Consider the following 144,179-nt stretch of genomic DNA (forward strand, 5'->3'; position numbering starts at 1 on the left):
TGCCTCTGGTTAGCCTAGACTGCTCGTGCCAAGCTACCTAGAGGGTGAGCAGGGGTTATCTCAGAGGGTTATCTCCTTGCCCTGACTAGAAGCAAGGGTCCCTATTTGGACAGTGGTACCTACCTCTGCCAACTAGAGACCCCCAGATCTAACACTGACCTTCCTGTTAGCACCCCACTCATTCATCTGCGCCTAGATTTGGGACTGAGAGCATTTAGTACAAAAATAGGGCCTAGACCTTTATTGTATTGGCGCAGAATTTGGGCAACACCGGTGCTATTAGCCTATCGGCAGGGCCTAGAGTAGGTCCTTAGATTACCTGGTGCCCTAAAAATACTATGAGTCAGGTACATCCAACAATCCCTTACCGAACTAGGCTGTGCGACTCCTAGGACCATTCCAACAGACCTCAGCGGGGTCACTAAGGCTGGCATTAAGAGCTGGTTCTGGCAGCGTAAGACACTTACTTGCATTGGGCAAGTGGGAATAGGTTCTCCAGCTACTGTATTTCTTGAATTTAATGTAGAGACTAAGGTCCAAATATCTGCAGTCCATCGATTCTGGTTCCATTGCAGTTTGACTTGCACACAATCTGTATGTAAATTGTTGCTTTTGCTGGGATGATTTATGTAGTCATTTAACCAAGTATCGATTGATTGAATTAATCATGTGTTTTATGCACTTTCATGGCCTTGTGCTGATAAACGGAAGGTTAGACTTTTTGCAGATGCAGCACAGTTGCATAAATTAGTAGGCAAGTAATTATAATCTACTATTTATTCTAGCTGCATATAAGAATCAAGTTGTCCCTTTCTGTATTGTCCTATGGTCTATTTATGGTAGGACATACAGGGAGTTGCATTATGCACACAATATAAGTTATGTTACGAAATGAGACTGCTCATGTTTATGCTGCTAGTGTTAGCTGCTCTTGTACATTTTGTACATTTATTATTGAGATGACTTTGCTACAACCATGGGATTATGGCCGCTGCAGTTGTTTTTCGGATATTTGCACATGGTTTAATAGCAAGTTGTTTTTACACAGTATTGTTATTTAAGATGACTTATCATGGAGAGTTTAACATATGAAGATTTTTAATTGAGATTTTAATGAAATTGTTACAATTAATTGAATGTTTCTTTTATGTTTTTTTAACCAAATAAAGATCCTTGTAGTTGCATACACATTTGGCGTGGATATCTTTGTGGGAAAAAAGTAATGAAGGCTTAAGGGAGAGGTGCCGCAAACATCATAGTGCCCACACCGCCATTCACTCCCGCTCACTTGTACATATACACAATTCCCACCCAAATGAAACTCTGGAGACATATTTGTGGGAAAGAACTGCTGCAGGTTTATTTCATACAACACACGTATGACGTTTTATGGTGGGTCATCTTACGGGCGATCCAAAGCAGGCAGCCCCTCGCTGTCCCGCATGCCTAAGGAGCCATCTTGCACGGCGAGTCGATGCTCTGACGGTGCAGCACATTACCAACTTCGTTATACTCCCGCCCCCCCTGTCAGGGCGGAGCGGTGTGGCACACCCCTGATCGGTTCAGGCCCCCCGACCGCCCGAAGGACTAACGGGGCGTCGTCGCGGTTTCCCGGAACCTCCTTCGGCTCCTGGTACTTGGCTCAGGCACCCTTACTGTGCCAGGCAGAGGTACCCTTACTGTACCCTTCTGCCGCAGAGGTAACCTTACTGTACCCGTCTGCTTCCAGATCGCCCTGTACTCCACCACAGCTCTGGAGGAGGCCCCCGTCGATGACAGAGCCCCCCCACCCATTATGCTACTTGCAACCTGTCGCTGTCAGAGCCTCGTGTACGTCCAGGAGTAACACATCCATACCCAATCCGGACAAGTGCACCCCATCTCGCTCGTCCTACCCTTAGGTTTTTTCTTGTAGGAGTGCATGTCTAATGAACCCCAGGCCTCTCTTTTCCATAAACTTCTGCCTGGATCTGTTGACCCTCCTGCGGGACTGCTCTATCGCAACCGGCGATCTCGTTCCCCTCCAGACCCTGCGAGGGACAATTTCTGACCAAAGCAGCTCAGTGGCTCCCAACTTGTTGCTTACTGCCGGTAATCCCTCTGCATGGCCTGAATCAGGGCCCTCCTCCCCAGTGTGACCAAATCGTTCCCACCCAGGTGGATGATGAGGATATTGGGAGGACCACCCCTCCCCGCCAGGTATTGTTCTAGCGTGAACTTCAGGTTACCCTATTCTACGCACGTGTCTTATCTTTTCGGGAGTCTCCCTCTAAATTCAAATCATTCCCTACTCTATGTCTCTACTTTTTCTTCTTTAAAGATATCTTATCTAAAATTATTATGAAATAGCTTCTAAAGTTATTATGCAATAGCTTAAACCTGTAAGTCAGAGCTATTTCCCAGACACCGCTTTGGTCATTTTAAGACGCTGCCCGGGTCTAATCCAAAGTGGCATGGTGGTCAAAAAAGCCTATGGCTTAAAAATACTACCCTGAGCGACTGCCAGTGGTTAGACAAAATTGCTAGCATTCCTCCTATCACTTTTGAGACGGTCACCGACGCTTCCCAGGGGTTATTAGTATTTACGGTTACCCCAGTTTGGAATTTAACACTCAGAAATTCGCTTTTCTGGCTCCTTTCCAGAAGTTATTTCTTTGCTTGCCTGAAGTCTAATTACTTCACTCTCTCACTCTGTACTGAAAGGAGGCTATTTCAAAATATCATATTCGTCCACCTTTCCTTGTTTTGCTTAATATGCAATAAGTTAGCTGTTTTCACTCGGAATAGGATACAGGGGATCGGCGAGTGACTATTTGCATGATTTTATTTGATGCTAATGGAAAACCAGTGATATTTGTCCCAGGAAGCAAAAAGTGCTGGGATTATGAAAGTTACCCTGTAGTCAGCATTGTTTTCTTGCTGTGTGAGCACAGTAGCTGTAGTAATTATGACAATGGATGTCCTGGCAAATCAATGCACGATCATTACTTGGAATAGTTAGCGCACAGTCTAGCAGATATATTTTAACAGTCAATTGTCATTCCAGTTTCAAGGTGTAAGTATGACATAATTGCTAGGGGCCTTCCAAGTTTTGACGCAAAATCTGATGTTTGCCGAAAAGTTCAATTTAATATGGATGGTGCTAGCAGAATTTTGGTAAACACGAATATGGGAGAAAATAGATAAGTTTCTGGGGTCGCTTGACAGAGATGTTAACGTGATGTGTTCACCTAATGTGATACCTTTGGCAACTCTCAGTGGGTTCCTCGCATAGTTCTGCTGAAACAAACTGGACATCTCGGGTTGTGTGTCGCTCTACCAATGTTAATAACATATCGTCGTTCATTGCCATCCCCTTCAACCTACACAGGATCTCAGTGGGTTCCTCGCATAGTTCTGCTGCAACAAACTGGACATCTCGGGTTGCGTGTCGCTCTACCAATGTTAATAACATATGGTCGTTCATTGCCATCCCCTTCAACCTACACAGGATCTCAGTGGGTTCCTCGCATAGTTCTGCTGAAACAAACTAGACATCTCGGGTTGTGTGTCGCTCTACAAATGTTAATAACATATCGTCGTTCATTGCCATCCCCTTCAACCTACACAGGATTTTTATTTTTTTTCCACAATTGGATGGTGTTATGTTTTCAGCCCATTGGTCCTTAAATTGGAATGCCATCAAATTGAGCTCACCAAGTAACCTCGAGAATTCACCCTGTTCATGACGTTTCAGATTTCCCAAGATAATGCATTATTGCTTTGAGAAGACAGGAGGGGTAGTAGCATGCAAAGGGTAATGCCGTCTTAGAGCATATTCCTTCATACATCAGGATAAGGCATGACAGTTCAGTTAGAGAAGTGGGCATTTTAGTCTAGTGAGGTAGCATATTAGGGTCACAAGTGTACGGGAACAGTATTTTTTTCCTTATCGATAACTTATTAAAGGCCATTCATGGAGTGAGTGTGCCAAAGAACAAGATCCGTTATGGTAATCCTTAGGGTTGTGCGAACTTCACTCACAATGTGTGCATACGTTTACAGCAACAGCTGCACATCCAAGCATTATTCTTGGGAATGCAGCTGCATTCTAATGTGACAAGGAAGATGTTGTTAGTCAAATTAAATCAGGTAAGGAGGCTACTAAAGCCTTCACCTTACAACTCTATCCCAACCTGAACTGAATTACTTTCCATTGAGAGAGATGTCCTGGCCTATGCTTTGGAGTGTTTATGTCCTGCAGAATATTCGTGAATTGCAATGTTCATGTGTATATGGCAAATTGGCACTGCGCATTCATGAGGTCATCTTCAATGGCTTTTGAAAGCAACATACTTCGCTAATCTAGCATATAATGCTTGGAATTGTTATAAGTTTCATATTTGCCTTCCAGGTACATTTTGTAGTCCAGCCGCTGCACTTATGCTAACACCAACAATGTTGGTTTCTTGACAACAGGTATAACTTGCATGGCTCTAACCAGTTGATACACGGAGGTATATACACTCAGGGCAACCACACTTCGGGTGGACGAGGTTCTTGCACAGTCCTGGATGGGGCTGTTTATTGGCATAATGGCTCACTGGGCTGATTGTATACCCTTCGAGCTATGCAGTGATCCACATGTCACTAGTGACTTACGCTTAAGTCTTGAGTTGAGTTTCGTGGATGGATTACCCCTTCCCAAGCATGACACACATGCATTTGCTCCTATTACCAATGTCTTATATTCTAGACGACATACAATAAGGTGTATTGGATGTTCGTCACTTTGTTATAAATTAACCTGACTGATTCTACCTCAGGCACTTACCGCCCTCTGAGGTTTGTAAATTACACACTGCTACATCAGGCCATACTTACAGCACTTAAATTCGGCAGAGGTGAAACATGAGGCACTCCCTAAAAACAAATCAAAACATTATCATCATCGCATAGTAATATGTGTTATTATTACGTCTTGCCTGCAGCGTCTTGGTCAGGAACAATAGACCCACCATACTCATTTAACCACTGCAATATACCTCGTGGGTACTTCGCGGTTATGTCTGTGGATGAGGATTGAATGAGTAGTCATGGCCAGGAGGATGATAACTCAGACAATCCTACAAGATGGAGGGATTTGCAGGATCCTAATCGTATGAATCTGATACATTCTCACGGATGGGAGGGGCTCAAGGAATTGAACTTAGTTGTTAGGAGGCGGATGTATGGTGAAACACAAGGAAATACTCTGCATGCCTTTACCAAACACCCTTCACCCCACACTACCCTAGATCACCCGTGCCCCCGAACGTATGCCTCCGCCACGCATTGTGAGCGCTTGAGCCGCGGGTGGACAGGGATGGAGAGAGGCCGAGCCTTGGCCACCGTGGAATAAATAGCGGGTTCGCCCCTCCCACAGGTAAGCCCTCCCCTGGCCAACGAATGGTGGACGCGGGGAGGGGCGCCCCATCGGTGTTGGCTGGAGCTTGCCGGGTGGGACTAAAGCGCTGTCCCGCCCATGTTCCCCTGCGGGTCACGCGGTCAGCGGCAAAACAAAAAGAACTAAGCACTGGAGCAGTTTACGGTAAAACCTCAGAGTTGTCAAGTCTTTTTGTGATGGTGCATTCAAATTTAGTACTCCCTGTGTGCCCTCTGAACCAGCATCCTATCTCTAACAGCATTGGCACCTGAATGTCTATGTCTGGTATTGTTCTAGTTTGAGAAGTAACATTCCATTTTTGGATTCTCAAAATTAACATTCGTGCTGACGTCCATAAAAACAGTGAAATAAACAATTTCCTTCTCTCATGTCCTGTCTAATGATATTGTTGGTAAATTGGTCAATTTCCATTCGTGACTTGTGCCCCAGTGAAATGTTCATGCCGGATTATGACAGAGACTTTATAACAACTTGACTGGTTACAGCTACTAAATATTAAATAAATGCAATAGATGAGACCTTAGTCTTCTGCAATATTTTAATTGTTAATGCACGGAGTACAGTTTGGAGATGAAAACAAAGACATTGATGTGAAAAGGGGAATGTCAAAGGATGAGTGGTGGGAGGAGAACCAGGTGTGAATCGGCCTTTCTGCATAGCAGGGAGATTTTATGACAGTGCTTCTGAAAGGCTGCTAGCACTGAAGCACTGCCACTCACATGATAGTCTATGTTTGACATGTGAACAACTATACTACAGTCTCACTAGCCTTTCAGAGACACAGGCTCTGGGACACATCTCCTGTATTGGCAGATATAGACAAGTGTCTCTCTGAAGGGATATTTTCATTACACACTCTTGCAGCACAAACAGACCAGTGGACAAAGAACAGCCCCTCTGAAAAAGGCTCTTAATGTGTGGATAGGGACCAGAAGACGGGCATAGGTTCATCTTCCAGAGAGGATACTGTCAGCTTGGTCTGAAAGACCTATCCTTTTGTACTGGAACATCTGCTCCATCTCTCTCTTTTCAAATTCTTACTTCCAGCGGCCTCCAACACGGCCCTTGCCTGCTCCTTTTTTGCTGTGGATAAAAAAAAGATCAGTGATTAATTTAGCGCGCCTACTTTAATCAACCTTTGAAACGCTTTGTTTAGAATAGATTTATTAAGGAGTGCAGGTGATATGTGCCATACCATATTTTAACTGTTCACAATAAGCGAGTAAGGGAATTGTAGCTGGTCACAGCCCCCATGCACAAAGCAGGACACATGCTGGACCCCATCTTCACATCCAGCAACAGAATCAGATACAGCCACACCTCTAACTCACCTGGTCGGACCACTACATCATACGCATCACCTTCGCTGGACCGTCCCACAATGCCCCCAACAGCCACATAATATGATGAATTCCTTGTTTGAAATTTATATGAATGAACTTTTGTGGAGAATAAATGCAATTTGACTAAAAATATTGCATTTGTGACTATATCCCACTGTACTGAATTATATGTGGTGTCCATTGGTATGAAGTAATTACTTGTGTATACAAATGATTGGTAACTCGGACCCCTTCTTTTTTGTACCCAACAGCCACAGCGCCCCCCGTCCGCAGCTGGACCACGGTCACTCAGCAACAATAGGCCAGCGCTGTCAGTGCCACACAACCCAACAGCACCACCAACTTGGATCAGGCAGTACAGAACTTCAACTCCAACCTAACCAATCAAAATGCACAGACCCTCGAAACAAGCCAGCTGGTACACCCTGGAATTCAGCACATCAAAACACAAGTACAAACACTGGAGAGAAGATGGCACACCAGCAGGAATCATAACCGACCGAGCCACCTTAAAATCAGCCCTCAACGACTACCACCACCAGATCAAAGACGCAGAGGCATCCAAGCCAGGAACTCTTCACCATTGTCAGAGACTGCACCTGCCCATCAGCCACCAAAAACTCAATCCCCTCCTCACAGGAACTCTGTGACACCCTCGTCTACCACATCAAAATAGCAACCATCCACTGAAACTTCGATACCCAACCCTCCAACCTCCTGAGCATCCCATTAACCACCACTGCCGACCACCCGCTCACTGCAGGGGAACAACTCAGCACACCAAATGCAACCACTCTTATGAACTTCTTCCAGTCAGGAGCACCCACCGACCCATGTTCCCACCGGCTTTTCAACCTCAGAAGAGACAAGATCAGCAGCCAGCACACCACCATCCTCAACGCCTTGATAACCACAGTCACCTTTCCTGACATCTGGAAAAATGAAGAGGTCAGACCCCTCTACAAGAAACCCTCTGCAGACCCTAACGAGCTCCAGAACTACCATTTCATCTCACTGCTTTACTTCCCTGCCAAAGTCCTGGAGAAGGACATCAACCTTCAACTCACTGAACACCTGGAGAGAAACAACCTACTAAACCCATCCCAATAAGGCTGCAGAGCCAACCACAGGACTGAGACAGCTCTGATTGCCACAAGAGACGACATCCGCACCCCACTCGACAGAGAAGAACCAACTGCCCTGATCCAGCTTTACCTTTCTGCAGCCTTCCACACCATCTCCCATCACATACTCATCAATTAACTACACAAGATTGGGATCACAGACGATGCACTCAGATGGCTGGCATCCTTTCTCATGGGGCGCATCCAGAGAGTTCGCCTCCCTCCCTTCATCTCGCAAGCCAAGCACACCATCTGTAGCATCCCCAAAGGCTCATCCCTCAGCCCAACTCTCTTCAATGTGTACATGACACCACACGCAGACTTCATCAGATCGCACAACATCAACATCATCTCCTACGCCTAGGACACACAGCTTGCCCTCTCACTCTCAGCGGCCTCCACCTCGACAAACACCAACTTCCACAACTGTATGAAGAACATCTCAGCCTGGATGAAGGACAACTGCCTGAAGCTCAACATGGACAAAACTGAAGTTCTGATCTTCGGCAGATACACAGCCCTCAGGAATGACTCCTGGTGGCTGTCGGAACTCAGATCCACTCCCATACTGAAAAACCACACCCGCAACCTTAGCATCATCCTCAACAGCGAACACTCCATGAAACATCAGTTCAATGCTTCCTCCTCAGCCTGCTTCCACATGCTCTGCCTAGTCCACAAAGTTTTCAAGTAGATCCCCATCAGCACTAGGAAAACAGTGATGCAGGTCCTCATCACCAGCCGACTGGACTAGAGCAACACACTCTATGCAGGCATCACTGCCGAACTCATGCAAAGCCTCCAGATGATCCAGAACGCAGCCGCTAGACTGATCCTTAACCTGTCCTAGAGGATACCCAGCACCTGAAGGACCTCCACTGGCTCTCGGTCCAGAAGAGATCCCAATTCAAGCTCCTGGCCCACACCTACAAAGCCCTCCAGGACCAAGGACCTGCTTACATGAACCACTACCTGCATTTCCACTGACCTACCAGGAACCTCTGCTCCGCACACCTAGACCTCACACAGATACCTCACGTACATTGCTGCCACTCTGGAGGACGCTCCTCCTCCATCTTACCACGGAAGCCTGGAACGTCCTCCCCCACCACCTCCGCACCGCACCCTCGCTGACCCGCTTCAGGAAGGAGCTCAAGACTTGGTGCTTCGATTGATACCTGCAGCAAGAGCCTGGATACTCTCTCGGGTGACAAGCCGTGCTCTACAAGTACAACTCGATTGATTGATAGCACAGAGAGATGGTCCTATTGGCCTAAATTCACACACCTATCTTGAGGAAGAAGAGGGATTAGGGAATAAGTTACTCCACAGCAATGATGATGTTTTCACCAAACCTCCTTTCCAACCATGCTTGTAGGAGATGGGGGAGGGTAATATGCTCGACATGCCATTACACATGCCATTATACAGTCTGGCCATAAGCCAATCCCTTTATCTCGAATACCTTTGCGGAACAAGTACATTCATTTTTACACTGTTTTATTTGCAATACCAAGTGTACCCTTTTCCCCAGAAGGTACTGAAATGCAAACGTGGAGTAATGAGTAGAGAAAATTAATTGACACTGGGAAGGAATTAGACAATGTTGTGTCCTTTCCTTGTTTTGTTTATGCTGAATTTTTACAAACTGAATATTGATTTGAGTACTGGTCCTCAATAACCCCAAAACTAATTCAAAGCAGATGATTTAGCTGTACTTGAATATATGCCATTTGGGCTGCAGAGGGTGCTAAATATCCAGTTTTGAGCATGAACCCCTCAATTCCATATTCAATCTAGAAAACCCATAGACAATGTGTTTTAGCACACCTAATAATCAGAGGAGGTGAAGAAAGAACTTCAGGGGCCGTATTGCACTAAGTGCCCAGTGGGCGCACAAGGCGTTTGTGCCCGCTTTACTCTCCCCAAGGCACTTTGGTATTACAGAAGGGGCTTCAGACGCTTGTGTGGTGTCTTCTGTAATACTGAAAGCGCTAGCGCACATACAGTGCGAGCTCTTTCTCAAGAGGGCACTCCTTCATTTGCATGGAGGCGTGGCCCTATGCAAATGAGGGAATCCATGTGCCTCTGCACCCGGGATGCATTATAGACACAAGCGCAAAGACAAAGTAGAAGGTTCTGCGCCCCCTGATAGCAACTTTCTGGAGCTGGGAATGGTGGTCTTATGGACCCCCCAGACACCCCCTTACCGGCTGGTGCAGTCACTCACCACACCCATCTGCGAGGGGATCATTAATCTCCTTTAAAAGTGCAGCTGGGTTGCTGCCTGCACGGAGAAACATGGAGCTGATGCTTCAAAGCTGCTCCGTTTTTCACATGAATGCACTGCCCCCGGGGCAGCACGTATTCGCAGTTGCCCTGGGGGTAGCACATTCTATGTAATTGGACGCACTTTCCCTGTTTGCACCCGGCGCAGCTGTTTTAAGGTGTGCTGGGAGCAAACAAGGAAAGTGCGCCCTATACATAATAGGGCCCTGGTTGTCAAAAGCAACAAATAACGAGGTTCCACTCTGCGGGAAGTGTTGCATAAAGACCCAGATGGGACAACAGCTTTGATCTTTTAATTAATACCTTATGCAGAATCTTTAATATATCAAGGGCAGCCTGAAATGCCTGAAATACTTTCCAAGATATTGCGTACAGTGCATTGCCATAAGTCCTTCAGCAGGAGAAGTGTGACTTTATCATCTATTGTCTGGAGTAGCTTAGGCTGTTCGACTGCAAGACTCCATAATCAGGTTAGCTACCGAAATACCAATGTGGACAACTGAGGGTTATTTTCCACATTTGATGTATACCATTACCAGGGGGTAGGAAAATACTACCAGTATGCATCTCTTCTTGGCATGTAGTGCTGCAGAGTTGTACACTATGCATAGATCGCCATCTGGTGTTCTATGTATAGTGTACAATCTGCAGCTCATATGCCTCAAACAGATATTTTCTGGTTGTGGTAAATAACTCCTGTTCCAAGTTTTCAAGGTGGAAACGAGACATACCGTGCATAAATTGTATTTAACACACCAAATTCAGCATATCTCGCCTTTTCAGGCCTTTATCCTCTTCTAAATTTCAACAGATTGGACCTGTTGTCATTTATCTGGGGAAACTGTGATGGTGTGATAATTATCACTCAATGCAATTCCGATCCCTGTGCACACGGATCGGTACCAGCACTTGTAATCAGGACCGTAGAATGTATACAGGAATTGAAAATCAGATTGTAGTCTTTGTCGGGTAGGATGGGTTAGGAGGCCACCTTGATGAAAGCGATCGACCATAATGCACAGTGAACTATAACTAGAGGAGAAACGTCTGTTGAATCTGGTATTGATTAAAGAGCCTCTCATTAGGAGATATCAGGTGGGCCATGTTCATATATAGGATTTTACTGCGGCTTGGAAGAGCAAGTGTATTACTCCTTAAAACTGTTACAAACTACTACAGAGAATACATGTAGAGTAAGACAGAAGTCATTTCAAACCATATTGTTGGGTGCGGTGTAGGAGACTCACTTTGTTTCTTCAAGAGGCCACCCTGAATCCCTCTGAATCCAGGAATGAGTATCTTTGGCCCCACTGACATTGTCCTGTGAAGGACTGATTTTTCATAGCATACACATTGTGGTCTTGGCAATGCACTGGGATTGTGTTGTACTGCAGAAAGTTTCTCCTGTTGGTTATCCTGTGGAAAGGTTATATTGTTTGCACTTGTAATGAAAGTTCCTGTGACAATAGTTTCATAGAGGAAGTACTCAGCACCCCATAACTTCATGAGGGTCTACCTAAGAGGTATGAAAGGTTCCACCCACAGTGGCACTGGTCTGTATTTTCCAAAAGGCTGAAATGAATTACAGTTCTTTAGGGCTCTGGCAGTATCATTTGTTTGTCAGGTGAGGGGTGGCATGTGACTGGCAGTGCTGCAAATCTAGTGGCCTTCAAGAAGTACTGATCTATTGTGAAATGTCCCCATCTCAACATAAGTCAGCCTACCTGTCCTTGTGAAATGAAAACCACACAGAGGACTGGAGTGGAAAATAATAGAGGCAATGTGGCAACAGATATAAACTCAATTCATTCTCCTGCTACTTACAATTTCTGAGCGTGGCTGATTCTGTTGTAAAGAACGTTGATCTGGAGAAACAAAACCATATACAATCACATTAAACGATTTTCTATATCTGGAAGTATACGCTCTCCAGACATGTACACTTCACTAACTCAGAACAGTTCCCAGCAAGACTCAGTCCTATTCTCCCTTCCCCTTTTTGACATCTTTCCATATAATGTCCATCTTTCCAAAGCTTGCAGCGCTGAAATTGTCACATTTCTAATGTGAAAAATCGAAGCTGAGTTTTACGCTGAGCTTGTTCATGTGCACTATCCTCATTTATCAACATCAGATTCTTCCTTTTATGCAGAAATCTCATAATCTCAAAATAAATATTAAGGCAACCATAAACAAGTTTTTGGGGAAGTTGAAAGGATGCCAGCCGTGGCCTACAAAGGTATGTGCTTAGTGAGGTGAGCAGGGGGTGCAAGGGGTTTCTGCCTGTGATATAAAAGGATCCACAAATTAAGAAATCCCTGGGTTTGGCAAGCAAGCAATTAAAAAAAAAAATCTTTATTTATTTATTTGCAGATGTAAGCAATATGCAAAATAAAGGCAAAAATATTTAAAAATATAACAATAAAGGAGTGGCCCAGCACCCTAGGTACACCAGCTCTGGAACTTCTTTTCAAGATGTCGCCCATAATTCAATTCAGCCAATCCTCATGGTGCATGGTGGGTGGAAGCAAAATATGCGTGACTCGTGAACAGACCGATGGGGAAGACAGCTGATCCCAAGCCCCTGTATGTATGTAAATGTGATTGTAAATTGAAGTTATAAAGTGCTTACTAACTACTGATCAGGCATTGAAGAACTTTGCAGTGAGTAGCATGTTAATCCGAAACCCAAGATTAGAGTTAAAAAATAGATTAGTAATAAGTACTTTTTTTGTTTTTTCTTTCCTTGTGGATTAGTTGTATTATGTTTGTGCTCTTGAGTTCTTGTGTGTTTAGTAGTGTTTTGAATAGGTGTAGCATGATGGGTATGGCTTACAAAGGATAAGTAGTAAGTGGTTATTGAGAGTAGCAGACATGTACCTGTTAAGTGGCTGAATTGGCAAAAACAGAGGGGGGATTTGAAAAAGATGCTCATGAGTAGTGGTGTAGTGCGCCCGCTAGTTGGGAGAATTGGCTGAAAAGAAGGGGAAGTTTAGAAAAGATGTTTGGGAGTTCATAGTAGTTAGAAGGTTTGAGATGAGATAGAGAGGAGGGATGGGACAAGGGTTGAAAGGAGTATATTGTTTTTATTAACTTATCCATATATATACTCAAGGCACTTAGTAAAGTTGTTGTGACTGAAGTAAAAAACTCTAAATATATGCCCATATGTACATAGAAGCAGCAATAAACGGCCTGATATGTATATTTGATCAAGGCGGTTATCCGCTGAAACGCATAGGGCAATTTCGGTAAATCCGATGCACGAAGAATAAACCTTCATGTTTGCAACCATAACGGACTGCCGTGTGTGAATTATCTCTGGGAGGAGTGCATTTGCGCTTCTTTGTGGCGCTTTGTGGAACTCGATGTATTACAGGGTATCTCCGACCCAGGTCTGCACCTCTGCTCAAAGAGTCCCGGCATTTTGGGGATTGGGAAAACGTATATATATATAAATATATATATATGTATATATATATATATATATATATATATATATATATATATATATATATATATATATATATATATATATATATATATATATATATATATATATATATATATATATATATATATATATATATATATATATATATATAGTTTTAACAAACAACTGATATTAACTTATAAATACATATATATATTTTTTTTAAACCAAGGCCGGGGAGGTAGTTAAATCTGTCTGGAGGCCTGAACTAAAGAGACTTTCATAATGGCAGTCAGCGGTCCGTGCAGGTAAGGGTGATGGGACTGGGTGGGGGGGCGGCACGGGCCACGGTTGCATAATGGTTTCTGGTAATGGTTTCTTGGTTTAAAAAATGCAGTCCTTGCTATCACTAGTGCACTAAAAGGCTAAGTTAAGGAGATTACCAATAGATTGTATGCATTCTAATGTTTCCCCACTCACTAAGCCCATGTAGAAGTTCTCCTCAAAACCAATGTATTGTGGGGCACTTAGAGCACAAAAGTTTCTTTGATCTGGGCCTTCTCTACTATATAAAGTGTTTCCTGGGATTCTTATCAACAGGACAGTAGGCGAGGGCCTCTCCTGGCACCAGTTACTTAGATCCAGGTGTGAGCTACATCTTTGAACAGGGAGCTCCTGGGGTGTTTTTATAGGTTGCCAGGTAGAAGTAAGGATGCTCTATAAAATGTGGAAATCCTCTAGCGGTGCAAGAGTTTATTAGTGCATAGGGGAGCCAGGAAAAAAAGGTTTTAAAATTGCCTTATTGGTGGGAGTAGGCACGCTTTAGTCAGGTCCTAGATAGGCTGGGTTAATAACAATATTTAGATGGGAGTTAATTTGACCCATTATGCCAGGTCAACACGATTTATGGACATTCTTCAGAACCAGAAAGTCCCTCTCTGCCTGACGGTGTAATCTATTAGTAATGAAGATGAATAGTTACAACCCGCCACTGTCTAGGTTCCCCCCATATTGGGGAGACAGATGTGCCTCAACTCACTACTAAGGTGTAGGATCTAGGTTATTCAAATGCTGCTTGGTCCCCACCGAGTGCATGCCTCCAAAGTGTGAGGAGGGTATCCCAGAACCTACACCGATAAGGCAGTTTTAAAACCCTTTTTCTTTCCTGGCACGACTGCCCTATGAGCCCACGCACCACTAGAGGCTATTCACATTTTAAAGGGCATCTTTATTTCTACCTGGCAGCCCAAAAAACACTTCTGGAGCACCCTATACAAGGTTGTAGCTCACACCTGGATCTACATGACCATTGCGAGGAGAGGCCCTCTGATGAAGCATGCCACCACCATAGTGGGTGAGGGCCTTCCGTCCTATTGATAGGAATCCTAAAAAACACTTCATGAAGTAGAGAAGGCTCAGGTCAAGGAGCCTTTTGAGCACAAAGTGTTCAGACATAGGGTTTTTTCCTGTGACCGTTTTGCTCCTACCATTTCTTAGTGTGTATACATTTTGGGGTATGTGCATAAGGTAGCAGTATATGAAGCAATTACCCTACTGGGTCCTAAAACACTGAACTAGGTCTAATAGCACCTTACATTTGTGGTTAAAGTTTAGAGGACATTCTATAGTTATATTTACAGAGACTGTAGCCTTCCAGTTGAACAGCTGCCTTCCAAGCATTAAACTAAGATTACACAGGCGTACTAGTGTGTGTGAGTTAGAAATCCATATTTGCATCATTAGGTTGTGCATGAGTGAGAAATCTATTGCTGCATCAATGGGGTGCTGTGGCACAATCTCAGTAAACCACTTACTTCATATTTCTGTGTTTTTAGTTTCTCCATCAAATCAAACTTCTCCGACTCGAGTTGTTGTATCCAGTCTGAGAGCTCCTTTGCTGTTTCCCTGTTTGAAGACAGAGGGAATACGTGTTACTGCTTGTACCCATTTCTTCTGAATATTGGCTACATAATGAGCTTCTTATGTACTATTCATCATAACTATCCAACATTAAACCTGTAGAGCTGTAATAAAAGATCAACTTTGTCGTACTCTTACACCTTGTTGTCCTTTCTGCACAGTTTCACAGTTTGTAGGGTGATGTCAGTGCATGCTACTGTTTACCTGGAATGATGCTACAGTCAGACATCGGAGTGCTGGCACGATCTGACGCGTGGTTACAGGAGTGATGTGACAGTCTGACATCTTGTTTTTCTGTGCGCTAGCATTACAATGTCAAGTTGTGATGTTATACTGGCTTATTTGATGGCACAGTATGACTTAGCATCACTCGGAAAATCTGATATCTCATCACTGCGAGAATTTAATATCTGACTGGGACATACAATACGTCAAAAGACTACGCTGTCTTACAAATTGCATATTGAGCACTGAACACAAATCCAAATCTCCTTTTTCTTGTGTAATTGGTGTCATTAATTGACATTAACACAGTGAATGGTGAAAATGTATTCCTGATTTTGTTCAATCTGCTGGCTCTGTACCTACCGCTACAGCCTCTGCGCTTAGTCGATCTTAATTGGCTGTGTGCCAAGAGTAAGAGCGGGTGGTCGTTCTTTCCGTGCTAAAGCTCCTGCCCTTTGGAATACACTGCCTTTATCTCTTAGGAGTTTTTAGAACCACGGGTCCTTCAAGAAATCCTTGAAGACCTGGTTGTTTTCCATCTAGGTGTGCTCCTTTGGGGTACCTTTCCATTTGGTCAGCATCTGCAGTCGGTCACTTCGAAACTAGCCCTGGGACGCCACTTTGCTGGGGTAGCCATGCGCTTTACAAACACAATAACATAACATATTATTGAGTCTTCCTCTTGGTGATCCACGCTTGTGGCACTATGCTTCAGAATCAGGGCTACATTTTATCATCTGTCCTGATGATGACCGCGACCAATTCCAGACTTGTGGGGTCAAAACGTTGACAATTTATTTAACTGAACTGACTCTGTTGCTAACATATGAACACACCGTATACCAGACTGAATATTGATCAGTCCGTTATTTTGTATTCTGCGAGTAACAATTTGTTGCTCTGCCCCCATTTATCTGTATTTTTCACTGGCTTATTTACTATTGGCCACCTTTCTAAATGATCATGTTTAAAATTGCTTGAAATACTTGAAAGAGGGGTTGGCCTAACGGCTAGGGCGGTCGACCTCAAATCTGGGGAGGCAGGTTTGTGTCTTGGCAGGGTCGCGCAACATCCTGTGATTCTGTGCAAATCACTTAATCCACCCGGGCCTAACAAAAATGAATGTGTCCTCATGTAATGCAACTGGTGCTTGTGTAAAGCGTTCTGATACCCGATACCTTCGGGTCAAGTTTGCGCTATATAAAACTTTGTCAATAAAAAAAAAAGATTTAGATTAAACACAGACCTTTTTTACCATTTGTTGATTCACTATCTAGAGGATCTCTAACAGTGTTGTACTCATCCTTCCCATATGGAGCAGTGTCTTCAATATAAAGACATATAGCCAGTTCCATATTCCCTCTAATGACATTGCACTATGACCATCACTGGAGGAACCTGTCATCAAACTGCAACCTTTTAAAAAAAAGTAAGTATCTTTTTGCATTTATTATGACAAATAAACACAGCATTCAGTGCATACCGTGAAGTGCAGTTGCCATTCTAGGCAATACAGAGTAAGCAGCTTTGCTCCTCACCACTGATGCCTTTGGATGTGTCCCAGGAGCTTCTGATCCTTGGTTGCACGGTGAGTGCACATCCCCCCCTCGCCCGGTTCCTCCCTTTCGGGGGAGGGGGGGATTGTATCAGGGCAGGGTGGCCTTACCTTGGTTGAGGGCCACCTGGGGGGGTTTGTTCAGCTCCCGTTTGACCACGGGCATCTCTCTGCCGGGCTGCCCCAGCCCTGAGTGGGCTCTGTGGGTGCCGGGGTTGGAGGAAGGTGGGGGGCAGCTGTGTACCGCGCACCTCGATTGCCAGGGTTGGAGGAAGGGGGGGGGGGCAGATGTGTACCATGCACCCCCGCTTTCCTTCGCCGGTCCCGGGTGGTGGAATTAGAGGCGCTCCCGCCTACGAGTCAATCAAGGCCTTTGGGGCCTCAGCCCACATGGTCAGTGGCTAGGGCCCGGGTGGGACGGCCGCGGGGGGAGGGAGGTAGCATGAGGCACCCTACCCCGCCATGTTTCAGTAGTTGCAGCAGGAAGCGTGGCACATATGCCGTGTCCGCTTGGGGCACCGAGCTTTCCGGCGGCTCGGGGGCGGATTGTTGTTATATAGCACTAGCTAGACTCGTGGGTATCAGAGCACTTTACAAACATTAAGGAAAAGGAAAAGTTGCACTACATCACAGGACATGAGGATGTATAAATATATAAGCAAAGACATCACAGTTAAGTATACAGTGAAGAAGTGAAAAACGCAGGTGTTTGGAATAGTCAGATAACCCCCTCATTGAAAGTCAGCGTGAGAGGGGAGTCCATTAGTTAATTGATGCCTAGGTTGGTTAGCTTGGTCAGAGAAGTTTTGGTTGAGGAGCAGGAGTTTCAGGTCCTTTTTGAAGCAGGGGAAGGAGAGGTTGTATATGAGGTTCGTAGGGAGTGTGTTCCATATCCTAGGAACATTACCAGAGAAAGTACGGCATTGGGTTGATTTCCTTTAAAATTTCGGGGGGATGAGAAGTAGTGAGTTGGTGCTTCTCAGAGTCCTGGATTTTCCTGCTTTTACCAGTTTGATGTTCATGTAAATGGGGGATTGGGCGTGGAGGGCTTTTTGTGTGATGCAGGCCAGTTTGTAAATACATCTACCTTCCATGGGAAACCATTTGAGTGCGTTGAGGGTTGGTGAGATGTGTTCAAATCGCTAAATAAATACAAACCTCTATCCCGCTACCTACCCTTCTCTACCCAAATAACTGAATAACATATCCACTACTTAAATTACTTCATATTTTACTATACTAATTTATGGGTTCCCGAGTGGTGTGCTACTCACCAGAAAAGTGCTTCAACACCCTTCAGGATTAACAAGTGCTATATGAATGCAAACCTTTCTTTCCCTTTTATCCCTCCGCTATCCTTCTCACTCCAAATAACTGACTAATATCCACCACTGAAAGTCCTTCATATTTCACCATATTATTTCACCACTAATCCTTTATGGGCTTCCTGAATAGCGTGTGTCAACACCCCATTATGGGTAACAAGCGCTATATAAATTCAAACCTTTTTCCTCCTCTATCCTTCTGCTATCATTCCAAAATCCAAATAACTGACTAACCTATCCACCACTTAAATTGTACTTGCATGTTTCACTATACTAATTCAACACTAATCCTCTATGGTTCCCGGAGGAGCGTGCTACTTGCCGAAAAAGCGATTCGACGCCTCGTATGGGGTAGTAAGTGCTAGATAAATGCAATTACAATACAATACAATACATATACCAAGTCTGCGAGCTAACAAGACTGTACATTCATCAAGTCCATGCTTGGTAACCGCAACTCCTGTATTCAGTAGACACTCATATACATTCCGGTTTCTCTTTTTCCTTGGTCTGAATTAGTGTCAGAGTCCCCATGTTAATTAAAATCATCCAATAGCAGCCTCCAGGCTGCCACAACCTTGACAGCTTTTTCTTCAGTGCAGGACAGCCCTATATATTTCTCTTCTGCAACACCCATTCGAGCACATCCCTAATCCACATGTCCGCGCTCGGCACCCAGGATCCCATTCACCTATAGCCACTCTGCGATTGGCCAAGAGCAGCACCAGCTGTAGTAATGTGTACAATATCTTGCATCGCCTGGGCTACTTTACTATTTCCAGCAGGCAGACCTAAGGAGTACAGGGGATTTAAATACCCATGGCTACCTTCAATTCTAGCCACCTCCTCACTACAAAAGCCATGGGCCTCGGCACATTGCCAAGCCAAATACAAATAGGTGGCATTCTCCTCTCCGCAACGCATACATTTTGATGCCCTATTGCGGTCTATTTTATTAAGCCAGGAGGGAGTCACAAAGTGTAGTGTAAATAATTGAAGTGTAATAATTTAAACCTATGGTTGCAGGAAACCACCCTTACCAGGCCACATGCATGATCCTAATACGAATCCTTGAGGATGCCGCTTTTAGCCGATATGAGCTCTTTGTCGTATCTCCCTTGAGGGCTTTGTAAAAGAGTGTGTTGAACTGTCTACCCACTTCCCATCTAATCAATCCACCCAATGTCTGAGAGAATAATAAAGCCGCTGGGTAGGTGCGCCATGTCTCCTTTGACGTGTTTTCTAGCTTTGCATTAGGGAGGAGGTGTCCCCGCCCCACATTAAATGCGCCTTGTATTTCCTGGAAAGTTTGAAAAACTTCCCCTGGGAATAAGTCACCCACTAGGAGTCATCCACCCTCCCTCCTTCTGTCCATAGACATATCCTGCTCTATGGATCGAAATAGCTCAAGGTCCCATTGCTGTAACTCTATGTTGAAGGGTGCCCTACACAGTACCTTCTTAACCACTGTCTCCCATATCTGTAATGTGTGCTGTACCAAGTAGGGAACCCGCACTTTTGAGCGGCCCCTCCTCATCAGTAGGCGTGCCAGTGTATCCTCCCAAGAATGCCCCTCTAGTTATCAGTTTCCGTCAGTCAGGTGTGCTGCAAAATTAAAGAGTTGCATATATGGGAGAGGCAAGCCTCCCTCCTCCATATCTCGTTTCAGGTCTGACAGGGCTACCCAGCTGTGCTTTCTCGCCCACACTAGAGAGATCAGCAAATTGTTGAGTTTGGAAAAAATGTGCTCTAAGGCAGAACAGCGATTTCTGGACCAGGTATAAACATCTCGGGAGGAAGACCATCTTAACGCTGGCTGCTCATCCCATAACCGATAGGGGTAACGTCCTCAAGAACTTAAGCAACCCGGTCAGGCCCCTCAAAACTCTATCCACATTCAAGCACTGGTGCACAGTCATTGTGTGCGTGACCATTGGTCCTAAATATCGAAAGCTTTTCCCCTCCTCTTACCATTCTGGTGGCATCGATGCCAGCTCCCTCGTGGGAACAAGAAGGTCTTCCTAACATTGCCTCGTAGGTCGGAAATCAGACCAAAGTCAGCCATATGCCACATCAGTAGGGACACTGCAGGTGATTGGCCATAAATCAACGCATCATTGGCATATAACGAGATAATGTGATTCTTTCAGCTCTCTCGCTGTATTCTACAGGGTTCCAGCTCCCTGCGCAGCAGTATCGTCATAGGCTGTACCGCCGGGGTGAACTGGAGTGGTTACCCCTCTCTATAGATAAGGCTTCCAAGCTCCCCCCCGCCTCCTTGTGGGTTCTTGTAAAGTAGTCGCACCCAGTCCCGAAAGGCTGGGCCAAAGCCCATCCCTCATAGCACTGCCATGAGATAACTCCAACTGACTGTATCAAAGGCCTTCTCTAGGTCAATTGATATAAAAGCCATGTCCTGATCTGCTTCTGTGGTCTCATGCAGTACGTGATTTAACCGTCTAAACTGTACAAATTCTATTTCTGCCGGATTACGTCAAGATTTGTTCAGATACTACATTTGGTATGGAATGTGTGGATGGCAATAGGATTAGAATGAATGTGAGTGTATGATTGGTATTGTATTTATTGTATTTGTATAATCCAGGGTTTCTTTCTTTCCCTTTTTTTGTAATAACTTTGTTGGTATTTGTTGTACTATATATTTTTCACAAAAGAAGATATACCAAAAAAAAGATTAAAATATTATTAAGCAATGAAAATGAATAAACAAAGAAGGATGAACTTATAAGAAATACAAATGAAAAACAAAAGAATGATGAAATAAAATACTAAAATGATATTCATTAGTTCTTATGTTATTGTTGTGCATGAACAAAGTAAATATATGTAAACCATGTTTATAATGAAAAGTATATAGGTCTAGATGGAATTTTCCTAGTACTGATGACCCCACATTGGTCCTAGTGGACCAGGTCATGCATTACTCCCTGCAAGCGCTTTACCAGCAGTTTGTAGAGGACTTTAACATTGGAGTTGATCATGGTGAGTGGCCGGCATGAGAAGGGGTCATTGAGGTTCACCTTTTTTTACATTAGACATATGATACCCTTGTGCATGGAAGGGGTCAGGGTCCTAGCCTTCTGTGCCTTCAATAAAACCTCTAGGAGTTTCTCTGTGGCCGTTCTGGAGTAGGCCTGAAAGACGGGGAAACGGGTTCCCCAGGGCCTTTGGTCTTATTTCTTATTTGCAACAGCAAGTGAGATAAAACCACGATTTACATGTTCAAGATACCATAGCAACAAATGACAAGAGCAATCAAATTGAATATATGGGGTATCAGTGGGTAGGGGTGCCAAGAGTTCCACTTGCTGTTGCGCCCATCACTCTCACTGCCTTTACCACGTCATGTGTCACTTGCGTCGTCACTACACTTCACGAGCACTTCACGAGCACTTGTGCGCAGTATTTTGTTGGTTACATGCCATTGAATGAAACGCAGTGCTACTGACCCATGTGCTTGAACATATGTAGTGAATATGTCCAACATGTCTACTATATGAAATACAGTTAGCATTTACATGACTTGTTTTCCCTGGTTTTTCTTTTCCGTGTTGCGATAAAATCACTTTTAAGTAATTGTGTCATAACACATATATGTATAACTTCCCCCTGAAATGATACCCTTGAGACATTGTTGTTTGATACAGATTATTGCCCTGGTCTCTGGGGTATATGGGCTACCTCCTGTAGTCTGTTACTGTGTCCATATATATGGTAGGATTGTGCAGGATTTTACGGGGCCGGCAGATAGACACTCAAGAACGCACCGTGTCGGCCATCTTGCGTGGCCATGCCCCCCAAACTATGACCTTAGATTGACATCACAAGAGGGCTATTGTGGGTCAGAGAAAAGTGATAAAAACATAATGGATTAATAAGAGAGACGAAGGAAGGTACATAAAAAACTAAAATTCTAGATCTAACAATTAGACTATGTGATCCTTTCCCTAGGAGGGTCAGCCAACAGGGATGTGTTTATGGTATTTATTATTTAGTGGTAAAAACTAGAATGAAGCAGTGTTTACGTTCTATAATAGTTGACCACATTTCTGGTTTTCTGGTGCAGTTCTTTCTCCTCCAATCCTGTATAGTAAGGCTGTCCAACATAATTACAGGAAGATCAGAGCCATGCTAGCTTTTAAGGATACAATTCTACAGGTTGGCAATCTGAACAAAAAAACACCCACTCCCCACATAGAAGACGTAGAATTTATTATAGTGAGATTGAAAGACAGAAATCTTATAACCCTGGTGGGAAGATATGAAAAAATATGCTTCAGAGTGAATGCAGTGAGGGTAGTGGTACAGACTTCGATAAATGGTACAAAGTTTTTTAAAAGAGATTCACTTAATAGGGAGTGGGTAATAGTATCTATTTCCTGAGTAAGCCAGTAAACGTAACATAGCAACGATACTGACCAGAAATACAGCCATGTAGAGGTATTAGCTGACTAGGATTTGATAGCTTCTGGGGAATATTAGGTCCACTTAAACAATTGTTTTTCCCCTTTCGGCCATTGTCTTACGAGCTGAATAAGGAATGGAAAAGCTGACCACAAAATGATCAGACCAGATAATAGCGATAGAGGTTAAAGTCTCTATCACAGGGTCGATAGTCCACACACAATCTAGAATATGGTCTTTAGAATAGGAGTGGCAACAATTATGCACGTGATATAGAGGTTAGAGAGAAGTTCTGTATATTGATTTAAAGGAGCATCCACCCGGTGGTGATAATCACAAATCAAAATGAACTGGGTGGTAGATACCAGCGGCAATGCATTGTTTAAAGTTCTAGGATTCTTTGTATGTATGTATATGATACTTCTACAATGTGGATCATTCTACATGATCAAAGACAAGGGTAAAGTCAATGAGTAGCTCGTGAGAGTGCCTGATTGTTGGAACAATTACAGAGGAATGTTCTGTAAAGAGGTGAGTCTTTAACTCTTCCCTAAATTGGACTAGGGTTGGGGCGGTCCTGATGGATACAGGGATTTGTTCCAGATCGTGGGTGCTTAGATGGAAAAGACTTGCTATCTGGAGATGATGAGCTTTTCCCAAGATAATGCAGGGTTCTTGATTGCGATAGCTTTATATATGATACAGCTGGTTTTAAAGATGTGGCCTTCCGGCAAAGGAAGACAATGGAATTTCATCAGGATGAGGGTGATGTGATCATATTTCTTTAGAGCCTGAATGAGAAGTGCTGCAGCATGTAGGATGTCTACAAGGAGTCTGGGGAGTCTGGGCGACAATGAAGTAGGGCATTATTGCCATCCAGATGCAAGTGTCTAAAGGCTTGAACAGCTGTTCAGTGATGTTTTCTGGAAGAAACGTTTCACTTTCTTTAGAAGATAAAGCTAGGTCCAGTCTTTCTTTGTTTTTTGCCAATGTATCTCTTGAGATTGAAGTTGGTATTTGGGGTGAATCCAAGTGACTTGACATTTGGTGAAAGTTGGGGTTCAAAGCTGTCAAGATTCATGTCATTGAGACAGTTTTGTACTGTATCTTGTTTGTTGTTCTTGGCAAATAACAAGAATGCTGTCTTGGTTGGGTTGAGTTTCAGGTAAATCCTGGATATTCAGGGGTGAATGATGTGCACAAAGTGTTTGAGGCATTGGATGTTTGAAGTGCAGGAGGTTTTCAAGTAGAATTGTGTATCATCAGCATATTGATGAAATGTGATGCTGGTATCTGTGAGTAGAGCACCAAGTGGCCCCATGTAAGCGCTGAAGATGACAGGAGACAGTAAAGAGCCCTGGGGGACTCCACATGTGATAGAGATTTTTTGTGACCTGGAGGTTCCCATGTGAGCAAACTGGTATCAGATAGAATGGTAGGAGAGAATCAGTGAAGGGCTTTACTGGTGAATCCCATTCAAGAGTCTAGATGGTTGCATCAAGGACAACTGAGAGGCCCAGCAATATCAGGAGGTAGGAATCATCTTTATCTGTGGTCAAGAGGACATTGTCTACTATGTGTAAGATAGCAGTCTCTGTGTTGCAGCTTGATCCGAAGCAAGACTGGTAGTTGTGCAGTAAATGGTTAGCACTGATGTGGTCTTGGAGTTAAACATAGACCGAGTTTTCAATTATCTTACTGATCAATGGTAGGTTAGTGAGAAGTTGGTAGTTTAGGAGTGGGAGGATCTAGCCTGTCTGAGAGCTTCTGGGAAAATGCCTTGAGTGAGCGGGCATTGACAATGATAAGTAGGGATAAAAGCGTATCCCTAAAGAAAGCAGTCATGAAGGGCAATGGTAAGACATCATCTTCATAAGAAGTGGCTTTGAGGGAGTTTTGAATTTATGAATATTAACTAAATCTGGGAGAGATAGGTCTTTGACAACTGACCATTGTGGGGATCTATGGGAAAGGATGGGTGTAACAATTGAACCAGGATTGATGTTGTTGGTGTGCTGTTGGATCATCTGTATTGTTAACTGATAAAGAGGTTAATGGCATTGCACTTTTCAGTGGCGTGAGAAATAGATGGCCTAGCGGGAGTGGGCCTGCTTCTGTTGGTGGCTTCACTAATGTCGCTGGCATAGTACTTTGCTTTGTTTGATGTAGTGAGCTGTCTGAATTGCTCAGAGTTACTTCAGTATCAAGAGGTCCTCGAGAGTTCTGTTTCACTTCCATTTTCTTTCCTGTCTGTGGATGGATCGTTAATGTTCAGCATAGTTTTTAGATTACAATGGTGCTGAAGGACTTGGCTTGCACTTGCATGTTGTAATTGAGTTGTTGATGTTCACATAGCTTTCCAAGCACATGTTTAAATTGTTTAGGAGAGTACTGGCATCAGACGTGGAGATTAAAGGACAAGAGGTGAGTTCAGTCATTAGGTTGTCTAGAAGATGTTGTCTTTGAAGGATTTGAAGATTTAGTCTTCTCTTTTATGTTGACCTTGTTTTGTCGATAGGGTGAAAAGCTGGGGGATATGGATGTCAAAGTGGTCGGTCCAGTCCAGTGAAATGGACGGTTAGCATTGTATTGTTTGTGATATTAAGAAAACAAGGTCAAAAATGTGGCCTTTGTAGTTGTTGGTGTGTGAAAGTTTGTACCATGCTGAGTGTATTGATGAGGTTGAAGAGGATGTCTCTTATAATTTGTTTTAACTAGTGTTGTCAGGGAGGTTGAAGGAACCCAACAAGATGATGGTGCTGTGCTGGATGGATGGAGATCTATAAATTCATCAAATAAGCCCTTGTTCTGCCTGCGAGACCTGTTCCATGACATGGAAGGTGGCAGTCTAAGTTGCAGAGAGTGGAAAATGACAGGTCAGCAGCTCCATGGAGCGGAGTGTTTCTTGCTTTTGCTAGGGTGCAGGTCCTGAGAGAGGGCAGTTTTTAAAGGAGTGATTTGCTACTTGGTCTGCTATTAAAGCATATTTCTCAGACAGTTGGGAAGAAGCAAGAGTAATAATGCAGGTTAAATTGCTATACATCCCCCAATAGTACAGTGCAAAGTAACAGTTGCTAAAATACCAGCACAGAACACTAAATCAACTTTTCATATATCATTCCTGAACAGAATACTTCCTGCTACAATTCCAACACTGAACAACATTACAACCTGTTGTGCCCACAGTGTGATGTTTAGCACCTAGAGATGCCTTGGTTTAGAATGCCTTCTAAAAATCGTCTTCCATTCAGTCCAGGACAACCTGCGGAATAGTTTTGCTTTCCACCATCCTTCCAGGCCTGCTTACCTGAGGGTGTGCTCACTCTGATTTTCCACATTCAGTGGCTTGAGTCTTTCGGACAAGATTTTCCTCTTCATCTCTCTACCCGTTTGTCTCTTTCCCCTCTTCTGCTCAGCCTACAAGACAACATAGGAAATTACTCTCCAAGCAGGCACACCACATCACCATTTTGGTGCTAGGAAGGTATTCCTTTTTTATGTTTCTGTTTTATAATTTTATTTGAGCTAACAAAGATCACACATAAGGTCAATCTTTACAAATGTTCCAGAATCTCCAGTGACAAAGTCCTGGCAACACAAGCAGGGCGATCATGAGTGTTCCTTGTGTGTACCAGCTGGACATGCAAACACATAGGGACAATGGATATAGGAGCAATCATTCGACTAGGATAGGGAAAGGAGGGACAGAACTCTCTACATTTTCCTTCCACCCTAAGTTGGAGTACAGCAGTGAACGCAAGGGCAGGAAACCCACTCAGAAGGATTGATTAGTACAGACTACACAACAGAGAACAGAGGCTGTGATCAAGAGGCTCTGACATAGATTAGATAAGAGAGATCTGTCCAATGAAACAGAAAAGACAGCTGGAAACAGCATGCGCTCACACAACCCTAGAAACCAAGTGTAAGAAAAAGCCAATGTTGCTGTTGCTAATAATGAGGCCCACCAAGACTCCAAAAATGATAGAAAGCACACAGACAGAACAGTTACCAGTTACACAGGCACCCCTGCTTAACTTATATCATATCTACATTGGTTCAGTTAGAAGGTTGGCAGGTATCGAAAATCCTCACGACTCAATGACACACTCATATATGCAAATGATGGATGATACTCGTACCTGCAGTCTTTGTAATGCTAGATTGAGTAGTGTGCAAATGCATAAATGTAATGCAGTTACATGCATTAAGAATGCAGACGACCATTTAGAAGTAAAAATGGCTACCTTTCATTCTACTACTTAAGTGTACCTCCATTTATCAAGAATGTCAAAATCCTGAAATACACAAACGTTATTTCTAAATGAGTCGGCCTAGATCTGCTGAGACGTGGGAGATGACTTAGCTGGATCTGTGCTGATATTACCTTACTTTCAACTTCATGGGAAACTGGTGAGGACCAGAGGCAGCTCTACCGTTGATGAGTGATTACTGCCTACAAAAGCACAAACTATGGGGCAGATTTACAAGGAAATGTCGGAGCGCAGGGTTGTGCCAAATTTGGCAGCCCTGCGCTCCGACATTTCCAAAAAGCAGGAATGTGTTGAATTTACAAGAATACACTGCACCACTGTGTTTTCCCTAGCGCTGGCGCTAAAATTAGATGCCTAGCACCAATGCAGGTACCCTTGGACTATAGTGCAAGAGTGCCTGCGTTGCAAGAAATGATTGTTTATGTGCAGGAAGGTATCTCTTTCTGCACATAAACAATCAATAATGGTGATTTGTTACTTCTATGTGTGCTGCAGAATGCAGCACACACAGAAAAGGCGAAATTGAGGAGAAATATAAATATTTCTCCTCGTTTCGCCATTCTAAAGCCTGCTATTGCATGGCGTTAGTTTTTGGCGCTGCCTCGGATTTATAAATCCTTGTACATCTGGGGCAGCGTCAAAAAGCAATGGGTGTTGTGGTGGAATGCCCACAGCAACACCCGTTACATGCCTTTTCATGCAAAGTGATGCATGCAAAGGGTCCGTAGTTAGAAGGCTGAAAGTGACGTTCTGGTGGCGCTATCACCTTGTAAATATATCCCAATGTGTCTGTATGACCTCACCATACATATTTCTATTCTTACTTGAAAATAACTTTTTCTCTTGAAATTTGTCCATAATAAATGTAATCAATTTATGGCATTGTTTCCGAAGTTCTAATGTAACATAACTGTTCATATGTCTCACACCCGGTCTTATGTAAAGTACTCTGTCACCCATTTGGGTCTTGTTCATGCTATAGAAAACTGCAAATAAATACAAATGTATATGCTCTGCTTCAGTGCATAGCAATCCTCGAGTCAATGCTTAAGTATAAAGATCATCAACTGGTCTGGGGACCAGGTTGAGCTGCACATTGCCATTAAAGCCCAACGATCCACATCCTTCCTTATAGCTTTGGCACCAACACATCATCCAACTCCTTTCCCTTTTATACGCTCACTGTAGTTAACCAAACGAATCTCACCTTAACAAGGTAGCCACCAAAGTGAGCACCCATGTTGGAGAGAACTTTCTTTTTCTTGGCATCATCATCAGCACGTTTCTTGGCCTCCTCTTCCTCTTTCCTCATTTTTTCCTCCTGGGAGTGAAGTAGTGGAAGCATGTTATTGTCAGGAATTGAGTCATGGACTACATGCAAACATATTTCCTACATCCACCTTTGGATAGATTGAGCACACCCTTCCACCCCAGAATTCAGTTTTTTGAACAACTTAGGACAAGGCTGAAAGCTCCTCTTGCATTATGTACTCACCGCCAGCCGCGTCTGTCTCTCGCGTTCCTTCTCTGTTCGGAAGCGTTGCTGCTCCGCCCTCTCAGCTCGGCGGTGCTCCTAACACGAGAAAGTGAAAAGCATCATTAACCACAGTCTCCGAAAACTTTGGCAGGGGTACAAGGCATGATTCACAAATATAAACCTACCCTTTTGTGTTAGATTATGTTTCTTTTTGTGTTCACAAACTACAAGTTAATAGAACGTTTACGACTGCGGGTACTCCACAGTCGGGGCGGAGAACTGCACACATAAAACAAGCATTTGCAATGCAATAGGTCTCGCATTAGGAAAGTTTGAGCTATTGGTACTGTAAATGACAAATGTTTTATTTATGTGTTGGTTTTGAAAATAGCGAAATTAATAGCTTTGTCATTTACAATGCCAATAGTTTTAATTTTCGCAAATGTGACACCTATAGCATTTGTAATGCAATATGTTTTGTATTTACGTGACCTAGATGTATTGATATTACAAATAAAAATGGCTTTTAATTTTTTTAAGAATTAATACTTAAATAAAAGTTATTGTAATTTATAATGGCAATAGCTTTTGTAAATATTTAAAGATTATGTTCATTGTATTTTATTGTGACGGAAATCCAAGAACAGAAGTGAAATATTAACATCTTTTTGTGACATTTGTAATAAAGCTTGAAACATTGAGAGAACATATTTGAACCAGTTGTTGTTGAATGGTTGCACATATTGATGCTGTGGTGGCACTGAGTGATGTTGTGGTGGTGACGAGTGATGCTGTGGCGTTCAATAATGCTGTGGTAGCGCATAGTGATGTTGTGGTGCCCCTGAGTGATGCTGTGGTGGTGCTGAGTGATGCTGTAGTGATGCGATAGCTAGATAGAGTGAGTGCGATAGATAGAGTAAGTGCGATAGATGAGGGCGATAGAGTGAGTGCGATAGATAGACAGATAGATAAAGTGAGGGCGATAGATAGATAGACAGATAGATAAAGTGTATTTATGTTGCATTGAGTAGAGTGTAAGTATGAGGTGTGCAATTATGTTGCATATAATTATGTGGCACTGAGTGGTATTTGGAGTGTATGTTCCATTGCAGAGTGTGTGAGGGTGCAGAGTGTGTGAGGGTGAAGAGTGTGTGAGGGTGCAGAGTGTGCAGTGTGTGTGAGGGTGCAGTGTGTGTGAGGGTGCAGTGTGTGTGCGGGTGCAGTGTGTGTGCCGGTGCAGTGTGTGTGCGGGTGCAGTGTGTGAGTGTGCGGTGTGTGAGGGTGCGGTGTGTGAGGGTGCGGTGTGTGAGGGTGCGGTGTGTGAGGGTGCGGTGTGTGAGGGTGCGGCGTGTGAGGGTGCAGTGTGTGAGGGTGCAGAGTGTGTGAGGGTGCAGTGTGTGTGAGGGTGCAGTGTGTGTGAGGATGAAGTGTGTGAGGGTGCAGTGTGTGAGGGTGCAGTGTGTGTGAGGGTGCGGTGTGTGTGAGGGTGCAGTGTGTGTGAGGGTGCAGTGTGTGTGTGAGGGTGCAGTGTGTGTGAGGGTGCAGTGTGTGTGCAGTTTGTGTGAGGGTGCAGTGTGTGTGAGGGTGCAGTGTGTGTGCAGGTGCGGTGTATGTGCGGGTGCAGTGTGTGTGTGGGTGCAGTGTGTGTGTGTGCAGTGTGTGTGAGGTTGCGGTGTGTGAGGGTGCGGTGTGTGAGGGTGCGGTGTGTGAGGGTGGGGTGTGAGGGTGTGGCGTGTGAGGGGGTAGTGTGTGTGAGGGTGCAGTGTGTGTGTATGGGTGCGGTGTGTGAGGGTGCGGTGTGTGTGTGGGTGCGGTGTGTGTGTGGGTGCGGTGTGTGTGGGTGCGGTGTGTGTGGGTGTGTGAGGGTGCGGTGTGTGTGGGGGGCAGTGTGTGTGGGGGCGGTGTGTGAGGGTGCGGTGTGTGAGGGTGCGGTGTGTGAGGGTGCGGTGTGTGAGGGTGCAGTGTGTGAGGGTGCGGTGTGTGAGGGTGCGGTGTGTGAGGGTGCGGTGTGTGAGGGTGCAGTGTGTGAGGGTGTGGTGTGAGGGTGCAGTGTGTGTGAGGGTGCAGTGTGGCAACAGACATGATCTATCAGCCATAAACAGGACCAGGCAGCTGTGCTCAGATCTTAAAGGGAGCAAACTTTCCAATGAATGAAGAAAATAACAAATAAGCTGTGTGTGAGGGTGCAGTGTGTGTGAGGGTGCAGAGTGTGTGAGGGTGCAGAGTGTTTGTGTGTGGGTGCGGTGTGTGTGGGTGCGGTGTGTGTGTGGGTGCGGTGTGTTTGGGTGCGGTGTGTGTGTGTGGTGTGTGTGAGTGTGCAGTGTGTGAGGGTTCAGTGTGTGTGAGGGTGCGGTGTGTGAGGGTGCGGTATGTGAGGGTGCGGTGTGTGAAGGTGCAGTGTGTGTGTGTGAGGGTGCAGTGTGTGCGTGAGGGAACAGTGTGTGTGAGGGTGCGGTGTGTAAGGGTGCAGTGTGTGTGAGGGTGCAGTGTGTGTAAGGTTGCGGTGTGTGAGGGTGCAGTGTGTGTGAGGGTGCAGTGTGGCTACAGACATGATCTATTAGCCATAAACAGGACCAGGCAGCTGTGTTCAGATCTTAAAGGGAGTAAACTTTCCAATGAATGAAGAAAATAACAGATAAGCTGTGTGTGAGGGTGCAGAGTGGGTGAGGGTGCAGAGTGTGTGAGGGTGCAGAGTGTGTGAGGGTGCAGAGTGTGTGAGGGTGCAGAGTGTGTGTGTGAGGGTGCAGAGTGTGTGTGTGTGGTGTGTGTGTGGGTGCGGTGTGTGTGTGGGTGCAGTGTGTGTGTGGGTGCGGTGTGTGTGTGGGTACAGTGTATGGGTGTGGGTGTGTGCGGTGTGTGTGTGGGTGTGTGTGGGTGAGGTGTGTGAGGGTGCAGTGTGTGAGGGTTCAGTGTGTGAGGGTGCAGTGTGTGAGGGTGCAGTGTGTGAGGGTGCGGTGTGTGTGCGAGGGTGCGGTGTGTGTGCGAGGGTGCGGTCTGTGTGAGGGTGCGGTGTGTGTGAGGGTGCGGTGTGTGAGGGTGCGGTGTGTGAAGGTGCGGTGTGTGAGGGTGCGGTGTGTGAGGGTGCGGTGTGTGAGGGTGCAGTGTGTGTGAGGGTGCGGTGTATGAGGGTGTGGTGTGTGAGGGTGGACAGCATCAGGGGAGGTTCTCATCCCTTATGTCTCAGACGTGAACAACCACCTGGATAATTCAAGCAATTTCTGGTGCAACCCTGGCGTAGCACAGGTACATCCATTCCAAAATGGCAGAGTGGGTTCAATGAAGGTTCTTAATATCAAGGCACTATGGAACCCTCCTGCGGTTACCGTGGACAATACACTCATGTCTTTAGGATGTCCCCATTATGAAAGTAATATTCAGGACAATATTCCCCCAGAACTGGGCTGACTGAAATGATTCTCAAACATATAAGGATGCCTGACTAGCTGAAGCCCCGTTCTGTGGTTCCCTACATTTTGACTAAAAGTGTGACTTGTCACAGCAAGTCGGAAATGGGACTGGGAACCTATTATGATCCTGTTCTGCCTGCACATGGCCGCTTAAACGGTAGCTTCCGCAGACTATCATAGATCAAGTGATAAACGTACGAATGCGATTGCGTGTGAATGGGGGTTGAATCGTGCACTCTTAATGGGAGCGAACGTGTGAAGGGATGATTTGAACACTGGGTTGTGAAAGAACAAATAAAATACACGTGCAACCAAGCGTACACATACAGACAGATGCGCGTGTGCGCGCGCGGAAACAGACACGAGAACAACAGAGGATGCAGAAGGATAGTTTGCGGCAGGAATGGACAACAGACTCAAAGAATAAAAAAAAAACAAGCAGACTGAACTCCTTTCGCCTGCATACTGCATTATATTCAATAAAGGCCAAGGATTTAAAGGCCTTGCACACTGTATGCAGAGGCTAGTAACGGATTGTGCACGGAGCAAGGGTGGCCTCATCTTTCCAGCAGAGAGGCCACCCACTGAATGGGCACGACTCCATCCTTGCAGCTAAAGAGACCAAGGGCTGAATGTACACTGGATTCCTTGCCGTGCAAGTAATCCCTTCAGAGATTTATACGCAGCCTGCCCGTCGCTAATGTTGAATAAAATGTCATCTTATTATTTTTTATGAGAATATTTGCCCACGAAATTGGTGCCTGCCTCGCGGGCGGGCTCAGGCGCAGTCTCGGCCTCTGTTTGCGCTCGGAGCTCCGACGGGGCTCTCTCTGCACGGGATCAGGTGTGACTGCAGCTAATAAGCTTTGGTCGCACCGACCTCGGTCCATCGCCCCCCCCCCCCCCCCCCCCCCCCAGAGTTGGCAGAGGCTGCGTTCATTTCAGTAGCAGATTGGGAGCACCGTTTCCTTCCGTCAGAGTCAGACCATCAGCCTATCAATGTAACATGCTCTTTTCATATAGCGCTTAATGCAATTGCGGTCTCACTTTGTAGCGCTGTGCATATTTTATTGACTTGTATCTACAGCTTTACACAACTATACAATCTATAGACACGACTCTTCTTTTCATGTAGGAAGCCCTTTCTGTTCTCTTCCCACTCTTACCTACACAGAAGTAAATATTTGACATTACCCAAGGCTGGAATTCACAATCGTTTGTAGAAGAACACACACAAGAAACCAGCAACTTATGGGCGTTTGCCTACTTTCAAGGCATCACATCACCTACTCCTTTCCACTGTGTGTAGATATTCACACACTTCAAATGACAGCATGCTCTCATAAGTGTACTAGTGAGTAAATCCATTTGTCTGTGTAAAGTCACATCTTTTTCATTTCAAAATATTTATTATTTTAAGGAGCACATAAGGAAATAAGATACAAACAGTAGTGATACCATTGTAATCAGAAAACTACAAAAAACTACAAGCAACATATGAGTATAAAAAAAAAAACAAATAATGCGAAGCATACATCAATATATGCGGTCTACTAAAATCAGATAAAAAGTCAATTAAAGAATAGAAATTAAAAATCAGTAGACATACGTAACTATGGTAACACTATCAGGTTATATTTGTGGGAAAAAAGAAGGGAAGGATATGAGAAGGTAGAGAAGAAAGAGAACAGAGAAAAAGAAGAAAAGGATAGAGAAGGAAAAGAAGGAAAAAGGAGGAGGAGAAAAAGACAGAAAGGAGAGCAGGAGAAAAAGGACTTCCGTAGAGCCTTCCTAAACGGAGAAAACAGAAATTAATCAGGCATATCAAAGGGAAATTGCGCAACGTAAAGTCACATCTTTTAAATAACAAAATACATTTTATACTTGTACGACGAGCAGCTGTGCATCTACATTCAATTTAAGTGCGTTCACATGGTACCAGGAAGAGGCCTAATGTACATAACCCCAAATCAATTACGATATAGTAATGTACTTTTACAAATATGAGATGTGCAATTCAAAAGAAATCTGACGGAAATTAAGGAAGGGAGCACAGTTTTGAAGCGTCCTGACCTGTACCCTCTGGAAGTGTCCCTGCAAAGGTGGTTCACTGAATCTAAAGAAACATCCATAACAATTAATGTTGATTTGACTCATACTTTTCAATTAAACGTACTATTATACATGAACGCAGATGTTAAATTTTGTTTGCACCAGACTCGTTTTTTTTTTTTTAATGGAAGATACAGTTCATTTTCCGAGTGTCTCCCCAGGCCTCTGTCCTGCAGCCAGGCCAGGGTCTGTTCACACAGGCAGCAACGGGGAGGGGGGAGGAGAGGGGGAATAGTCACATAAAGGCGTGCTGCTTAAGTAACTAGAACTGAGCACTTGTCTTTGCGCAATGATCTAATGTTTTCATACGAGTGCAGTCCTGTGGGAAAAACAGCTTGTTATTGTGCTGAAAACTGTCAGGAATCATAAGTGGGTGCACATTTAACACTAAATAGGAATCGAAATATTCTAGTTGAAACTTAATGTTTTCACCGAATACAAAATAAATAATACTGAAAACTAAAAAGATGTGCATTAAACTTAATGTCGACAGATACTGACAGCATTGTTTAAAAATAAGAAAGTCCCATTAAACCGAGCGCAAATGCCCTTCTCAGTTATATAGCGCTCTGAATCCTGTAGGCGCTGATATGAATATAATACATCACTTCAGAGTCGGCCGTCAGCCACAGATCTACCGAACAGTCCGGAGAGCACAATCTATAGACGTGCTACTGCAGTGATGACTTTGTCAGAGACTGCGGCTCTCGAGGACATCTTGCTGTCTTGCTCCTCATGCTATTGAATGTAGGGAGCAGTTAACATAGACAGTAGCGATCTACGGGCTAGGGAGGGTTAGGAGATATTCAGAACGCAATGTGCGTGCAGACAGAGGCATGATGGCTCAAGGCAGGCCTTGGACTCGGAGTCATCACTCCTGGTTCACATCACACTCGCACTTTACTGTTTACTTCATGCGAGTCCATGGCCTGCCCTGAGCAAACTTTGCCTCCGGCTCGGGCACAGGGCATCTGACTGCGTGCAAGTAAGTACAATGCCACTGCGCGGCCCCGGATAGAAGAAGGCTGCAAGAAAGGCAGGGGCCGGTGCAGGGCCTTTAACATAACCCTGGAGGCCCGGACTTTAATGATATTCTTTCCCAGCCGGAGCTAATCTACCGCCGGTGACCATAACGCTGTGTCACGCTAGCCACCACTCTCAAGAAAAAAAAAAGCAGCGTTGGTAATGGCTGCTGTTACAGTACTTACGGTTGGTGGTGGTGGTAGGCAGCCGGGAGCAGTACTAGTACTGCCTGCCTTTACTCGATAGGCCGGGTGGCCTAGGCCTGCTGCTGCCTGCACTCAAAGTCGTCTGCCTGAACCACTGATGATGCGAGGTGCGTGGTGCGTGCGGGTGGGCCGGGCGTGGCATTTTGGAAAAAAACTCTACGCACACGCACGAGAATGATTTTAAATGCTTTTTAGCATGCACGATTTCTTTACAAATGAAACTAAATGTATCGCCATTGATAGAGCGACTAGCTTCTGCCTGAGATTCTAACCTGTGTGACCAGAACACTACACAGGCCTGGGCAGATGTTCAGTCTACAACTGCGATCTAATTTCCGAAGCTCCCATTGGTGGACTTTCCTCGCTCGCCCCCACCCAACAGTCTCGTCGGATGTCTGCCTGTAATCTCGGGCACGCATGCGCAGAGAGGCCTGGATGTCACGGAGACTGCACATGAAGCTGCGGAGCAACAGAATACACATATCATTCTGATGGTAGGGAGGGGGGGCGGCGGTGTGTGTGTGTGCGCGTGGGGGAGGGGCGGCGGCTGTGTGTGTGTGTGCACACATGTGTGTATGAGTCTGTGTGTGTATGCGCGTGCCTTCGCCGGCCACAGTAATGCTGTGTGTGGTGTGTGTGCACGCGCGAAGCGCGTCCACAGACCACAATCTGCTCGTGCCCCAGCCTGTCTCCGTTGAGAGCATTCTCAACCACAATAGGTCGAGAGAGCTCGACCTAAAAAAGATATATTTTTTACAAAGGTAAACTTACACTTGTCTGCAGCTTTATGTTTTTTTTGTATTCAAAAACACATTCGGGATCTATGTTATTTTATAGGCTCCAAATTCATTTACCACCAAACTCATCACGTTAATTTCATATAGACCTTTTAATCTGAAAAATACATAAAGGTTAGGATATTCCTACCATCCGGTCAATCTCACAGAGTCCTATTGCATCTATGTTTGAAAATAAATCATGGCAAATACTATATAGCATTTTATTAAATGTGAAGATCAATAGAGAATGTTTTCTCACATTAAATTAGTCCTCCATCAATAATGGTAGTGGTGCAGTCTTTAGTGCTCCTTCTAGTTCTACAAGTAATAATTCTGATACATTTACTGATATCACTTCCCAATATTGCTAATAGTGCTGACATCCATACTGCCACTACTATTATTAGCAACATTACAGGTACTGGTACCAGTGCTAGATGTAGATCACCAAATAATACTACTGGCATTTCTACAAGAAAAAATATGTATGCATGTGGTATTTGTATAGCATAACATTATTCAAAATGTAGTAGAGTGTGGAAAAGGGTCAAAGACTGTTATACAATCAGAAAGTAAATATGCATGGAGGTGCTGCGGTTTGTGAGTAGAGATTGACTATTTACGAATACCACTGCATGTGCCACTAACCAAGGTCCTAATTCTAGAGGTAGTAAACTACATCCCACTGCTGATACTAGCACTATTACTACAACAACAGCTATTACTACTCCTGCTGTTATTACTAAAACTGGTACCACTATCACTAATCCTACTACTAGTACTGCTACTAATGGTGCGCCTAGTGTTACAGATAGTGCTTAAGCACTAACTTCACTCCACTCTTATTGCTTCATCAAGTTCTTCAATGTATACTGATACTACTAGTCCAATTATAGGTGCTACTCTGGCTGGTCCCTTTGCCAATTTTAGTTTTCTTTGTATAGAAAACAGACAAAGTGTTGAAAGCTAATAAAATTGAATCCACTACTGTTACTAGTGCTACATCTAGTAACACAACAACGTCCGATATTGCATTTTCTAGTGCTACTACTATTGCTCCCACTACCACCTTTAGTACTAGTTGTCATATAACTACCAGTAAGTCTAGAACTACACCTTAGTAGGAGAAGACCTCCTACTAGCCCATCATAGTTTACGTGGTCCTCTTTGATTACAAAGATGATGAGAAGATACCTGTGAGTCATAATTCAATGCATAGGTTACTCTATGAAATTGATTTGATGTATAAGGTACCCAGTGGATTTGCTCTCAATGAGTTGAGCCAACAGCGCTTCTTTATACACAGCTCTTCTGTTAATTTAAAAGTGAACATCTAGAGGGATTGTCAAGTTTGCACATTTTTAGATGATGCACATATGTCACATGGTTAACATTCCTGAGAGAGTGGTAAATCTGCAGAACTGATCTGTTTGAAGACAATTACGGTTCAATGAAGCTAAATGAATATGGTGCTGAAACTTTGAAGAATATAGCAGGTTGGAATGTGAGGTCTTAAGTAACCAATCAAGAGGGGGAGGTCTCATCTGGAATGGTGTGTCAAGCACTAAAGAGCATGCAGTTTGAAATATATATATGGAGTGTTGTGTTGTGCCCATTTTGAAGGCCACACCAAGGATATTCTGTCCAGTTTTGAATACGTACATCAGTGTCCAGTTTTGGAGACCAATTCTAGGGTACATTGTATGCCGGTCTAAAGGCCACAGTTTTTAATTTTTTGTTCCGCTGTAGACACCAAGGCGCCTTTGTATTAAAAGTTGATTTGATGAAAGTGGTGGCAATTGCACACAAACGTTTACAGAATCAACTTAAATTTTGAAGACCAACCAATGTATTAATGTGTTGCTTTGCAAAATCACCATTCATTGTGGTTTGCAATCTGACTTACCTCCTCAAAATGCGTGAAGTAGTTTGCTAAATGTGATCATTATGATTAGCAACAATCACAGGAATGGTGGCATGCTGGGCTCATCAGGCCGCCATGTATGTGACTGCTTTTCAAATAAGGAATCTTTTTGTAAATGCAGCACATGGGATACTTTTTTTTCTCAAGGACCACTTCCTATTCCTAAAAATAGTTTTTGAGGACCGCTTTTCGTTTGCAAATGAGTTACCACCTCCTTTGAAGCCTTGGTAAAAAAAGATATTTGACATTAATAGAAACCATAAGGAATCGGTATTTGGATGGGACACTCTCAACATGCCCCATCCAAATACCAATTCTTCATGGCTCTCTAAACCAATGTAATGATTTGGAAAACATACTCCAAATTGTTTAATTGGCTTAGTACATTTCAAAAGGGGTTTTAGCACGTACAACACCTCTAATGTACTGAATCAGAGAGTTTTCGAGTGTTAAAACCCTTAGTATGTGAGGCTCTAAGGGCTAGATGTAGGTAAGTAATATTTACCGACTCTTAAATACCGAATTTTACCGATTCGGTATTTAAGAGTCGGTAAATATGAAGGGGGGACATGTAGGGAAATCCAGGTGTTTTTTTACCGAATCGGTAAAAATCGGTATTTACCGATTCGGTAAATACCGACCGGTAATGCCTATTCATTCCTATGGGCTTTGAAGCCCATAGGAATGAATGGGCATTACCGATTCGGTATTTACCAAATCGGTAAATACCGAATTTCACAAGGGTGCAGGGGGTGTCACTTTGACACCCTCTAGCACCCCCAAAACAGGTTCGGGTGCCATGTGGCAGGCATACCTGCCCTAAGGGCAGGTCTGCCTGTCATATGGCACAGGTGTGCATGCACACATGTGCATGCACACCGGAATCGGTATTTTACCATCAAATTGAATTTGATGGTAAAATACCGATTCGGAAAGGCTTGTGGGACTCAGAAGAGTCCCACCTACATCTCAAAATTACCGAATTGGTAAAAATACCGATTCGGTAATTTACAGAATCGGTAAATTTACTGATCGGTAAATTTACCGATTCTGCCCCCTACATCTCAAAATCCATTTACCGACCGGTAACAGCCTACCTACATCTGTCCCTAAATTTCTGGATAATATAGAATAAATCCAGAATCACTTAAAATGTAAGTCCTACGAGTAAAGGGACAAACATGTTACTATGTTGACATTGATGGCAAAGAGGGAGAAGGAGATTCAATACAATAGACCTAGAACAGTTTGTTCATAGAGTGAATTAACACAACACGTTATTAACTTGAAGCATTCTCCTAGAATAGAGGTAAGGAAATATAGGGAAAGTGGGGGTGAGGCTCAGGAGTAATATAGAAAAATAATACATGCACGAAAATAGCAGTGAAGGCATGGAGCAGTCCCCAACAGAAATAGTGGTGAGAGAAAATAATTCCAAATGAACAGGACACAGGTTGTCTGGAAAAGGTGGGAATACAGAAACCTGGGAGGAGGAAATTCTAAGTGTGAATGGATCATGATCCTGCAGACTTACAATTCTCTCCATCAGTGCAATCAGCTCCTCCTCTTCTTTCTTGCGCTGCTCGAAGTGGACATCTATCAAGGTCTGGAGCTCCAGCAGGTCTTTTTCCATGCGCTTTCTGTGGATGTCCTGGTTTGAAGGAAAATCATCATTAATTGAGCATAGATACAGCATTACCTTATATGTAATAGGGATTACCTGCCATCCCAACCCAATCTTCAAGCTCACCCACTATTCTGCACTTATCACTCATAGGCCATGTATATAAACCAAGAAGATATTTCCATGAAGCCTGGTACTGCCCTTTGCCTCGCCCATCAAGATTTCAACACACCAGTTCTGAAAGAGCCACTAAACAGGGCTAAACTCTCATTTGGTACTTACCAAACATCTGCACAAATATAACCAGATTCAGCCTCGCGATGAAAATGTTAAAAACTGTTCGCAAACACCACCCCTGGATGCCACAAATGAGTGTGTGCTACAAATGCCAATTTACTATAACATGTTTCTGGTACAGATAAGGTTTCAGATATCTCCATGTTAGTAGAACACCACTTTTCCATTCCTGCACTTCCTGTTACAAACTATTGTTTATTTAGTCTAATTTGTCCACTTGAAGTAAACTGAGACTACAACTACTAGAATGTATTAATTTCTTAAATGAGAACCGGATTGGAAATGTGGTGTCCTGCCAAATAGACCCACGTGGCCACCCTATCATAGATCAAGACCCAACATTTCTAGAGGCAGACTAGCCTTTGGAGAAGGGAGATATTCCTCATGGACCGGTGCCTCGGAAAGGCCTGTAGGTAGAGGAGGCATTTGCCTTTATTGTGACTGGTTGTGCCTCAGCCATCCAGTCTGTCAGAGGAACAGGCTTGTCAGGAAAACCGCCAATATCCATACAAGTCGGTTCATATCTAGAATTTCTGCATCATGGTCATCAGAGCAATGGTGGTCATTGTACATAGGATAACAAGAGAGTGTCTGGAACTCTGACATGCAATATGACACTACTTTATTGTACAGTATCTTGTACTGTAGTGCATTCTAACACCCTATTATAGACACCCCATTCAGGTGCATATCCAGTACCTAAAAGTGTTTCAGGCCGTCTTTATTTGGAGAGCAGTGGCTAATGAGGTGGGGTTGCTTAAATATAGAATCCCATTAATGTGCCATTGGTGTGATAGAGGTAAAAAAGTGCTCATTCACAGATATTTTATATGTTTATATTTTATAGATAACACTTGCCCACCTCAACCCAGATTTGCCCTGAAACACAGTCACACAATAATTATGAACACATTTACAGGAATGATGGGTAGCAGAAGCATCCCTAAAATGAATCAATGTTAGGGACAGAGTCTTTGGCCATGACTACGTGAGGCACACAATAACCCTGTTAATGCAAAGGGTGCAATTATGCAGGTTTTACATGAATGCTATCAGCTTTTGTTAGGAATGACAAGCATATCTCTCAAGTGACACCTCTAGTATTGATCCATTTTAGACAGCAGCGCTAGGAGTCAGGGTTTCATTATGTATTGCCACTTTGTACCTGTGGGGCTTACATCTGTGCACAAAGCAGCGCCAACATGTGTTTAGGAGAGGAAGGAATGCTCCTCACACCGTCAGGTGGCGTCTTGCTGGATGCCGTGCCAAGTAAGCAGTTGAGCATCCCTGCTTCCAGCTCTGCTCTGGCATCTTTGAGCTCTCACCCACAGAGAGTGGCATTCCTCAAGCTGCCTGGTTTGTCAAGCATATAGGGTAGTGGCAGGACTGCAAAATGCAACGCTGGGCAAAAGCTGTTAAACTTGGGCTTCTTACTTGTGTGCCAAATGAAGACCTGGGTTTTCAGGAAAGAAGCTTGTACAAAACATATAAATTGCTGTTTCCAAGATGCTAGTCTGCCCATAGGATGCTACTGAGATTCCAGATCCAATATCGAGTAAAGTCTTTTCCTGTGATGTCACATGATGTTATATGTGAGGATGTATTTCTAAGTGGAAGATGAGTCACAATGCATTTAGTTCCTTATTTTTCAGCATGTTTTTGTCTTCTTGCTGCTATAATGTCCCTGATATTTGCTTCTAGCAGTTGAAACTTCTACTAGATTGTACTTCTGGAGATTTGACCCAGCTCTTTTCTCCTTCATGATGCAAAGGGTACTTTACTGCCTTGCTAATTAACTCAGTGTTAATCTTCATTTGTAATCAAGGGCTACAATATTACCAAGGCAGTATTTTTTACACTCTGTGGTTTTCTGCTCCTAATTAGAACCCGTTAAGGAGACGCTTGACACCTAACACGTATATTTTTCTGTGCAGTGCGGCACTATGGATACTGGGCAGCCAAGAAGGGAGCTCAACAGACCTCAGTGTTCAGTCTATGACAAAGGGCAGATCCATTCATCAAGTGACGTGTTTTGCTAGTATTTATTCTATTCTTCAGCTCTTTGGCTTAGGGAAGACTGAGCGTGTCATTAGTGGGAAGACTGAGCGTGTCATTAGTGGGAAGACACAACCGTTGAAACTCGCAGACGAAAGGTGGTCATGCTCCCTTTTAGTATCATTTTATTGTCTGGCAGATATCCAGCCTCTTCTGATAATGGCCCTTCTGGATAAAGCTCCACCCAGGGCTTATCACTCAGTTCCAGACCATAGTCTACATCTATTCTGAACCCCACTTCCAAAGACTTTGGAAGACCCCAATTTCCCCACCTAATTACTCCTTTCCTTACCCTACCTTGCCCCCCAGCTCTCCTTTTTGATTACACCCCTCCTAAAATGCTTGGGAACACACAAGGGCATCCAAGAAGGGCATGTACCTATGTCATACTTGTGCATTATGTCTCTGTGTGCACTAAAACACAAGTCTACTCTCCACTTAGCCCAAACTGAGAATGTTTCATCTGAAACAAGAAGGCACCAGGAATGAAGCATCCCTATATTGCACTGTTGCTATCATGCTTGTATGAAATAAAACGCCAACACTATGATTAACAATTTTGACACTACAGATGAGGTGGTATGACCCCAGATGAGAGTACTAGTCAACTCTGCACTACTTACATCAAAGTCTACCCTCTCCCCCTCTGGGATCTTCGGAGGCGCCAGCTGAGTAAGCAGAGGTCTGAGGAGAGAGGGAACATCGGCAAGGTCAGAGGTAGAAATCGTTTCACAGCAACGGTAAACCAAAGATGAACCTTACAACGCGCACCTGAAGCATGGGCACCGGCCTAGAATGGAGTGCACGCTAAGCTGGTGCTATAACTGAGCTGTTAATGCTCCTACTGCAGAAAACCGCGTGCAACTGGTCAACGTTTCATCCTTTAAATGTTGATACAGTGAGGGCTAATGATGGAATAACACTAGTTAGCAGAGCCTTCAGGCTAAGGGGCTTATTTACAAGACCCAGTCTTATTTACAATTTCAATTTGTTTGACATTCCGGTGGTGCAGAGTGCAGAGCCACATCTACGAGGCCACGAAAAGCCACCGGAGAGGCATGTCATGGGCGTTGCAGTTGCTGTTGCCACTCAACGCCCATGGTATTTGACACATTCCTGCACATAAACAATTGTGCCAACAACGCAGGCACCCTTGAACCATGGTGCAAGGATCCTGCATTGGTGCAAAGCAGCCATTTGTGCATCAGCGCAGTGAAAGAGGACAGGAATGTGTTGTATCTCATAAACGCAGTGAATTCCTGCTCTTTTCTTTTGACGCCGGGCAGCGCAGCAAAGTGACTTCTTGTAAACGAGGTCCTCAGTTTTTTAGAGCATCATAACGGGTTTACTATCATATTGTATCAGAACAGCTCAGCGAAGCAAAAATAGTAAAATATATTTTTTAATTGAAGGTCAAAGTATATTTTGATATTATACCATTCTATTATTTTTTATGCGTTGTATTCCATGCAATATATGCCTTACCTTGATATCGTAAAGATTTTGCATACTACTTCTTTTTAAACGGTTTTCTAAGCTTTATGTTGGCGATTAAATTGCTGTTAAGCCTGCTAACAAAACAGATATGAACCACTTACTTTGGCCTAGGGCGTTCCTCCTCTTTGAAGGGGCAAGGGAAAAAGAAAGAGAGACAATAGATTACCAGAGGCCCTCTGTTCCCTCAATGGTACTGTCAGTCACAGGCAGCATGCAGTGGAAACAATCAGGAGCAGACAATGACATGTTCAACAACTTCCTACAAGACATTTCTATCACATAGGTTACACTGACGTGATTGGCTAGAGGGTGAACCTATTGACTAAAGCTCATTCTAGGATTCTTGGCAATGTTAGGCAGCTTCTTGAAACACCGCCAGTGTGTGTGAGTATTAAATCCCCTGCTAACATCAACGATGGTTCTGCAACATACCTTCTTGATTAGAGAGGCAACAACCCTAGCATTAGAAGACCGAATAAATAACCATGCTTATAAACATTGACAACATGTACAATGTCAGGCAGATGCCCGAGCAGAATCCCTGTCTCCCTTCAATGTGCCCGGATCCTGGTTTCTGCCATTTGGTTTGCACCAAGCCCATCGGTATCGGCTTCCGACAAGGTGCAACCCAGTACAGTTTGTGTTGCAACAGTGGAAATCTTCCCAGTGATGGTGTCATGCAGGCGCACAGTGTGGACCAGAGGGCTGGCCTATGCAGCCTGTCTTTGGCCAGAACTGCACGCTGCACTAGCATGGGAGACCACCGTCTTCTTTCAAATTATGTCAAACCATGTTGACCACACTCCATTTCCTGTCACTTATGTTGATGCCCTGCCCCTTACAGCAGTTCACTCCTCTTCCTCTGTCCAGTCTTTCAGCAGTTGGCTTGTCCTGATAGCCAAAGCGCGTCAGGGACTACAGGCCTGCCCTGAGGAGTTTTGAAGGCGTCCAAACACCTTCCCATCCAGACCGTAATAGGGAAGCGCTCACATTAGTCTGAGAATGCATTTTACCGGGAATCCATGCCATCCTGATAATTCTTACATTATGTATAATGTGTGTTTGTATGACTGTGTTATTAAAAGAAACATACACTCAACCCCGACTTATGCAGACAGTGCGCTCCGATATACTTTCAATGATAGGGACCACCACAAATTAATGTTCTGCTTCTGTGTAGACAATCCGCGACCATATCTAGTGCTCCGCTGCTCTGTAGCTAGGTTTGTGATGCACAAATACACATTCTTTTGCTTGCCCTAGAAATTAAAAGGCTTTGGTCCCCTTCATTCCTAATCCAGCCCTTCACCCCACAAGCTAGGATGAGGTCCAATGGTTCCCGTCTTCCACCACAATCTGAAGGTGTAGAAACATAAACTCAAAGAGCCCCACTTTCCCCTTTTCAATCCGGCACCTTACTATGCAATCCAGGGATTTTGAGGCCTGTCAGACATTCCTCAAATAAGGGGCTACAGGAGTGAGTTCCTTAAGTGTCTCCCAATAAAGATGTATCTTCCTTAGGTATCTCTTCATCAAGATCTTGACCAAGATTCAAGATTTCTTAGGGGTTCCTCTAAAGAGAAGAGTGCTTTCAGAAAAGAGTTCAAAGGGGCTTTTTTTAACACGTGTATGCCCATCTATACTGAAATAGCAGACAACACAACCAAATCAAGGACATAGTAGAAAACACACCCCTGTATAGTTCTAGTGTTGAGCCCCCAAATATTCTTACCAACCTAGAATATGTTCTTAGTTAATGTTTTACCATCTTGCTTTTTTTATTGACACAACCTGTGCAAATAGTTTGAAATGTTGGATTGATCAAACATGTTGCTCGGTCGAGATATAACTATGTAGTTATGGTTCAGGGTTGCAAAACATGTTTCCCGTGCAGCATCTGATGTAGGTGAAATGGTATGTGTGAGCTTGAAAAACATGTTCTTTGCTCAACACCTAATGTAGGGGATATGTTATGGCTTCAAAAAGGAAAGCTAAACACCAACGTTCCTACTTAACGACCGTGCGTGCCACAGGCTGATGCATTTTAATAACATAAAATGTTCATACAGTGTTATCTATTTAAATCCTGTAGACAGGATGCTTTTTGGTAGTAGGACTTGTGCTGTATAGGGAGTATTAGAGATTGTGAATTCACCAAGCCACCTGTGCAAATATTCATGAAATGTAGGTGTACTCTGATTCAGCGGCTAGGGCAATTCCAAGCAGCCTTATGGCTGATCTTTCAAGCCCCATGGGTGCAGGCTTCTGATTGCCCCAAAGGGATTCTTAGAGACCCTACAGATATTTAAGTTTATGCTCCTCAGATCCATACCATTAGTTCAGATATCCATAAATGGCCAGAAGTTGGGCCCACACATAAAGCCCTGAACCCAACAGATACTGGGATATTCGGGTTAGTACTGGGCCTTGTAGGCGTTCATAGCGTCACCTTTAAAATACTTACACCACACATCACTATGGGCCAAGTTTAGACCACATGTAAGAGTGCTTAAAAACAATGGATGTGTTAATAAACTATTTTTTTTAATTTTAGACTTAGGTTTGGATGGCAAGGCAGTGCTGTGTCTCACTAGAATCCTGTGTACACTACCAGAGAGTTTGGTTAGAAAAAACTACTGGGGAAGTCTATATGTTACATTGCATGCTATATGACATGTTGCATCATTTTACAGAGAGTACTATATGTCTTGGCAAACACTTATTGACTGCATATTTGACAACTTTTCTTATGCTCCCGCGTTACTGTTTGTAATTGTCCGAATAGCAATATATTATGTGACTTGTTCAGTAAATGCGATTAAGAAAATGCTATCTATTTTCAACCGATAGGGAGTTTTAGAAAATATTTACTTGATTTACAGTTGTGTGGGAATGGAAAAACGTCTAAATTGTTTTGGAAGACCTAAATCCCCCATGGAGCACTATGCTTGGAGGTATAATCCACTGGCTTAATTACTTCTTCTATAGTATTCCTTCTGTGACTTCCAGTGGACTGTCCACCTGAATCCTCCAATTCTGAAGGGGCACTTTCTCCGCAAATTGGAGGATTTTTTCTTAGCACACAACTATAAATCAGATCCTGTCTTTTCGAAATTTGTAGGAAGGGCCACAAAAATATAATCATGGAAGGAAGGTATTAGTGGATGAGGAAGGCTTTATTATGTTATTATTGGCGTATCACAGCAGATAGATTATCAAGAATGGAGCATAGCATATGATGAGACATTATTTAAAAGAAGTTTATATAATCAAAAATGGTAAAATAAATAAATATTCAGTTTCAAGAAATAATGCATTGTTCATGTGAACTACACTTTTATCTTACCTGTTGCATTGCCAAAATCTTGCCAGACTATATTAACTCTTTGAAGATGGTGAACTCTGTAGCCCCAGAACAGAGGGGCTAAAGCGGGCCTTGTATGGAATTTCTGGACCTTATGATTTCCAAAATCACAGCTGAGGATTTCTTTACACCACAGTCTAGCCAGAAATGTTTAAACACCGTTATCACTCTACTATGCTATTATAAGTGTGATGTTCTCTTTGCAGAATTATATGGGGTATATAGTTCAGTGGTAGAGCATTTGACGGCAGACTTATATGGTGAAAAATATATTTTTTATGAGTGGTTAAGGTATACTCTTCTATCCACTAATTGTTGATGGTACAAAGTTAAAGAGTAAGCAGACATGTTTTACTCTAGCATGTCTTGCCATAGAATGTTCTTGAGTTTTTCTTTTTTTCTTCAGTTCAGTTTAGTTAACTGAGTTAATCAAATGGGGTGTGTCATAGTCTAAGTTGGAGTACTTGATTTTATGTGGTTTAACGTGCCAGGACCCCCCATTGAGTAAGCACCTAAGTCAGAGTAGGCTGCATTATTAAGAGGCAACCATGTCCAATGTTCAGAGTAGTTATTTTTTATTGATTTGATTTACAGTTTTATATAGTGCAAACAAATACCTGGAGTCGTCTTGGCGCTGACGTAACGAGGTAGAGAGAGAAGATAGTGGTAATTAATTCCTAAAAAGCAATGTTTTTAGAGACGTCCAAAAACTCAAAAGGGAGGAACAGTTTTTATTTGCAGGGGAAGCATGTTCTTATTCCTTGTAGTACAGACCACAAAGCTCCTGCACTCCCCAAGAAGAAAGTTTATAAGGAGACACCACCAGAGTTCTGGCTGAGCGGGAACGAAGAGCCCTCTCAGGGGCAATCCTTCGGAGTTTTTCTCTTAAAAAGACAGAGCCAGATCCCTGATGCACTTTGTAAGTGATACAGAGGGCTTTAAACATTATTCTCTTTTGAACAGGGAGCCAGTGTAAGCTCACCAGAGCTCAAGAAGCAGATTCAAATCTGGGAATTGTAATTAGCAAGCCAGCCACCGAATTTGGAAGCATCTGAAGTTTTTCACTGGCCAATTATGTCAGATTTGGATACAGACCGTTGTAATGGTCCACTCTGGACATCACAAGGGCCAGAGCAACTGTCTTCAACAAAGTAAATGGGAGGAACTGAGCTATTTTCCTAATAACACAAAGCAGATAGAAGGAGGTGGAAATAACCTTGTTTACTTGATCTTTGTAAGTGAGTCTATTGTCAATCCATATTCCCAGATGTTTTACTTTTTCCACTGGCACTGAGAGCAGACCTAATTCATCTGGCCACCATGACAGGTTCCAGAAAGAAGTGTTGTTTCCGAAAAGAATAACTGCAGTTTTTGAAGAGTTAAGCTTAAGGCAATTGTTGTCCATCTATAAGCTGACAGCCTTCATTCAATTGTGGAAAGTGTCATTCAAATCTGCTCCTTTATTGGACAAAGAAACAACGATCTAGGTGATGTCTGGTATGATACTAGCAACAACCCAAAATAATTCACCAGAGCCGCTAGTGATGTTACATAAATGTTGAAGAGGGTTGGGCTTAACGATGACCCCTGGGGAACACTGTAAGGAAGGGAAAAACGTTGAGAAGTATATTCCTCCAGGGTCACTGTTTGCACTCGTTCTGTCAAAAAAGATTTAAATAGAGACAGTGCCAGACCACCTATCACCAGGCAATCTAACCGGTTGATCAGAAGATCATGGTTGACTGTGTCAAAGGTAGTTGTTAAGTCAAATATGATGAGGGCAGCATTACCCCCTCTATCTACTGAGGTCCTGGTCATCTCTGTGGCTACAATAAGGGCTAATTCTGCGGAATGCCCCTCACGGAACCCAAGTTGGGAATCATCCAATAGATTATTTGTCCAAGAATGCAGATAACTGAGAGTTTATTTAATTCTCAATCAGCTTGGCTAGAAATGGGAGCCTAGAAATCGGTCTATAACTGTTAGGATCTAAGATATTCAAATTGGAATTCTACAGCAATGGAGGACTCAAAGCAGATTTCCATGTCTTAGGAAGTATGCTGGTCCTAAAAACCACGTTAAAGATGGATGTGAGTTGTGAAGCCACCACATCAGGAATAAGTTGCAGGATTTTGGGGGACACGGATCCAAGGGGTAATCAGATTTGATGGTAAGAGTCATTTGTTTAAATTGGTCCTCTGAAAGTGATTTAAAATCTGAAAAAAGAGTCTTACTTCCAACCATAAGGTGGACATCATTGATGGTCTGAGGCATGGATATGTTGGAGGAAAATATATTAAATATAGTCTCCTGAAAGTTTAGTGACAGATTGGAAAAGAGCTTTGGTAGAACAGCTGGCTGATTCAATGGATCTAATAAAATATTCAGATTTGTCCTTGTAATGAGTTTTTTGTAATCTGTGAGCAAAGTTTTATATTTTTCTTTTTCCGTTTTATTATACTTTTTCCTCTAGTTCTTGTCTGCAACATTCCTGCTTGGCTGCCTGAAGCGTCTCACCAAACCAGGGCGAAGGAGGCTTTCTTCTCCTAAATACTTTCTGTATATTCGGATCTAATTTATATGCTACTGCAGTCAGCCAGTCTAAGTAGTTGGCCAACATTATATCAACAACTTCCATCTCTTCCAGCTGAGATTTAACCAGAAAGAGTTAAGTTCCATCACTTTCACAAGGTACCATGCCTGGGAAAGGGTTGGTGTACCCGATACTCTCATGGGAGCAGAGTTATTTAGCAGTGCAGTCTGCCAGCTGACTACACTATGGTCTGACCACATTATTGGAAGTATAAGTTAGTTAGTCTCTTCGGTTAATATGTAATGATGCACATATGTATGGACTAGGTAGGAGAGTTACCCCACAACCTGATATTACTAACTCTGCAAAACTTTCATTTCAACAATCATCAGATACCTTTTGCAGTTCTAACTAGGACCGATAAAGATCCTCATCTCTACATACAATCGTATTTGTAGACCAATGTGCACATACAGTGGTTTTTGATGTTAAAAGCTTAAGGGCCATATGTATCATTCCAAATTGCGATCGCAAACGCCGAAATTTGCAGAATTTCGGCAATTGCGATTGCCATTGGGCTCAGTGGTATGTATGAAAGCAAAACTGCCTCGCAAAATGAGGAATCGCAAAATTTGCGATTCCTTATTTTGCGTTTGCATTTAAGGAATCGCAAATCGCTATTCCTTAAATGTACTGTAAGAAGCACAGAAAAAGTGCAATTTGGCTTTAAGGAATCGCAAATTACCAACAACTTCAAGTTGGTGGTAATTTGCGATGTTTTTGAAAAATTCACTTTTTTGCATTTTTTTAAGTGCCATGTGGTGCTCATAACTCCCCTTAGGGCATGTATGTTGTGCCACATGTGCACACATGCACATTTCAGGGGTGCAACAGGGTGCCCTTTTGACACCCTGGCATCCTTGAAATTGCATTCTCAATTTGCGATTCTCTACTTGAGAATCGCAAATTGAGAATGTCTTCCCATTCATTCCTATGGGCCTCTAGGCCTATAGGAATGAATGGGCCTATGAATGAATAGGAATAGGAATAGGAATGAATGGGCCATTCCTATGGGCATCTAGGCCCATAGGAATGAATGGGGAGGTATTCCTTAATTGCGAATTGCAATTTGTGATTCCCAATTAAGGAATATGTAGGATTCGCAAAATTATTTGCAAATCCTACATACATAGCGTTTTGAGATTCTCAAATAGCAATTCTCTAAAAATCGCTATTCGAGAATCGCAAAACCTAATTTTTATACATATGACCCTAAGTCTTTATGTTGTCAATTAAGAAATCAAAAATGTGTTGATTTCCAAAATACAGATCTTATAGAAATATAAAACAATACTTATTACAAAAAGTATACATCATATCGAATCTCCATGAGTGCAAACATTACAATAACCAAAAAGCCCAATAGCTTATCCCTGGCCTCAAATACAATAGCAAACACAGTAACTGCTTTTCAGCCTCAAATATTAATCAATAAAAGTTGTTTTCTGAATTAGCTTAGTATATATATATATCAGGTCAGAGCAATTCTAATATCTAAGTATTTCATTTTGAATAAAGGGACTGTTCCTTCTGAAGAATTTGTGACTCGATATTTCCTAAAGATGGAACTAAGGATTTATCATCTCTTCCAAGAAAGGTTGTTAATTTAAGAGATTAGTTACACTGTATTTAACGTTCAAATCCCATATACGACACTCTTAACGTTTTTTTCTCTAAGACCTTTGTATTCTCCAAATCGGGTCAATCCCAATTCAAATTCATAAAATTCGATTTGGATCTATTTATCAAGGAATTTCCATAAATAGGGAAAATGCTGTCATCTCCAAACCTTTCAAATGAATGCATCACAGACTTCTTAGGAGACAAATTATTTGTGTCTTTAATTTGACTACATCTATAGCCCTTTCACTCAGAAGTCTTTTTACTTTGGCCATAGAAAGTGAGCTTTCTGATTATAAAATGTCGAGCCCTAAAGCAGAGTTGGTAGCAAAGTTTAAAATTATATTTGAAGGGATGTTGGACTGAATCAGTATATCCTTCTAGGATATAGGTGAAAGCTTTTCTTTACTGTTCTTACCCTTAATTAACAAAATTAGAAACCTTGGGGCACATGATTGCGCAAATCAATACGAAGAAAAGAAGCTTGATGTAGTTTACTCTGGCATCAAGAGCCAGTAGTTCTGCAGAATAAAGGGCTTGAGGGATTAGTTTCCCTATGATGGCCTTTTTTAATGGTTGTACCAAAAGGCAATACATTTTGATATCAAACCAATTAAGTACATTAGTTGTAAAGACTAAGAACATTTTTAATACAGCAATATTTCTGTAATTTCGCAAATTGCCTGCAAAGTGACGACCAAGATTTTTATAGCCAATACTTTTCATGCTTACCAAAGATCAGTGCCTCACCAAAGATCACCCCACTAGATGTAACACATTTGAAACAAGCATTTACAATGCAACGGTTTCGCCTTTGGAAAAGTTTGAGCTATTGGCATTGTTAATGACAAACTTTTTATTTATGTGTTGGTTTTGAAAACAGATAAATAAATGGCATTGTCATTTACAATGGCAATAGCTTAATCTCTCGCAAATGCGATTTGTATTGCAACTATTTCAGTTAGCATTTTGCACTACGATGAAAACTGGCTAAAGATAGATACAAAAAACAAGCCTTAGCTAGGAGGTAATACTCACCAGACAGAGACACCCGGCAAAAATGACTTCACTTAAACTATCATTGTCACAGCACTAAACATTGCACATCCTTCGTTGAATAACTGTTTGTTTACTGCACTAAAGATTGAAGATTACTCTAGTGTTATTTCTATAGTGCTCACATGATTCAGAGCAAAGAGGACTTTAGGAAAAACACTTGTAAACAAATAATCATCGTGGGGGGAATTATACTCAGGCATTGTAGAATTACAGTTCGTTTTGGAGCATGTAATGCTATAGACGGGAAATGGTTAAAGGTGCTGGTTCAGAATTTGTAGCTGTGGTTCTGTGCATTTGCAACGGGTGCATTTAGTCGCAAAGTTTCAAACTAGAAGACATGGAATTCATTCCTAGCCTAATAAACTGATCAAATTGTGTGATCCTGTGTAAATCATGTTTTGCCACTATGCCCTATTTCACTTTCGAGTTTGTGTTGGGCAGGAAAATACATTATTTTTTTAGAGGGGCCGGGCAAAGCTCCCACTCAGCCTGACCCTGGCTGCATGTCTCTTTCACAATAACTCCTCACTGCTCCAATATCTACAATCTCAGCCTTTCACAGAAAGTGCAGCAGACTCGGGTGAAATGTCGGTCCGATTACAGCTAGACGCGCCCCGCGTATTCTTCCTGTGGCCCAGTCCGCTGGCACACACTCTTATTATATAGCTCCTCACTAACTCTGTTGCGGGAATTAACAGGTGGGAGTGTAAGGAAGCAGCTGTCGTTCCGTTTAGTGCATGAGCCTGTATGAAAGAACAAAGCCGCAAAACATATCCAAGGGTCATTAACGGCCCTGTGAGAGGTAGAGAGGCTGGAGAGAGGGAGAAATGGAACATATGGAGAGATAAAGGAAGGGGGAGAGGGTGGAGAAAAACAGGAACTACAAGAAGAGAACAGGAGTGAGGAAAATCCAAGAGAAAGAAGAAAAACAAGTGAAAAACGGTGTGATAGACTATGGAAGAGACAGGGTGAAAAAGAGAGGGAGTGAGAACGACGTCCTATAAAGGGGAGAAGGGCGGGAGAGGGAGTCGGGAGAGCAATCGATACGCGCATAAGAGGTGGGTATCCCAAACAGAGCAACTTACATTTCTCCTTATCGCACATGGGTCTGTTGCGCCAAGGCGCTCAGATTGAAAATGTCATTCGAAAAATAAAGGACCCCACCCCCAAGCAAGTAAATAGTGCGTAGTCTCACTGGTAATTCAACATCACTGAAACAGGCTGCCAACGGAGTGTTTCTAGACAAAACTTCATACATCGAACCAAAACAGATCAGTTTGTTACTCGAGATCCAACTGCTAGTTATCAGCCTGCCATTTCTTACATTAGTAACAAAAAGCACGGGCACACGGACAGCGGGGGGGGGGGAACGGGCACACGGACAGCAGGAGGGGGGGCGGGAAGGCAAGGAAAACAAGCACTCACCTGAACTTCCTCCGGCTGCGGTCGGCCGCGGAATGGCCAAAACAAACATGGACAACAACAAAAATAAACCCCGCCCACGGCCGCATGACATTGTCAAAGGGGCAGGATGAGTAAAAATGGCCGGAACGCCCCCGAATCTGCTCCGCAATTGACGGACAGATCTCTGTTCCAATGGCTAGCCTCCATTTATGGAGCTAGCCAATGGAACAGAGGGGCGGGACATGAGTACACATCTCTAGACATAAGCTTTCGCCTTGCGCAGAAAGTCTGCTGCGCAGCCTTTCGGCGAGGCGAAACCTAAAAAGGGCTACGTACTATGGCTCACCACAGAGGATCTGCATTGTTTATCACAGCTGGAAGACAATGCTGGCCACCTGCCCATGAGGGCTTGATAGTTCTAATCATCTCAACAATAATACCTACTTCCTGCAATAATATTAAATCAAGATCTGGGAAATAGTATTATGATGAATTTTAGTTTTCAGGGAAGAGATTTTCAATAGATTGGATATAAATCTGATCCATTGCTCTTCAGATACTTGTGCCTCCAAACGTTCAGGAGATACCTTCAGCTCAGTATTGACCAGAAGCCAAACTTTTCTTGAATTGCCTTGTGTAATTACTTCATTCATTTTAGACCAGTTATACTCATAGAACTTTAGTTTCTTTTGTGCAAGCAATATATGATATTTATTTTCGAAATACCCAACTCAAGCACCAGCGTCACTCTTATTCTTTTTAATTTACGACATATCCTATTAAGTTCTTTTCTCAAAATGAAACACTCCCGTTCATACCACCATAAAACTTGCTTATAAGCTTACAGATAATGGTCAGGTAATAAAAAGTTAATCATTAACTAGATCACTTATTTTATTTACACAACTACCACACACCTATGTAAATGGTCTCAAGCCGAAGGTGAACAAATATGTTGTCCAGTCGGCATATGTCCAAGTAACCCTACAGTTCAAGATAGAAAATCAGTTTGATCGCATATCATCCTATCCACGAGGCCGTGGTGAGCTTGAGAATCATGTTCTTAACTCAGCATCTGAAGTAGAGTAGCGGTCATGGCCTTGAAAATGTTTTCTTTACGCTGCCTCCTATGTTTGGGAAATGTACTTACTTCAAAAAAGACATGTTCGAGCATTATACCTTTGGAATATTGCTTATTCTGTGACCATCTGCAAAAGTCAAGATTTAGTGTATGTTTAACACTAATTCTTCGTAGTGCTCATCTTCAGGCTGGGCAAGGATTACCAGTAAAATGTCTTGTTCGCACAGGGTGGGAAAAACCTATATTATGGTCTAGTTAGATGGGTTTGGATTACCCCAAAAATGATTGCCCATTTTGAGTGGGATGTGGATTCCCCCAAATGCCACTGACCATATGGTGTGACATGCTCTCGAAGGCATGAAAACATAGAAATTGGATGGACATCTGACGAAGGGGTGTGGCTACAGAGTGTGGCCACTCATTATTTTTGATATGTCATCACTTGATAATTTTGTTATTACTCATGCTCTAGCATATGAGGGTATACAATCTCAAATTCTTCCAGGTTTTCCACAGCACAGAGAATCTTTTCCTGCTTCACCACGCCATAGAACTCCACTCCTCTAGTTAGTGCAAATTAAGAACTGCCAATGCATCTGAATGTAAGGAGGGAAATGTCTCCAATTTACAAGAAGCATAATGCTGTCTGAAGGGGGAATTGATAACATTAAAAATGGATGGTAATGTGGCAAAGGTCCAGCATCTCCCAAACCACAGTACAGAGGTTTGTAACTCTGGTGTACATTGGTCAAACGCTTTGTAAGATTAACTAGTACGCTGTGTTGTTAGGTAAATTTAGAATATATAAAGGCTAGGTAGATGTGTTTGTGCATTGAGTATTTCCTCAAGGACTGAGCATCCTCCAGCATTTTCTTTAATCCCAATGCCACAATAAACTCACTCACCATGGTGCGCTGTTGTGCCGTCCAGTCAAGTAGGCGTAGCAGAAAGGAGGAGAGAGGGGCAATGATAAAGAAAGTCAAATTAGTACCATGCTAGTGCACCCTCGCTCTCCCTAGCCCCCTAAAACCTTGAGATCTTCTCCTCACAACTTCCAGCTGGAGAGGTCACACAGAGGCAGAGATGTTGCACCTAACTCTTCAGGGCCAAGAAATCAAACATGGACATAAATAATACTGACAGATATGCAAACACAAATGCGTAAGGTGAAATCGGACCATGCGACCCTAATGTGCCTAAGTGAGAAAAAAATGTTAGGAGGAAGAAAAAGTTCTCTGGCCATATCAAGACTGTCGTCAAGAAACAGAAGAAAACTGGAATAAAAGAAGGGAGGACCTAGACATGAAAATGTTGCACACAACTGGAAAAGATTAATAGTAATTCCATTTTTTTTTTAAAAGTATAAGATATGTTATTTTTGTTGGTGAAATCATTCTTCGTGACCTCAAAAACAAATGCAAGAATAATAGACTTCAAGGTCTCTGCAGAGGTTCTAGGGGAAAGTATACATTTTTTGTTTGGACAATTTCCTAAAAAAGGGAAAGAGATTGGTTAAGTATTGTAAAAACTGATAAAAACTGGTGAGTTGTGGTGAAACTAAAAATTCACAAGGAAACTAACGAAATAAAGGTATTAAGAAACATTTTTCAAAAAGTAAAAGCTAGAAATTATGGGCTGATAATTGGAGGAATGGAGTAATCCGTCCTCAAAAGCGCCAAGAAACCTACCTGGTGAACGTTGCGCTATACAAATATTTTAACATAACATAACATAACAATGGCATATCACCACCAGTAGAAATATTTGTACATTACTGTACACTGCTAAGTGTGCCCAAAAACAGTAGAAAGGTTATTGGAATATTAGGGCATGTACACATTGTGCAAGAGTGGTGTTAGTGTCATGTTATGCACAGTGAGCAGAGGAGGCATCTGTGTCATGCGAAAGAACGTGTATAATAAAGTGTATACGAAAGCTATACACTGTGTGCAAGAGCATTGTCAGTGACCCCCATATACACTGAGTACACGAAAACGGAGTGTCTTGCCATATACAGTGTAGGGAACCTACGCCAAAGCAATGTATACACAAAAAACCTCTGCAAATATCTGGTGAAAATTTAGTTTACCAAGGAAGGTTATATGGGCAGTTTGTGTTCCTGAACATAGCCTCTTGGTCAGAATGGCCATCTACATGCCATAAACCTGGATGATATGACCCCAATACAACACCATGACAATGGAACAATCTAACTGTATATGGTTGATCTAGCCATCTCTTTTTCTAATCACTTGATGGATACTCACAAATGCTGGTAACCATCAGCCTTATCTAGTAATAGACATCCACAGGTGATTGTGCTTTTCTTGTCACCTAGTTCAGTTTTCGTCTATTCACAAGCACTACAAATGCTTCTAGTAATCTTCCTCGAATCGATTCTAGTACTTGGAGCACAACAAATATCCATTCCTTCTTCTGACCTAACTCTATTTTGGTTTGGTAAAAGAGGTCTTCAAATGCCTGGGTAGTTCTTCTATCCTATCACCCATCTGACCTATTGATGGTTGATAATTTCACCTTGTACCATTCTTAAACTCAATTCTATTCTCAAAGCGATTGCAAATTACAAATACTTCCATGATTCTTGTTACACATCCCTGCCTGACCCCAATCACAAACACACCATGAAACCTATGACCATTCTCAATTAAATCCTATATCTTCACTAATATTACATTTTAGATCAATTGTCTATCTGTGCCCATAATGACCAACTATTCTTATAGCACACCTCAATTCTGGTCTGGTCAATTTGAGTTATATGATACTCAAATTTATCTTTTCCTTGTCTAAATGATGGACAGTCACAAACACTTATATAGCAAATGAAGAAGGCCTATAATTTCTACAATCACCTGAACCCAAATCATGACCTATTTTTTCAGCAAAGGACAGCCTGGAAGTTCTGCTAATATTCTAACATTCTTGTAAATGTGTGGACAAATTGATTTTTTTCTGCTCTATCCTATTCTAGCCAAGTGATTAGCAGCCAAATAAAAACTTGTAACTCATTGACCCATCTCCATTCTGTCGCATGCACCATACTCAGCCCATATGTCATCAGCGTATATTGCTCTGCCCTTGCTCATTCCCGATCCAGGCTAGTGCTGGCACATTAACCAAATAGGCTATCCAACTAGAGTTGCCTGTCTCCTTCTGAGTCCATGCCCCCTTTTTGAGTGTTTTCTTTACCTTCTTCCACCGGCTCTTCTGGCTCCTCTTTGTTAGCAGCAGCATCAGCAGGACAAAGTTACAGCCAAACAAAAGAAAGAGAGAGCAAGAGTGTGTGAGTGCGGAGCAGGCAGATACAGAGCGAGGTAAGGGTTGTGTATGTACTGACTGCAGAGCCTGCCGACAGCTGGGAGTGAAACAGGGGAAGACTGGAGGAGGTCTTACGGCTATGTAATCCAGATCTTGATAGCAATGCATAGTGCAACATCACAGTTCAAGGGACTTGGTACTCAAGCTATTCACTTTAGAAAGCACTACACTAATTATGATGAATAGCAGCAAATGACTGCCCATGTACAAACCAAAAGATATTTTGTTAAAGTGTATGGAAAAGAAGTCATAGGTGAGTCAAACTCAGAGCTGGATGGATCTACGGGGAAATTGGGAGAATGCCCAACAGACCCGTGTCTTGAATAGCTAGCAGGATTTGGGAAGAGTGTTTTTCAACTGTGACAACTTTTTGTAGGTACCAGCCTATTGGAGGTTCTCATGCTTTTATCATAGGCCAGTGGTTCCGGGGTGGGCTCAGAAAAAGTGGCAAGGAGAGAGGATGTGGCCTAAGGGCTAGGGCAGTCGACTTCAAATCTCGGGAACCGGGTTTAAGTCTCGGCAACAACGCTCAGCATCCTGTGGGTAAATCACTTAATCTCCATGTGCCCAACAAAAAAGAATGTGTCCTTATGTAATGCAACTGGTGCTCATGTAAAGCGCTCCGATACCTGATACCTTCAGGTCAAGTTTGCGCTATATGAAAAATAATTTATAATTTCCTCAGTAATGTCATGTAAGAGTTCATCAGTCATGTCATCAATGATGTAATTTAACAGTCCATGAGTGATGTAATATGTGAGGTCATAAGCAGTGCACACATTGGGGTAGCAAGTAATAGTTCGTTCACTAAACTGTAACAGGTGAATTTCGTGGTTTTCGTTTTTTTAATTTAGTTCTTGTCTCTTTTCAATGCCTAATTGTAAGGTCAATTTAAACTATGTTTTTTTCAATGAATGTCTGTGTTTTTTAACGGAAATTAAGAACTTATTACCATACCTGTTTATAAAATCACTTTAACCTCTGATTTTCTTCAGTGAATTTCTGTGTTTTTTTAATCATATTCCAAGATGGGAACATACACACCTACCTCAGGTAACCTGACCATAACCTACTCAGGGAGCGCCCTACTCCCACTGTTCATGGCCAAGGCTTTGCACAATGGGGGTTGGTCGCAGGCCTGACCTGCGCTCAAGGTCATGGGAGCGGCAGGGATCCCTATGGACGCCACCACCACATGGGCCCAGGTTTCCGAGTATGCTCACCCTTCCCCTTATGGGCTCTTTTCAAAAACATTTTATGACTCAGTGATTAACTCCCTAAGTCCTGTCCTGTAATGGGGACTGCAACATTTCCACCCAATGTTATCGCCACCCAATCAGATTGTTTTGCAGCGCAGACCTGGTTCTGTTACCACAGTACTGACATGGCAGATGGGCAAAATACTCCCAGCTCTCAGGAATGTTTTGAATTTTGGTCCCACGGTACCATATGATGTGACCAATCATCTAGATATTTCTACCTTTTTTGAGGGTTAACCCCTTTATGTGCTACCTGAGCCCCTCTTTAAATGCTAATTTTTCAAAAACATCTGTACAGATTTGCACCAAATTACCAAAAGCACTCTTTCTGACTTAAATTTGAAATATTTGCCAAATTTGGTGTAATTCTGTACAGCTGTACTTTCTGTATCAGAGAGCAAAGTTTCCTGTGGGGATTAGCATGGAAATCTCACTTTTGGACCCTCCCTTTTCATGGTCATTGTTTGTCAAAACAGCACAAAACTTTCCATAAAAGAGACAAAGTGTATGAACTTTTCTTTTTAAACGTTTTGTGCAGATTGTTTAAATGGTACCACTGTTAAGAAAACAAAACATGCCTTTCCTATGGAAACTCCAACTTTAAAAGCACAGTGACAACCAGCTCTGACCTAACTAGTCCTACGAAGTGACATCTGCAGCTATGTTTATATATGTTCATCTTTTAAATACAGTTGCAATGATTCGGGTAATGCTAATGCCGCCACACCGTTTACTATTGTGTAACTGGCAGGTTCCTAATCGAAGCCTAACTGATGTTGATAAACTGGACAAATAGTGTGATGGCCATAAACAACGAACAAATGAGATCCATGCATAAACTAAGTGATATAGAAAGAGCTAGGTTGGGAGACATAGCGACTATAGATGCAGCTACTGAAATCTGGTTCTTCAATAGGAATACCTGCTTTATAGATACATTGTCATTCTTAAAACTACAGACAGTAGCACCAAGAGATTCTACAAGAGTGACTGTGGCCGTCCCTTTTAACAAACAATTTCATATGTTAGGAAAGATAGATAGATAGATATATAGCTAGATAGATAGATAGATAGATAGATAGATAGATAGATAGATATATAGATAGATAGATAGATAGATAGATAGATAGATACGATAGATAGATACGATAGACAGATGTTGACATATAAAGACAAATAAATGTAGATGCAGATAGAAAAAAGATACCTCTACAGGAAAATACCCCGACAGATGGAAACTGATGTAGAAGGCTGGTTATACAGACATACAAGTGGCTACAGAGATTGAAAGATGATGTTACAGACAAAGCAAGGGACAAGGAAAACAAAGTCTAGATGCAGATACAAATAAACAGAGTTATGCACAAATAGACGCATAATTAGACACTCGGACAGAAAGATAAAGATACATTTAGGTACAGCTACTGGTACAAGAGACAAGTGAGGACTGATATTTAAATGGCAGATACATAGATAGCGAAAGAAACAGATGCGGAGGTAGATTGGGACATAGATATCAAATACAGGTAGACACAGAAATACAAAAAGACAGATAGATACAGTTATATACCAAGAACGATACAGGGAGAGCTGGATACAGAAACAAAGAGACTTCTACATATACTAAAAATGACCACTAAATGGATAAATAAACAGATGAGACCAGTACTTAATTTGTGTAGTTAGTTTAAGCGGTAGGCACCAATATTCATTTTTGTGCAAAAGAACTTACTTTTCTTTATCAGCCTTTGACCCAGAGCACAAAACATAAAAAAGGAGAAAGGAGTAGATAAAGAAAGACAGCAAAGCAGCAATAAAAGTAGAAAGCAAGGATAAAAAAGAATATGTAGGAGTGTATAGAGTGTTTCTGCTATAGAGATAGGAAGTGTAGGGGTGAAAAAAAGAAGCATGAGCTGGAATCAAAAGAAGACATCCTTTGTTTTTTGCAACCTCAGCATCCATCTCTTAAGAAAACAGTTGGGGCGTGCACCTATTTTTCACCAATTAATCTGGATGGGGCAATAAATGAAATGCATACTGGTACAAATGTCACCAAATGGACACACAAACAGGCATTTATTTGCCAAATGGAAAATAGCAATCTAAAAGATGCATTATTGATATAAATATTTGGAATGAAAGAGTCCAGTAGGTCTGAAATAGAAATACAGAGGCTCCTACTAAGATAGAAAAAACAATAGAAACATTGAGAGAGGGAAAGATATATTATGGTCAAGCATCACAATAAATATGTATGGAACATGTATATGAACTTGTAATTTTCATAGTCTTCACATGTGAAAATGCAAACTACTCTCCATGGACCCTTTGAGTGTGAAGCTTGGGGTAAGTGTGAATCAGAAAGAGTCATGAATTCTCACCAACGATGCACCTTAGTATAAAACACATATGCTGTGGCGGTTATACCAGGTGTGTAAGGGACCTGTTAATATTTCTGACCTAAACAACATCTGCTGAAATTGGATATAGTAAGTAACTTAGGGCCTGATTTAGATCTTGTCAGATGGGTTACTCTGTCACATCATATCCTATTGGATTTTATATATCGGCAGACGGGATATCCGTCACGGTTGTGACGGAGTAACCCGTCCACCAAGATCGAAATAATGCCCCTAAGTGTGTGATTTAGAGCCAAGTGGTGTACAAAATCCTCTTGTTTCTGGAAGTAAAGCAAAAACCATGAGAGAATTTGCCCGGTGAATTTCTACACCGTTCCATCAGTATAAAGGAGGAAATTCTAAGGATTAATTTGCCCTTGGATTTTGCATTTCCTCCAGAAGTTGGAAGATTTTCCAGACTCTAAACTAGGGGGAAAATATTTATACCCTTCACTGACAAACACTTGCAGTGTTGAAGAGCTAAATAACAGATATAATACACCTGAAATCAGCAGTATAGAGTGTGCCATTCGTTGTGAAGCTGCGCTAAAATAAGACGTCACAGTTAGAAAAAATCCTATAATCAAAATTGTGTAGGGTAATCCCTTCTCAGTTTCACATCCGCCCTGATCCAGTGACTTGGTGAGTATTTCCTGCATAAAAGGAGCTACTTGACCCATCACAGCTCCTCTCCGTGTTCCTCAAGAGTACCCCTAACCCACAAAAAAACCAAACCCACAAATAATATTTCAGAAGAAATTAAAAGAAAAACACACTATTAATACCTGGCACGTCCTCAGGCTCAAGCTCTTCGGTTACTGCACACCACAAAGGTAAGTAGGGGTGGAGGAGGTAAGGATTGTAAGGAGAACACGCCGAAGAGAGAAAGGAAGAATCATTAGAACACTTCCACGTCAAAGGGACAAGCACACAGTTAGGTAGGACTGTGCTGCGCCATTTTGGCCTGGAGTCAAAGATGGCCAAATCCCACAGAATCAAAGATTTAAGTGGGTGTGAAGAACTCCTCTCAGGGACTAGAAATGGATGAAATTTCTCTGCAAAGACATACATCTTTTACCATTCCCATGCTAGGGAAAGTGAATAATTTTACAGGGAAATTGTGCTTTCTGTTGGTGGATTTTAATTTTGAATTATAACAATCCCAAGTTTATCAAAATTCTAAAAATATATTTATAACTTTTTACAAAGAATCCCAACTGTTTAAAAACACCTAAATACCTTTCACTGAAATGGGCTTATTTGCTATGAAGATAACATATTTGTCTGAGTTTTCTTAAATAAGTGGTTGTTATAAAATTGATGTTTCTGCACAACACATGTACATTCTATCAAAAGTTCTCCACTTTTTAAGAATTTCTAAATGCCAGTTAAAACAACTTCCTTGATCTTTAAAAAGTTGGACTTGCTTCATACTGTTATGTAAGTAATTCATATATTTAAAAGTATAAGCACAACCTATCCAAAGTTTTACCAGCTCTTTAGGAGTTTTAAATAGTTCAAAATGTTATGAAAGGTATACTTTGTTTCAGAGATCCAGCTCCTTGATCCTGTTGGGAGTTCCCTCCCTGTAAGGAGGTCCATCTTCCAGTCAGAGTTCGCTCTAATATTAGGGTCTCCTCTATTAGTCAAAAGGTCCTTTGCTCGTAAGTTATCCTAGTAAGGTTCTTCTATACCTATTTGCAGGTCCTTTCCTGTTTAGAGTTACATCTCATAGTAGGAATCATCCCCTTTGCTAATGAAAGTCCTCTACCTTAGTAAATATTTTTCTCTTAGCACAGGAGTACCATCAGATATCATAGCCCACTCTTCTCTCCTATTCTAGGTTTTGTTGTCTAAAGTCTGTTTTTAGGTCTGCTGTAATGAGGCTAGGGCACCGGGGGAATAACTCTAAGCCAGGGCGCCGCATCAGTGGAAATCATCTGTTAGCGAGAGTCTCAGATCCACCGAATCGAACGAGCCTTACCTTCCTCTTCATGCTCTGCTCAACCAAACCAGAAAAATCCATGAGTAAAGAATAGAAGAAAGGGATTAGTATCACAGTGACATTTAACTGCAACCCCCACACGATGCAGATGTGATGACTATTAGTGTGGGAGAGTATGGCTGTTGTTAAGTGGTATGAATGCAGTTGCATCAATATGAGTGGATAGATGGTTATATTGATGGATGGGTTGACTTAAAAAACATCTTTTAATGTGACCAGTAGCAGTGACTCCTTGTTTTGAATGTTTCCCTTTAATTTGCTCTAAGACAGCCCTCACACTGACCACATTTCCAGCATTCCAGATCGATGCATACATTAGAATACTTCGGAACTGCATATAAACATGTGGAACATACATTATATATTGTCATTAAAGTCCACTGTAAAATGTTACCGGATCCCTCTGCGGCTTGAGCCTGTGCTGGGAAAAGGAGAATTTAACAAGCAGCATAGCCCGGGGCTAATGGGATGTAATGCAATTCACACATTCTTCAAACAGAGGGTGGGACGTTGTAAGTTTAACAGGAAGAAAGAGGAAGATATTGTTCGAGCAGAGTTCAAATGCCCATTATTGTTGGCTCCCTGCTACTCACTTGACTTCAATGGAGCTTTCAGCGTTGCAACATTCTAAAAAATCCTTACTGCTACTGCTCAGGTTGGGGCACAGTAGTTAATGTTGCTGACAGTGCTGATACAAACAGAAGCATGCTTGACAAGCACACAAAAACACTATCTACATAGCACACACACACACACACACACACAAACAAACAAAAATAAATTTCCACTCAGTACCTACATTAGAAATTGTAGTGCACAACAGACACAGAAAAACACTTGGGGTCTGCTTCGTTAAGGTCGCTTACACGTTTGAGTAAGTTTACACTTTTGAGTAGGTTTACTACTTTTCAGTATTTACAAACTCCGAGTGTTAGTTACCACTAAAAAAAAAAAGTACTAAGTCGAGAACTACACATGGCTAAACACATGGCTAATAAACACAACGGAGAAAGAAGGGTCAGAGGGAGAGTATTTAAAGACCTACCCAGGGTAAAGTGCCCCTACCAAGAATGTAAGAAACAAAAAACACACACTGGGGGTCTGCAGCTGGACCAAATATGCTCCAAACAACAAACTGACAAAAAAAACGCTACCTAAGTCGGTGAGTGTTTGCCAATACTGTGTAGTTTAGATTTTTACAGAGTATTTAAAACATGACCTGTGCAGTGGGATTCACTTCAAATATAGATTAGACCCATACAGAGGAGTAGGATGTCCATCAACGTCAGATGTAGATCATATATTCTCATTTGGTCATCCAAATAGGAATGGTATATCCCATGATCATTGGGAAAAATCCATAACCTAGATTTAACTGGGTCTTATCTCCAGATGTAGTGAAGACCAATTGAGCAGAAGGATCGTGATGGAATCTACGGCCATAATGCAGTTATTTGTTTAAGCTGCATCTCTGCACTGTTCTTTTACTGAGGGAGCAAGTTATATTAAAGCTTTGGTATTGATCAACTATCCTTTTTTAACCTTACTACACTACATTTATTTTGCACTGCACTAGATTCCATCACGATCCTTCTGCTCAATTGGTCTTCACTACATCTGGAGATAAGACCCAGTTAAATCTAGGTTATGGATTTTTCCCAATGATCATGGGATATACCATTCCTATTTGGATGACCAAATGAGAATATATGATCTACATCTGACGTTGATGGACATCCTACTCCTCTGTATGGGTCTAATCTATATTTGAAGTGAATCCCACTGCACAGGTCATGTTTTAAATACTCTGTAAAAATCTAAACTACACAGTATTGGCAAACACTCACCGACTTAGGTAGCGTTTTTTTTGTCAGTTTGTTGTTTGGAGCATATTTGGTCCAGCTGCAGACCCCCAGTGTGTGTTTTTTGTTAACCACATGGCTAACCACTGGGACGGCACCACCCTAACACAGAAGATAATGGAGAGAGGAACTTAAAATAAATCACCATATTAAATAATATCAAATTAAGTTAAATTAATAAAAAAACAAAATATATAAATATTTATTAATTTATGTTAATATATATGTATGAAATAGAGCATATTTATTATTTAATTATACATTATCTTAATATCGTATTATGAATTTCATAAATAATGTAGCAAAAAAGATTATTAATGTCATTGTAGTTCTTTCTATACATTACTTTTGATAAGTTTTAATTCACATTACAAATATTTTTTCCTCTAGGTGGTATTTTTTTTTACACTTCAGAAATATTGTTTTAATTGTATTTAATATATTTCCATTGATTAAAATTTTCATTCACAATTTATTTAATAGTGCTCAGTTTCTTTTTCTTTGTTCTACTTTTAAAGTAAATATATACAATTAATTTACATTAATATTAACATAAAAATATTTTCAAGATTTATTTTCAAGTTAAAATAGACATTTTTATTTTTCACTTTACTTTACCATTTGGAGATCTCCGCATGGTAAAGTATAGGGAAAAATAAATGAAGAAGATTCTTGGCATTGCAAAGTTAGCCTTTCATCCTTTTGAAGGCCAGCAAATTAAGTGCCATTAGATTGGGTAATACGCAGAAGTTAGAGAACTGCGAAAAGGAGAAGTGTGGGTTGGTACGCTATGGGAAAGAAAAGCAAATGAGTTACTTTAGCCTCAGGTCAGTCATGGAGGCTCAAGGGAGCATTTTCAAGCTAAGCCAAGATGAGAGCAACATTTTTAAGTTTGATCAACCAAGCAGGGAGCAGCACTGTGATAGAATCTGTATGAAAGCTACAAGAGAAGAAGCAATAGAAAAATTCCAGCCCCATGATGGGTTACAGAGAGCACACACATTGGAGAAATTATGCTTTTAAGAGGACACAAATAAGAGTCGGAAAACTAACCAGACAGCGTCTGCCTGAAACGTGAAAAATCAAATGTCATTGGAAAGAGAAACTAAAGCCCACTGCTAGAAAAGAAACACTAAAAGGCAAAACAAATGTATTCCATAGCCACTTAGCAGAACTAGTACAGAAAGTGGGTTTCTGAAAGAAGTTGGGTAGCAATAGATTTGATGAAAAGCTTGCTCTTGTTTGGTGCACACTTCTAAGTTATTTTCTTTTTAGTAGTTCCGACTGCTGTGGTCAGTTATTGTTGCTAAGGGGAAGAGGCAAAATTAGTTTAGTGGCTTGGCTCAGCAAATTGGATCGACAGAAGGTGACCTCCATATTAAGAGATCCCCAAAAAGTTGGCTGGGATCTTATTGCTGAAAGTGCTCAGAGGGCAGAAGCATTTCCTGCAAAATAGAATGCCACGGGGGCAGCCATGTTGCTGTAGCCGACTCAGCGTTCAAGTTTGTTTTCTAGACACTGTTTCTGAAAAACAAAATGGCAATGAGCCTGATGTGCAGGCAGCTTTCTCCCTGCATGTCGGGACTTTTGTTTGATTTTCCTGCCCAAGTTTGCCATGCCTCTCATTGTGGGCTTGGGCAGGGAAAATGTCTGTTGAGTACTGCCCAATGTATGAAAGGTGGTGGCCCTGTGGCGGGCAGGCTGTTGTCTTTCTGGCCATGGCTCCACTGACGGCCAATCAACAGGGTTCTACATGAATATTGCAATCTAAATATCAGCCTGCAATAATATTGACCCAAAAGTATTCTACACTTACATTGGCAATATTTTGGAGTTATTATAGTCATGGTATATCTGCAGGTCAATAGTTTTCACTGAAATATTGTGTACCCAACCTCCTAATGAGACGAGGGAGCAGTGAGCCTGGCAGGGTGAAAGAACCATTAATTTCCAAAGGGTTTCCCTTCCTGTCAAACTATAATTGAACTTCTAAATCTTTAATGAAATGGCCACAATACTGGACCTGCATAGGAGGATTGTGAACGAACTCTGATTCCGTTTGTGTGGGGGAGAGGAGGGTGGATTTTGACATCTCCCACTGTTAATGGATCCTGGGAAAAGATAGCCCAAAAATGGTATATCTTATTTTAGGGAATCGTATTTTTAGTTGTGTAGCATCAGGGCTCGTTTTCTGAGCCTCTGCAACAAAGCTCTGAAATGAACAGTGTTCATTTACAATTTGGCACCGTCATGCACATTTATAATACGTTTAGGCTTGACTGTATTTGATCAATTTTCTTATATACTTTTCCTGAGTTGCTATGCTTTCTGTATCTTATTAATGCCTCATGTCTTGAGAATGTGACGTTACATTGTGATTCAGGAGCTAGGAGCAATTGGTGGTATCCTGAGTTCAGATAGATTTTTTTTATAACGTTTCAGGCAATTGACTTCATCTACTACATCATCAACTATTGGCGTGCTATGGCATTCTCCCTTGATGCCTTGTTTGATAGATGCATGTCAGTGCAGATACGTACAACATCTGGTTGCTTTTGCTCCTTTACAACGGCTATTGGGAACATCATGAATTTGGTCCACCTACTTTTTCGATTATGTCTGCCTTTTGAAGTCAATCTGCTCTTCCAACTTATGTCTTATAGGGAAGCCTACTCTGCAACTGGCTGTATGGTGCACTCAGTGAGTAGGGAGATCTTCCTGTTATTTAGAAATATTTTGCCATGCAAAAGGATTTAATATTCTAAGATGAGTCCATCTTGCTTGGTTTGGTGGATGCTTATTGCAAATTGTGTAAATTACAATTGCTCTGTTATGTTATGTCATGTTATGTTAGAGAGCATTTATAGAGCGCAGCTTGCACTCCGAGGAGTATCATGGAACAGCAGTTGATTGAGTTGCGGGCAGAACGTAATAAAGATGAGAACTGGACTAAGAGGGGTTAGATGAGTGCTCTGCATAGTACATCTGGGACAGTAAAAATCCTAGTTTTCAGGGACTTCCTAAAGAGGATTTCTGGTTGAATGAAATGGAGGCTACTAGGGAATTGGTTCCACACTTTTGTGCCTAACACTGTAATGGATTTGCCCCCTTTTGAGATAACCCTGAAGGCAGGGGATTTTAATAGATTTAAATTGGAAGAGTTAAGCGTCTGGCAAGGTACACTGTGGGTGAACCTAGACCGAAGTTACTCCCAGAGGAATGAAAGCTTCTGAAAGTAATTATTAGGATTTTAAACTGTGTTCTTTTGTGGACAGGTAACCAATGCAGTGTATTGAGAGTGGCTAATGCAGATGATTTCCTAGGCCATTTTAAAACTAGTCTTGCTGCAGCATGTTGAACCATCTGCAATTTATGAAGAACTGATTTATTGGTTCCTGTATAAAGGCTGTTGCAATAGTCGATTCTAGAAGTAATCACAGCTGTTGCAACAGTCTGACTTGTCATAATGGAAAGTAGATCAAAAAAGTTTAGTGATTTGATTAAGTGAAAGCAGGTGCCTTCTACAGATAGAGCTTGCTAATGGAAGAAAAAGGCAGAATCAAATCTGCCCCCCAGGTTTCTGGCAGCCGTTACTGTAGTCTGGGAGGAGGGGTGTCAGCCGGCCACCATCGGCTGGGGCAGACATTATTGCCCTTTCCCAATGGCATGATTTCAGTTTTTTCTGAGTTACATCTCAGGTGGTTGATGTTCATCCAGTAAAAAATGGTCTTTTTGTCTGGGACCAATACCAGCTGTGTTTAATCCGCAAATGAGATGGTCTCAATGTTGAAGGACGATATTAACCTTATCAGCTCTGTATTGTTGTACCTAATTAAGGTATCCGATTCTTGTGCTGTCACATAGATGTATGCTATTACTTGATATTGATCATGGTGAATAGGAAACAGGGAATATAGAATCATTAAAGCCACACTCAAGACGATAAAATGAGCACTTAAAGTACACAGAAAAGAACACTCAGCATATGCTCACAAGAACTGCACGGTTTACACACAAGCACCCACATGAAAGCACTCTGCACGATTGTGAAAACACTTAGGGCCCGATTACGAGTTTGGTGATGTGGGAGTGGGCAGCCACCGCCCTGTTTCCACACCGCCAGACAGGGTCGCTACACGCCTCCCAGATTACGAGTACAATCGTGGTCTGGCGGGCGGGCGGCATGTCGGTCGCGTGGTGATGCTGTAAAAAGACTCAAATGGGAGCCTTAATGCTGCATCACCGTGGGACAGCCATCACGCATTCCAGCACGGCATGGACTGTGATGGGCTGGAACTGGGGTTGCATGCACATAGGGGGGGAAGAGCATTTGCCCCCTGTAGGCACCAACATGCATAGGGCAATGAGGACCCTTTAGGGCCCCCTTTGTTTCCTGACCGCCAGCAGTTTCATGGTGTAAGAACCTCCATGAGATTGCTGGTGGTCAGGAAACTTGTAATATGCATGGAGGTTTGCGGCATATTGTGACCCTGGACTGCCGCACCACCAACAGGGAATGTGGTTCCTTGGAGGCTGTGGCGGTCTGATGGCCAAAGTTGTAATACGGCGATCGGACCACCGGTGCAGCAGTGGCTGGAGCACCACCGCCGTGCCACCATGAGTTCTTGCTGTCCAGGGACTGACAAACTCATAATAATGACCTAAATACTCAAACAGGGATGCTCAGCACGTACATACACTACAATATGTTGTTACATTATAAAACATACTCCTAATCATTGTAAAGCCAGGTGCATCCTCATGTATTGTGTAGTAGTGTTAGAAAAAGTCACTTCTGCAGTGGACTATCATGCTATCCCATGCCATGCAAATGAGTCAAATGGTAGCCGCTAACACACCTTCTTCTTCTGCCTCCTCTTCTTCTTCTGCCACAGAAAACAAAGCCAAGGTTAGAGAAGTAAACAGGAGAAGCTGCAGAGGCTGGCGCTTGCAGGTAAGAGCCATGAAATATGGTGGTTTCTCAAAGCATTAGTACCACTGAAAGGGCGTTTGGATAGTAGTCAGGTATTTCAAACACACATATGTCGGTGTATCTCCTTGTTTTTCTATAGGTCTGCTGGCCTGTTCACACTGCTGAGGCATCCTGAAGAGTCAAAGACCTATTTTCAGCCAATGTGCTTTGTCCCAGTCAGTACACACCCTCCTACTTTACTATATTTATCACTAATATTTCTCCAATATTATCATCTGCAATATTATTTATCTGGGTAGGTAAATTTGCTTTGTTTAGAATCTATTATTTGTCAATATTATTAACAAAGATGATGATTTATGATATCCCTTGCTCAGTATTCATAACTAGCAAATTAGGCGCAATATCTAAATATTAAGATTACATTTTTACATCAAAAATTCAAAACATTGAAAGACAAAGTAGAGTGAATCTGTTGTGAAGCATTGTACAGCGGCTTCATGGTAATGACCTTTGAACACCCATATGGAGTACATATACCTTTCATTCAAAAGATAGTAAAACATATATTGAATTGGAAATAATTATTTCATTGTTCTTAGCGTTGTAAGAACACAAAATTATAGAGGGGTTGGTTTGTATCTACTGGTGAATGTATTACTCATCTCATTTATCAGCCACCTCTGCCTTGCTGAAGCGGAATTTTCAAATGAAATATAAGATTAATTTTATTGAAATCAATATGTTGGAGAAGTAAAACCATCCACAGATAATTCGGCACCATGACTAAATATTTAAACTCTATTTCTCTATCATATATCTGGTAAATATTGATTCAATGTTTTTACCCTGATGAAGGATATGGTTTATAATCTGCCCGTTGAAACGTCAGTTTTATTAGATTGTAGTCTATGTAAGGTACATGTATCAAAGGTAGGGGTTTAACTGAGGTGATTCTGATCACATGTCTGCTGGTGCTCCTCCCTGAGTCGCCACCCACCCTCCACAGAGTTTGTATGAGCGAAGGGAGACAATAGCTTGGTCGTATGGCTATGCCAGCTTGTCAGCTGATAGCACCAATGGATAGGTTAGATTAGCGGTTACAGTGTTGCTCTCCTAGGAGTACTCCTAACACATACCAAGGTGGAGCAGCAGTTGAGGCCATAAGTGTGCAGGCTACGCAGCTGTTGCAGGGTGGGGAATAATAGCTACCTTGATATACATTATAATAATCTTCCACCACTCCTCCAGCTATGGAGGGATGGATTATCGGGTAGGCCCCACCTCACCTAAAATTGCAGTAATATTGGCATGGTTGATCAAGAGTTGCACTGGTTTTAAGTTGTGGCCTTCAGCCCTAAATAAGTGAGACACATTTCTTTGAATTCTACTTGCAGTAGACATTCATGTTTCTGTTGGGCTGTCTTGTTCCATAGCTGGTTATGCTTTACTGTATTGCAAGTTATGTTGCAAACTGTCAAGATAGCTCAGTGAGTTAATATTCACCCATTCCCCATTCTGTGATCAGTAGCTCACAAGTCCGAATTGCAGTAAGGTCAATTCAGTTATTCTACCTTATGAGATTGTGACACCTGTTATTTACAGTGCTTAAAGGCAGCAGACAGCAGATGTTTGGTATAGGGAACATAGTATGAAAAACAAGTTACTAACATGTTAATGAAGGGTGATGAGAGGATAAATCAGTTAATTGATCCTACACTGTAGCTTGAACTGGAAAGAACTCAATATATCCACCTGCAGTGGGCAAACCAAAGGTTACAGGGCCGTTATAGTTAGGTTCAGATTTTACACACACAAAACCATAGCTATTCGGCAGTTATATTTATCTCAAATAAATATAACTTGCGCCACCATGTACAGTTTTCTCATCAATAATTTCACTACAAATATTGCAGTGATATTATCAATGATATTATCAATGATGTCATAGAAAATGTCATGAGTGTTGTCTTATGTGGGGTAACTTGCAGTTCATGACGAGAGCACGAGTTGTAGTTACTTGAATAACTATAATTACAACTGCTGAAATGTTTTGTGTGTGTGAAATCTGAAGGTAACTATAAGATCTCTCTAACTTTTGTTTTTTACCAGTGAATTTGTATGTTTTTTAAAATTCCATTGCTTACCGATAACATCCCTGTAATATTGGTTTTTATGGGGATTTCTACAGTTTTATTAAAATGCGATTTCCTAACTACAATGCCCCTGTAAACTTTTTTTTTCTGTGAAATTCACCTTTTAAATTTTTTTTTAATTGAACTACAATTTGTCCCATAAGCGCAGATTACTAAAATAAACTTTTACAAGTTTATAAATACATTTTATTCACACATTCATTCTTATTAAATATTTTAAAACTAATTTTTTTAATTAAGGCAGGGTAACTTAAATATTCTTTCTATAAATTAAATGACATGGCCCCCCTTGCTGCCATCGTGAGTCAGCATGAACTCAGCATTTTATCCAATGCCAACGACACCCAGCTCATCCTCTCACTCACGAACACCCCGAGGGCACCAGACTCTGCTTCCAGGAAGGAATGAAGAACGTGGCAGCCTGGATGAAAGACAATTGTTTGAAGCTCAACTTGGAAGGTCCTCATCCTCTGACCCTGATCCTCTCCCTCACCAACGACCCCACCTCTGCCAGAGCCAGCTTCCAGGACGGAATGAAAGACATCGCAGACTGGATGAAGCTCAGCCGCCTGAAATTGAACTCAGACAAGACGAAATTCCTCATCCTCAGCCCATCCATCTCCGCCTGGGAGAACTCCTGGTGGCCCCCTGCTCTGGGCCCCGCACCCAAGCCCACGGACCATGCACGCAACCTGGGCTTCATCCTTGACTCCTCCCTCACGATGGCCAGGCAAGTTAACGCCGTTGCCTCCTCCTGCTTCAACACACTCCGCATGCTCCGTAAGATCTTCCGCAGGATCCCCACTGGAACCAGGAATACGGTCACCCAGGCCCTCGTCACCAGCCGTCTGGACTACGGGAACGCCCTCTACGCTGGGACCACTGCCAAACTACAGAAAAAACTCCAGCGCATCCAGAACGCCTCAGCACGACTCGTCTTGGACATCCCCCGACACAGCCACATCTCCGCCCACCTGAGGGACCTGCACTGGCTCCCCGTCAGCAAGAGGATCACGTTCAGACTCCTCACCCATGCACACAAGGCTCTCCACGACTTGGGCCCCGAATACCTCAACAACCACCTCACGTTCTACACGCCAACCCGCCAGCTCCGCTCCGCCAGCCTTGCCCTCACCACCGTCCCACGGATCCGCAGAACCACCACCGGAGGAAGATCCTTCACCTACCTGGCAGCCAAGACCTGGAACACCCTCCCCACCCACCTACGACTCACCCAGTACCATCTCTCCTTCAGGAAGAAACTCAAGACCTGGCTTTTCGAGCAGTAGCAGCCCCCCTCCCCCCCAGCGCCTTGAGACCCTAGCGGGTGAGTAGCGCGCTTTACAAATGTTCTTGATTGATTGATTGATTGATTGACCCTGCACCTCTGCTTGGGACAACACCTGGTGGCCTCCACCCTCAGGAACCCACCCACTCCTACAGACCACGCACGAAACCTCAGCATCATCCCTGACTTCTTCCTCTCCATGAACCACCAGATCAACACTGTCACTTCCACCAGTTTCAACTGCCTGCGTATCCTCCGCAAGACCTTCAAATTGATCCCCCCAACTGCAGAAAGACGGTCACCCATGCACTCATAACCAGCAGACTGGACTACAGCAACGCCCTATATGCTGGAATCAACAGAGCTCTAATATACAAACTCCAGACCACCCAGAACGCCTCGGCCAGACTCGTCGTTAGGACTCCGCGTCATGAACACATGACCCAACACCTACGAGACCGGCACTGGCTCCCCGTCGAGAAGAGGGCCACCTTCAAACTCCTCACCCATGCCTACAAATCCCTCAACAACATCGGACCCAAATACCTCAACGAAAGAGTATCCTTTCATGTACCCAAGAGGAACCTCCGCTCTGCCGACCTCACCCTGGCAGAAGTTCCCCGCATCTGCAGAAACAGAACATGCAGGAGAGCCTTCTCCTACATCACAGCCAAGACCTGGAACAAGCTCCCCATAAACATCAGACACTCCCAAACCCTGCACATGTTCAGGAAGGACCGCAAGACCTTGCTCTTCGACAGATCAGGAGCTGCCCCCCATGCCCACTAGCGACTTGAGATGCTCACAGGTGAGTAGTGCGCTTTATAAACCCCCTGATTGATTGATAAATGCAAGCCAACATGGTTTTTAATTTTTTTTTTTATTAATTTCATGGATCCGTGGCTGTGTGGGTGCTTAAGTGGGTGTGAGAGTGGCTGCATGAGTGGTTGTGTGGCTCTGTGAGTATGTGAGTGGTTGTGTAAGTGGGTGTGTGAGTGACTGTGAGTAGGGTCTGTGAGTGGGTATATGTGTTTTTTTAACTGAGGTCTGGATCCGCAGATACGCTGAATCCATGAGGATCTGTGGTTCCTCACAAACTAAAAAATGCTTTTGGACAATGGGACATCAGTCCCATTGAGACAGGGTACTTCTACCCTGACCCCTTCTATCACTTTTACATTTATTTTACCCCCTGGGAACCGTGTCCTGATGCACAAATTGGCAGCCGCAACTTTCCTCTCATGTTACGGCCAACCAATCATGGCATTGCTTTTGGCGCGTGGATCTGCAGATGTGCCTGATTCACAGTAGATCTGTGTATCTAGATATACATGAATATTTTCAATTTAGTAACTTCAAAACTATTGACCAAGTTTACACCAAATTACAAAAAGCACTCTTTTCTGGAGCTGACGTAATTCCATTCAGCTGTTCGGCCTGTGGCTGTGTCTAAAATCCCTATGGGAAATTAGATAGGGAAAACAAGTTTTGGGACACCTCCCTTTTTCACGGCCCCCGCTAGATGGATCACTCGTAACTTTTCAGACAGCTGCTACAGTGACTGGCAAACTAGTTTTGAAAATTTCATAGAGATTCGTCAAACAGCACTAAAGTTATTTGGGTCGGGAACTTGGGGTGATGCTCAATATTCCCCTCGGGGTGGGGCAAATGGCCTCCCTCCCCAAACCTCTGTGAAACTGTGAGACCCCATGCCCTGCGGGCTTTGTGTATAATAAGGGGCACAGCGAGCACCCTCCCCGAGACTTGATAGACCCCAGGGACCCTATCCCACAGACCTGAATGTTCATAATAATAAGAGGGACCCTGCAGTCTCCCCCACCTGAGACTCTTAAGGTCCAAGGGACCCCATCCTCCAGGGCCTGCCCCAGGACACACTAGTGTCCCAGCCGGGATTAATATGGGCAGGGAAACATATATCTCCTCCCACCCAGCAGAGCATTTTTAAAACTCCGCCAGATGGCAGCAGACATGCAATCCCTGCCTGAAGGCTAATTGATATTGTGCACTGCAAGTTATGTTGTATGAACTGTCATTTATGAAGTTTCAACGGCTTTTACATGAGACATTAAACTTGGAGGCGCGTCCATGATAGATTTTCAGGATCTTTACCTACGTTACATTTACATACAAGGTTCTAAATGCAAATCATGACATGGTAACTGGTTATCCTCGAACATGAAATGCATGGATCCGGCCCTCCTTTGGTCAACCCTGGCATGGAAGGTATGGTGCCTCAAGGAGCTAGGCAATGAGACAAGGAGTTACATACTGGTTAAATAACTTCTGTTTTAAAACAAAAACGACCTGTTTTGGGAGCATTGATGATTTCATGACTGTAGTAATTATTTTTGCATTCTGTGATTTAATCAGTAAATACCAGGCTTCTGAGTAATGATGGGCTGCTTCATAAACTTTTTTGCACATGTGACATTCAGGGCTCGATTCAGAAACATTTTGTGATCATGTACTCTAGTAGTCCTCCTGGTTTACTTTTGAATTTCAGGGGTAAGCCAACAGTACTTTAAGAGTAAGTCTCATCTGCTCTTAGGAAACTCTTTGTGGGCGAGTACTTTAGTTAATAGTGAACTGTGAGTATGGCTGGAAATCTATGGCATTCCGTGAGTCCACCCAGATTGCACAAATGTAGGTAAAGTGGAGATGTGTATTGATAATGTGTATATTTGCTCATTTTTTGTGCATCAGACTCTGTTTTTTTTAATGTAGAGTCAGACAACTACAGGCTGACCAGGGCACATATGGCAGTATGATAGGATATCCAGTGCAATATATTTTGGAACCAGAATAACGAGAACCAAAACATTGTGAAGATAAGTGCATATATGTGGGTATAGAATTACTATACTTACTTCCAAATAAATGTACCCTGAAGATAAATATACAGTCAAGATATATATATAAATGAAGGTAATGATATTTTGGTTCTCGTTATTCAGACCTCGATATTTTAGCTCCATGATATTTTGTCCTTGATCAACTGGTGCAATGTCGGCTCTATCAAGACTATGTTCTGTGCCTGCAGAGAGGCACCGAATACACTGTGCACTTATTTTTCACTAAATTACACTGTTTACAGAGCGTGTACTAAGTGAGTTAGAATATGAGCTAAAGACAAAGCAGATCGGCAACTCCTGCTTCTGAGCTTCCAGGGCCCGATTCACAGAACTACCTTAAGACAAAATCCTAACCTTACTACCATTTTGGTATTCATAGAAGGCACTTACTCATTTTGGTATTCACAGAAGGCACTTACTCATTTCGATATTCACAGAAGTTAGGAGTCCTAACTTTAGGACTCCTAAATGCCTTCTGTGAATGCCGAAAGTCTTAAAGTTAGGATTTTTTCTCAGTTTAGGAGTAGTAAAGTTAGGACTCCTAACTGTAGGACTCCTAAATGCCTTCTGTGGATACCGAAAGTCTTAAAGTTAGGATTTTTCTCAGTTTAGGAGTAGTAAAGTAAGGACTCCTAACTGTAGGACTCCTAAATGCCTTCTGTGGATACCGAAAGTCTTAAAGTTAGGATTTTTCTCAGTTTAGGAGTAGTAAAGTTAGGACTCCTAACTGTAGGACTCCTAAATGCCTTCTGTGGATACCGAAAGTCTTAAAGTTAGGATTTTTCTCAGTTTAGGAGTATTAAAGTTAGGAGTCCTAACTGTAGGACTCCTAAATGCCTTCTGTGAATACCAAAAGTCTTAAAGTTGGGATTTTTCTCAGTTTAGGAGTCTGATGCTGGGCGCGCTACGAAATTCGTTTTATTTATTAAATTGTTTACTTACCTGCAATTATCCATATTCCGGTTTTAGCACCCCCCACTCTGCCCCTCCCCCGCCCTGCCTTTCTGCCCCACCGGAACTGCCGCCACGGGCCGCGGCTGTACACATCTTACCTTTCTTCAACAGCTTCCCACAGTAGTAATACACACCCAGACAGCACAAATCCAGAAACAATGCAGTTTATGCTTCACTCTAAACACTTCCACTAAATACCAAAGTATTGCAAAAGCCTTTTAGGGAAGAAACAATACTGTGCCCCATGTGTATTTTAACACAAATGCTAGATCATGGATTATCAATAAAATGGAAGTACACAAGAGACTTACCCTCCTGCTGCTCTCTGCCGTTGATGACGTCACATTGAAGCCAGAATAGGAGGGGAGATTTAGCGCCAAACGGATAGTGAGGAAAGTTGTGAAAGGAGGAAAAAGGAATAAAGCATAAAACGGCAAAGACAAGGTGAAGAGACGTGAGGAGAATATTGTAGTTGACATGAAGAAGGAACAAATAGGGAAAGACCCAGAAGGAAGGAATGTAGATTCAATGAAAAATAGGCAATAAAGAAAGTGAGAGAAGAGAAAGATGGAGAATAGTGAAGAAACCAAGGAGCAAAAAGAAGGAAGAATGAAAGAACAGACAGAGAAAAATACAAAAAGTGAAAGAAATAATAAAGAAATAAAGGGATGAAAGATTTAAAAGAAGGACAGGTAAATAAGAAAGGTAGGACAGAAAGGCAAACAAAGTAGAAAGGATGGTGTGAAAGGGAAGTACGGAGAAACATAGAACAATGAAGGGTTAAAAAGATAAAAAGTAATAATGAAAGAGGAAACAAAAAAGAAAGAGATAAAGAACAACAAAAAGAATGCGAATGAAAATGAAAAAGAAAGGGTACATTAATTAAAAAACAATGAACAGTAAGACCAGAAAGAGGTACAGAACAGAACAATAGCAAGGAATATGGTGATGACGTGAAAGGAGACAGTGAATAAAAGTGTGGGGCAGGGTGATGGAGTCAAACACAAGGCGAGAGAGACAAAAGAAGAGAAATACAAGGAAATCAGTTAATAAGAATATTGAAAAAATTTAGAATGCAAAAATTTATTTATTTATTTATTTTGCAGTTTTATAAAATGTTCCTTAACTTGTGAAGCATGTTGATGCTTTGCAATACAACAGACACAAAACACAGAGACACATAATGACCAGTTGGGCAAACTAGGACGCCATTTTGGGAGGTAATCTAGTTGTTGCACTTACATGACGGGGCACCCACATGACGGGGCACCTTCTGCTGCCCCATCTACAGGGAGAGGCCAGTTTCCATGGCTAAGAAGTAGCATTATTAGGAAGACTCAGACCTCTAGCAGCTTCGTCAAGTTCCATGAGGCGCTGCTTCCAGCCTCCTCCTTACATATAGTGTCAAAGCCAACAGGCCCCTCCCTGAATCATGCCTACGAAGATAGATTAGTGTACTCTATGGTAGTACTGTGCCCAACCCCCTCATATTTACATTCATAAGTGTACTGAAGATTTATTTATAAATACATCTAAAGGTTTCGAAGCATGAGACCTGTAGAAAATGCATCAAATAATTACAAATTCTGTGTAAAAACACAACAAATAATGAAAATGAGACACCCTTTCAAAGAGGGTAAGGACTGGGCATCTTGGTGTCTGCAGAAGGCTATTGAGCTGAACTGTGGCCAAAAGATATCCATATTGTAATCCCAATAATTATATGTTACACTTGTAGGCAGTGGCGTGGTGTGGGTGAGGCCACAGGAGCAGCTGCCCTGGGTGCAAAATTCTTAGAGGGGGTGCAAAATTTTAAAAGAAAAAAATGTGTTCTACTATTTTGTTTTTTCTTTGAAAGATTTGCGCCAGGAACTGCTAACGGTCCATTGGTTAGGGAACGCAATACTTGCCTAGCCCTGGGTGCTGGCAACTCAGGCTATGCCGCTGCTTGTAGGTGAAGTACAAATATAGGTGACAAAAACACCTCAACGTCTCTGTGATTTAATTCCAACGGCAAACCAATAAACACATGTCTCTGAATAAACTGATAAACAGCACATCCACACACCTTCCATCAGATACAGACATAACTACTACTGTATGCAATGTATTCCAACCGATGATAAACTACAAATACAAAAACACAATGTACAAGGATAATAATAATAATAATCAAGTTTGTAAAGCGCTTGGTTACACTAGGCTAGTGTGTCCCCGCGCTACGGTACAAGCCAAAACAAGCATATTTCCAAAGACCCCCCCCAAGCAGAATAAGGCACCAAGTAAACTAATCCGTGGGGAATAAGAAAGCTTTCAGCTTCTTGCGAAAAGTCGTCTCCGAGGCCTCCAACCGAAGCCCCCATGGGAGTTTGTTCCATTGCTGAGCTGCCATCAAACAAAAGGAGCAACTTCCCATCCTTACCCTCCTGACTGCGGGTATATTAACCTGCCCCATCCCGCTAGATATAAGTTGGCGGGAAGGGACATTCGGAGTCAGAAGGTTATGTAGGTATGTGGGCCCCTTCCCTTGTAGAATCCGATGGCTCACACAAAGAGCCTTAAACAGAATTTGCTTCTTAATTGGGAGCCAATGCAGGGAGACCCAGTCCTTCCTGGAGGAGGCTCTCTTGGGTAGCATCAGAACCAGGCGGGCTGCTGCGTTCTGGATACGTTGAAGCCTCCGTATGCAGTTGACATTAGACCCCAGGTAAAGCACATTTCCGTAGTCCAGCCTCGAGGTTACCAAAGCATGGACCATGGTTTTCCTGGCTGCGGTAGGCAGCAGGTCCAGGGTCTTCCGGAGTCCGCGCAAGACTCCAAAACATGTACCTGCCACCCGCCTTGTATGGTGCTCAAAAGAGAGCTTGGGGTCAAGCCACACCCCTAGGTTCTTAACCTGTTCACTGGGCACAGGGATAGGACCCATGGTCTGTGGCCACCAAGCCGATGTCCACACAGAAGGTGCTTTACCAATAACCAGCACTTCCGTTTTGCTCCCGTTAAATTTGAGGCAGTTGTTGGCCATCCATAACGCTAGTTCTTGCAGGCATGTGTTACAATTAGTGGCTGCCTTCTCATCAGATTGTGTAAGGGACACCACCAGTTGCGTGTTATCAGCGTAAGACACAACTTTGACCCCAAACTTTTCAGTGATCTCTGTCACAGGGGTGACAGAGATTGAATACGGTCGGACTGAGGCTGGACCCCTGAGACAACCCCTGTTTCAGCCTGATGTTCTTAGATAGATAGGGTCCCTGCGCTACCTGAACACTGCGTTCCTGCAGGAAAGATTCCATCCATTCCAAGGCCTTACCAACCACCCCTCCCTTTCTGAGACACTGTAGCAACGTATGATGAGCCACAGTGTCAAAGGTGGCACTCAGATCTAATAAAATTAAGGCCGCCGTCTGTCCCTCATCAACGAACCTCGGAATGGTCTCAGTGGAGAGGAGCAGAGCCGATTCGGTCGAATACGATGCTCGAAAACCGGACTGGGTGGGGTGGAGAAGAATATGTTTGCTAATATAGGCCGTCAACTGGATGTTCACTACCTTCTCTGCAATTTTCGCTAAGTAAGGAAGTAGGAGATAGGACGCAAATTGTCCAGCTGGTCCATGCTGGCATTAGGCTTCTTTTTCAGCTGTAAGACCACAGCCTATTTCCATTTTTTGGCACAGTGCCTGAACTGAAGGAGAGTTCTAACAAATGCCTGATGCAGGGTTCAAGGCACTCCATACTCCTGCTCAGCACCCTGTGCATTGCAGGGTCACTGGGAGAACCAGACTATCTTCTTTAGTGTCTCGAGGTTTGGGATAGTAAAAATATCCAGACATTCTCCTTCCTTTATGTTAATGGGGGCAGCAACCTCAGTGTGCCCCTCCCTTGCAGAGACCGGGATGGTGGAATAGATTTTCTCTACCTTCTCTGCGAAAAACTCTGCCACCCGGTTACAGGATTCCACTGAACCTGGGATCGGTGCTGCGATATTGGCCAAGGAGGAGATCTTTTTGTAGACGGTAAACAACTCTTTAACCGAGTTTTCAGGTCTCTCGGTTCTCTCCTTATAGTAAAAAACCCACGTTTTCCTGATAAGGGCATGATAGCACTTGAGACTAACTTTGTATTCATTCTTAATCGGAGCCAATTGTCTTTGCCATTGTCTTTCAAGGCGTTTACAGGCTGCGTTTGCCATTCTAAGTTCGTCCCCAAACCAAGGGGCTGTTTTTGCTTGCCTTCTGGAGGCCTTTGCGGCCCAGGGTGCACTACGGTCGAGTGTTTCTGTAATGCGCATATCTACGGCCTCACAGGCTGAGTCAATCTCCCGACCGCCCGGGGGCCCGCCCTGTAAAAGGGCCTTGCTAAAATTCTCTTGCGAGAAGCTCACCCACCTCCCACGTTTCTTCTTAAACTCCACTTTCGCTTGTGCCTTTTGAACCGGCATCCGCACCTTAAGAGAGATCACAAAATTATCCCACCAGGGAACCGGAAGCGGAGGCTCTATTTCTAGAGCATCCCAATTAGCAAAGACTGGGTCAAGCAGATGGCCCAGTAGATGCGTGGGGAGTTCTGGTTTAAGAGTCATCTGTAATACTGCCAATTCCTGGCAGATCCCTTGCGCCCCAGAGTCGGAGGCATCATCAAAATGCAGGTTCAAATCTCCTAGTAACTATAGTTTCTCATACCGTAGTGCTGGGTGGACTAGACACTCGATCAGCCTGGGAACGAACCGTGTGGAAGGTCCTGGGGGTATGTATATCAGAAGCCCCTTTATAATATAATTGTTAGATACAGTTATGGAACTAAAACACCGCTTCACTATCCACAATGTTAATGGGCTCGAGGGTGCAATGTATAGAATGTTTATAAATTATTGCAATCCCCCCTCCTCTCCCCGTGAGTCTGTCCACCCTAGCGATGCCATAACCGTTGGGGAGGGCCTCCAAAACGTCAGGGGCTGCATCCTCATTTAGCCATGTTTCTGTGAGGAACAGGACATCTATCTCACCCTCTAATAGGTGGTCATAAATATCCAATCTGTGCGTCCTCATGGATCGACAGTTGATCAAGGAGAGGCTCAATCTCTGGTAAAACTCCCTAGACTTGAACTGCGGGCTAACTGTGTAAGAGCAGTGATTACACTTCCTGCTGTTACTATCTAACTTTAAACTGTGCCTGCACTCCTCTCCCAACGGGGAGCATAGCGCAAATAGCTGTTGGAAGCTATAATGCACACCTAGGTCAGAACCGGCATGGGTTATGGCCCCTGGCCCCGGTAGGCCGCGGACGGGTGGACGGGCTTTCCTTTAGCACGCCAGCGGCACGCCCGCTGCGTGCGGTCGCTGGGGCATAAGACCTAAGTAGTCGCACTCTGCCTCCAACTAGAATGTTAACCTCTCCGAGGCGGAAATGCCTGGCTCTCCCTGCCCCGCCCTCCGCACAACGGTACTAGCTACCACGCCGGACCGGGCGGGCAGGAGAAACTCTGAGCCCAGGCCTCAGCTCACTCAGTAAGTAGAACAAGCCCCCCTTGCAATTCCCCAGTAAAAAACAGCACAATTAAAGTTAAAAGCTAATCAAGGCAGAAGAGAGAAAATATTCAGCCTTATTCAGCCGTACCGCAAAACGGCTCAGGGGGACACTGCCACCATCCTCCCTACTGCAGCGCGGTCGCAAGACCGGTCGACCTAAGTAGTCTTGCTCTGTCTCCAACTGGAGCGATAACCGCTCCGAGGCAGAAGTGCCTGGCTCTCCCTACCTCGCCCTCCGCGCAACTGTACTAGCTACCACGTCGGACTGCCACCGTCCTCCCTACCGCCGGATGTAGAGGAAACCTGCAGTGAACTCACTCACCACTGCCACAGTAGAAGAAACAACTACTTTGTGAATCCACACACAAACCCACACGCTTTCGTACATGTACGCAGTTCAAGATTCTGCTAATGAATATTAAGGGTATTAAAATTGTAATACAAGAATATCATGAACAAAATATCAAAGACAAGGTAAGTGCATATAGAGTGAGTATAGATTTACTATTCCAAACTTCACATGTACATAGCTTGAAGATATATACCTATATATGTATCATCATGGTAGACATATGTGGAATTTTGTCATCGATATTCTTATGCCACAATATTCCATCTTCAAAATTCAGGGGGCCCACCGTAATTCAACCCACTTCTTTACTCCAACACATGGTTAAGCCATGTAAGCGATTATAAAATGGATTTAGTACAACAAACATATTTGATATATATCACGTTGTTTTACTTTGGTTTGGACTTTTATTTAGTGTCTCTTTATTTTATTGATTTGAATTGTGCTATTTGTATTTTATAGTTTGCATAGGGTGGGATTTTTAAACTTGTGGGATAAGAGCTGGTGGATAGCATTCAGTGTTTGTATGCACAGTGTTACCAGGTGATTGAGCAGCAAAAGGACACTCCTTTCCCTTGAGTCTGGCGAATCGATGTATCGCTGGGGTTGGATGGCTCGTGTCTCTCTCTAATTGTGTTATTTATACTGCAGGCAGAATCAGCATAATAACAATGAAATGATGCAGAGTGTACGCCAGCCCGACTCCGCCATTTTTCTCCTACCCTATAGGGCAAACTAGGACGCCATTTTGGTTGAGAGTCTAGTTGTTACCTGCTTGCTCATGTGCAGACAGGAAGGTACCTGCTTAAGAAGCCTGCTGCATGGATTCGCTAGTGGGCCACCAAAGGCATGCCTAGCTTGTTCGCACTACGGCATCGCTCAGTGCCAGCCAAGCTGCTTGTCTGCTTCAAACATGGACCCTACTAACAGATGCTGCTAATCAAGTGTTGAGTTAATTAATATAGGCATTGCCTGGCCTGACCCGTTGCAGTTTTCTGTTTTTATGGTTATTGCTCAAGCTTAGTGGGAGATGAGGGAAGGCATTGTTGGCCTGGATGTGGTTGCACTCTTTCTGACCCAGATCCTCCTGTTTTAGGTAATGGCGCTTCAGTATGTGCTTTAGTTCATGCTCGAGCTGCAGTGAAGCATGCAATTGACATTCTTGATACTTTAAGCCTAGGTGTACTTCATGATCTGTTTTTAAAAGAAACTTGGGTTACTGATGTGTCTGCACCTGATATAGTGGGCCTGTGTCTGTCAGGATACAAAGTTTCACAGTTTTGGTAGAGTTGTGGCTATTATTTTTAGAGTAGATCTTATTGTCTAAGAGTTGAGTTTGGATGTATTCTCCTTGTGGAGCTGGTGGATTTTTTATCTCCTCCTCTGATTCAGTCCTAATTCGTTTTCTGACTCAGCTTCTATACCCCCACCCGCAGCCTCCGCTTGGCCAGCCACGCCCTCGCCACAGCGCCTCGCATCAGGAAAACCACCGCCGGCGGCAGATCCTTCTCCTACCTCGCCGCCAAGACCTGGAACTCTCTCCCCACCTACCTACGCTAGACCCAGGACCTGTCGACCTTCAGGAGACTTCTCAAGACCTGGCTCTTCGATCAGTAGCAGCCCTCCTCCCCCCAGCGCCTTGAGACCCTCACGGGTATGTAGCGCGCTTTACAAATGTATTATTGTTGTATTGTATTGATATTCTTTTGTCAGATGGGCCATTTAGATGAATTAATCGAGGCTCTAGTAGATCTCTTGTCTCACCTGGCATTTTTAGTATCGGGGAATTGTAACCAGTCTGCGGAGATGGCCACTAAGGCCAACACCTCATCAATTCATTGGCAGCCCTTGAACTGTTTCAGCTCTTAACATATCCTGCTCATCAATATGTCCACACGCTAGATTCGTTTTTTTCCCAGACTGACAGAATGAGTCTGGATATTGATCTTCAAGCCTGGACTGATCATTTTGTGATCAATGTTAAGATCATTGAGGGCAGGAGGTTGGCCCTAGCCCACTTTGGCCAAATGCTACCCAGTTCATTCGTCACTGGGTGAAAAATTATTTGCATACATTAAGAGATTCACTTAGTTAAATCACTAGAGCACTGGCTCAGTGACGAATGAGTATAGAGTGGGTCAACTCAGTCCTGGACCATGCCCTCTCTTTGAAACAATTTCTGCATAAGTGCACTAAGCCCTCGGGCCCTGGGCATACAGCTTCTCTAAATGAGGCTAAGTGAAGTTGTAAGAAACTTGAAAGGGCCTGGCACTTGAACTACTCTCCTGCAGCTAAATTTGAGTTGAAGCTGCTCTTAAGCGACTGGTGCTCTCAGGTAAAGCTGATTTCCGCAACAATAAAATCTTGGCTGCTAAGTATATTACCAAATATTTTTTTCTGTAGTGTGTTCCTTATCCAGACCAGCATGCTCCTCAGTCAATTGAGCATTCCCGAACGCCCTGAGGCAAGTTATCACATTTGTTGAGGATAAAATTGTCACTATTTGTAACAACCTGGCTCAGTCTGCACTTCCTGTTACACCTGAGGCAGGGAGTGAAATTGATATTCCTTTCTTGGCGCCACTACATCAGAGGTTGGGGCAGTGGCTGAGGCATCCTCTGTGATTGACGGGACTTTGATGATGCTCGTCCAAATCTGTCTCACTTGGATCTGCTTTCATCAGAGTTGCTCAAGGAAACTGCCAGTTCTGTCACCTATGGCTCTCCCCTGGACCCTATTCCACCTAGAGTTTGTAAAGAGGCTTCTTTGAAATTAGCCAAGCCACTTTTGGGCATGTGCAACAGTTCCTTAAGGCACGCACAGGTACAGGTGAGTGGAAAACGGCACCAGTTGTCCCTCTGTTGAAAAAGCCTGATGTTGATGCCTCTGTTTTCCCCAACTCTAAGCTGAACTCACTGCTGCCTTTTATGATAAAACTTCTGAAAAGCATGTGAATAGACCAATCTCAGGTTTTGTGGGGCAACATATGCTATCGGAGGCAGTCCCGTCTGGGATCCTTCTGGCGCACAGCTGCCACACTGGTGTCAGTCCTTGATGACCTGAGAATGTTTACAGACAGAGGTAAGTCTATGCGCCCTGGTGTTTGTAGACTTAGCTGCAGCATTCAATGCACTCTCTCATTCTAGTTTGCTGATTAGACTGGGTAATGTAGGAATCTGTGGGCCTGCACTGCATTGGTGTAAATAATATCTTGAGGGCAGGTGGCAGGTGGTTTTTCAATATCAATTGATATTCATGGTGTTTAATCAGGCTGTCCCTTGAGGGTCTGCACTCAGCCCCATTAAAAAAAATATTAATATCCATCCATTGACCAATGGTGTAAACTATCTTAGTTAATTTCTACTTATTCTCACTCTCTATTTAGGAATTGTTAGTGGCTTTGCTGATTCTGTACTAACTTTTGAATATCTGATATTAACAGCACGTAGAAATGGCAAAACTGTACTAGTAAGATCGATCTACAGATACAAGCATTTATAATGCAATAAATAGGTCTCGCATTTATGAGAGTTTGAGCTATTGGCATTGTAAATGACAATGCCTTTTATTTATGTGTTGTTTTTAAAACAGATAAATAAAAGGCATTGTTATTTACAATGTCAATAGCTTAAACTCACGCAAATACAAGACCTATTGCATTGCAAATACGTGCTTTAAATGTTTTTAAATGCATTATGAGAGAGAATGTCCTGCCTGCAACAGCAGGCAGGACAAAGCTATGTGAGAAAAAAGTGCTCAGAGGCTGTAATTAAAGCTTACCAAGCAACAACACACGTAACAGGGGGTGTCGCCATGGGAGGTTACAAAATGAGACAAGGCGGTACTAAGGAGGGAGTAATAAGCCTTTTGACCAATGAACAGCCACAGTTTACAGTGGACAATGAAAATTGTGGGGGGAGTGGTCAGAGCTTCAAGTCCCTACTTCAATACAGTATGCCTTGTAGAGCAGGCAGGCGCTGGCCAGGCTCAACCTCAAAGCACGTTTTTACCATTATTTGTAGATCAAGACAGAATATTGCTTCAGTTTCTTGTCCAGAATAGCATGTTTTAGCCTTATATAACGTTTTCAAGTATTACGGGGAAACTCTTGTAAAAACAGATGACAAGGAAGTGATAATGCTTAACAAAAAGGACATTATTGCTATAATTGACAAAACAATTATGATTTTACTGCATGGAGCATAGGCCTGGTATGTGCATAGGCCTGTTCTATGAAAAGGTTGCTTTTTCACATTACACCTGCATCGGCAAAGCAACATAGGGCTGGTCTGTAAACTTCACCCTTTCCCACATTCTACTATAAGAGAATTACCATACAAAGGGGTACGTCACTTACTCGTAATCCACTTCCTCGTCAGACATGATGCGGCTGCTGGAGGTTACCTGCAATGATAGAGCCAGACAAGGATTGGTGAGACAGAATAAAAACAACAGACCAGATAAAACATTGACAGAATGTAGAATGAGGGTAGGCTTTTATACTGCTATATTAATTCCTAAATTCACTTGATCAGCCTAAAATCAAATGTCAACTTTTTAGCGTAATGCCCTATGGGGCTTTGCATACAGCAATGGAAAAATAGAAATATACAATGGTTTTTTTTAAATAGAGGATTGTTGGGGGAAGGAGGCAAAGAGACGGGATGGCAGAGATGACTATTGGGATAAAATGTAAGTAAGATAGATGGAATTATTCTGGATGCTCTTTCTTTCTAGCCCTTTGGTCTAGATAAAAAAAAACAATCCTACTGATCTAATGTTACTTCTCTTTCCATTCTCCATTTTAGGAGTGTCCTTCGTAGCAAGATTAGGTGACTTGTATTGTGTTTCTATTGGGCTCAGGGACCATCCCCACTGATATCAGCGTGCTCTTCACAATCTTAGATCTTTTGTCCTAGCAGCTAAACTCTCCTATAATACATTTTGAATGGCACATACATACTTTAAAGCTCTCAACAAATATTCCTCTGAAATTAATCCCACGAGGTCTACTCATCAGGAAAATCATGCTACAAAAATTAAATGCACAAAGAGATTGTTTAAAAAGGTTTCCACTCTTGGAGGAAAGAAAAACAGGAAGGGAAGAAAGAAAGGCAAAACGGAAAGGATGAAGATAGGGAGAGACAAAAATGTCAGCAGGGGGGCACAGAAACACCAGGGCAAAGGGGTATTAGAATGCAATAGGGGATACGGTACTCGTAATAGAGCAAATAGACACAATAAGAGGCAAGTCAGACATAATGTATTATTTAGGAAGTACGGAGATATGAGTATCATTTATTATGTTGCAGACTAGGTGTATGGCTTGGAATGTCTCAGGGCTAAATAGTGGAATTAAAGACAACTTGTTCGTGAAGAACTGGAAATGTACAGGCCTCAGATTGTCTTACTTACAGAGACACACCTGGCCTATAAAAGCCAGGTGTGGGGTATGAGACAATTGTAAGTACAACTCAGAATGCTTCCATAAGGGGCACAGCTATATTAGCGGATAACAAATTTAAATATAGAATTATTAAGACCTTGGCTGACCAGCGAGGAAGGTGGGCACGTGTATTTAGAGATAAAGGGAGGGAAATATACTGTTTGTGTTGTATATGGACCCAATATTGATGACTTCACTATTTTTTATTTTTTTAATTATTGAGCTGTTAGATTGGCAGGGTGAATGTTTGATAATGGGGGAGGGGATTTTTATTGCCTAATGGATTATTCTACTGACTTGACAAACAGAACAGCTACCTCTAGAACGGGGAAAGTGAGGCCTGCATTATTGGAAATGGGGCGGCTGCAGGGTGTAAGGGATGCTTGGCGCCAACTTCATCCAACTGTCCCAGGATATCCATATTATTCTGCCCCGCATGGGCAATATTCTAGAATTGATAGGGGTTAGGTCTCAGAGAGCATATTGGAATCTGCAGCTATGGAAGTGTGTCCTAGGATCACCTCCGACCATAATCCTATACTATTGTCCTTTTAGGTCAAAGCAGACCGAAAGACAGTTAGATCTTTCTCATTTCCACGTTATTTGCTTACAGATAGTAGATATGTGGCCACTATCAATAAACAACCACAGGATCTTCTTATGGAGAACATAGGGATGGCGTCTCCTTTAGTTGTTTGGGATACTATGAAAGCGCTTGTAACAGGGGTCACGCAGCAATATATTTGGCGGCAGAATAAAGAGCTAGAAACTTCAATTAGAGTAGCTATACAAGCTTTGCTCGCTAATGAATTTCAACATGCTGATGCGATACAACGAAGGGCTGCTGAACAAGAGTAATTGCATATTTCTTTGGTTGATGCAAGGGCAGCTATGTGTCGGTCATTAAAGGAGAAGATTGCTGTAAAATACAATAAGCATAGAGTCCTACAGTATGAATATGGGGAGAAAATCCAGAAGGTGCTAGCCTATCATGTAGCAGACAACAGGGCTAAAACCCAGATAAAAGGTATAAAAGGGGAAAAATAATGTTTTACAGAATCTTCACGGGCAATTTTAGACCAATTTTCCAGGTTTTATCAGAAACTGTACGCACAACCTTTAGTATCACAACAGAAGGACATGCAGCAGTACTTACAAGACTGTTCCCAACCAGCTTTGAGCGAGGGAGAATTTGCTCTATTGGAAGAGGAAATCTCGCATGATGAAATAAAGGAGGCAATTTTTTCTCTACCCTCAGGAAAAGCAGCAGGGTAGGACTCTATACCTGCCAAGTTTTATAAAACTTTCAAGAGCCTTATAGTTCAGCCTATGGAGTGGTTATACAACATATTGGCTTTAGTAGTAGGATCCCAAACAGTTGGAACACGACAAATATAGTCTTTTAAAAAAAAAAAGATAAACCTCCAGAAGAATGTGCCTCTTATCAGCTGATCTCTGTCATTAATTCAGACGTAAAACTTTTCGCTAAAATTTTGGCTAACCGGCTTGCCCCAATAATGCGTAGGTTATTATCCAGACAGCAGCATGGCTTTATCCAGGGAAAAGATACGACTGCTCATGTTAATATCACTGTTGGGGCTTTTGACCTTGCTAAAAAGACAACAACAAATTTAGGCATGGTTCTTTTAGATGCCAAGAAGGTTTTTGATAGGGTGGTTATTCTTCATTTTGAATCAAATGATTGCTTGATGCTTTATGTACCTCGGTGGCTTGTCCCACCCTTTTATGACTTTAACAAAATTAAATAAAAGTATAATTATTTGTGCGCTACACTCTAATATAAGCATTGCGCCACTGATATCCGGGGCAAGCCAGCTGAAGGTAACCGCCTATGCGGACGATATTGCAGTTTTTACTATTGACCCAGCAACAGCAATGAGTTTTATTGACGAGGAGGCTAGCAAATTTGGTCTGCTGTCAGGCTATAAACTGAATGTTAAAAAACCCAAATCATTCTTAACTTCTGACCTGACAGGCCCGTAGTGGGGGGGTGTTCTGTAGCCACATACCTTGGGGTGCATATATCAGTGCAGATCGGGCGCATACCTACGTTGAACTACGAGCCATTGTCAGAAGCTACAGCTAAGCGACTTAAGACTTGGCATAAGCTCTTAATTGGAATCATAGGCAGATGCAACATTATAAAAATGAAGATACTTCCTAAGTTTCTGTACTTCTTCCGCTCAATTCCTCTCCTTGTTTCTAATACTTTTTTTAGGAAACTAGAAGGTTTATTGGGTAGCTTTATCTGGTGTACAAAAAAGCTTGACGAGCAATAGATCTACTCAAACTCCCATATAACCAGGGGGGCTTAGTTTCCCGGATTTTAAAATGTATTTTTGGGCGGCATTTGCAGGATGTTTTCGTAGTCTTTTAGATCCCGAAAATCAAAATTTTCATCATAGGTTGCTGTTGGGATCTGAATGTCAAATGTTTCTATACAAAACTAATGATCCCAACTATTTCAAAAGGGTTAGATTCAAGACTCTCAGAAACATTGTGTATATATGGCGGGCTATGGCTTCTATATGTACTTTGCCGTTGTTTCATGACAAATTACCACTATGGGAGAATCCCATGCTGTGTTTCAAGACACTGTTGGCAGAAGTTGAGCTAGGTATGGGATCCAACAATTGGGGGATCTGTATGATAGCAAGGATTCTAGCACATTTGAGAACTACCAGCATATTTACAAACTTCCAGGCCAAATGTTTTTAAGTATCTTCAAAGTAGGGACTACTTTGTGAAACATCTAGCCTTAACAGCAGTGTCTAGGTCAGAAATATGGGATTGCTTACACGCGGAAAAATCAAAGTCAATAATCAGTATTATGCATCAGTGTCTCAGTAATCTTAGGCAGAACGGATGTGAAAAACTTGCTGTCCGGTGGACTAAGATTTTGGGGGTAAACGTCACACCCACAATTATTACTCAAGCATTAGGAACTATAGAAGAGTCAATTCACTCAGTTAATTTAAGATTACGGCAGTTCCGTACAATATGTATGCTTTGCTATACCCCAAAGAAAATTGCCAGCTGGGTTCAGCAGAGCCAAAGAGTAGATCGAAAAAAATGCCCCAAATGTGGGATATATGCTGCAGACCTAGTACACATGTTTGCTACCTCCCCAGAGTTAGAACCCTTTTGGCAGAAGATAGCTCAGAGGAAAGAAAGGAGAGACAAAATAATGAATAATAGAAAGTAAAGAAACAGCATACAGAAAGAAAAAAAAAGAAAGAAAGCAAATGGAGAAAAGGGAGAGAAAAAGAGTGGGAGAAAAAGAAGACAGAGGAGATAAATGATAACAGAGAACAAGCATTGGCATAGCCAATAGGTCTCGCCTTTGAGACCTTATAAGTGATTAGCCCTGCAACAGTTGATGTTGTTGCACCAAGAATATTGTACTGCATAACTAAATACTTATAAGGTCCCAAAAGCTAGACCTTTTGGCTATGCCAATGCTTGTATTCCAGTGCTCTGCACCAGGACTTGTCTTCACCACACTTATGACACTCTGCCACATGGTGGCGCTGCTCATCTAATTTAGAGATGAGCACAATAGTGGTTGTTTATGAATACAACATACATTAAAAAATAATAATACCTGCCTCCCCAGCCATTCCTTTAGCTTTTGGGGACCTGAAATAATTTGGACTTTCGCACTTGCAGGCGAGAGTTGGTTAGTAGTTGTTTTGGTGCCGTCATTGGCAGCGATGACAGGGCTACGGGTGGTGTAACCTGCAGTGACCTCCTGGTAAGGCAGCTGGCACTTATTATTTTACAAATTAAGCACTGTATGTAACATGGCTTTAGAACTAGTTAGCAACGTCTAAGTGTTTTTCCCATTTACTTCAAGCCATGTTGCACAGCAGCCCATGCTGCAGTGTAACATGACTTAAAGTTAACAAACAAGCGCGCTGATGCAGTGTCTTATCGCTTTCTTTCTTTACTTCAAGCTATGTTGCACGGCAGACTGAGCATTGAAAAGGTTTATAATATCACTCTGCTGAGCGGTACATACCGTGCGGCTCCGGCAGAAACTAGAGAAGGCGGTGAGTGTTCAGATGGGGCATTGAGCAGATTGGACAATTGTGTGAGCTAAGGTGGCAGGGAGCACAGAGGGCTGTGTGTGATCAGAGTGTGTGTGTGTATGTGTGTGGGTGCATGTACAGAAGAGACAGGAGCAGAGATTTGACAATGAAATGAGTGGCATTGCTCAATTTTACTTTTGATCAAATTGCACATATATATCACTAATGGAAAATAAGTCTGCCTTCCTTTCCTTCTTCTCCCTGGCAATGTGTCCCCATTAATATTCAAAATTGGTCCTGTGACCAGGGCCCACCAATAATTTTGTTAACTTCGCTCCGTCGACAGAGGGCTAAGGAGCCTGTTTTTGAGAAGGGTGGTACATTTTAATTGGTCACTTTTAAATTCCTTCACAAGAGTAATTTTCCGGCTGGAGAAAATTACCACTGGATGACTATAACATAAGCACATCCAAATTAAATCTTTATGCTCGCTGACGCTGAACCTTGGAAAATGTGCAAAAACAAAAAAGGATTAAGGTAAACAAACCGGACAGTGCTGCCATCTATTGACCAATTGCGTAAGGTTTATGGAGTCTGTGGTTTAGCGACATGGTGAGAAAGGACGTGAAACTTTAACCCCTTAAGTGCTGCCGTCGGCCGTTGGACGTCGCGAGCACTACCTTCGTAGTGCTGCGCACGTCCAACGGCCGACGCGGCCACGCATGTTTTGCGGAAGTGCCGCACTGCCGCGAAATCGCGGCCGCGGCAAACGGGTTAAAATAAAGAAAGAATTGCAGTTCTCAAATGCTTTGACGTTTTTCATTTTATTTTTAAATGCATTGTGTTTTAAATCAGTGGTGCCAAAAACCATTCTTCTAGAAGAGTAACAAGCACGAAATGGGAAGTTGAGTCCAGAAGCCAAGCGCGCACGGCAACGCTAATTAGAACAGATGGCCCCTGCGCGCAAGGTGGATGCGGCCACAAGCACAATTGTTAGAAAAGTAGAGACCGATTCCAAAAAGTTATCTCCTAGAGCAGCGCATGTGTGCTGCGCTAGGCTCGCCCTAAAAAGAAACTAGTAGAGAAAGCAGGAACAATTAGAAAGAAAGGTACAAAACGTACAGTGTATATGATAAAAGAAAAAGAAAGCAGTAGGCAAGTCATAGTAAAGAAGTAGAGAAACAAGGAAGTGGCGAGAGATAGGAAGAAAGGAAAGAAAGAGGAAGGGTGAAAAATTAGAGAAAGCACAAAAGGGGGAGATAAGCAAATAGAGAAAGAATGAGAGAAAATATGGAAAGGGACAAAAGAAAAAATGAAAGAGAAAGCCAGAGAAAGAAGGAAAGAAAAAAATTGAAAAATAAGAGAAGTAGTTGAGAAATAAATACCATACAAGAAATAATTTTGGGAAGAGGATAGGCTGAAGTGTCCTTCACTGCCAGCTTCCCACCTCAAAAAACAATCTTTTTTTGCTAAATGTCCCCCCCCCCCACACCATAAACGTAGATTCACCAAAATGTCATGTATAACAGAAGTGCCATCAGATATCATATAACCTTTGACCGAATATACACAGGAAATGATGGCACATGGCCTCAACCTTGAACACATCACAGTAATTGACATCACCGAAGTTTCATAATAACTGGATGATTAATATACCAGAACACGGATAAATGTTTATTTTACATACTAATTGTATTAGGGTGCTGACATGATCTTTGAAAGTGGCGGGCATAATACTTTCCCTGAATTGTAGCGAGTGAGTGAAGTAAGTGAGCCAGAACTCTTTTAGGGAGGGTTGGGGAGGCTTCTCTCCAGTGAGAAATTTTTGAAAAACATGGGACCAATAGTGCATTTAGAAGCTAAATGTTCGCATAAATTTGGTAAAAAGCACTAGACTTTGAAAGGGCTATGGGTGCCTTCACATGTCAAAAATTACCTTCATTATGCCAGGGCCAGCATTTTGCCATTGGTGTCCTTCACATTGCATAATAGCCCCCCTTGCCAAAAAAGACATACAGTATGCCAGTTTCAGAATTGTGTCAACAATGCCATATACCATTTGACCGTATGTCAAAAATGACCTCTAGTATGTCAGGGACTGTATTTTGCCAAAGTTGCCACCCTCCTATATGTCATGGTGTTCCTCTCTAATGCCAAGAATTACTTTCAATGAGCTAATCCTAGCCTTTTGGCACAGGTCCCTGTCATGCAAAGAGGTCCTCAAGAATGCCAGGACCAGCCTTTTCCCATTGGTGCCCATATTCCAAGAATGATCTCTGGCATGCCGTACTCGTCATGCAACAAGTTGTCAGTACCATTATTTTGTCACAGATGACTGCCATGCTAACAGTTCCTCCAGTATGCCAGCGCCAGTATTTGCCAGTGTGCCTCTATAAGCCAAGAATGGCCTTCCGTGTGCCACGGACAATGGCAGAGTTACAAGCATAACACCACGTTCTCACTCACTCTCATTTACATTCACTCACTCACACTCATCCTCTCAATAGAGCACATTCTCTCATTCATTCTCACACTCACTCATTCACACACTCTCGCTCATACTTATTCTGAATCATACTTACACTTAATTAAAATCACTTTTAATCACCCTCATTGTCACTCAATCTCACATGCTCTGATTCACTCATTAGCAGCGGTTCATTCGCTCTCACTAACATTTACTCTTACTTTCTCGCTCACTCACTTGCACTCACTATTACTCTCATTCTCACTCACTGTTACACTCACTCCCTGTCAAGGAGTGTTAATGCCCATAAGTGCGAGATACCTTGTATTCTTGGCAATGATTTTGCTACCTCATGGGCAGTAGTCACAAAGGCAGTGCCGAGGTCGCAGCTGCAGTGTCATGCACCTGCTAAATGACGTCCAGGCCTCCCACCCCCTTGCAACGACAAAGCAAAGAGGTCTGTCTTTAACATAATAAACAAAAGCATTTGTGACTGCCTACATTTGCATATATTGTCACTTTAAAAGTAGACCTATTGGCTTTGTCAGTGATTGTTACGTGTTACAGACCAAACCCTCCCTCATTGTATCAACTGGGGGGAATACTACGTGCGCAACATCGTCCCCTTTTAGAGCTTGGTTAACCCCTGAACACAACAGCTGAAACGTGCTCAGCTAACGTTTGCAAAGTGTTAGCTGCGGGGTTATTGTCTATTATTCTAACTTTTGATCCGTTCGAGTTATAAACATTTGTATGCAATCTGTAAATTATGCTACAGATGTTGCATCAAGTCGCAAATGCGACAAAACTTTGCAGGCGCCAGTGACAGGGACTCTTCAGCCTCCACATTGTTGAACGACGCCTGTGTTGGGGACATCAAACACCATCCCGGGGTTGCAGTAGGTAGGGGATTAGTTGAGGTCCAGCTCGCCTGCTCTTTAGGATACACATGACATTCCTGGCGCGTGGCGCCCCTCTGCTGTCACAAATGCCGTACATAATCTCCGAGCTTTGTTACTGCTATTTGGGGGAGGCGCGCGTGCAAACAATGCCTGGGGCGACAACTGCAACAGATGCAGCAGGACAGGCGATTATCTCTGGGCGCGCGCCCACTGTCGGTACTGTGTTTCTCATTAGGAATCCTGGTGCCAATGAGATAGGTCGGCGGGTTTAGCCTTGGTTGCTGCGGAGGTGGTCTGCGTATATTTGTGAATTAAAAATGTGAATCGTGCAAAGGCAGTGTCACCCTTTCATCCTTCCGGAGTGTGTCAAGTGAGTCTCACCAGGCGCCCCTTGTCATTCCCAGCGCCAGAAGGCGACAATATGAACCATGTAAAGCCCGCTCTGGTTATACTGCCTGCGTCCAAGGGCCGCCCCTCATCCTGGCCAGAGGCGCACCCACATGTGGAGCAGTGTGCTGTGTGCACACAACGGGCCGGTGTCCGTGAAAGCTGAGGGGTGGCGTCTGTCCTGAGCCGTCCGCCCGGCTAGCCGTGGTCCAGCTCCCCGGCATTTCAGAGGACCAGTGTCTGCCTCTGATAGGAAGGGTGGGGGTCTCCAGCGGACAGGGCCCTCCTTGGGTACTTGACATTTGCCCACCCTGAACCCCCCGGAAGAGAACAGCTGCTTGGGAAAGTCAGGCCTATTTCTAGGCTCTCCAAAGCCCCAGGTCCAGCTGAGAGGATTGTACCCCCCCCCCCCCCGCAGAGCACATTGTCTCCGTGTGGCTTTTATTAGGACGGGCGTGGGCGGGAGGGAGTTAGTCCAATAATGGACCTAACATCCACTCCTTGCTCTCCACCCTCCCCCACCGCTCCCCTCCCCCTGGCTTAAGGTTGAGGTCACTGACCGACCGATGATAAGACGAATGATTCTTTCACTCTGCACCTCACACTGCACGTGTACGTATGCAACCTCCCCAAATGCGAACTATTACTATCCAGGTGCCGTCAGTCTGCAGCGTTACTTACTACCCATGTGCGGCCTCCCTCAGTCTGCACTGTTACTACCCATGTGCGGCCTCCCTCAGTCTGCACTGTTACTACCCAGGACGGTGCCGCCTCCCTCAGCCGGTACCATTTCTACCCAGATGTGGTTTTCCTCATTACGCAGTATTACTGTACCAATGTAACCCAAGTCAATACTATTATTATACATGGGCGCTCCCTCCGTCTGTACTATTACTAGAAGGATGTCCCCCACTTCAGCCTGTACCATACCGCGCAGCTTTTACTCTCCTCAGTATACATTAAACGCACTCTGCCTTGTCCCCCTTCAGTCTCCGGTGTTTCTATGGAGGTGCGCCCACCGCTGACCGGGCTCTTACACAGGAGTGAGCTCCAGTGACGACGTCATGAGTCACCGCTGGCCCCATGTAGCATCTCCAGCGGGGTCGCCACGGAGTCATTAAACCATTACTGTTCCTTTCTGGTCCTCCTCGGGCTGCACTCGCAGATAACACTGTCACGAGGACAGGCGTGCACGTAGCTCCGTGCAGTGAAGGAGATAGGTGTATGGTGGACATGAAGAAAGGGGGAAAGAGGGCAGAGCAAGAGAGGCAAACCGAACGAGCATGATGGGGAAAAGTAAAAAAGAAAACTTAATGAGAGAAGCAAAAAGAAAAAGAAAAACGGGTACCATAAACTAAATTGGAATGGAAGGGAGCAAATGGCAACTGAAGGAAAGACGCGGGGAAAGCAAAGGTGAAACAAAAGGTGGAGGGAAACGAAAGAATGGTGAAAACAGGATGGATGAAAATACAGGAAGGATAAAAAAGAGGTATGAAAATGGAAGGCTGAAAGAATGTAATGGTGGATGCTTAGAGGGTGCATGGATGGAAGGGTGAAAAGACGGATGGCGGGATGCGTAGATGTATGCATGAAAGGAGTGATAGATATACACGAGAAAGGGTGAATGGACAGCGAAAGAGGACATGGATGGATGGGGCAAAGTTTAAAGGGAGAGTGGGGGAGCTCTTCCTATGTGGTTTAGACAAGAGGGCTTCAAAGTGGTCGGGTTCAAAGTGAGGGCAGCCTAATGTTCGTCCTTCGCCGTCGGTACTACTGTTATACAGGTGAGAGAGGCCCCTGCAATCTCTGCTATGCTTACAGGTGTGCGATACCTCAGTCTCTATAAATATACAGGTGGGGCCTCCCCATGGACGTGTGATTGTTTTGAGGGTCTTGAGTCCTGTGGCAGGAACGTAGGTACCGAGAACACCGACTAGCAATGAATCAAAGGACGGTCTCGGGTACCTCGACGACTCTCTCTTCTCTATTTCTCAGACTTTCCGACTACTGGGATACAACATACTGTGAGCACGTGACCCCCTCCCTCCCTCGCCCCAATTTAAAGCAGGCTCTTACCTAGGCGCTGGGTCTGGTGGAGCAGTGATGGACTGACGGGCCGGGGAGGGTCTGGCCATGCTTTGTACCCGTGACCACCCCCTCGGCTGAGGGTGGAGCCCAACCCAGGGACACCGCGCCCCGCCCTCACACCTCCAGCTCCGTCCTCCATTGGCCGAGGTGATGCCCGGTCCAGGAGGTGCGACGGAGTTTATTCTGGTTGTAAGGAGGGTACATATTGATGCACGAACAGAAGGGCGGGGCGCGGGGGTAGATAGAAAGATGGGACGGATGGGGCGACGAAGGGGGCGAGAAACTGTCCGGAGGATCAGATGAATGGGCAGAGGAAACAGAGGACGGAAAGAGAAGGCTAGATTTGATGGTTAGAAAGAGAGATGCGGAGAGAGAAAAAGAATGTAAGAGAAGGACGCAGAGTTTCAAGACATGGAAAGAAACGATATAGAGTGTAAAATGAAGAGGGACCGAGTGAAACAAATCAATTATTAAACTACTTAAAGTCACACAGAGACGGATTAAGAAGGATTACTACATCGAAAAGGAAACACAGAGTGACTGAGAACGACAAAATGCACAGAGAAAGTAAGAATGAAAGGGGAGATAGGAAGAGCTTGACAAACAGAATGTAAGAGACAGACATGAAAATAATACGAATTCGAAATAAAGAGAAATAGCGTGAAAACATGCGAGAAAACGTAAGAGAAAGAGATATGCAAACAGAATCAGAGATAGAGAGAAAGAGAAAAACCGAAAGAAACAGATAATATCACAGCTGCAATGGAGCAAGACTAAGACAGATTTATATATTGCGGGTCTCCGTCTAGAGTGGCATAGGGGGCAAAACATGATGGACTCAAATGTGGCCCAGGTAATTACCAGTGGCTGAGATTAATTATGCATTCCACCAATCATTTGTTTTTTACTTCTGGAATATTTCATAGACACACGAGGTCTAGTAAATACAATTGTGATTATGGGAAAAGACGGCTAAGGTAAATCTGAGATGCTCTGGGCATCTTCTCCTTTGCTCTGGAGCTATGTTTCCTCACTTATTAATGTTACCTACATGGCCAGTTATCTTTCTCTCTTTGATACACTAACAGAGGATCAGATGCATGAACCCCTTTGGATTTGTTAGGTGCATTGCTAATGTTAATCAGCAGCTCCTTTCTATCACTTCCAGAGCAGATGAGAATTCTTGATTAGGAACTAATCTGGGCTGGGTCATTTTTAAATAACCAATTTCAGTCCTTGCCATAGAACATTTAAATCCATCAAGACAGACTTGGCCAGCATGGCTCCCCTCAGTTTCATACACTTGCCCTTCTTCTTAATATACATGTACATATGGCCTACCCCACCTGGCTCGCCGGATCTTTTGGAATTACGTTGGGATGCCAACGATGTCCCCATCCTCCTGCGAGTGACCTCATGCAAAGATAGCAATTTTTTCAAGCCGGTCTCTTGTTAATCAATTTAGTAAAGTTTTAAAAATAGATTTAAAATCAATGGAGGTAAATTATGCATTATAACTCACTGCCTAATGTTGTTAAATGACCCGAACTCATTTTTCATTTCAAATAACTTTATTCGATAAAAAAAATCATAAAAGTATACTATTAAAATGACAAGTATCATACATTCAATCACAAATGGTATTTCACAGATCATATTCAAAATTCCAGAATTCACGAACAAGAAACACTGAAGAACTATATATTAATAGGGTAGATCATTGAATAGTACTAGTTATAATCTTTCACGTTGACCTCCAATGGTCACTGAAAAAAGTTTTAAAGTGCAGTGCATTCACAATATACAAAATATCATATTTAAAAAGACATAGAATCAATAAAAAGTTCATAGTTCATAGCGATTCCTAATCGAAAGTGCAGATCTAATAAAACTAAGCATAGAGCTACATATAGCAGTTGATGGCAGTGATCTCAGACACTCAAAGCCTTCCATATATGTACAAGGTCTAATGTCATTCAAAAGGGGTTTGATAAAACGATCTCTATGGACTTTATAAAGTGAACAGAAGAGGACAAAGTGCACTGTGCATTGTTGGGCTGCATCATTACATGGACAAGGGGGCAGTCTCTCACACCAGCCCCCTTGTTTCGGAAAAGCAGCCAAAAAGTGCAATATTTGAAACTGAAATCTAGTCAAATAAAAACGCCATTGTGTGTGCGTGGTAAAAGACAAATAAAATTGTTGTTGTGATATGGCCGCTTGATTAGATGTTAATATTTCTTGCCTATGCGATCCTTCAACAGTGCAATAAGTAATCATAATGTTCTTCTTCATGTTCAAATTAATAGAGGCCGGATCATCATATAAACTTTCTAGCCCTATTTTATAGAAAGTTTCCTTTACATAGCGTAGCCAGAGTATCGACATGGCCTTGTCGAGTTTCATGCAATCCTTTAAAATTTCTTTTGAGAATAACAAATCCTCAGAGGTCCATATTTTTCCCCAGAGGAGTAAAGGGGACAGATGAATTCTGTCCTTCACAGGTTGCAATCCCACCTCTGTATGGCAGAAAACATTTGGAGAACTGTTGGGGATTGATAATAAGCGCTTTAAAAATGTATTCTCCATAATTTGGATCTTTTCGCTTTTATGGCTTCCCCATATCCCTACTCCATAGGTCGCCACAGACACGCACTTTGATTGATACAGGGTCATCAAATCCCTTATTGGTTTTTGCCCCAATTTACTAGCAAAACGGAAAAGGGCCTCTACAGATCTAGTTGTTTTTTGGATTTGAATTAGCTTGCTCCTGAGGCGGAAGCCAGGAGTTTTTTTAATTGTTCTACTGCACTGCCACTCACACTAGCACTTGCGCCGCATTTACTACTCTGTCCCTGCCACTAATTTTAAACCTGCACTCATATCTTCCTCCACCCAGTTGACAGCCGATTAGGTGCTGTCAGGCCGGGTAACGGGGTGTACCCGGAGATCGCAATTCCCGAAGTGGCCGCCATCTTGGGACGGTCAATCAGGTAGCGGGCTAGTTTTTTCTGCCCTCTTTGCTCAAAGGCTGCTCTACCACGCCTGCGCATCTAAGCTTGCTCACGAGGTGGATGCCGGGAGTTTTTTAAATTGTTCTACTGCACTGCTACTTGCACTAGCACTTGCGCCGCATTTACTACTCTGTCCCTGCCACTAATTTTAAACCTGCACTCATATCTATCTTCACCCAGTTCACAGCCGATTAGGCGCTGTCAGGCCGGGTAACGGGGTGTACCGGGAGATCGTAATTCCCGAAGTGGCTGCCATCTTGGGACGGTCAATCAGGTAGCGGGCTAGTTTTCTCCTTTCCCTTTTTTTTTTCCCGCTCTGCCAGAGGTCGAGTGTTCGCGCAGCGGACGTGCCATGGGTGCGCTAAAAGCGCGCCTAAGGCAAGCCCGTCTGCGCCCGTCCGCGCCTGGACGGGACTCGGGGCTCAAACCCCTGCCACCGGAACATCGAAATCTCGAAGTTTACTTCCACCCAGCAGCATGATTTGCGCTGTTACCCTCACTCCTGCTGCATCAGCCTCAAGACATCAGATAATTTTTGCGCCTGCCCTGGTTGTAATTTTACCTTCAACGCTCATCTTGAAGGCTCAGTTAAAGCTATTACACCTGACATGACAATTCCCCAGTCTACACATCCCTCCCTTAAAATAAGATCAGAATTTCCTAAGAAATTTCTTTTTTTAAGCATCAATATTCGCTCCCTTCCTAAACATCAGGCTGACATTTTTGATCTTCTTATGGACCGGCAACCTGATGCAATTTTTCTAACAGAGACTTGGCTCACCAACTGTTCGGGCCCTGATTTGGCACGTGCCCTGCCTTCTAATTATGTAATCGTAAGATAGGATAGAGAAGTCAGGCCGGGTGGCGGGATGGACATAATTTTTAAAACTAATTTCTGCGGTAAATTTGATGCTCTCCTAATTCCAGACTGTGAAGCTGCTGCTTTTAAACTCACTCTAAATCCACACTTTACCCTTTCGGGTATACTCGTGTACCGTCCCCCGGGACCGGCTGGTCCCTGGGTTCCTAAGTTTCCTGACTTTATTTCACCTCTGCTGCTTCAAGCGGCCAATTTTTCTATCTTGGGTGACCTCAATCTCCATCTTGAGGACACCAGCTGTAATATCGTCAGTACCTTGATTTCTGATTTGGCAGCCATAAATATTCTTCTACTAAATAGTGGCCCCACTCACAAAGCGGGACACTTTTTAGATCCCTTTTTCTCCAATCTACCCTCATTAGTTTGTGGACTGCCCTCCCCCCTCTGTTGGACGGACCACTTTCTGGTGAGCTGTAGTCTGGAAATATCTAGTACTGCACCCATTAATTATTATACCTCTGCTACTCCTTCCAGGAATTGGACGAAGCTTGACATCGCTCAGTTTAACTCCTTGCTATCTTTAAACCCCCCTACATATCGTAATAATGTTACTTCTGATCTATCAGCTTTTCAAAGCTGGATTCAAATGGCTCTTGATACCTGCCTCCCCACCACTGGTAGAAAGTTTAATAATCACCGTCCCCCGGCCCCCTGGTTTTCCGATGACTTAAAAATAGTAAAAACTAAACGCAAAAATTTGGAACGTCGATGGTGCAAGAACTACTCAGCCGAAGCAAAATTGGCCTACAACACTAGCAAACGGGCCTACCACTCCCTTTGTCGAGTTGCGCGAGCTGATTATGTCTCCGCATCTATTCTACAGGCAAAAAATTGTCCCAAAACTTTGTTCAAAATGTCAAGGACCTATCCGGTTCAACCACTATACAACCTTCCAATATACTGGACTCTACTTACTGTGAAGATCTTGCGCAATTCTTTGTAAATAAAGTAGAGATGATTTATTCTTCATTGGCTAGTTCTTCTCCTGTGCTCCCGATCCCTACCACTATATCCACTGAGTCCCCTGATCCTGACAATTGTGCAGACTTGGCAATGGTATCACCCCCTGAATCCTGGCCACTTCTGGACATGAAGGCACTCTTGTATCATCTTGGACATATCCAATCGGGATCCCCATGTGACATTCTGCCCATCTCAGTTTTGCGACAAATTGCCCCATCCTCTATCATCTATGTTCTCAATTTACTTAATACTTCTTTACTAACTTCTACTGTCCCTCTAAGCTGGAAGCATGCAATGGTGGTCCCACTGTTAAAAAAAACCAATGCGGACCCTGCTCTTCCTTCTAACTTCCGCCCTATTTCTCTTTTACCTGTTTTTTCTAAGATTATTGAGAGACATCTAAATGGTCATTTGTCCAAATTTATTGAAACGAATGGGCTGTTTCACCCCACTCAATCTGGTTTCAGGAATGGTTATTCTACCAAGTCTACTTTACTCGGAGTCACAGAAGTTCTTCGTCACAACATCGACAAGGATAAGAACATGGCCTTAGTGCTTCCCGACCTGAGCGTGGCTTTTGATACGGTCTCTTATACCGTACTCCTTAAGGCCCTTCAGTGCTCGGGTGTTACAGGGACAGCCTTGAGCTGGCTGTGCTCGTTCCTTTCTGATCGAGCTTTTCAGGTTTTTTCATCTACCTCTAAATCCAAAGCCCACCCATTGCCTTTTGGGGTTCCCCAGGGCTCAATTCTCAGCCCTCTGCTGTTCAATATTTACATCCGACCGCTGGCTGTTCTAGTGGAAGAATCTGGGTTGTCGCTTTTTTCATACGCTGACGACACCTAGATTCTTTTCTCTCTGTCATCCGACAAACCATCCGAGCCTTCGGCACTTAGAGCCGGCCTCAGTAAAGTTATGAAATGAATGAACACCAATTTTTTAAAACTCAATGGCGACAAGACTGAGGTTCTGATCCTTGGCAAAGACCGCAGCCTCTGGGGCCCCCAACATTGGCCTCCAGAAATGGGTACGCTGCCTCAACCGGCTACTCAGGTGCGCAACCTGGGTTTTATTATAGATGAGTCTCTCTCTATGCGGCATCAAGTGACCAGGGTTGCTGCCAGCTGCTTAGCCATTTTGAAATGGTTAAGGAAGATAGTGTGGATGCTCCCTCCCCACACCCAGCACACCGTGGTCCAGACCCTGGTGACATCCAGGCTGGATTACGGTAATATTCTCTATCTGAGTATTAATAAGGAAATAACGCGCAAACTACAGCGAGTCCAAAATCCTGCCGCGAGACTACTCTGCCGAGTTCCTAAAATGGTCTCTGCATCCAAGTCACTGATCGACCTCCACTGGCTTTCAGTGGAGAACCGAATACAATTTAAAGCCCTTACGTATATGTTCCGCATCAAGCACGCCAAGGCTCCCGACTACGTACAACAGCTTGCCACCCCTTATGTTCCCTCCCGCACACTCAGATCCTCTACCCAAGCGAAATTCCAAGTCCCGAGAATTAAACTGTCCCGTATGGGTGGTCGCTCTTTCTCTTATATCGGTCCCACTCTCTGGAATTCGCTTCCATTGTCCCTTCGGCTACAGTCTGATCTCCTATCTTTCCACAGATCCATAAAAACTTGGCTTTTCAGCCAATAGTCCTTTTCCTTTCTATTCTGCTTCCTCTGTCACCGCCGGAAAACCCCTTGGGGTAGCTGCGCACTGTTATATAAATTCAAACAAATAAAAATAAAAATAAGATCCGAGTGTTTATCAAGTCATCCCAATTCAATGTTCTAATAAAAAGATTTCCTAAATAATAAAAATGTGTGACTTTTTCAATGACCATATTGTTCAAAGTATATTTACAGGTCTTAATTCGACCTGGGCCAAAGGCCATAGCATATGATTTATTAAAATTGACCCTGAGATCTAAGCCTAACATGAATTCATTAAAGGCATCCAGACATTCTGCATGCTGTTAGCCGTTAGAGTCATCAAAACGGTATCATCCGCGTATGACAGCAGCGGTACATAATTGCCGTTTATCTGGGAAAAGTCTAAACATTTTTGCAATAAAAACTGTTCCAAACCATTTGTGTAAATTAAAAACAAGAAAGGTGCCATGATGCAGCCCTGGTGGACGCCTTCAGATGAGGCAATTTTCCCAGTTTTTTCGCCGCCTGGGCCGTATTGTACAGCAACAAAAGTTGCAGCATGCGATCTACGTAACAGGGTGACTAGTGGCTCCTCGAACCCCATTGACTCCATTAATGACCATAGCTTTCCCCTGCAAACAGTATCAAAAGCACTGGATAAGTCCATGAAGGCCAAATGGATTGAAACACCCTTGGCCATCATGTACTTACCCATGATCATTGCTAAATTTAGGCACTTTTCTGTGGTCCCCCTACCTCTCCTAAAGCCGTATTGAGAGTCCACAATAATGCCAGATGCATCCGCCCATGTTTCCAATCGCGCCAATATTACTCTCTTACAGGAGGCATCTATTAGGGAGATAGACCTATAGCAACGGGGGTCATCTTTTTCTCCCTTCTTAAAGATGGGAATGATTACCTTTTCTTTCCAGGATGATGGGATGCGTCCCACAATAGTTGTTTTAAAAACGTTTAGCAGGAGGGGTGCCCAACATTGAGGATTGTTTTTAAACAAGTCCAGTGGTACGGCATCAGGCCCTGGGGCCTTCAGAGCAATACCTTTTCTTAAAGCCTCCTCCACTTCCTCCAGGGAAAGCGATAGGCTGAGCTGCGGTGCAGACTCAACATTGAAGGGAACATCATCCTCACAATCATTTGCTATTAAAATACCCTTCGGATTGAATATCTTTGAATAGTGGGTCTCCCAAACCTCCCCGGTTATATGCGATATCATAGACCTCTCTTCACTGATAAAAAGTGGGTGGTTTATGACCTCCTAAAACAACCTACTATCTCGCAGGTCACTGGCTTTTTCCAAATCATCCCAGGCCTTCTCCGTTAGTTCTATTTTTCTCTTCTCAACTGCCTTTCTATACATTTGCCCTGCATACCTGACCATTTCTTTATCCCGGTGTACCACATGGAGAGCCGTCCTCAGCGCTGTTTGTGCTTTGGAACATTCCCCATTAAACCATTTCTTATCTTTGGTGACACCTTTCTTAATTGGTTTGAGTAGATTTGTGGCAACACTCTTACAGAGGGCCTCAAAACTTTGCACTATCTTCTCTGGATCAGAAGTGGCCGTTAGGCATGTCATTATTTCTAATGAATTAACTTCAAGGATCTGTTCCTCCATTTTCTTGGGATCAATCTTGTCCCATTTTATTCTAACCCCTTGATTGTGATTATATGTTGTTGATTGTTCATGGGGCATTGTCCTTGGTATCACTGTACTCATTGATAAAGTGAGGGGGTTATGATCACTAGCCGGGTTCGATTCTACCCTAAAGTCATCAACTAAATAAGCATAACTACTAGAAATTAAGATAAAATCTATTATACTCGTCGACCCTCTAGCCCCCTGAAAAGTTGGAATGGGGACCATTGACCTATCGGTCGGGGTATCAAGTATACAGAGATCATTTACCACAATGATGTTATTTAAGGCATCTCCCTGTGTAGTATGCTTAAAATGGGCCAGGGGTTGTTCATCAATGTCCAATAACCCACAGGCGTGACTCCCACTAAATGGACATAGATTGCAATTAAAATCGCCAAGCCACATAATACATAAGGGTGACATTTTTCCAGTCACTTTAGTGATTTCCACCTGCAAAGTGTCAATGACAGGCGACACGTGTGTATCAAAGATATTATAATACCAGTTAACCATAAGCAGAGGTACAACAGTCAAATTAGTGCACAAGATCAATTGATACCATAGAGAAGAACATATTTTTTCTATCGTTAATGACATATAACATATTGAGATTGATAAGGCCACCCTTTGCCCTTCCAGAGTGGGAGGGTTCAGCAGCAACAGACAAGGTATTATAACCATCTAAGAAAAGGTTCTCTCTACTCCACGTTTCTTGGAGACAAATTATGTTAAAGGATTTGATGTATTTTATCCATGCCTCATCTGGTTGTACGGCATTACAACTTGGGCATTTACCCCACATGCCATTACAACGCAGTTTTTACAACGCAAGTCGTTACAACGACTTGCGTTGGGGGGCGCTGGACAGTGGAATAGTTTAATTTTCTATTCCAACTCCAGCCCACGTTGACAGTAGGTAAGGTGTTGGATAGAAAATTAAACTATTCCCTATCCTACAGCGCCCTCCAGCGCAAGTCGTTGTAATAGCAGCGTTGTAATAGCAGTGTGAGGTAATGCCCGCGTTGTTATGGATGTTTCCCGCCTCATCTGACAGCCTAGTTAAAATGCCTGGTACATTCCACGAAATCAGGCGAATAGTGCCACCAGTTGGCTGGCTATTTGCTGAACTAGTGGATTTAGTCGACGGATTCCTTTCTATTATATGGTCAGCTTTGATCATATTTCGATCTTCCTCGCTGTCTATTAGTAAACTATTGATTTTATCAATAGTACCAAAAGACATCTGCGAGTCACTATTATTGGCCAGGGGATCAGGGGGAGAGAGAATAATTTCTATATTGGTATTTTCCTCACCCTTCTCTGGTTGAAGTCAATCTGCCTCAGCCAAAGAACTCAAAGGGTCAAAATGATTTGGATGATACCATGGGGGCAACGATGGGGATAACTTTTGCCCTATTTGAAATACAGATTCTATTTGACTTGATCGTCCCACAAGATGGACGCGCCAGCTCAGTAAGGCGCTAGCGGGTGGCAGTGCGGCGATTGTATTCGCACTTGGAAATTCTTGCATTGAAAGATACTTTTTTTTTTTATAAATCTTTTTATTATTATAACACAAGAGGAGAAATATACATATCAGGTGTTATTAAACAAAATACAACACAGCTGTGGACGGGCAAATAAGTGAAGAAATACCGTACAGTCAGAATCAGCAAAGAAATCAATACCAGCGAAAAGCAAATGCAAAACAATTAGATAGCAATGACCGCAGGCACCCCCCCACAGCACCCGCCCACCAAGAGTACAGGACATACGAGGCAGGCATATGACACCCAGATAGGTTTAGGCAAAAAGCAGGAGAATACACCACATCTCTTGTGAAGAAGGGAAAAGGGAAATAGAATGGTCATAGAAAATAACAAAGGAAAAAAAAAAAATTTAAAAAAAAACACAACCCCCCACCCTACACCCCTGCAGATGGCTACGACCTAACCCCACTAGCAGCGTGCCTGTCGCCCCCTAAACTACACCCCAAGGAAGGGAAAAAGTTGGAGGAGGAGAATGTTGCAAAACGATACGAGCTCCCGGACTCCCATCCCCCCGCCAAAAGCAGATACCCCCTACCGTCAGAATAAGAAATCGCAGCAAATCAAGAGATAGTCCGTAGGGGGGCTGCAACAAAGAACAAGAGAACACCTCGGCCGACCCCTGCTCAACAGAAATAGCAAACCCCGTCCAGGCACAGTAGTAAAACAGTAACCAGGCTAACCAAACATACAGCCGGCCCCGCTCCCACAGATACAACCCAGCAAAAACAAAGGGAGACATTGCAGCTATGCGTGATCAAGTTCAGCCCAACCTCTCACGATCCATCATGAAAATCCCTTCCAGCACACACAGACCGCCATGATTCTTCACGTTGAGTACATCCATTCGAACCGCCATCACAACCGGAATGCCAGAGAACAGTAGAGTGTCAAAGTTAATACAAGGAGAGGGAAAGCAGGATAAACGTACGCAAGGTTCAAAAGTCAGAGCAAGTCCACTATCCACCGGTGAGAAAGCAGCCAGGCGGTGATGATCCATTACGGAAAAAGGCGGAAGTCGAATTTGGCAGTCGTGGTAGAAGGCACATAGTCCCACAAGGGCAGTCACAGCCAACTCGGGCGGCATCGATGTAGGGCTTAACTCGCATCCAGTCGTATCGGCCTCGATCGCCGCCATCTTAGCGTTGCTGGGAGGGTCCAGATCAATATTCTGCACGGGGACCTCGGTGCCATCAAAGACGGTATCCTTGGGCGGAGTATCTCGGCTGTCTAGCAACAAAGGGTCGGAGTCCGGTCTCGAGCTGATACGGTCTACAGTTACGATCATCCCTTGGATGTTGGCGGTGAACCGTTCATGAAGCTGCAAAATGGCGGCCATTACAGTGCGTAGCGACGGTGTAGTTGCAGTCCGCTCCATCGCCCCTCAATGAGCGACCGGGCGGGTATCCGAACCCCAGAGGTCGACTTCTCCGGGGCACGGGGCAGAATCGTTGTAGAAACCACTGTAATACACGCACAGAGTACAGTAGATGCACCGTCGCCGCCCACGGGGAACCGAGCCCACAGTGCCACCGGGAGCCCAACGGGGTCTCCGGGAAGCGGATCCCCGAACAAATAGACGATATTAACAGGCCACTGTAGTTGCAGGGTAAAGCTGTCACCGGAGCACCATCCAATAAGGGAGAAACAAAAAAGCCGCTTCGGGAGACCAGATCCACCCACTTTTCACAGCCGATGTTGTTCGACCCCAACCCGGCCAAGTTGAAACTCGAGGCCCCGGCGTCAGATCGGAGGCAGGCCGAGAATGGCGCACGGTATAACTTCGCCGTCCGGGCCGCCAGATATTTCGGGGTTGCACCTATCGAATCAGATGCTGTTCACCAGCACGGGAGTCCGGCGGGAGTTCAGAATACATTTCAGGATTTATGAGCTTCTGGCGGAGGTCGACGGAGCCGGGAGCTCATGCGGCCATCTTGGTCACGAGCGTAGCTCCTCCTCCTGAAAGATACTTTTAAAACTTGTATATATTTTAAAAAGTTGCACTTTTAACTCGGATCCTACCTGTTCCCCTCACTTCCGGTCTGAGCCCCGTTCCACCACGGCCTGTGCCGATTGAGTGGAGGGTGTAAACAGACCTGGGTTCGGCCCCCCGAGGGTGACGCACTTCCGGCAGAGGTGGGACCTGTGCCCTCATAGTCGGCATGCCAGCACTCCCGCGCTGCAGATGTGCCACTGGCGCACTGAAGGCGCGCCAAAGGCAAGCCCGTCTGTGCCCGTCCGACGCCTGACGCCAGAACCCCTGGCTGTCGGACGGTACAGTTGCCCCTTAATCCCGAGAGGATCTGTTGGCCCTCCGCACCCTGGCTCCTTGCGCTGACCATCTCTGGCACACAGATACCCCATGCATAAGGTGCAATAAATGTGGGTTCAGGGCCACAGAGAACGCCCAGACACCTCCAGAGTCACCCAAGCCCACAAATCTTAATGTATATAGCTTGAACTGCAGGTCCCTGGTAAAACACCATGAAGAAATACTCGAGCTCCTCATGGATCGGTCCCCGGACCTACTTTTCCTAACTGAGACTTGGCTAACCAGCGACTTGACTGCCACCCCGGCCCTGGCCCTCCAGTCAGGCTACTCGATGTTTATTCAGAATAGGCTAGTGGTAGGGGGGGTGGGCTAGCTGTGATATCCAAATCCGCCGTCTCCTGCACTCTCTCCCCCGTGATAATACCGGATTGCGAAAAACGAAAGCTGCATTCTATACAAACATGATTAACTCCAGCCCCAACCCTTCTAAAACTATCTTTTCCCTGATAAAAGACATGACCAAAGCACCAGAGGGTACCAACAACACAATTGCCTCCAACTCGCAATGCGAAGATCTGGCCCATTTCTTCATCAATAAAGTTCAGGAGATCTATAATTTGTTGGATATTAGAAGGTCTACCTCGACTTCTGGCCAATCGACCTGTCCTCTTGACTCCCCCTATTCCTTACAAACCCTCCCACCCATGGCCCATAAAGATCTCGAATTCCTGGCCACAAAGGTGAAGTCTGGGTTTCCCGATGATCCTGTTAAACCTTACACCTTTAGGCTACTCCAGGACTCCCTTCTAGATGAGTCACAAAATGGCTTCCGGGCTAAACATAGCACGGAGTCACCTTACTGGCAGTCACGGAACAACTGAGGGCATCACAAGACCTAGGGAACACCTCAGCTCTGATCCTTGACCTGAGCGTGGCGTTCAACACTGTCTCTCACGAGATTCTGCTCAATCGTCTCGGGGAGATCGGGGTCAGTGGTGGGGCCCTGGCTTGGTTTGCGTCTTTTCTATCTGACCGCTCCTTTCAGATTCGTGCTCCACCTTATTCATCTAGCAGGTTCCCTCTCAATTGCGGTGTTCCTCGGAATACCGCAATGTTTAACGTGTACATCCGCCCCTTGGCCCTCCTGGCCAAGGAACGAAAGATCAAAATGATCTCCTATGCGGACGACACGCAGCTTATTTTCACCTTCTCTAATAACATCATGCTGGACCAGGCCAAATTCAGGAAGACGTTTTGGCCATTTCGAACTGGATGACGGAGAACTATCTCCAACTTAACTCCTCTAAAACGGAGATGCTCCTGATGGGTCGTGACTCACAGAAGTGGGACCTTCAGTGGTGGCCTCCAGCAATGGGTCCCCCCCAATACCCAAGGAGGTAGTTAAGAATTTGGGGGTCTTAATGGACAACTCACTATCTTTTGAGTCGCATGCAAAAAAGGTTGCTGGTACCTGTTTCGGCTGCCTACACTTCCTCAAACCCATCTTGGGCTTCTTCGAGCCACCCACCCGGCAAGTAATAGTCCAGTCCCTGGTCTTATCCCACCTAGACTACTGTAATGGACTATTGCTGGGAACCAACAAGACGATCACTAAAAGACTTCAGAGGGCTCAAAACGCAGCTACCCGCACTCTCTTTGCCCTACCTAAACACTGTCACACCTCACATCTCTTGCGCCAGCTGCATTGGCTGCCTGTGAAACAAAGAATTGAATTTAAGACCCTCTGTTTAACCCACTAAATTTTACATGGTCAGGGCCCCCAAATACTGCAGGGACTCTGCACCCTCTACGCCTCTACACGGGCCTTACGCTCTGCAGATCTCCACCTTGCCCAAACCATCAGGGTACGCAGGAGCAGAGCAGGTGGCCGATCTTTCAAGTCCATGGCCCCAGCTCTATGGAATTCCATCCCACTTGAGGCACAGGCCACACAAGACCACTGGCTCTTTCAGAAACAAATTAAAACCTGGATGTTCTCCTCCATTTAGGGAGGTCAACTCACCGGCTGCCTTAAAGTGATCTCATTTTCCGCCTACCCGGCTGTGCTTCACCGGCCGGTCTGTCTGCAAGCGCTGGGACGCCCTGTTGCTCGGGCAGCCATGCGCTACACAAGCAAAATTAACATAACATAACATAACATGTCGATAAAACCCCCCCAAAGGAAATATCAAAACCCTAGATTTGTGCATATTCTGCTCGTTTACCCTGTCAATTATGGCTCTTACCAAGCCAGGGGGCCTGAAAGTCAAAACAATACAATCTCCCTCCATTGTTTTCTTGGCTGGGCCAACCCATCTAACCCTACGAGCCATATTAAGTTCTGAGAACAGTGTATTTTGGCTTATACCTGTTTTAGCATTTATGAAATATATGGACTTATTCCTCAGAGAGGGACAATCTTCACTTTCTCCTGGAGCTAAAGGAGGGACATTTGATAGAACAATAATGTAAGGAGTAGTTTGTGGGGGTAGATTAAGAGTCGAATCAGGGCTATTCTGGGACGAGTAGCGTAGATGATATTCCGCACTTGAGGGCATATGTACTGTGTCTTTATTTTTAATGTTTCGATCCCTTATGGATTTATTAATACTAGGGGCCTGGGGGCCTTCTTGGTCCGGTCCTCTGATGTTATCACAGTAGTATTTAAGACGGGACCTGCAGTCCCAGGATTTTTCCTCCCGTTCCCATCATGTGTCGTATTTTTCCCCCGGGGGGTCAGATTTATCTACATCCATATTATCAGAGTTTCCTTTGGATCTATTTATGCTGGGTCTCGTCTCGGGATGTGAAACACAGGTGCTAGGATATTGATTCTCTAAGCGCGACAATCTGTTATCAATGGTCGTCAGTTTTTGAAGCACCAGTTTTAAATGAGAACAGATTACCGATTCTAGTTTAGCACAAAAGCCCCCCTCCAAGCCCTGTTCTATATTTGGTGGTATAAGTGTATCCTCCAGAACTATTTCTTAACTTATTTCAGGTGCCAGATCGGTTAAAGGATCTGGTATTTCCTTTGAGGCCTTCCTTACTGAAGGTCTTGGCATGTGCTGTATTTGTTTCTGCGTTTTATTATGTGCTTGGCCCTTTCGTTTTTTAACAATTGGGGCATGGCAATTTCCATTTGTTTGCTTAGTTTTTTGTGCCCTTTCACTACGCAGGGTTTATCAATGGAGACGGGGGAAGAATCTACAGAATCTGGAATCTCCTGAATACTTGGCGATTTGGGCGATGATAAGATACACACATTGGTTTGTAAACCTTTATAATTGAGACAATCAATGGTGTTAGAACTTAAGAAAAGATTGCCATTATAGGGTATTTGTGGCATTTGAGAGTCCAGGGACAATCTGCGCTCTGTTTGCTTAATTTTATGAATTATGGCATTTTCAGCTCTTAATAAATAGGCATCTAAGGTGCCAACTAACCCCTTCCCGCTATCGTCCCTTTGTTTGGCCATTCCGGAAGTGCCGCTACCAATCAACAGTTTTCGCCAATATAATTAAACTCCATACAATTCTAAGCCATAAAAATAACATACAGATGTATATTGCTCAGTAATGTCTATTAATTATATGCCAAAAGTTTTTTCCAGATTCAAGGTAAACGAGGTACGGGCACGGACTTACATTAGCCAATGAGTAAATGTTAATTCCGTGGCCCAGCCCGGCCACCTTCGGCCCCTGACGGCCACAGCCCTTTGCCACCGGGCTTAGCCCGGTGGCCGCCCGTGCGCGTCCCGCGTCGCGGAAGTCTGGAGGCGAATAAATACCCCCACAGGTAAGGGGGAGGGTCAGCCGGTCCGCTGTCTCCTGGGCCGTGGAGTCTCTGCTGGCCACAAACAAACGCCACTGGTTCCTGCATGCAGCGTCTCACTTCAATCGAGCCTGTTGGTCACTGTCAGCTGACGTACTCCTTCCCGCTGGGGGGGAACCCCCTACCAGGCTCTTGTTTGGTTGTTAGCCTTTTTGTGGGCTCCTTGTCGCACACCACAATGCGACCAGTGCGCTCCGCCGCTTTTTGACCAGCTCACCGCCACCACCTCCTCACAGGCCTCTGAGGTGCGGTGCAGCGCGGGAGCCACGGATTGCACACAGCAGTTGCACGCCGATAGTAAGGGTGTGGGTGTGGGTGTGGAGCAGCGGGCCGAGGGAGCTGCACAGAGCCGCAAGTCAGCGGGGTGCGGATGCGCTCTGCTGTAGCGGTTATGCACAGCTGATTCCAGTGGTGGGCAAAGTGGAGGGTAATGGGCAGACGGAGGTGAGCGATCAGCTCTCAGCTCCGGCTCCGGCTCCGGCTCGCACTTCCGTACTCCGGAAACACCCTATACGCCGGTACCACCGCAAAACTCCAGAAAAAACTCCAACGCATCCAGAACGCTTCAGCCAGACTCATACTAGACATCCCGCGTAAAGAACACATCTCTGGTCACCTGAAAAACCTCCACTGGCTCCCCGTAAATAAGAGGATTACTTTCCGCCTCCTAACCCACGCACACAAAGCACTTTACGAACTCGGACCCGAATGCCTCAACACACGACTGTCCTTCTACACCCCCTCCCGTCAGCTACGATCCTCCAACCAAGCCCTTGCCACTGTACCTCGCATCAACAAAACCACCATGGGTGGTAGATCCTTCTCCTACCTGGCAGCTAAAACTTGGAACTCTCTTCCCACTCACCTTCGCCTTACTCAGAACCACCTAGCATTCAGAAAGCAACTTAAAACTTGGATATTCGACAAGTAATTCTCCACCCTTCCTCAAGCGCCTTGAGACCCTATGGGTATGTAGCGCGCTATATAAATCTCCTGACTTGACTTGACTTGACTCCTCCTCTGATTCCTCTGATTCTCCAATTCAGCTACAACTTCCGGCCACCAGAGGTCGCTCTGCTCTCACTCAACCCGGCCTCGGGGTACTGCTATCATGAGTCACTGGGATTCCTTAACTCAAGTTGTAGGTTTGATCTGCAGGGCCTACAACAAGGGTGAGGAACTTTAGCAACATTAAAGCCTATAATGTTATAAATTGAAAAGGGATAAATAGAAAGACAAACATTGGAACGGTGGAGCGAGAGGCCTATAACAGGCATTATTGGCCTTCAGCCACTCCATTGTCTTCAATTAAGTTTTCAACATTACAGTTTTCTATTGTGAGATACTGCCACCTATCTCTGAATTCTCCATTTCACAAGAACCTTTTTTGATTGGATTTTCATGTCGATAGTGGAAAATCTCGGCATGAAAATTGATGATGATCTAACTGTATGTCTCAAGGTTAACTTTTAATTCCAAGTAATCACTGTAAATGCCTTCATCTAAGTTTGTGCTATTACAAGGCAATTTATCTCGGTTTACGTATTCAGACTGTATCTGCAAGAGTTATCGTAAAGTTAAAGGGCATTGATTTCATGGGAATTAACCTATGGAATGGTCTCCGAGTTCGGAATCAATTAATCATAAGCCTGATTCATGAGGCACCTAAATCCAAATAGTCCATTCATTTTCGAAAGTGCTCATTTTCCTCCTATTTTTATAGAGCAGCACTACACAATTACAGAAATACCTTATATAAATTATCATACAAACCTAGCTAGGTCTTCCCTAGAGAAGAGCAGTTTTTATCCCCTTACTTTCTGTGCTCAGATAACATTTATAAAAGTTCAATTCAGCCCTTTTGAAAAGGCCTCTCTAGCAATTCACTTATCTTAGTATGTAATTAATTGTTAGTAAATGCCTCTTTACAATACCCTCTACAGCAAATTGAGTGGACACATTTGACAGGCTTGAGAAATAGAAAATACCCATCACTTCCAGAAGCCATTCATTGATATCACACCAGTGGTGCACAAGGAGTAGATAATCTAACAAAACGGTAAGAAATATAAAATGGTCATGAAGCTCAGAAGTGATCCGTGGCATAATTAGTCGGATGTCAAAATCTAAAATGATACCCAATGTGACTGAAATTCTCATAAACTCTGCTTCCAAAAAGGCCCAAGAACAGAGCAGGACGTAAACAAATGAACATGGTCAGCCATCGGTAACTGACAATGTGGACCATGACCCGCAACCCATAGTTCAGATTACACTTTAGAATCTTCACAAAGGTCACAAAGAAATGTAAAAAAATCCAATAGTGATGTTATAATCCGATGCAACCACTTAAGAAAATCTATAAACAAGTCTTGGTCGATATCAATAACTAATCAATCAGACCTTTTTCTAATCCACCTTAATAACCAGTCATCCACATGACAAGAGACCGTAATACTGTGCCTGGAGTGATAAATGGCTTTTGTCATTTTACAGCTCGGCATGGATAGCACTGTGCTAATCCTATGCTTAAAGACTTTGCTGTACAAATGGCAAAAGACTTTGTCCATTTCTATCTCGGCGTGGATAGTACTGTGTTAATCCTATGCTTAAAAACTTTGATAGAAAAGCTGACATTTGTGGTGAGCAAATTTAGAGTGTCGATGGTGATATATTATATATCTATATATATCTATATCTATCTATCTATCTATATATATATATATATATACGTACATATATATATATATAAATATATATATAAATATATATATATATATATATATATATTCACTGAAAAAACCATAGGTTAGAGACCATATATAGTTAGCTGGACATTTTATTGACATAAAACCAATGAAATTCCATATATCGCGCACCCGCAATCCACTGCTGATGATGTCACATATTACATCATTCATGACATGGTCAGTGACATCACTGATGACATCACTGATGACATCTCAAATGACATCACTGATGACATCACTGATGACATCTCAAATGACATCACTGATGACATCATCTAGTGTCTGTGTTTTTGTAAAGTTTAAATATGTTTTACATATTGAAGAATGAGTGGATGTATGGAAGACTGAGTGTGTGTGTGGCTGGCTGGGAGGTGTGTGACTCTGTGCATATCAATGTGTACTTGTATCAGTGATTGTATAAGAGAGTAAGTATGTGTTAGTATATGTGTGAAAAGTATGGTGTTCTGTGTTTAACTGTATAGATGAGGAAATCGAAGTGTGATTGATTCTTCACAGGACTGACTAGGTGTATGAGTGCATATGATAGTGTTGTAATAATGAGTGACTGTATGTATGAGTGATTGTATGGGTGAATGAGTGAATGTGTGTGTAGACGTAGGAATCAGTGAGTGCGTATGTAGTAACTGGTATTGGTGTGTCATGATGTCATCAGTGATGTCATTTGAGATGTCATCAGTGATGTCATTTGAGATGTCATCAGTGATGTCATCAGTGATGTCACTGACCATGTCATAAATGATGTAATATGTGACATCATCAGCAGTGGATTGCGGGTGCGCGATATATAGTTAGTGCAACTAACTATATATGGAATTTCATTGGTTTTATGTCAATAAAATGTCCAGCTAACTATATATGGTCTCTAACCTATGGTTTTTTCAGTGAATTTTCAAGGTTTTGTAAATGCAAATTCCTAACTATATATGGTCTATAACCTATGGTTTTTTCAGTGAATTTCATTGGTTTTTTAAAAGCTAATATCTATAGCTGTAAAATATATTCTTTATTACGTGACGTATCACGTAGCCACGTGAGACGCCTCATGACGCGTCGCATAACTGTGACGTATCGGCTCTGCAGCGCAAACAAAACCCGTAACGTAAGCGTGCCGGAGCACGCTTACAGATATATATATATTTTTTAACCTTAATTAGACAAAATCCACACGTGCACATATCTTGAGGCCTTGCAAAGGCACATCAAACAAACAGTCCCTACAATTTTGCCAAGTTTGCTGGAAATCTATTCCCTTAATTTTTTTTTTACTGTTTCTCTTGGTTTTCCCCTTGTTACGCTTACCGGGACGCTACCCGGTACGCGAACCGGACGCTCCAAAAACACAAGATGGCGGACTCCCGTTACGCTGCCGGTTAGCTGCCCGGTTTGCGTACCGGGAAGCGCCTCTACCGCGAAAAATCGCGGGGGACTTTAATATCCCCCTCATCAATCCTAGGGGGTCAGGAGGGGTTTACCTTGCCCCCTTTCCTTCATTTTCCCCTTCTTTTTTCACCACATCTTGTCTCTCGAACCTACCGAGAGACAAGATGGCGGCCGCTCCGGACTGTTTACAATGTTGACAGCTACGCTGCCGGTTAGCTGCCCGGTTAGCTGCCCGGTGAGCTGCCCGGTGAGCTGCCCGGTTCGCGTACCGGGACGCGCCTCTACGGCGTAAAATCGCAAAAAAAAGATTTTTTTTATTTTTTGCCCCGCGGGGCACTTTAATATCCCCCTCATTAATCCTAGGGGGTCAGGAGTGGTCTACCTTGCCCCCTTTCCTTCATTTCCCCCTTCGTTTTTCACCACATCTTGTCTCTCGATCGTACCGAGAGACAAGATGGCGGCCGCTCCGGACTGTTTAGAATGTTGACAGACACCGGAGAGCCAATCAGCTTCGCTTCGCGATGTTCCGTTACGCGTCAGGTACGCGAACCGGGGCGCTAACCGGAGCGCTGTCACAGATATATATATTTTTCTAAACGTTAATTTCTCAAAATCCACTGGAGCACATATATTGAGACATAGCAAAGGCACGTCGGGCAAACCATATCTACAATTTTGCCAAGTTTCATGTAAATCTATTCAGCCGTTCGAGCTAAAAGTGAGTCCAACCGCCCTATGGAAAAATGAATGGGAAAAACGCGTTTTGGGACCCCCCTTTTTTCTCGACCCCCCCTTGACGAAACCCCCCCAAATTTTCAGGGGCTGCTCAGAAACAAAATGTGCCATTTTCCTGAAAATTTCAGCCACTTCCGTCCACAAACGCCAAAGTTATTAGACATAGAATTTTCAGAAATCCCATAGAGAAAAAATCCTAACTATATATATACCCACTGGCTATCGCCAGTAGGTAATATACATATATAAACATATATAATCTGCATATCTATATAAATATAAATGCATGCATACATATACATATATGCATACATATGCATGTTATTTACATGAAAGTTTTAAAAACACTAATAAAAGCAAAGCTAAAAAGCCACCTCATTACAAACAGAATGGCTTTAACTTAAACGAGGGCGAGATCTATTGCATTTTCAATGCTTGTTTACTTTGGTTCTATCAAGAAGGCATTCAGATGTGTCACACATTTGCCATAAATTCTGAATGTTAGCACTCTAGTTGCTCATTAGATCACTGTAGTAAAGCTAGTGCTCACCAGGGAAGTCTGCTGCTAATCATGGTTTGCAGCCATTTTCCCGCATTTTTTATCCCGCAGACTTTCAGTCCGCATACCATTATCCTGCAAGGTCATTGACCTCGCAAACCATTATCCCGCATTTTTTCAAAACGCATGTGCATTTATCGCGCATGCCTTTACAAAGAATTACGTTTTAAAGGCATGTATGGTAAATGCATTTGCGTTGTGAAAACCACGATGAAGAGAGAGGTAAGTGGGTTTGTGTTAATTTTTTCGTGGGTTAGTGATTGTGTAGTGTAGTGTAGTGTTATGTAGTGTAGTGTTGTGTTAGTGTAGTGTAGAGTTGTGGTGGTTGTTTAGTGTAGGGTCATGCTGGGGGTAGTGTTTTAGGGTTTAGGGTTGTGTTGTAGTGTTTGCGTAGTGTAGGGTCATGCTGGGGGTAGTGTTTTAGGGTTTAGGGTAGTGTTGTAGTGTTTGCGTAGTGTAGGGTCATGCTGGGGGTAGTGTTTTAGGGTTTAGGGTTGTGTTGTAGTGTTTGCGTAGTGTAGGGTCATGCTGGGGCTAGTGTTTTAGGGTTTAGGGTAGTGTTGTAGTGTTTGCGTAGTGTAGGGTCATGCTGGGCGTAGTGTTTTAGGGTTTAGGATAGTGTTGTAGTGTTTGCGTAGTGTAGGGTCATGCTGGGGGTAGTGTTTTAGGGTTTTGGGTAGTGTTGTAGTGTTTGCGTAGTGTAGGGTCATGCTGGGGTGTAGTATTTTAGGGTTTAGGGTAGTGTTGTAGTGTTTGCGTAGTGTAGGGTCATGCTGGGGGTAGTGTTTTAGGGTTTTGGGTAGTGTTGTAGTGTTTGCGTAGTGTAGGGTCATGCTGGGGGTAGTGTTTTAGGGTTTTGGGTAGTGTTGTAGTGTTTGCGTAGTGTAGGGTCATGCTGGGGTGTAGTGTTTTAGGGTTTTGGGTAGTGTTGTAGTGTTTGCGTAGTGTAGGGTCATGCTGGGGTGTAGTGTTTTAGGGTTTTGGGTAGTGTTGTAGTGTTTGCGTAGTGTAGGGTCATGCTGGGGGTAGTGTTTTAGGGTTTTGGGTAGTGTTGTAGTGGTTGCGTAGTGTAGGGTCATGCTGGGGGTAGTGTTTTAGGGTTTTGGGTAGTGTTGTAGTGTTTGCGTAGTGTAGGGCCATGCTGGGGGGTAGTGTTTTAGGGTTTTGGGTAGTGTTGTAGTGTTTGCGTAGTGTAGGGTCATTCTGGGGATAGTGTTTTAGGGTTTTGGGTAGTGTTGTAGTGTTTGCGTAGTGTAGGGTCATGCTGGGGGTAGTGTTTTAGGGTTTAGGGTAGTGTTGTAGTGTTTGCGTAGTGTAGGGTCATGCTGGGGGTAGTGTTTTAGGGTTTAGGGTAGTGTTGTAGTGTTTGCGTAGTGTAGGGTCATGCTGGGGTAGTGTTTTAGGGTTTAGGGTAGTGTTGTAGTGTTTGCGTAGTGTAGGGTCATGCTGGGGGTAGTGTTTTAGGGTTTAGGGTAGTGTTGTAGTGTTTGCGTAGTGTAGGGTCATGCTGGGGTGTAGTGTTTTAGGGTTTTGGGTAGTGTTGTAGTGTTTGCGTAGTGTAGGGTCATGCTGGGGGTAGTGTTTTAGGGTTTAGGGTAGTGTTGTAGTGTTTGCGTAGTGTAGGGTCATGCTGGGGGTAGTGTTTTAGGGTTTAGGGTTGTGTTGTAGTGTTTGCGTAGTGTAGGGTCATGCTGGGGGTAGTGTTTTAGGGTTTAGGGTTGTGTTGTAGTGTTTGTGTAGTGTAGGGTCATGCTGGGGGTAGTGTTTTAGGGTTTAGGGTAGTGTTGTAGCGTTTGCGTAGTGTAGGGTCATGCTGGGGTGTAGTGTTTTAGTGTTTTGGGTAGTGTTGTAGTGTTTGCGTAGTGTAGGGTCATGCTGGGGGTAGTGTTTTAGGGTTTAGGGTAGTGTTGTAGTGTTTGTGTAGTGTAGGGTCATGCTGGGGGTAGTGTTTTAGGGTTAAGGGTAGTGTTGTACTGTTTGTGTAGTGTAGGGTCATGCTGGGGGTAGTGTTTTAGGGTTTAGGGTAGTTTAGTTGTTTAGTGTATGCTAAAGGCATATTCGTTCTAAAAGTTTTCGTTATTTTAATTTGCGGCCCAATAGTACATGCGGGATTTTTTTTGCGGACTGATGGTATGCGGGATTTCGTCATATATTCGCTAATCATACTTTCTATGGCAAAATGAACCCCCTCATTTTGTTCCTTTTTAAATTAAATGTTTTAAGAGTTACCACTTTATTCCAATCAAGATGGCTTCAGGTGTGCCATACCTTTGTAATAAGTAGGACTGTTAGCACTCTAGTTGTTCTTTAGAACACTCTGGGACATTCTGTCATTGGGCTATAGTTGGGCTACATCTGGCTGATATTTGGGCTACATTTGTTTTTTTTTGTCTCTGGTGGCCATCTTTGGGCTACATTGGGCTACATTGGGCTACATTGGGCTACATTTGGGCTCCAACATATATATAGCCCAATGTAGCCCAATATATATTTTTCAAAGTTAATTTTCGTAAAAACCACTGGAGCCTATATCTTGAGACATAGCAAAGGCACATCGGGCTACCAGTCCCTACAATTTTGCCAAGTTTGGTGTAAATCCATTCAGCCGTTCAGGCTAAAAGTGAGGCCAACCGCCCTATGGAAAATTGCATGGGAAAAACATGTTTTGGGACCCCCCTTTTTTCTCGGCCCCCCCTTGACGAAACCCCCCCGAATTTTCAGGGGCTGCTCAGAAACAAAATGTTCCATTTTCCTGAAAATTTCAGCCAATTCTGTCCTCAAACGCCAAAGTTATTCGACATAGAATTTTCAAAAATCCCATAGGAAAAAAATCCTAACTATATATACCTACTGGCTATCGCCAGTAGGTAATATATATATATCTAAATATATATATATATATAAAAAAATTATATATATATATATATATATGGACCTGTGTCAGCTCTGAAAGTGGACTAACACGGGAGAATTTTAGCCAAGGATCAGCACAAACCTTCAACAGCATACTAACCACACCGCCCACTGGAGGGAAGAAAATGCGACATCGTTCTGCACCACAGGTCCCACAAGGCAATTCGTCATCAAAGGAAGTGGTTTCCCCATAAAACTCCATGAAAGGAAATGGATTTAATTAACAACAATGGACCTGGAAACAGAAACGGCTTGTCGATGGTGTAAGGCATACCTTTGAAAAAGTTCCACGGCTGAACGAAACGCGTCAGGACATTGCCAGATGCTGTTTGAAACCCTCATTAAAAACGGCAAAATAGAATTTCTTGTGTGCGGCTCAAAAATTCTTTCCAGAAGGGGAGACAAGTGAATACATATTATCGGTTTGTTTCTGCCGATGAGCCCAGCACTGCCATAAGAGCGCCATCACTTTCCGACACGAACCTTCTTTGTTTGGCATCGGTAAAACAACCCAGGAAAATGCGGTGCTCCCGAGGACTGGCCTCGGTTTTGGACCTGTGTCAGCTCTGAAAGTGGACTAACACGGGAGAATTTTAGCCAAGGATCAGCACAAACCTTCAACAGCATACTAACCACACCGCCCACTGGAGGGAAGAAAATGCGACATCGTTCTGCACCACAGGTACCACAAGGCAATTCGTCATCAAAGGAAGTGGTTTCCCCATAAAACTCCATGAAAGGAAATGGATTTAATTAACAACAATGGACCTGGAAACAGAAACGGCTTGTCGATGGTGTAAGGCATACCTTTGAAAAAGTTCCACGGCTGAAAGAAACGCGTCAGGACATTGCCAGATGCTGTTTGAAACCCTCATTAAAAACGGCAAAATAGAATTTCTTGTGTGCGGCTCAAAAATTCTTTCCAGAAGGGGAGACAAGTGAATAAATATATATATATATATCGAAGTCCACAGTCCTGCAGCGCAACGAACACCAGCGCAAAATCAGGTACAGACCACAACGAAGGAAGAGAGTTGAAATAAGTGCTTTAATCCAAAATGGGCAGCAGCATGACGCGTTTCGTCCGGGGAACCCGGACTTGATCACACAACATACCCAGAGACACAGGTGATTTAAATACTGCATACATCACGAATGACTCCGCCTTACAACTACCATAGACAGTGAAAACATATTTATGTCTCATTCTAACCTCAGTCTGTTTTCATAACTATCTGTCTTAAATTTGCTTCATATAAGAAAGAGTAAAATCAACAATTAATATAGCTAAAATTAATTTAAAATATTTATCTTTGTTAAAGTTATAGAGGGCAAGTGCCTTTAGACAACGTGGAGAAAATTTGCATCACTGGAATGAATCCCAGGGGGAAGGCAGAAGCTATATGCAGCTTTAAAACAACCTACACAAAGTGCAAAAAGTGCTAATAAATGCAATTTATGTGCACACTTCTAAAAGTGTTAACAATAGCAGCAGAATGGTGAAACATGTAAAAAAATAAGTGCCTAAAAAGTGCAATAGTGATATAAAACACGGCTAATTATTCTAACTCCAAGTGATAGCTGTGTATGTCAGTTTTCATATAAAAAAACGCATAGAAGATAGATAACAGATCAGAGCAGGCAAAACCAATTCCAGAGAGCCTAAAAATTCTCATTTCATCCAAAAAACTTTATGATTTAATTGTAAAAATTAGATAATCCCCATAGCATTCAAAAATTCAGTAAAACCATAATTTAGTAAAACCAGAATTTCATAAGATATGCTAAAATTGTTAAGATGTAGAAAGACGAATAAGATTTGCATATCTGAGGGAAAATATCATATCTAGACCATCACAATTACATTAAAGTTAGATAAATACACAGTATGATAATTCAAATATATTGAACAGATTAAATCACAAAAAATTATGAAGGTCCTCACCCATGTTCAGACCGTTCGGAATTTTGCTGTTAAGAAGTATTATATAATGGCTCTCCAATTGTCCCAGTCTTTTTTCTCTATCCCCTCCTCTTTTAAATATGGGGACCGCGTCAATGACAAAATATTTCAAATCATTCAGGTTGTTATTGTGGACTAATTTGAAAAGACGCGCAACAGGATAATTGGCATCGGAGTTGACTATTGCTCGTAGGTGTTGTAAAATACGATTGAACACCTGTAATTTTGTACTCCCCACGTACTTTAAATTACAAGTACATTGCAAAACGTTGATCGCATGGTCCGTTTTACAAGTGTACAGGTTATTCATTTTGCTAATAGTCTCTGAAAAAGCTTCTTTGTACTCTGTGGTGTTAACTCCGAATTTACATGCTCTACAAGAGCTGCATTTAAAAAAGCCAGATCTATTAGATAGTTTAACAGATGTATTAATAACTTCAGGACTAGATTTAACTAGCACATCCCTCATAGAGGGAGCTCTTCGAAAAGTTATTGCTGGGAATTCTTCCAACAAGGGTGCTAAAGTGATATCAGTCAAGAGGATTGGCCAGTTAGATTTAACAATCTGTCTGATTTGGATGTATGTCATTACATCGCATTCTAATACCACGCATACCATTACAACGCGGGTATTACAACGTGATGACAATGACATCGCATGCCATTACATTGCATACTTTTACCACGAGTATGCTTTTACCACGCATGCCATTACAACGCAAAGGCATGCGTGGTAAAGCTATACTCGTGGTAAAAGTATGCAAGGTAAGTTACATCTCTATCCCTACACCTACACAACAAACTACTCCCACCCTTACACTACCCCAACCCAAAAACACTACTACAGTACTACACTACCCACACTACCCACACTACTCCCACCCTTCCACTACCCTAAACCCTAAAACACTACTACGCTACCCACACTACTCCCACCCCTACACTAAACCCTAAAACACTACTACGCTACCCACACTACTCCCACCCCTACACTACCCTAAACCCTAAAACACTACTACACTACCCACACTACTCCCACTCCTACACTACCCTAAACCCTAAAACACTACTACGCTACCCACACTACTCCCACCCCTACACTACCCTAAACCCTAAAACACTACTACGCTACCCACACTACTCCCACCCCTACACTACCCTAAACCCTAAAACACTACTACGCTACCCACACTACTCCCACCCTTACACTACCCTAAACCCTAAAACACTACTACGCTACCCACACTACTCCCACTCCTACACTACCCTAAACCCTAAAACACTACTACGCTACCCACACTACTCCCACCCTTACACTACCCTAAACCCTAAAACACTACTACGCTACCCACACTACTCCCACCCCTACACTACCCTAAAACACTACTACGTTACTCACACTACTCCCACCCCTACACTACCCTAAACCCTAAAACACTACTACGCTACCCACACTACTCCCACTCCTACACTACCCTAAACCCTAAAACACTACTACGCTACCCACATTACTCCCACCCTTACACTACCCTAAACCCTAAAACACTACTACGCTACCCACACTACTCCCACCCCTACACTACCCTAAACCCTAAAACACTACTACGCTACCCACACTACTCCCACCCCTACACAACCCTAAACCCTAAAACACTACTACGCTACCCACACTACTCCCACCCCTACACTACCCTAAACCCTAAAACACTACTACGCTACCCACACTACTCCCACTCCTAGACTACCCTAAACCCTAAAACACTACTAGGCTACCCACACTACTCCCACCATTACACTACCCTAAACCCTAAAACACTACTACGTTACCCACACTACTCCCACCCTTACACTACCCTAAACCCTAAAACACTACTACGCTACCCACACTACTCCCACCCCTACACTACCCTAAACCCTAAAACACTTCTACGCTACCCACACTACTCCCACCCCTACACTACCCTAAACCCTAAAACACTACTACACTACCCACACTACTCTCACCCTTACACTACCTTAAACCCTAAAACACTACTACGCTACCCACACTACTCCCACCCCTACACTACCCTAAACCCTAAAACACTACTACGCTACCCACACTACTCCCACCCCTACACTACCCGAAACTCTAAAACACTACTACGCTACCCACACTACTCCCACTCCTACACTACCCTAAACCCTAAAACACTACTACGCTACCCACACTACTCCCACCCTTACACTACCCTAAACCCTAAAACACTACTACGCTACCCACACTACTCCCACCCCTACACTACCCTAAACCCTAAAACACTACTACGCTACCCACACTACTCCCACCCCTACACTACCCTAAACCCTAAAACACTACTACGCTACCCACACTACTCCCACCCTTACACTACGCTAAACCCTAAAACACTACTACGCTACCCACACTACTCCCACCCTTACACTACCCTAAACCCTAAAACACTACTACGCTACCCCCACTAGTCCCACCCTTACACTACCCTAAACCTTAAAACACTACTACGCTACCCACACTACTCCCACCCCTACACTAGCCTAAACCCTAAAACACTACTACGCTACCCACACTACTCCCACCCCTACACTACCCTAAACCCTAATACACTACAATAAACATACACTACAACACTACACTACCCTAAAACCTAAATCACTACACTACATAAACACTACACTACCCTCCCTAATACACTACACTAAATAAACACAACACCACAACACACACTAAAACGTTTTAAAAAAACACAAACAAACATTATCACAGCTTTACAGGTAAATCGCAACTCTTGAAAATGATAACCAACTTGCAGAAATTGGTGGAGATATGATTCCACATATTTTAAAATTGATGTTATTGTATTTGCACGCCGTAGAGCTGGTATTGCATCTTCCAATTAGCAAGTGGAAGTCCCGCTGCCCTTGTAATTAGAGCCTCCTTTCTGTTTCGGGGCCACATTTTGACAACCGAAATAAAGTGCCTTTTTTATTCACACTATTTTACCTTACCCAATTTCGAGTGTTTTAGATGCCGCCCCCGCCGCAATTACACATTACATCGCATGCGTTGTAAAAGCGCATGCGATGTAATGGTATATGCGATGTAATGGTATGCGTGGTTTTACCACGCGTTGTAACATCACATGCGTTGTAATACATGCGATGTAAAAGCAACGCGTGGTAAAACCCGCGTTGTAATGGTTATTCCCCGTCTGATTTTACGTTCCTGGCAATTATAGGTGGTAATCAGTCTAATTTTGGATTTTTCATTGCCTCTTGCTTCTATTTCTCCCGGTGTGATGGTAGAAACCTCAGAGTCAGCAAGGGCAATTGTAGTGTTGGTCATCACCTGTTTCAAAGATTTAGTGAGTTCATTTCTATCATACCCTCTAACTAAAAACCTTTGAAAAGATTCCTCAAGACAAGAATTTAGGTCCACCTCATTATTGCAAATTCTTTGAATTCTTAAAAACTCACCGTAAGGAATGCTTTTAATAAGGTGTCGGGGATGATTGCTCTGAGCATGTAGAATGGAGTTAGCTGCCGTAACCTTTCTGTGCATTTTAGTCATAATAGAGTTATTAAGAATATAGATTTCAACATCAAGGAAATTAACTCTAAATTCACTTATTGTTGCTGTAAAAACTAGGTTCAAGGCATTGCCATTAATTTTTTTAACAAAATCCTCTGCCGAACTTTCACAGCCCTGCCAAACAATAAAGACATCATCTATGAATCGCCACATGTTGACAATGCCAGTCTCAGTTTCATTCAGACAACCATGGGGTCGGCCAAGGACATGCTTCTCCCACCAGCCCATGTGTAAACACGCGTAACTGGGGGAGAAGCATGCCCCCATCGCCACACCACACAGTTGCTGATATACTTCATTATTAAACAGGAAGTAGTTGTTGTTGAGGCACAGAGAAATCATATTCACTAGCATCTTACTATGTTCATAGAATTTGATGTCTCTTTCACCCAAAAAGTGTTCAATCGCTCTAAGGCCATCACTGTGATTTATAGAAGTATAAAGAGAAGAGATGTCCATAACCAGAAACCGATATTCAGGTTTCCATACTACCTCATTCAGTTTATTTAAAAAATCACCAGTGTCTCTTATGTAGCTCGGAAGAGCCTCCATAAAACCGTGAATATATATATATATATATATATATATATATATATATATATATATATTACACCTACTGGTGGTGCCTCCGGTCCGCTCCTATCCTGAAAGTCTCGGGTTGATTCGTGAAGTGGGGGCCGAGAAAAAAGGAGGGTCCCAAAACATATTTTCCCCATGCAATTTTCCATAGGAACCGTTCATCGCGGCTACAGCCAGAACTGCTGAATGGAATTACACCAAATTTGGCAAAGAGGTAGTCTTCAGTTCAGACTCATGCCTTTTGCTTAAATGCTGTAAATCCGTTCAGTAGTTCCTGAGAAAATGACAATTAAAAGTACATATATATCTATGGTCTCAGAGGATCCGCGCACTCTGCCGGGCACGAGCTGTATTCTAATTGGCTGTCAACACTTCAAACCAGGAAGTGTTGGCAGCCATCTTGTGCCTCGGTAGAACCGAGGCACAAGAAACCTAAATAAAAAACGTGCAAAACGCGAAAAGGGGGCAGGGTAGAAACACCCTGACCCCCTAGGACTACTCAGGGGGCCCCACAAGGAACCCTAGGGCCCCCCCAAAAATATTTTTTTAAATCAGCAAAATCCACGCAGGGTTCGCGGATGTTGCAGATAAAAAAAAATGAAGCGTGGGCTCCCGCGCTTCTACGATAATTAGCCCTCGGGAAGGCCAAATCCCAGGGGCATGTTTTTAAAATTAAAGTGTGAGGGGGGCCAATCCCCCCACACCGCCCCGGGGACCGCCACCCCCGGGGCAAAAGCATGTGTAATTGCGGGGGTGCACACGGCCCCCAAGCAGCCCCCGGAACCGCCACCCCCCGGGGCTCCACTTGGTTGACATTGCGGGGGGCTTAAAAGTTTTATGATGTGGGGCCATGCCCCCTCCTTTCACCACTTTGCAAACGTGCCCCCTGGCGTGTTTGCAGAGGGGGAACGAATTCCCCTTGAATACTGGGGGTCCCTGGGGGCCAACTAGCCCACCAGGATCCTCCAGGATACGCCAGGGTGCTGCATTGCAGAGAGGTGTTCTGAGGCCACGCACCTTTTTACACCTCTCTACAATGCAGCTCTGTGGCGCTTATTTGATCCTAGGGACCCTTAGGATTGAAGGGGACTTAATCTCTCAACTTAGAACGGGCACAGGGCGCGTTTACACAGTGGTGAAGGGAGGGGACAGGGCCTGAGGTGATGTGTGTAAACACGCCCTGTGGCGCGTTTTAAGTTGGGGAAAAAATTCCCCTTCAATCCTTAGGGACCCTGGGGGCCAAGTAGCCCCCCAGGTGTTTCCAGGAAGCGCCACTGCGCTGTGTTGCAGAGAGGTGGTGCAGGCCGTGCCCCTTTTTACATGTCTCTGCTACGCAGCTCTGTGGCGCTTACTGGACGTACCTAGTGGGCTAGTTGGACTCTAGGGACCCTCAGGATTGAAGGGGAATTATTTCCCCAACTTAAGATGCGCCACAGGGCGTGTTTGCACAGTGGGGAAAGGAGGGGATGGTGTAGGAAAGTGACTCTATATATTGTGATGTATTCCTATAGGTTCTGTATCGATCCCCCTATTCCTGACCCTATTCTGGTTAACAAGTTAACTAGCAGCCATCCCATGAGGCAGAAAACCCCCATGATGCAGGAACCGTTATCTGATAAAGCCACACTACGGCACAGGAACGTGTTATCTGATTAGGTCATAACGCTTGCCATCTAATTAGACAAGCGATATTCCTCCAGCCCCTGATAAGGCATACGGAGTTCTCAAAACAAATCAAACCTATGACAGACCTGGGAAAAACCCTGCGGCCATTGTTTTGATTTCACCGAGAACTTCAGCAAAAGAATGTGCTAACGACCAGGTCGTATGACATCCTTATCTATGTCCTTCCTTACGTCAATCTCGGCACCTTAAAGGTATAAATATTACCGATATTGCCCTATGCAAACACACGCGGTGGTGACGAGATCGGAGCAGCCAGACTTGTCGAAGCCCAGAGCAGAGCAGACCCCGCTGGCGCAGCCCCGCCTTCCTGACGCGCTGAGAACGAGACGCTGCTTTCTCCTGCCGAGAAATCCAGCTCCGGCGCTTCCGGGTAGCCCTCGCAGGCAGCCTGGGATATCGAGACCAGAGACGAGAGATACCATCCCTCATTCATCCTAGATTCCAGGTACAGAACTGAATAACCCCTTGCAGAGAATTCTTTAGTCAGTCACTTGGCAAAACAAACTTAACTTAAACTGTAACTTTCTATTCCCGCCCACGTATTAGGCTTAGGTCAGGTAAACGGGGTAGGCGTAGATAAAACTAACGTAAGAGATTTAGAGTAACTCAGTCGTGCTTTTTCACTCAGACCCCTTTTTCCCATAATACTCCAAAGACGTCTGGAGTGGGTAAAAGGTAATATCCGCCAGACCTCGCAGGAGGAAACTCCTATGTATGGTTCTTGGTTTAGTCAACGTTGAAGGATACACTGTTCCAAAATATTGTGCATCTAATCTTTGTTTCCATAAGAAACCTGATCTGCAAACAAACTAAATAACCTTCCTGTCGGTAAAATGGTAGACAGTGATGAAGAAAGAGAGACAGTTAGGATAGCAACTGAACTCGCAGCAGCTGATAATGCACTGCAAGACGCTGACCCGGATATAATACTCATCCCGGTCATCAAGAGGAAATCTATAACTTTAAAACTTATAGAAAATGGACTGACACCTAGAGGTGGCACAGTCATATTCGTGATTGAGGCACACGAATATCGGCAGACAGAGGTATATTATTCATGGATACATTTTCCAGCAGCAAATGCTGTAACAAAGTACTTCCACTATTACAAAACAGAGGACCCTCCTAATGAGTACACTCCTTTCGAGGAGGTGGAGGTACCACTTAAATTTCAAGAGCATCTGCTCTTATTTAATGGCGCCCTAAAACATAATAATCACATCACCAGGCTCGGTCCATTAGGTAGACCAGGAGCAACGTGGCCGGTCCTAGCCGGATACACACCACATCCAGACATCAATGGGATGTCTCAAGCAGAGCTTTTAACACAGCTAAAACAATTAATAAAATTACATAGACAATTAGTCCAATATGTGATGCGGACTTCAACAATTCAACCAGCAATTAAAATTCCACAGCTGACCCCTCACCAGGGGAACACAAATAAAATTACACCACAGAACATACAATCCTGCCTAGGTAAAGTACCAGCTAAACGGGAACAAATACCATTCTGGTTAGCACAAAAAATCACCCAAATAGAGGCGGTGTTTCCAGACACCACCCCGTTAGAAAAACACAGGATTCTGACTATCTGCCTTCCAATGGGAATCGCACCACACGTGGAGGACTGTGACACTTGGGGTACAGTCTTTGCTTCCATCTACACAAAAACGCACGGTGTTCCATCCATTTCGGTAATACCAGATGTGCTAAAACAAATTCAAGACGAATACGGTCCAGAACCCGCTTTAACTCTTGGTATGAAATTACTAAAAGACTTCAAGCAGGTCTCGGCTATATTATTAGCCAACATAAAGGGAGAAGCAGCAAACGTGGCGATCCGCCAGAGGTTAAAGGAGACAGATATAGCAGACCAACCAGCTGAAATTGCCAGAATTATAGAAAAATCTTATGAGGAACTAGGTAGAGATAGTTTAGGTGGAATACCAGTAAAACCACAACTGATTGAAAGTCCTGAAAAAATATTTTTTAATAATAATTCAACATCACAAAAAAAGAGCTGGGATGGAAACAAACAATCCAATCCTAAAGAAAAGAAATTCCAGTCCAGAGGAAGGTCTCCTCGGCGGAGAGAAAAATCTCCGAACCAGAGACACAGGTCACCCCAAAGTGACCCCTCTGGGAAAAGATATAACCTTAGAAATAGGGATAATATAAAGAAGCCTGATAGATATCAAGACATTGATACACGTCCCTCTCAATCTTTTCAGACTTCCTCGCAGAAATCGGAAAGAAGAGGACGATCAGAACAAAGAGAAGAGCACGCCAAGTCCAAAGACAAGGAACCTGCTCATCTAAAAAAGAAATTACAATTTCCAAAAAAGAAGGTAGCCAGTATCAAGGTAGTTAACAATGCCGAGAATACTGAGGACACAACTGAAAAACGGAGAATGGGCTCAGACAATGCTAGACAGCGCAGCAGAAGTGAGCATAGCTCGCAAAGTCCTTATGAATCTTCTGGAGACAGTGGACACGAATGAATATCTTCAAGTGGAAACTGCAGACACCAGAGTTAGCAAACCTCACAAAATATATGAAATAACTTTACGTATAGAAGGGGATAAGACTAGAAAAATAAGGGGACTATTTTGGGATAATCTCTCCAAGGGCTATGACATCCTTCTAGCTGAAAAAGACTGGCCACCAGAGTTTGTCAGGGAGTGCCCTCATGGCGAAGAAATAATTATGCCTGCCTTCTCAAATCATATCCCAATTCATAAAAAATACACACTTGCCAGAAAGTGGGCAGTAGCTCAAGCTCCTGCTTTATATAAAAATCATGTAGGATGGGATGAGGACTCTCCTCCTCACAAAATCCAGTTAAAATCACAACCTACTGCACAAAGACAGTACCCAATTAAGCAAGAAGCTAAAAAACAGGTAAAAGAAATCCTAGATCAACTAGAATACCAGGGGGTGATTGAAACTTGCACCTCACAAATGAACAACCCTTTGTTTCCGGTCTCCAAACCAGACAATTCATATCGTCTAGTTTTGGATTACCGACACCTTAACTCATGTTGCAAAACTTTTGCAGTGCAAAACTCGCATAGTGCTGCACTAATGAATAACATAGTGCGCAAAAAATACAAAACAACATTAGACATCTCTAATGGATTCTTTTGTCAAAACATAGCACCAGAGAGCAGATATTTGTCTGCATTCTCAATAAATGGCACTCAAAAACAATTCTGTAGGTTAGCCCAGGGGTACAAGAATAGCCCAGGGGAATTCTCAGCGAGAGTAACAGAATTACTACAAACATATGATGACGAAGCATTATCTTATGTCGACGACATATACTTAACAGATGATGACTTGGATACTCACTTGAAGAGAGTGAACACCATAATACTTGGGTTCGCAGCAGAGGGTTACAAATTCAACTTTAAAAAATCCAGAATTGCCCATCTAACAGTCCTGTTCTTAGGATACGAATTATCAAGTGAAGGCAAAAGCCTGGCTGACAATTTCCTAGAGAAATGTGCCGTACTCCAAGCACCTAGAACACTAAAAAACCTTCAGTCAATTCTAGGCTTCCTAAATTTCGGAAGAACATACATTGCAAATTACGCAGAAAGGGTCAAACCCCTTTATGATCTAATAAAACCAGATTTTAAAAGAACCAATTGGACTCAAATACACACAGAAATTTTGAGATCCTTACAAACAGACATGTTAATTAAAACAAAATTAGAAACACGTGATAACACACGCAATCTTGTGATTCGAGTCATCCCAGGAATATGCGGATTCACATACCTGACCTCTAATGAGGGAGAAAAGGTACCAATTGCATTCAAATCACACTTGTACACTAAGGCTGAAATGAAATTTAGCCCAACGGAAAAAATTCTTACTGCAACACAGACAGCTATAGCAAAAGAACGAGCCCTTGCACAAGGTAAACGAATAATAATCGTGACACCAATACCAGCCCTAGAGGCTGTAACAAAAGCAAGCATTCCAAATGCTAAAGCGCTCCATCCGAGATGGATACAATGGGCTAATTCTCTTGCTGCAACAGACGTGGCATACGAATTTGATCCTAACTTAAAAACACAAGAATTTCTCCAATATGAATTTGAATGTCCTCCGCCGACCGAAATGCTGCCTCTAGAACATTACGGCTGTATAATATATACAGACGGATCAGCACAACCCGCAGTAGGGGGTAAACAAGCTTACAGTGCTGCTTGCGCGATTGTTAAAGGTCGCTGGCACGAAGGAAAATTCAAACCGGCTATCACTAAGACACAATCTCTAGGAGATTGTACAGCTCAGCGAGCTGAACTACTGGCGTTTAAGATGGCGCTTGAAAATACCGATCGAGAATTCCCCACACTCATAGTGTGCGATTCGTATTACTGCGTTCAGTCTTACAATGAATACTTGCAGATCTGGCTTCAGAATGGCTTTAAGGATGCAAAAGGAGGCACAATCAAGCATAAGATGCTCTGGGAACAAGTAGTTCTATTACAAAAAGAACAACCAAAGACTCACGTGATACATACGCTGAGTCATCAACGTGATGGCGTTCACGTTGCAGGGAATTCATTGGCTGATGAGGCCGCGAAGGCAGCTGTGCAAACGGCTTCCGTAGCTGCCATCACACGGTCAAAAACAAAAATAGACAGCGAAATATTACAGGCTGTCAGCGCTACAGAAAAGGATTCGATAGAAACACTCCCGAAAGGCTTTCCAGTAAAATACTCATACATAACTGATGCAAACAATGTTCCTTTTGCTCGAATCCCTGGAGTGGGGGATAGGGCAATTCCAAACATGGAACATAGGTTAGGACTGATAATAGCGGCACACGAAGGGCTTGCTTCTATACATGCTGGCGTCTCAGCCACAGTATCATTATTAAAACAGAGATACTGGTGGCCACAAATGAGAAGACAAACAAGGAACTATGTTTTAGAATGTGAAATATGTCAAAGAATGAAAGTATCAACGGTGAGACGTCCAGCGCAGACGCCCCTTCTAATCTCGGATAAACCATTAGCCTGTGTTTACCTAGACCACTGTGGTCCCTTACAAAGGGATGGTAACTATAAATACATCTTGGTTGCAGTGGACTCATGCACGAGATTCATATGGATGTGGCCCCAGCGAACGGCTGACGCCAGAACTGTTATAAAAGATTTGCGAGTCTTTATCGGCACATACGCAATTGGCATGCTGCATTCGGACCATGGTCCTGCTTTTAGCTCTAGGGCTTATAAGGAGGCAATGGTCAGCATGGGCGTTACATTGCGGTACTCTTGTCCATTTCACCCTGAGGGGAACGGAATTGTTGAAAGAAAAAACCGTGACATAAAGCAATCTATGACGGCAAAGGTATTAAGTTCGGGAGCTGGATGGGTCAAACATCTAATAAGTGTCCAACGTAGTCTAAATAACTTGCCAAGAAATTCTCTGAAGGGATTCAGTCCGTACGAATTATTATTTGGAACTAGGATGTTAGTCTTAGATCTCGACAGTCAGACTTCAGTGGTGAAGGAAAAATGCTTTGATATCAAAGATCGTTTGGCTGTTTTGCAGGACTTAAACGAAACAAGAAAAGACCTGAGCAACATAAAGTTGAAACAGCAGCCAACAACCACTGAAGAACCACCACCTGTCCCAGCAAGACCTGTCTGGATTCCAAAAGTCGGGGATCTAGTCAGAGAAAAGATCGCGGTAAAGAAGGAATTTGGGCCTTCTTACAGAAAAGCAGTTCCTGTCTTGTCTGTCAACGGGACAAGATCAGTTGTACTACCGCCGCTTGCTGGTAAAAAGGAGAACCGAGTTGTATCCATCGACCTGGTAAAACCACAACATGTGGCCGATAACAAATAGTAGGCCAAGTGGACTCCCGAGAAGTAGTAGAACACCAAGATTTGCTACTAACACAGAGGTTCAATCTAAGAGGCTAATCACATTCGAAACGCCTACAGAACTACAACAAGGACTATGCAACAATGCAATGGAACTTAGACCTCTGAAAACCCAAATAAAAACATTTAGCAGAGACACACCAATCTATAATGAAGTAACAAACGACTATGCAAGAAACAGTAATCCTGAAGCAATTGGAACAATTGACAGAACTGCATCCGGCTACTTCATAAACTTCGATGATTCCTCTGAAGGCTTCACTGAATCAAAAACACAGCCATCAACAAAAACCTTTAAAGATAAAGTTAAAGTACTTTTGAAACAACTGAAAGAAACATATCTAATTTCTCCATGGATTGAATTTTGGGTGGGTTTTGGTGCATTTATCCTCATACTTTGGCTCATCATGGTACTAACTTTGGGACGCTTCATTGAGGGAAAATATGCTAAAATGGACACAGCAAGTCAGAAAATCAACTTGATCCTCAAACCACACACATCTTCACACGTCGAGAAAAGAGAACTTTCTTCAGTCAACTTCACAGCCAATCCTATACCGGGTGGGGTAGCATGGGACAAAACTGACTACGAAATTTATGGTCCGGTTGAAATCCTGAAATATCCACACCAAATTAAGATCTCGTTGAGTGACTTTGTAAAACCAAGCTCATTTGCTGATGATTGGGACTTTGAAAGTATAAATAATATGATGTCTGACTTAGTGATGTCTGCTAAATTTACCAAACATGATTATTTGCAGGGTTCGACAAATTATGATAGTATGTACTGTTATAACCACCATGGTAACCATTTTCTACATAGATCTGCACAACCTAGAAATGTTTTAAATTATAATCAATGGGAACATTGTGCAACCCCTCCAAAAGGAAGCTCAAGAACCGTTTATGACAAATATTCATACTTTTCAGGTTTTAACACAAGTAATGCCGAAACATTTTATTTCAAATTGTCAAATAAGACAGGGACAAAGACCATGATAACAAACACGAAATTGATATATTCAGACTCATTCTTTGAACAAATGAATACTTTTGGTTTTGATTATTGGGACAAAAATGTTGAAGTAAAAAGTGTTTGGGGTACAAAAGAATGGCAAGTACATGGTATAGAATCTTTGTTTAGAGCCTGCATGATCCCAGAACAAATTATATTTTTAAATGACACTGTTCAACAAACCACCTGTCTTGGCTTAGCCAAAATCAAAGACTTAAATAAACCGTCTATTCCAAAGCCAACAATGGACAGCAATAGCTCCACAGATGAAGAGATAGACGTAAATTATGTATTAAACCAAAACAGAACACATCCTGATTGGAAACAGTGGTTGATCTGGCCCACAGATACTAATAACTGTCAAGACAGATTCCTGAACAAAACACAGGGGTTCAAAATGACCAGGCCAGACCCTAGATATTCCCAAAGACAACACCCAGGGATAATAACCACCTACAGTGTGGGCAAATTATGCCTTCAGTGGCTACAGACTTCCACACTGGCAGAAATTAAACAACACCTAACTTTACTTACTGATGGTGCTGACTTGCGTGATTTCATTATGGGACCGCGCAAACAGCGTCAGAAACGTTTCATAGCAGCCTCTGTATATGCAGCATACAACGAGGCCTGGAAGGTGACTCAAATTGAGACAGCAGAAAGAATACGGGAAATTGACCGTATTAATTTGGAAAAATCACTTTCTGTAGTGGACAATGGGTTAATGACTCTGTCCTCCAGAATTTTTTCTCTGGACAGCATTGTGTCTTCAGCAATCGACATAATATCGCAAGACTTGCTGTTGTTACAACACGGTCAGTCTCAATTGCGTTCTATTGTACAGCTTGGCTGGACGTTACAAAATCTGCGTTCAGGCTATGTGCCTTGGCGTTTAATCAACACAACGTCACTATTCAATATCTTTAACCTTACTGATAAACAAATCAGTATGGCCCAGAAGGGTGCTGATTATACAATCCTGAGCATTGAGAAACTCGAGAGATTACCAGTGACAATGTCAGAACGACCTGTCAGTGAATGGATAATACATGGGATAATTAATATTCCAATATCAACCTTCAGGTTTCAATACTGCCAAAAATATATACAGGCTGGCATGTACGAAAAATTGGGAAAGGGGTACATTAAAACAACATGGAACCTGCCCTATTCGCATGCATGTGTCAGTAATAAAGGCCAGAAAGTGTTTCTTAGTGGCAATAATTGTGCAATGTCACTGAGCGGTACACTTCTGTGTAATGGAATTAGTTTGCATGGAGCCTGTGAAGGGAACTCAAATAACCTTTCATGTCACCAACTAGGCGCACCTGCAACAGAGATAGAACCATTCTTTCAAAGACTCTATAATGGGAGTTACATTCTAATTGTAGATCGCAGATGCTGTAGTCTTATGCCCGGGACTCCTTATCTCGTAACTACGACTGCGAAGGTCAAGTGCTGTGGACGCTTATTGTTCCCCAGCTCCCTTCCAGACACGGAGGCAAGGGCATGGCCCAACTTGAAAATTACTTCTATTCGAATAGATACTTTAAGTAGAATGAAAACAGTGCTTCTTCAGACGCCGACCAGACTCACGTCATCAAAAGAAACGTATGATCTCCTAGTCGCAAGGACGACTGCAGAGATTCACTCCTTATTATCAACTAATTCCCCCATACATTTCGCAGAAATCCTGAATGAAATCTTAAATATTTCTGATACCAGTGGAGTCTCAAAAGTATTTAAGACAGTATTTTCGATGGCATTAACACCATTCAAAGCCATACTGGGTATTTTTCCAGATTTCGTCCACTCGATTTTTGGCGGACTTCCCCTCATTTTGGGACTAATTGCAGGAATCCTATTCTTAGTCCTCATATTTCGTTATGGCAACCATGTCACAGACAAAACACCTGCGACAAGGGAAGAAACAATCCTAGCCATTGGATACCGGGACCGGATATCAAAAATCCTGGGGCTATCCAGGCTTAGAGACCTGAACATGACTTGGTTTCTTTCATTTCGACCAATGTGGCATCGATGTGTTTTACCTGTATTAAGGTGCTTGCTATGCGGAGAAGAATGTGTGTTAGACACCTGTCTGACTCTACAATCAGATGCGCCAATGGATGCAGAAACATTGTTGAGTCCAATAAAGGCTCATGCTTTGTGCTGCCCTCAACGGCTACCAATCCTGATGACGGCATTCGTGGAAACTTCACCACTACGATTAAGGGGTAGTGAAGTTCATGATGAAAGCAGCATTGATCAGGTACGACCTTCTGTCAGCAATACTAATCAAAACGTCAATGGAGACAATCATGCGCACGAATGCATGGTTACACCTTTTTCCGAGTTAGTGGAACTCTCCCAGGAAGCTGTTGACAACTTTTTCGAGAGTCTAAATGATATGATGTTCTCACCAGAGCAGAAATAGAGACTTTTGAGCAAGCTCGCACACGGCGTTCCCTGAATTTGGCCTTCAACTAGAATAGCAAAATACCATGAACAATTTTCCCTCCAGTTCACGGACAGCAATTTTTTTTCAGCAGCCCCAAAATATTTTTACGAATTTTTCGGGACACTTATTTTCTGCTTAAAGTAAGAACTATTCTTAGAGAACTAAAATTTCTATTTTTAGATACTTTATAGACATTAGCTGCCCGCTGGTATGTTCATAATTATTTTATTCTGTGATGGAATGGTCTTGAAACTTTTTTCTGTATTAAGAGCCATTTCATGTGTAAATTCTCATATACACATTAGTGATAATGTATAGATATGCGTGATTACTTTAGCATTATTATACAGCTTGAGTGCATATATTACATGTGACTGTTTTTTACGTATATTTGATAATTTCAAAATGCATTTATGTAGTTTGGGGTGGTAAGGTATACACGATACTCTACAGTATGTTTTACTATGCATAGATTCGTAAATATGTCCATAGTTAGCGTGGAGTGGGTGTGATGTATTCCTATAGGTTCTGTATCGATCCCCCTATTCCTGACCCTATTCTGGTTAACAAGTTAACTAGCAGCCATCCCATGAGGCAGAAAACCCCCATGATGCAGGAACCGTTATCTGATAAAGCCACACTACGGCACAGGAACGTGTTATCTGATTAGGTCATAACGCTTGCCATCTAATTAGACAAGCGATATTCCTCCAGCCCCTGATAAGGCATACGGAGTTCTCAAAACAAATCAAACTTATGACAGACCTGGGAAAAACCCTGCGGCCATTGTTTTGATTTCACCGAGAACTTCAGCAAAAGAATGTGCTAACGACCAGGTCGTATGACATCCTTATTGACGTATCTATGTCCATCCTTACGTCAATCTCGGCACCTTAAAGGTATAAATATTACCGATATTGCCCTATGCAAACACACGCGGTGGTGACGAGATCGGAGCAGCCAGACTTGCCGAAGCCCAGAGCAGAGCAGACCCCGCTGGCGCAGCCCCGCCTTCCTGACGCGCTGAGAACGAGACGCTGCTTTCTCCTGCCGAGAAATCCAGCTCCGGCGCTTCCGGGTAGCCCTCGCAGGCAGCCTGGGATATCGAGACCAGAGACGAGAGATACCATCCCTCATTCATCCTAGATTCCAGGTACAGAACTGAATAACCCCTTGCAGAGAATTCTTTAGTCAGTCACTTGGCAAAACAAACTTAACTTAAACTGTAACTTTCTATTCCCGCCCACGTATTAGGCTTAGGTCAGGTACACGGGGTAGGCGTAGTTAGAAACACCAGTTGAGTACGATTAGTCAAATGTAAATGTGTATGTATATACATGTGTATTCATTTTATTCATTTTAAACCTTCATATGGCTTAGAAACCATATCAATGTTTTTACAGTATTATTTTATACTTCTGCTTTTATTGTATGCACTTTACTTAACCATAAGTATTGCAATAATATCGATCCATTTCTCTTGTATGAGAAAAGAGACTGATCAATAAATAACATCTTTTATTGAACACGCCCGTCTCTTCCTTTTCTCTACAATCTGGTGAGACTAAGAATGCACGTACTGACTGAGTAAAATAAGTCGTCTTTTGTTTTCACACGACTCTAGAGATACACTCTTGATTAGGGGAGAGCAAAGTTGTCATGTTCTATGGTTGTCAGAAACTAAATTCCTTCTTGTCTATCCAGGGAGGTTCAACTCCTCCTTGCCTATTCGAGAAAGTTTCTAGTGAACTCTGAGCTAGCTGGCACAACCCAAAACTTTAAGTCTAATATCGACAGTAGTAGACCTAGTTAACGTCTGGTCTAGGCCTATACTATTGAAGGTATTATTCCAATGCGCAGAGCCTTATTGGGATAATAGGAACTACACTACAATATACTGGACCGAAGTCAAATCAGCCGAACTACGAATTCCGATTTACTCACCTGTTATCAGGAGAGGCCTCAGTGCTGCATCTTTGAGCCCAGTACTGATCCTGAAAAGTAATTCTAACCGTACTTACCAGTAACTTGAACTTCCTTCCATAGGCTAACATTGACTGGTTTCACTTGGAAATTCTTCTAAGTGTGGAGTCTTGGAACTTTAAAATATTCACCTAAAATCATCCGAACTACGAATTCCGACTCACTCACCTGTTATCAGGAGAGAACCCAGTGCTGCATCTTTTAGCCCAGCACTGACCCTGAAAAGTAATTCTAACCATACTTACCAGTAACTTGTATTTCCTTCCATAGGGATGCATTGTCTGATTTTTCACTAGAAAAGTTTTTAAGTGTTGAGTTTCACAAACTACAAAAATTCCTTAAAAATCGCCTGTATAACAAAGTCTTTCAACTGTTTACAGGAGATGCACCAGTGCTGGATCCAGGATCCACCACTGAGTAAGAAAAAGTAACGATAACACTACTTACCTCCTAAGTGAATTTCCTCCCATAGGATAACATTGGTGATTCTATGTGAAAACGTTTCTAAGTGTCAACTTTTAAAATACAATAATATACCTTAAAAATCACTACTGTAACCCAACACCTTTACTCAACTGTTTACAGGAGATGTCCCAGGACTGAATCTAGGATCCAGTCTGGTGGTTAGAAAAGTAATCCATAAAGTAACTAATTGCATTTAACTAGAAATTCCCAATGAGCTCAATGTTGCATTGTGTTTGAAATTGTGTTGCCCATTGCAACAACTGTAACTACTGTACTTAAAAGTCTATTGCCTATTTGCAAAGTATTTAAACTAAAGTAATTAATTCTGAGAAAGTATATTTTATAATGTAATGTATAATGTAATTATAATGTAATTTAAAAAATAAAATATCTAAAAATAAATCGTTTTAAAAAATGTAGTAAATCAGTATCAAAAAATAAATATAACAATTAATTCATTTAAAAATTGTCATTTACGAAACCTTTGAAATTCACTGAAAAAACCATAGATTTCAGACATGTTATAGTTAGGAATTAGCATTTAAAAAACCTTCGAAATTCACTGAAAATCCATAGGTTTCAGACATGTTATAGTTAGGAATTAGCATTTAAAAAACCTTAGAAATTCACTGGAAAAAACATAGGTTTCAGACATGTTAGAATTAGGAATTAGCATTTAAAAAACCTTAGAAATTCACTGAAAAAAACATAGGTTTTAGGGGTGTTATAGTTAGCTGGACATTTCACTCGTACAAAACCATTGAATTTCCTCTGTTATAGTTAGTTGTACTAAGTATGACTCGCGCGCCCGCAATCCAATGCTGATGATGTCACATATTACATCATTCATGACATGGTCAGTGACATCACTGATGACATCACTGATGACATCTCAAATTACATCACTGATGACATCATCCACGTGAAAATCAGATACATCTCCTCATACACTAGTATTACCTTTCAACACTCATTATAAAATACGGAGTACCATTTTTGAAACCATTGACACACCAATACAAGTTTCTAAAAACCCACTCAGTGATTCCTATATCTACACGCACATCTAAACACTTGCCTATAGATTCACTCGTACATGCTAACAAAGATCAATAGAACACTATTAAATATACTTATACACCTACATCAACATTACACACCAGCAC

The 144,179-nt window shown here is 43.1% G+C and overlaps 1 protein-coding gene across 3 annotated transcripts; it reads right to left on the minus strand.

Moving 5' to 3' along the window:
* Nucleotides 1–5,949: 5,949 nt before the first annotated feature.
* On the minus strand, nt 5,950–70,707 carry TNNT1 (troponin T1, slow skeletal type). Of its 3 annotated transcripts, XM_078655017.1 has the most exons (12): nt 70,587–70,707; nt 62,646–62,678; nt 58,074–58,100; nt 43,841–43,862; nt 42,866–42,926; nt 39,801–39,917; nt 28,834–28,911; nt 28,546–28,659; nt 26,372–26,481; nt 15,429–15,519; nt 12,006–12,046; nt 5,950–6,508 (listed from the first exon to the last, which is right to left on the minus strand). In XM_078655017.1, exons 1-12 carry the CDS (start codon nt 70,690–70,692, stop codon nt 6,463–6,465), a joined length of 846 nt encoding a protein of 281 aa, XP_078511143.1. In that variant the 5' UTR covers nt 70,693–70,707; the 3' UTR covers nt 5,950–6,462. The 3 variants fall into 3 exon arrangements, with proteins under 3 accessions (XP_078511143.1, XP_078511144.1, XP_078511145.1); XM_078655018.1 differs by lacking the exon at nt 58,074–58,100; XM_078655019.1 differs by lacking the exons at nt 58,074–58,100; nt 62,646–62,678.
* Between the last annotated feature and the right edge of the window lie 73,472 nt (nt 70,708–144,179).

The sequence above is a fragment of the Lissotriton helveticus genome, chromosome 7, assembly GCF_964261635.1.
Source record: "Lissotriton helveticus chromosome 7, aLisHel1.1, whole genome shotgun sequence".
NCBI lineage: Eukaryota > Metazoa > Chordata > Amphibia > Caudata > Salamandridae > Lissotriton > Lissotriton helveticus.

Excerpts from the sequence above, each read along its gene's own strand:
- TNNT1 (XM_078655017.1), bottom strand. The coding sequence starts at position 70,692 with ATGGCTCTTACCTGCAAGCGCCAGCCTCTGCAGCTTCTCCTGTTTACT. Across the intron at positions 28,912-39,800 it reads TTGCACTGATGGAGAGAATT|GAGCACCGCCGAGCTGAGAG; the intron begins GTAAGTCTGCAG and ends TTCTCGTGTTAG. Across the intron at positions 12,047-15,428 it reads TAAAAACACAGAAATATGAA|ATCAACGTTCTTTACAACAG; the intron begins GTAAGTGGTTTA and ends TTGTTTCTCCAG.